General features: G+C 32.3%; 7 protein-coding genes and 3 long non-coding RNA genes across 23 annotated transcripts; 4 read left to right on the top strand and 6 right to left on the bottom strand.

Annotated features, from left to right (window-relative positions):
* Positions 1 to 3,427: 3,427 nt before the first annotated feature.
* Positions 3,428 to 6,921, top strand: LOC112280379 (transcription factor BHLH6). Of its 3 annotated transcripts, none has more exons than XM_024515821.3 (5): positions 3,428 to 3,538; positions 4,963 to 5,598; positions 5,736 to 6,038; positions 6,185 to 6,355; positions 6,525 to 6,921. In XM_024515821.3, the coding sequence occupies exons 2-5, from the start codon at positions 5,038 to 5,040 to the stop codon at positions 6,603 to 6,605; spliced, it is 1,116 nt and encodes a 371-aa protein (XP_024371589.1). In that variant the 5' UTR covers positions 3,428 to 3,538; positions 4,963 to 5,037; the 3' UTR covers positions 6,606 to 6,921. The 3 variants fall into 3 exon arrangements, with proteins under 3 accessions (XP_024371589.1, XP_024371588.1, XP_073388725.1); XM_024515820.3 differs by lacking the exon at positions 3,428 to 3,538 and adding an exon at positions 3,581 to 3,848; XM_073532624.2 differs by lacking the exon at positions 3,428 to 3,538 and adding an exon at positions 4,269 to 4,408.
* Positions 6,922 to 29,053: 22,132 nt separating this feature from the next.
* On the bottom strand, positions 29,054 to 36,064 carry LOC112279968 (signal peptide peptidase-like 2). Of its 3 annotated transcripts, none has more exons than XR_002969170.3 (14): positions 35,271 to 36,064; positions 34,082 to 34,240; positions 33,718 to 33,829; positions 33,229 to 33,348; positions 32,886 to 33,037; positions 32,461 to 32,661; positions 32,248 to 32,282; positions 31,935 to 32,091; positions 31,587 to 31,640; positions 31,223 to 31,315; positions 30,523 to 30,665; positions 30,207 to 30,312; positions 29,683 to 29,766; positions 29,054 to 29,420 (listed from the first exon to the last, which is right to left on the bottom strand). XR_002969170.3 is itself a non-coding variant. In XM_024514802.3 (14 exons), the coding sequence occupies exons 1-14, from the start codon at positions 35,439 to 35,441 to the stop codon at positions 29,293 to 29,295; spliced, it is 1,680 nt and encodes a 559-aa protein (XP_024370570.1). In that variant the 5' UTR covers positions 35,442 to 36,064; the 3' UTR covers positions 29,054 to 29,292. The 3 variants fall into 3 exon arrangements, 2 of the variants coding, with proteins under 2 accessions (XP_024370570.1, XP_073388593.1); XM_024514802.3 differs by having other exon boundaries at positions 30,242 to 30,312; XM_073532492.2 differs by lacking the exon at positions 35,271 to 36,064 and adding an exon at positions 34,582 to 34,789 and having other exon boundaries at positions 30,242 to 30,312.
* A 14,919-nt stretch (positions 36,065 to 50,983) lies between these two features.
* Positions 50,984 to 53,421, bottom strand: LOC149989463 (uncharacterized). The gene is made up of 3 exons (XR_016501964.1): positions 52,970 to 53,421; positions 52,598 to 52,710; positions 50,984 to 51,933 (listed from the first exon to the last, which is right to left on the bottom strand). It is a non-coding gene; the product is annotated as an uncharacterized LOC149989463 (long non-coding RNA).
* Positions 53,422 to 54,740: 1,319 nt separating this feature from the next.
* On the bottom strand, positions 54,741 to 61,141 carry LOC112280178 (uncharacterized). Of its 5 annotated transcripts, XM_024515345.3 has the most exons (9): positions 60,232 to 61,141; positions 59,639 to 59,960; positions 59,182 to 59,439; positions 58,554 to 58,893; positions 57,969 to 58,106; positions 56,933 to 57,718; positions 56,538 to 56,743; positions 55,397 to 56,411; positions 54,741 to 55,088 (listed from the first exon to the last, which is right to left on the bottom strand). In XM_024515345.3, exons 2-8 carry the CDS (start codon positions 59,662 to 59,664, stop codon positions 55,586 to 55,588), a joined length of 2,580 nt encoding a protein of 859 aa, XP_024371113.1. In that variant the 5' UTR covers positions 59,665 to 59,960; positions 60,232 to 61,141; the 3' UTR covers positions 54,741 to 55,088; positions 55,397 to 55,585. The 5 variants fall into 5 exon arrangements, with proteins under 5 accessions (XP_024371113.1, XP_024371114.1, XP_090104639.1 ...); XM_024515346.3 differs by lacking the exon at positions 59,639 to 59,960 and having other exon boundaries at positions 58,554 to 58,932; XM_090248513.1 differs by lacking the exon at positions 59,639 to 59,960.
* A 21,335-nt stretch (positions 61,142 to 82,476) lies between these two features.
* Positions 82,477 to 93,424, bottom strand: LOC112280069 (enhancer of mRNA-decapping protein 4). 4 transcript variants are annotated; one of them, XM_024515054.3, is made up of 15 exons: positions 92,738 to 92,876; positions 91,573 to 91,606; positions 90,241 to 91,286; positions 90,027 to 90,076; positions 89,525 to 89,675; positions 88,882 to 89,100; positions 88,036 to 88,164; positions 85,847 to 87,547; positions 85,370 to 85,454; positions 84,928 to 85,202; positions 84,589 to 84,705; positions 84,223 to 84,393; positions 83,814 to 83,954; positions 83,482 to 83,625; positions 82,477 to 83,302 (listed from the first exon to the last, which is right to left on the bottom strand). In XM_024515054.3, exons 3-15 carry the CDS (start codon positions 91,249 to 91,251, stop codon positions 82,997 to 82,999), a joined length of 4,500 nt encoding a protein of 1,499 aa, XP_024370822.1. In that variant the 5' UTR covers positions 91,252 to 91,286; positions 91,573 to 91,606; positions 92,738 to 92,876; the 3' UTR covers positions 82,477 to 82,996. The 4 variants fall into 4 exon arrangements, with proteins under 4 accessions (XP_024370822.1, XP_024370823.1, XP_024370824.1 ...); XM_024515055.3 differs by lacking the exon at positions 91,573 to 91,606 and having other exon boundaries at positions 92,738 to 93,424; XM_024515056.3 differs by lacking the exon at positions 91,573 to 91,606 and having other exon boundaries at positions 84,589 to 84,702; positions 92,738 to 93,314.
* Positions 93,425 to 101,492: 8,068 nt separating this feature from the next.
* LOC149989462 (uncharacterized) lies at positions 101,493 to 103,317 on the top strand. 2 transcript variants are annotated; one of them, XR_016501962.1, is made up of 3 exons: positions 101,855 to 102,495; positions 102,669 to 102,721; positions 102,865 to 103,317. It is a non-coding gene; the product is annotated as an uncharacterized LOC149989462 (long non-coding RNA). The 2 variants fall into 2 exon arrangements; XR_016501963.1 differs by lacking the exon at positions 102,669 to 102,721 and having other exon boundaries at positions 101,493 to 102,495; positions 102,791 to 103,317.
* Positions 103,318 to 104,479: 1,162 nt separating this feature from the next.
* LOC149989461 (uncharacterized) lies at positions 104,480 to 105,857 on the top strand. Its single transcript, XM_090249399.1, has 3 exons — positions 104,480 to 104,505; positions 104,606 to 104,917; positions 105,061 to 105,857. The coding sequence occupies exons 1-3, from the start codon at positions 104,480 to 104,482 to the stop codon at positions 105,395 to 105,397; spliced, it is 675 nt and encodes a 224-aa protein (XP_090105525.1). The 3' UTR covers positions 105,398 to 105,857.
* A 20,387-nt stretch (positions 105,858 to 126,244) lies between these two features.
* Positions 126,245 to 127,616, bottom strand: LOC112280626 (oxygen-evolving enhancer protein 3-1, chloroplastic). The gene is made up of 3 exons (XM_024516301.3): positions 127,242 to 127,616; positions 126,651 to 126,946; positions 126,245 to 126,522 (listed from the first exon to the last, which is right to left on the bottom strand). The coding sequence occupies exons 1-3, from the start codon at positions 127,516 to 127,518 to the stop codon at positions 126,427 to 126,429; spliced, it is 669 nt and encodes a 222-aa protein (XP_024372069.1). The 5' UTR covers positions 127,519 to 127,616; the 3' UTR covers positions 126,245 to 126,426.
* Positions 127,617 to 129,729: 2,113 nt separating this feature from the next.
* LOC149989460 (uncharacterized) lies at positions 129,730 to 130,797 on the bottom strand. Its single transcript, XR_016501961.1, has 2 exons — positions 130,657 to 130,797; positions 129,730 to 130,429 (listed from the first exon to the last, which is right to left on the bottom strand). It is a non-coding gene; the product is annotated as an uncharacterized LOC149989460 (long non-coding RNA).
* On the top strand, positions 130,072 to 131,662 carry LOC112279645 (uncharacterized). 2 transcript variants are annotated; one of them, XM_073532556.2, is made up of 3 exons: positions 130,072 to 130,204; positions 130,428 to 130,572; positions 130,745 to 131,662. In XM_073532556.2, the coding sequence occupies exons 1-3, from the start codon at positions 130,076 to 130,078 to the stop codon at positions 130,840 to 130,842; spliced, it is 372 nt and encodes a 123-aa protein (XP_073388657.1). In that variant the 5' UTR covers positions 130,072 to 130,075; the 3' UTR covers positions 130,843 to 131,662. The 2 variants fall into 2 exon arrangements, with proteins under 2 accessions (XP_073388657.1, XP_073388656.1); XM_073532555.2 differs by having other exon boundaries at positions 130,715 to 131,662.
* Positions 131,663 to 144,179: the final 12,517 nt, after the last annotated feature.

Genomic DNA, 144,179 nt, shown 5'->3' with positions numbered 1-144,179 from the left:
CACTGGAGTGCCCGCAGCGCCACCGGAGCTCCACCAGCGATCCAACAGCCCATCGTCAACGGCAACCTGCGTATTCTCCGCCCTAGCATATCTGGCTCTTGCCGCCTAAAGGCATTTTCAAGCGATCTGACATCCGAAATGAAAATCCCCGAGTCTTCATGTCACCGTGCCACCCGCAAAAACCATTTCGACCCATTCCAGTAGTCCCCGAAGAATAAAAGAATTCAACCAGAGTCACGTTTTCTTCACTTGGTGGCGGTCCTCGTACCCTGCCTCGACTGGACCCTGCGCTGTTATTAATGTTACCATGCTGCAACTTTTGCCACGACCATTCACGGGGTCGCAGAGCCCAGGTTGGCTACGGAATCGCGCTCGCAGCGAGCGGGTGGATATGTCTGTCGCGGCATGGCTTCGCTTCCCATGCGGAACCTGCTTTGAAGGTCACATTGTTCCTCCCAGCTTTTTCGATCACAATTAGAAAATTGAGGCCTAGTCTTCAAGCATTTCCCCGCAGCTTTGCTGTCTATTGATAGGCCCTTCAGTCGAAAACAAGCCATGTCTATGTCGATGGCCATGGACTGCGAGACCAACAGCGCCTCCTCCGAAAAAACCCCCCACATGCCGTCGACGCGACGGTGATGACATTTATAGAAAGTCGATATATCTCTTGGAAAAAGGTAATTGTCGTCACGGAAAACGAAAAAGTAAGAGCTCAGACACTTTGTTCCAAAGTCAGACCCCGCCAAGAAAGGCGGGGAGCGTTGCATGTAGATGTTACGTAGATTTCATGTTAGGTTGTTATGTAAAGATAATGTGGGACGTTTTGTTGATAGTGAAGACAAATGTAGTGATTGGGAAAAAGAAACTTTCGTGAAGATATTCATAAATGATACGCAAATGGACGGATGAATGGGTTGGTCGTTCATTCGTTCGACAACAGCATAGGACAATGAATGGCAGGGGCTGTGCTATGCGCCGTGGATAGCGACAAGGTTATCATCTACTTTTCATTCACTGTAGTTTCATTCATCCACGAGGATCCGAAAACGTGCCTGACAATACACGTGGGCAGGAATCCGTGGGCCTTATTTCTTTTATATTTTATTACATGGCGCAATGTCAGCGCTGGGTGTTACATTATGTTGTGGAAGGACCTGTGGGTCGAAGCAAACCAATAGTGGAGAAATGAATCTAGAGGTTTATTTTTTTATTTATTTTATTTATATATGATGGTTTGGAGGATGAATAAATATAGTAAAAATTGGGTCTATTTATCATTCCCCTATATATATTAAAAATATATTTGTGGTTATTACAATTTTTTTTTAAAGATTTGATAAAATGACCACACAATATATTTAGACTCGGGGTTCATGAAGTTGTATCCAATGAGTGTTTAAATGCATTTTGGTTTCGCAAAAAAGCTCATTAAGTGGAAATTCTTTGCAATGAACATGGTAGCAAAGAAAAGCTATAAAATCTGGAATATTGTTATAATCCTCTTATCACTTAATATAATTTTTTGCAAATAAATGGTATAAGAATAGAAATACAAAAGTTCGTAATATACTTCTAATAATGTACAAGAATATGTATATATATATATATATATATATATATATATATACATATACATAATTTTAAATTTAAGAAAAAAAATTATATGATTTATTCTACCCTCCAACACTTTTTATGACAATGTGTTTCACTCTCAATTGTAATTATTATAAAACATACTATTTTAGATTGGTTTCTTTTATTTTATCAATTATGTATATAGAGGTATAGATCTTTCTTTTCATTTTACTTCAGTATGAATATTTTTGCAAATAAAATGATTCAATTTTTTTTGCATCAAAACAATGTTCTAAAATTATCTACTACATAAATAATTATTGGATTTTATTAAAATTTTGGTATATATAACTTTGTATGGGTGTGTGTACTTTGTGTTGTTTTTTTTTGGAATCACTCAAGAAAATCAGTCAAATTTAAGACATTTAAAGAAAATATTGATTATGTTAATTATACAAATGATGTTACATATTTTATATATGTATATTGTATAAGATATTGTTATTGCCACCATAACCTCCTATCTACTACATGTCACCCATATTTTTTTGTCAAGCTACATAAAAAAATATATGTAATTTTGATCAATCATCTATATTTAAATTCATGGATTTATTATTTTTAGAAATTTATTAGTTTTTCATTAAATTTTATAATGAAAGAAATCATTTTTATTAAAATTTTAATTATTTAAAAAAAATACGTGTTTTATATAATTTGAGAAATAAGAAAAAAAAGAAAAAAAATCAGAAGATATTATAATTAAAATAGAAGAAACTAGAGAAATATATTAAGTGGGTGGGAGGTTGTGGTGGCATCAATAATACCTTGTATGTACACATATTTAATAATCAACAATATTATAAAGATTTTATTTTAAAAATATATTTAATTTAATCGTAATGCATGTTTCTTGAAATATTTTAAAGTCATGTATGAATACATATACCCTATAAATTTTATATATCTCGTCAACATAAGATACAACAATTGTACAAATAGTATGCTTTTAAGTAAATACATAGGATGTAAAGTGAATCAAAGAAACGATGATTCACTAAATTAGGATAAGTACTAATATTGTAATGAAAAAAAAAAATACAAAAGTCTTTGGTTGAGGTTTAATTATTTCACAGTATTAATTCATTATATCCTGAAAACGTTGAGCTTCTCTGGAAAACTCTTCAAATACACCGACTTAGAGTTTTTAATTTTATTTGTTATTAACAAACCCTCAGGATTTTTGAAATGAAGACGTATCAACAAATCTGACGTCTGTAGAAGTTGGTTATTCCATTATATTTTATTTCAAAGAATATTTTTGTTTCAATGAGTAAACTTCCAGTTACTACCCAACAAGCAGCACAGTTCCAACATCTTCATTCCAAATTATAAAACATATCACATTTACACACCACCATAAAATAAACACTAAAGCATAAACGAATGCCATTTTCTCGGTAAAATCTTTAATAGAAAATGGAATCTTCCTACAATGTTTGTGGACTCACTGCAACACTCACCTGTGTGTGCGTGTGTGTGCGTGTGTGTGTATGTGTGACGCACACAAATTATCATTCAATGAAAGCTAAAGAAATATATTACCAAGCTTTGGTTTGGAGTCCAGTCTAGATGGGTGACAAATCTACCGCTGCAGCAGCAACAATAAGCAGGCTGCGGCATCGATCTCTTCGGCCACACGGAGCTGAATCCTTAAATTCCAAGAAGTTGAGAGAGGCACACTGATTCCAGTGGTACTATTACATCAGTGTACTATTACATCAACATCAGCCTTATCCCGTAAATATCCACATAATTTTGGGCCATGTACAGAAGAAGAGTCAGCCGAGTACTGGACCTGAAAGACAAAACCTGTGGTCGGGGTCCATCATGTTGGGCCATGAGATACACTGCTGCTGCTCTCTGCTCTGCTGCTGCCCACTGGCAACGCCAGACCTGGAATGTAAAGGCAACAAGACCACTTTTCCAGTTCGATTGCTTTCTGGTTCCACAGCTTCTTCTTCCTGTCTCAAACCCTTCCCTTGTTGGGTATTCGTTTCCTCAAACCCCAGTCTATCTATCTATCTACCTAGCTCAGACTCACCACTCTAGCAAGTCGTCGTGTGTCCAGTGCTGCGTCCCGAGAAGAGGGCACGTAGTCTCCCTTCTTCTTCTTCTTCTTCTTCTTCTTCTGTGTTTGAGGTGGTCTGGGTTGGCTGGTTAGTATCCGGATGTGCTTCGACTGCCTAGCTCTGCAATTTCGGCTCAGTAAGGTGGGTAGTCTTGCCTGGGTTTTGGTTAGAAGAGTCGAATTTGACTGCCAATGCTTTGAGTCGGACCAGTCGTTTGCTGATAGATTGTTGTTGCTGAGAGACACTTCTCCGACTTCTTTACAGGCGAGAGAGTCGGAGTGGGTTTTCCTTTATCTGCGTGCGTGGAGTGGGTGGTGTGTTTGGGTTATTAGATGAATGGTGAAGATCGACCTTCGTGTGCATCATCAGTTGTTACACGCTGCGAGATAGGGTGTGAATGGAATGGCAATACGAATTTGGTGTTGGTTTCCGGTTCAGCACAAGAGTAGCTGGGTGAGAGGATAGTTTTCAGTATGCGAGTGCTTTGTTTTATTGGTAGATCAAGACACGGTACTATCCCTGTGCAACTTGGGGACTGAAGTTAGGTGAGCGGGGGTGCAGTGAATGTGCACGAATGTCGTGGTACAGGTTACTGATTGCTGTGTTCAGTCATCCCTCTACCTCCGAGTGGTTTTCACACATCGTAACGATCAAACTCTACTTTGTGTTAGTATCGGTGTTGTTCGTCTCCTGTTACACCTGTAAGTCTCACTGATATTCTGCGTGGCTTGAAGTCAATTGCTCTTGCAACTTGTGTTGAGCCATTGCCCTGCACTTCATTGCTTCGATGGTTGGGATTAGGAATGCTTGTTTAGAATTGAGTCTTGGTCAGGTCTAACAGAGCACCTATGACGATTGCCCTTGGCCTTATTTAACAAAATCAGTTTCTATTCTCCTGTTCTCTAAGCTTCTTCTCTACCCGCTTGCTCCTGTTCAGAACTGTCCAAGCGACAGTGGTCACTGTAGCGAGAACTTCCAGCAGTGTAGTCGTACTGATTCGCGTATTGTGAATGCTCAAGGAAGTGCTGACTGTTCAGTATTCCACGCTACACCTTGCAGTCCCATGTTTCGTATGTCTAATGGAGCAGGGGTTTCAGTTTTAGTGCCCTGCCATTGCTAGTCGAAGTGAGCAGATTAAAGCACTGCACCTTTCTTTGGGGCTTGGTTCGTTGGGGTAGTTCTCTGCCCTTGAACTGATCGCGAAGAGTTAATTATTAATGTGTTGGAATTGTCTGTTTCTTCGTCATGTGAACAGGCTTGAATCGCTTGATTGAATGCACGACTCCCAACTTCGGACCTAATTTCATGACTGTGGATATGTACCGCGGATATGTATCGAAAGCTTAGACATCTGAGTGGCAGTAGCATTCCTCCAGCCACCATAGCCCAGCAGCTCAGAAACTCCCTGCAAGCTTACTGTCCAACATCCTTGCCCGCTGACACTCCTCCGTCGAATGAAGCGACCATGAATCACAAGCCTATAGCACGAAGCGACTCGCATTTTCCTGACCCTTTCTGGTTGCTACAAGACTTCTCTAGCGATATCCCTGATCAGCGGGATGTGAACCCGAATCCGTTGGTTCCGAACAGTTCACAAACTTCGACGAGCATGTGGGGGGGTGTTGTTGGGGACCGGGAGTTCTCTACCCAGCCTGTCACTGCACCAGCTTCTAAGCATTCTCAAAGTTCTCCTATAATAGGCTCACCTGGTGATGATGTTATGGAAATACCTGCCAACTCCTCCGATACTGCTGAGGAAAAACCAGGTGGCAGGAAGTGTTCCCACAGTCGTTGTGTTGCATCAAAAAACCTGGTGTCGGAGCGTAAGAGGAGAAAGAAACTCAATGAGGGACTCTTCCAATTGCGGGCTGTGGTTCCGAAGATCAGTAAGGTAAAATATCTTTGACCACCTTGTTCACCAATAACCTAGGTGTTGGCACTCCCCGGATACTTCAGCTGTAGGAGTCCACATTTCCTTTTTATTGATACTCAGGACCATAGTTGATGAATGTCCTGTTTCTTGAGCAGATGGACAAAGCCTCCATCATTGGCGATGCAATAGCCTACGTCCGTGAACTCCAGAAAGAGCTTGAGGAGATAGAATCTGAGATCGACGACTTGGAACAGAAGTGCACTGGATCAGTTGGCGAAGAAACAGGGTCAGTGGAAGAGGCAGGTACCGGAGCGAATTTCTCCAGCCCAACCTATTCCAATCCGGCTTCTGGAGTAGAAATTCAGGGAGCTGAGCCCGGAGTTGACAGTGTTGATGTAGTTTCGGCCGATGCAACTCAAGTACAATTGCCAGCTCGACTGGCTCAGAAAATCTTGGAAGTAAGCCCTGGCTGTTGGATCATCAATTTGTGTATATGGTCGAAACTTTGAGAGAATCTGCAGAACATATATATATATATGTTCTATCCTGAAGTCTATCCTTATTTCACCGGTTTCTGACGGTTCATTTCGACTATTCTCGCCAGGTGGACGTGGCAAGGCTGGAGGAACAGACCTACCATTTTCGAATATTTTGCCAAAGAGGACCAGGTGTGTTAGTGCAACTGGTGCAAGCGGTGGAATCTTTGGGTGTACAAGTTATAAATGCACACCACACAGCCTTTCAGGAAAACATTCTCAACTGTTTTGTCGCCGAGGTAAATAAATTTACTAATCTCATCACCATGTGCAAACATCCTCGTGTATGGTGATAAATGAGATTATTTATCTCCGTTCTCTGGGTCAATGTTTTATGACCAGCGATTTTTGCTAGTTTTATGAAGGGTTTGCTTGTCTACTGATCAGAGTTTCATGACCTCACAACAGATGGATTCGAAAATGGAAACCGAAGACGTGAAAAGAACAATTTTTAGTGCAGCTGCTCAGTATGGACTCGCGCAAGGCTGATCATGAAGGATGTGGTGAAGCACTCTGACGAAGAGTAATGACGCTCGTATAGTTGAATAAGAGGATCTTTTTCGGGGTCCATGCATGCAGCCAAGGGTATATTTTCTGTAAATATAGTCAGCACAGAGGATCGCATTAGCGGCAGTTTCGTTGAGAAGGTTCAATACTCTGAGGGAGGATTAGTTTTGTTTTGGACTTATCCAGAGAATCTGCAGAAAAGTAAGAAAAGCAGTTCCTGGCAGCTCTTGATCAGGTTGCTGGATTGGCTGTAACTTAGGTTAATGGAAATCGCTCTGGCAAGTGCGCATTTTTTCAATCTTCTCGCATGTTTTGAATCCTAACAACCTTTTCCTGTAGTCACATTTTACCAAATACATGTATAGTAGCAAAGTATGGTTGTCACACTGATGAGTTCTTTTCGATTCCGTACGCCTCATTTAATTGCTGCACCCCATAGCCTCCCCCAAAAGGTGCGATCAATGGTATTGGAAAAAAGTTGGCGTAAAGCAGATCGGTCATGCTAAACGTACTAGGTTTTTCTGTCGCCAAATTCTGTTTCATGATTTCAGCTTTGTTCGAGCAATGGTTTTGTCGCCATCTCCGATGATCCGCACATACCCAGCATCTTTGAGTATTATGCTAACCATCGGCTGACGAGCTTCCATTTTGCAGAGGTTTGGGTGAAGACTCTAAAAGGTTGCACAACGTCTCCAACTCCTGGACCCTTTTAGACTATGCTGATTGGAAATCTGTCCAGACATGTGTTTCTGATGAGTGCCATGGCTTGCTATTCTTGTTGTCTGGAGCACACGGCATCACGAGTCCTGGGCTTCATTCCCTGACACATTTATGCTGAAAGGATGCGACTTTGGACCGATTCCAGTGGTGTTTTCAACCTTTGTTGGTATGCTAACGACTGCCTGACCCAGCAATTTACTCATGGGTACACGTGGTAACAACAAGAGGATCACTAGTCGTTCATCTAGATGTTCGACTCAAAAGTATATCCATTTGTTCAATGACAGCGAGAATCTGTGATTTTGAGGTTTGCAAGCCAATTGCTGGAAAGTCGAAGTAGTAGCGATTTACACTTAGGTGGACAGGTTGCCTCACACTTAGGTTGGAACATCCAATCATGCGAAAAATGAAAGTTCGGATCCCAATGCGACTTATTGATTATTTTCAATTTAAAGCCAAGTTTTAAAAAGTAGCATAACTTATGAACCCCATTCATTTTTATTTTTATGCTACTTTTTATAGGTTATCCCGTTTTTTATTTTTATTCTGGTCTACATTAGCTGACATGGAGGTCCACCTCAGTAGCCTCATGATGTAGGGAACCCTGTTATTGTATTTTAACAGGATATCATGAATGATCAGTTCAATTGAACTGTGAAAGGTTTTGTTTGTGATCATACTTTCTACCTTTCTATTTCCTGATCTTCCTAGGAACAAGGAGTATGTGTACCGAATATGCTTCTTCTGCAAATTTTTGTCACATACACCATAAGTAAGTGAAATAAATCAATAAATCAATAATGTGAGACCAAAGACACATCACAGCATGCCCAATGAACAATTGAAATCTGGGCCACATGCTTATGGTGTACTGGAAGGAGGGATTTTTCCTTGCTTTGCCAACACAGTGCCAAGGTCTTATCACCATGTGTTGACTGTGTTTGGGGGATCTACTAAAAGGTGCCATCCTAGTAAATCCATCCTTAATAGTGCATAATCTTCACAATGCCAACAGGGCTCATCCATGCCACAACCAAACAAAGGGTACTACAGTATCTTGAAAGAAAAATAAATAAAAATGAAGGGTACCTCACATGTTTATCCACAAAGTTTGACACCGTGCTTTTCCTTTTACATCTCATGTGTCATCAAACTTGGGGCCACAAGGATGATTCCATTAAATAATAGACTCTTCACTGACGTTGCTCCAAAAACATCACATCACATATCTCCTCAAATTTACTGGATTCACAATAACACGTTTACCTCCCATCAAATTTAGGATTAAAAAAAAAAAAAAAAAAGAAAAAAATCACGCACACACACACACCAGTTTGCTAATTCTACATCCACAGGGAGAGATATTGGATCCCGAATGTGGCAAGTCTAGCATATTCTCCAGAGTGGGTAGTGTGGGTGTCGTTCGTTCCTTGGATACTACCAGAAAGGATAGTTGCAGAATTTCCAATGAAGGAAGGGGTGGTTTGATGGGTTCGCCCCAACCTCCACCTCCTCCTCCTCAAGGTCCACACTGTATGGGACCCTTGCATTAAATACCGGGGGTTGAGGGATCTCATGTTTCTGATGAATCCCCACTACGCTCCATCTAAAGTTAAGGTGCGATGAGGAGGAGGAGCTGCCAGGCCCTGGGCTACAGTAGGTGCGCCTATCATAATATCATCAGACATTGAGTGTACCTACTCTACTTTACTCTACCCTACTACCTAGGAAACCTACACCTAGCGGCGGTTGGTCTAGGGAAACTTAGACCTGGTGGTCTATTATTTTGCTGTATGGACGGTACCTGCACAGCCTGCTCGGGCAGTGTCCGCACCCTCCTCGCTTGCTTCGATTCTGACGTCCTTCGGGGCCGTTGGCTCATTCTTCCGCCCATCGAGAGTCTTGTTCACACCTCCCCACTTTGTTGTTTGGATGGATGGACGATAGTGTGGGATGGTGTGGACGTGGGAGATGGATGTTGAGAGTGTAAGGATGAGGGTTTCAGAGCGATGAATGTGCGAATTGGGATTTGTGAATGGATGGTGTGAGGTTGGTTGATTGTCTCCATGGGATTGATTGATGATGGATGAATGTCTTTTAAAAATTGGATGAATAGTGTGGAAGATGGATGGCAGAAGTGGGAGAGGTGGATGAATGCAGTGGACGTGGTTATTGGATGAGGAGCGAGGGATGGACGATGGTAAGGGATGGATGAGGGATGAGTGATATGGATGGATGTTGGATGGAATATGGATGAAAGATGGATGATGGATGGATGTTGGATGGAAGATGGATGATGATGGATGGTGATGGATGAGGGAGAGGGATGGATGTTGGATGGACGGTGGATGGATGATGGATGGATGATAGATGGATGATGATGGATGGATGATAGATGGATGGATGATGGATGATATATGGATGGATGATGGATGATGGATGGATGGATGAGGGGCGAGTGATGGATGAGACACTGTATTGCATGTGAGCATGTTGATTGAGTGAAAAATAAACAAGAAATCGATTTTTCTTTCATACTTCGAAAAATCAAATTTTTTTTTGTAGAGTTTGATTTTGAATTCAGTTTTCATTTTGGGTTTGTAGAATATGAGTTTGCTATGTTTTGAAATAAATGTCCATGCAGTATTGTAAAAAAGATTTGGGTTGATTTTGGGTTGTGATAAATGTAAAATATAATGCTTTGTTGTAAACTTACACGTCATAGAAGTAGGAAAATTATTGTAGAATTATATATATCTCTACACACATACATATCTGCATGTGTCTTCTTATCATTTTTTTATTTATCTTTACTACGTCTAATTTTTTAAAATGAGACAAAAGTATTGTCAGATTTTAATTATTTATTTTAAAATATTGAAAACTTTATTCATTAATTAAGTCTTCAAATTTACACCTTCATTGAAGTAAAAAAAATTGATAATAATAATCTACATTATGTTCATTTGTGAGCACAAGAATATTTGAAGGAGTTTTTGTGCATGAGTACAACTGCCACATCTTTGTGTGGAAAATTGTGACATTTAGAGATGACTATTAAAGCACCAAAAATTAAAATCTCTGAGAACTTTGATGTTGTCAACTTGAACAACTAATTAAATTAAGATCTATATGAAAAAAATAGTAGCAGTTCCATGTTTCCAACCCCGTTCCTAGCGCACATCTCTATTTCCTTGTTATCATACCCTGTTTCCAGCCACCATCCCCACCTCAACCCCACCACCCCATCCCAACCCCACCCCTTGTCCCCACTCTCCCTTGTCCTAACTCCACCCCTTATTTCCACCCTCCTTTGTCCTGACTCTTCTTCCATCCCTAACCCCGTCCCTAATTTATTATATGTGTAATTAAAAAATAATATTTAACTAAAATATAGAATTGATCACTAAAATAAAACATAAACATATAAATATTTTTCATATATAAGTATATTTTACTATAAAATATTAATAATATATCATTTGTATTTTAGCAAAAATATAAAACTTTTTAAAAAACAATAACTTTTGAACTAAGAATTTTAGATTATATATTTAATTCTTTTTTGAAGAAATAAAAAATAAAGAATATATATATATATATATATATATATATATATAAGAAATTTTTGATTTATTGATTAAAACTTTGTTCCTATTTTAAACAAACACCATCATCAAAAAGTATTTCTTAAGTTACAAATTAAAATTAAAATTGAACCTATTTATTAAAATTATGTGTATAAAAGAATCTATAATGATAGTAACAATTTTAGCTACACCTTTTTATTTTTAATAGAATCAAAATTATACAAATAAATATTTTTATCCAAACAAATACATGTGCAATTTTAATTTTAAAGATTAATATTCTTGTTATAATTCACCTAATCAATATATTTGATTTCACTTTATTACTTTTAAAAAAAATATTATTATTGTGGTAAAATATTTTTTGTGATACAATAAAAGTAAACTTCTTCATCAAATAACTAAAAGTGAAATTAACATCTAAAATTAATAAAGTTTAGTTGTAAAATTTATTATTTTAAAAAAAAATACTAAAATATTAATAATATTTTATCAATATTTTATAATAAAATATATATATATATACATATGAAATATTTGTATCTTTTATTTTTTTAAAATTTTAGTGATTAATCTTTTATTTTTTTAATTATACATATAATAAATTAAAGATGGGAGTAGAATTGAAATAGAGAAGAGGGAAGGAGGAGGAGAAGAAGGGAGAGGGGGGGGGGGAGAGAGAGAGAGAGAGGGGGATTGAAACAAGAAGTGGAGTTGAAAAAGATAGGAGCAAAGTTGAGATAGAGATGAGATGGTGAAGTTGGAGGCAAGGACAATGGTTGCAAATATAATACAAAAATGGAGAATGAGAGACATGGGATGAAAATGGAATTGAAGACATGAGACTAGTACAATTTGAATAATTTAGTGGAAAGGAAGGATGTAGCTTTAACAAATACACACACATATATATATATATATATATATATATATATAATTTGATATAAAATTTTAGTGATTTTTTTAAAAAATATTATTTTATTTATTTATTTTAAATACTTGATTTAATGGCTTAATATTATTTATTTAAAGAAATATCACACTAAAATAATACAAATATAATTCTATGATGCTATTGTTTAGTAAAAAGATGACAATTATAAGAAGTAGAAATGATTGGATTTCCTTCAACATATATACAAAATCATATTATTTTTTCTATGGTAGAAGATTATTAAAAAGTCAAAGAACTAAGAATTGTCTTCCTTGAAAAGATTGATTATACTATAATGCCCAATTTTTTTGTCAATTTTTTGCCATATCTTGGTTCTAAACAAATTTGTCTAGCTACAATAGAGATTGAGCAATTAGAATCTTATACAATACCTAGTAAAGGTCCTATTCTCTCCTTAGAATCTTTTCTTCTTTTACAATAGATATTTTTTGAGATCTAAAAAGCACAAAGCCTTTGCTTTGCTAGATTTAGGAGCCTTAACTTGTTTTTTAAATAAAGAATTTGTTAAAAAACATAGTATGTCATTTAGAAAAGAAACTAAACTTATGCATATAAAAGTCATAGATGGTTGTCTTTTGTCTTTTGAAGATATTATTTATGAAACCATTCATATAGATGTAATAATAAATGATCATAATAATTTAATAATATTTAATATTATTAGATCATTTTTTAATCTAATAATTTTTGGTTTATTATAGCTAAAAAAGTATAATCTTTAAATAAATTAGATTTCTTGAAGTATTAATTTTTTTTAGAATTTAACTATTTATTTTGTTGATTAAGTAAAAAATCATAAGTCAAAAACAACTAAATCTTTATTTGTAGGTATAAGATCTTTTATGCATGCTACAAAAAAAAGAGACATTCTTTGTTTTATGCCACATCCATTTTTAATAATAGAAAGACTTCAAGTAGTATTCCAAGCTGATATCAAGATTATTAAGATGTTTTTAAAAATAAAAATAGATTTTTTAAAAATAAATATTATTCTTATGATTTCTTAATTGATTTTTAAGAAAGAGTTCAATTTGTATTTGGATCATTTTATAATTTATTAAAAAATAAATTAATTAAACTCAAAAAATATATTAATGAAAAAATGACCAAATACTTCATATACCTTTCAAAATCTTGAAAAATAACTTCTATCTCGTTTATGAAGAAATAGATAGATCATTATAGATATGTATAGATGATTAAGGATTTAGTAAGATTACCATCAAGAATAGGTTCTATTTATCTTTGATATCATGATTTTTTAATCAATTAAATCAAGCTAAGATCTATACAAAAATAGATCTACAAAAAATATAAAATTTGATATGTGTTAAAAAAAGAGATGAATGAAAGATTATATATTGAGTAGGTATGGATATTTTAAATACAATGTCATGCTGTTTGGACTCACAAATATGTCATCTATATTTTAACATCTAATAAATGATGTTTTTAGAGAATTTTTGGATGATTTTTTTGTTTATTATCTAGACAACATCTTAATCTACTCTAAAAACATATAAGTGCATAAACTTCATGTTTTTTTTATATCTTACACAAACTTAGAAATGCAAGATTATAAGCCAAGATTTTTTTATTTTTTATTTTTATTTTTAATGAATATATATATATATATATATATATATATATATACTTCACATAATTCAAGTTGATTTTTTAGGACATATCATTTTAAATGATAGTTTTATGATAGTTTCTAAGTAAGTTCAGACTATCAAAGATTTAAAAAATTTAAAAATAATATATATATATATATATATATATATATTTAAAGATTTATCAATTATTATTAGATTTTTATCATTTATTTTAGGTTGCTGCTTTACTTATAAGTTTGAATTGTAAAAACAAACTTGAGTGAAATAAAGAATTTGAATCAACATTTGAAGCTTTGAAGATAGTTTCTACTTTTACATCTATCTTATGTTGCATTGATTTTTTTAAGGTATTTTTTATAGAAAAAAATACATTAATTTTAATCTTAAGTACAATATTATTATAAATAAGAGAAAATAAAAAACTTCATCCTATAGATTTTTATTTAAGAATTTAAAAAAAATTAAGATCAATTATAAGATCTATAATAAAGAACTTTTTGTAATTTTCAATTTGTTTTGAGAATGGCACTAATATTTTAAAGGTGATTCTAGTTTGGTGATAGTTTATATAAATCATAAGAACCTCAAATATTTTATGTTATCACAAGTCTTAAATTTTTGCCAAGTTTATTGAAATATATTCTTATTAAGGTTTCTATTCAAAATCAATTATTATCCAAGAAAACAATTAGATTTGTCTCAGGATTTGTCTTTTTTAGATGTTTTTATCTTGTATTAAAAGAAAGACATGTAGATTTTGATCAATAATAAACTATTATTTTGAAGCTAGATCAATTTCATCCTTAAGCAATGAAATGAACATTGATTATTGATTTAACATTTCTTCATTAAATCCAATTAAGTATGTCTTCAAATCTTCTTGTTTATGGTATCAAGAATAAATTTTCTAAATTTTATAGTATTTCTAAGTTTGAATTAAAAATTTTGTAACTAAATAATAAAGTACTTAGTTGCTAATCAATTAATAGTAAATTCAAGTCTTACTTATTTTATTGAAATACTTTTATAAAGCATAAAATCAATCTTTTTTTTATAAAAGAATATTTATATGTTCCAAAAAAATAAAGAAAAATTATGAGATCTTTAAGATTGTCATGACTTTTGAATTATATGACATTTTAGATACAACAAGATGTTAGAATGAATCTCAAAAGATTTTTGGTGACCTCAAATATAAAAGAAAATTAAAGACTTTGTGCAATCATGTGATATTTGTTTAAGTTCAAATACTACTTGTGATTGATTTCATAGACTTCTTCAACTACTATCTATATCAAAATAATTATATTTTTTAAATTTTTTTATTTCTATGAATTTTATCATACATCTTTCAATCTCTAATTTTTATGATTCTATATTTTTGATGGTAGATTATTTTACTAAGATAGCACATCTTGTATGATGTAAAAAATATATCATAAGTAAAGAAATATATATATATATATATATATATATATATATATATATATATATTTGATAATATTTATCATTATCATAGATTTTTAAAAGATATTATATGAGATAGTGGAACTCAGTCTATATTGATATTGTGAGAGTTTTTTTAGATATTAAAGGTGGATATAAAATTATCTTTAATTTTCTATCTTAAAATTAATAGACAAATAGAATGAATAAATGAAGTATTAAAGTAATATTTTAAATGTACCATCAATTAATATCAAGATGATTAAACAACTATTTTGCCATTGGTAAATTTTATCTATAATAATATTATATATTTTTTTATTTAAAAATTATTATTTTATACTAATTATGATTATTACTCATAATTTGATATTTTTTACTTTTTAAAAATTAATAATCTTACAAAAAAAGATTTAACAAATTATTTATTAAAGCTATTATCAAGGACAAAAACTCGATGAAAAAGTAATTCAGACAAGTGAGCCTTCATTCAAAGACAGGTAACAAAAGATAAATAAAAAAATATGTATATTGAAAGAGAAAGTGGAATGGCTATTGCCAAAAGATAAAAAAACTAGAGACCCTTGAAACTAGATTAGAAGTAAGAAAGGAGTTGACAAAAAAAAGAAGAAGGCTTCACTCTTGTCTCTATATATACTATCTAATTAGGGGCTACATGGTGACATTCTATAGGACCTCCAATATGTGTTGACTTTGTAGGACACATGCCTTGACTTACAAGGCAAGTTTTTTTACGTGTGGGCCCTATAGTTAGCTTGGTCTTCAAGCTAATAACATGCGTGGCATATGGCTAACTTGTTGACCACGTTTCTAATCCAAAAAGTCAATTAAAGATACCTATGAAATCAAAGCAGTGTCTATAAAGCTTCTAGAAAGCTTCCGTATCAAATACTATAGAATTAACTTATTTTTACCTACTTTTATTTACTTCTACATATTTGAATATGTAATTATGACTATGTCCGTGACATTACCCCCTCTTCTAGGGACGAGTTCCATGAGGAGCGGTCATCATATGTTGAGAAAATTTATGATGTGACAAATTATATTTGCCACATACTTTGATCTTTGTTCTCTTCGAAGATGATTAATAGGGCCTCTCCATCATCGGTAGTGTCCCATACCAGGGCGAAAAGACCACCCAATTATTTGATTATTGTTGAGGCCTTCATAACTTCCTTCGAATAAAACATTTGGAACACCATCAGGAGTTGTTCCTACATCTAGCAAAATCATCAAACATCTGGAGTCCCTTCCCAAGTCATGATACCAAACGAGTTGTATCTCGCCATCTATTCGAAAAAAAACATGTCGTTCTTGAAGATCTTTATCTCGATTGCATCGTATTGAAGGTTGTAACAATCGTAATATCTTATCCGACAAGTCAGCAAATGAAGGCTCTTGAGTCAAATCTGTTGGTTGTTGGTTCTCCATCTCCTGAGCGTCACAACTACAAAGAAGCTACAAACAAGGATTGAAAGTAGAATGTTATCTTACCTAAATGTTGTTTCTTTTATAAAGAAGGTTTTCATCTTAATTTTGATGGATGTCGTCGATGAAAAGCCTCCACCATCATTGTTGTATTTGTAAGATTCTTTACTAGCTCCCATATGCGTTCACTAATATCATATCCGTGCCAATGGTCAAGATATTCTAATTTGTTTTGGCGTCGCCTTGAATCTAAGGCTTCTTCTACTTCAAACTCTTTATTATTGTCCACTTCTATAGGAGGAGGTAGAGCTTGTCATCTTCTTGGTATGTCCACTGTCTTATATGGTTCAAGAAGAGACACATGGAATATTGGATGAATTTTCATTGACTCCGATAGATGTATACGATATGCAATTGGATTGATTTGTGCAAAAATAAAAAATGGTCCCAGCCTTTGATAGTCCAATTTATCACAAGAAAGAATTGTCTTAATATTATGACAAAGTAGCCATACCTTATCACCTAAGTGGAATGGTGGTTATTCCTTTCGATAGACATCCGTATTGATCTTTTGTTGTTCTTGAGCCTCTTTTAATTGCGCCTTCATCGTTGCATGTAGCTCTGACAAATGAATTGCCAAATCTTTCGAAGTGAGATTATCAACTTTTGAAAAGTCAAAAGTATCAAGTCGTGGATGATAACCATAATTAGCAAAGAAAGGTGTTTGTTTTGTAGAAGAATGTACTGTATTATTGTAAGCAAACTTTGCCAATGGCAAAAGAGTTGTCCAATCATCTTGTTGGTAGTTGATAATACATCTAAAATATAACTCCAAAACTTGATTAACATGTTCCGTTTGTCCATCAGTTTGAGGATGGAATGCCGAAGATAGTTTTATATCCACTTTTAGAAACTTGAAAAGAGTCCGCCAAAATCTTGATACAAATTGAGTTCCCCTATCTGATACAATATCTTTAGATAATCCATGATAGCAATAGATATTGTCAAGAAAGAGCTTAGCTATTTCTTCACCTGTGATAGATTTTGTACATGGTACAAAATGTGCCATCTTGGTAAAACGATCTACTATCACGAATATAGAGTCATAAGAACTTGAGATTGGAAGATCTGTGATGAAGTCCATAGAAACAAAAGACCATGGTTGTTCTGGAATGGGTAATGGCTGAAGAAGTCCAAAAGGTCGATGACGAGGAGTTTTTGATCTTGAGCAAATATCACATGATTGAACAAAATCTTTGACTACCTTCGACATTTGAAGTCACCAAAAATCCCTAGATATCAACTCTAAAGTCTTATTGTATCCAAAATGTCCTATTGTTGGGAAGTCGTGACGAGCTTGAAAAATACGTAAACGTGCTTCTCCTTCTAGAACATATAGGTGTCCTTCGAAATAGAATAGGTTGTTTTTGAACTCGAATTTAGAGGGATCATGAGATTTAGAAGAATTATTCTTGATATCATAAACAAGAAGGTCTAAAGACATACTTAACTGGACTTACTTGAAAAAAATTAAATCAACAGTCAATGTTGATTTTATTGCTTGAAGATGAAATTGCTCCGGCTTCAAGAGAACTGTTCTTTGTTATTCAAAAGTTGCATCTCATTCTTTTGGTGCAAGATAAGAACATCTAGACAAGGCATCGGATAAACCTTATTGTTTTTCTGGATGATAAGTAATGATGAACTTGAATCTTGATAAAGACATGCTCCAACGAGCTTGACAATGATTTAATACGCATGTTGACGTGAAATACTCGAGGTTCTTGTGATCCGTATACATGATGACTGGACTGGAAGCGCCTTCTAGATAATGATGCCATTCTTAAAAAGAATCGATAATTGCAAGAAGTTATTTGTCATGGATCTCATAATTGATTTTTGTTGTTGAGATTTTTCTTAACTGAAAGGCTACTGGATGAAGTTTGTCATCTGTTCTCATTTGTGACAAAACCGCACCTAGAGCAAAGTCTCATGTATTTGTTTTCATAAAGAACACTTTGGAAAAATCAACACAATACAAGATTAGTGCAGAAACAAACACTTTCTTCAAAGATTCAAAAGCAACTCCCGCTTCTTGATTCCATTGGAATTTGTCTTTACAAGTCAAACGTGTAAGTGGAGTTGCAACTCGAGAGAAGTCTTTGATGAAGATCCGATAGTAGTTGGCAAATCTCAAAAAGCATTAGACATCTCTTACCATTTTTGGGATCTTCCAATCTATAATAGTTTGAACTTTCTTAGGATCCATCATAAGTCCATCATTTGAAATGATGTAACCTAAGAAATTGACTTGAGTAGTGTGAAATACACACTTTTCTATCTTGGCATAGAGTCCTGCATCTCTTAAATTTTGTAACACATGAAGTTCATGTTCTTCTGGATTCTTAGAATAGATCAAGATGTCGTCTAGGTAACAAACCACAAAATCGTCCAAAAACCCTCAAAAAATATCATTCATTAGATGTTGAAAAGTTGCTAGTGCATTTGTAAGTCCAAAAGGCATGACGTTGTATTCAAATTGTCCATACCTAGTTCAAAACGCAATCTTCCATTCATCTCCTTCTTTGATGCGTACTAGATTGTATGCTCCCCGAAGATCTATTTTTGTATAGATCTTAGCTTGATTCAGCTGATCAAGAAGTCTAGATATTAAAGGTAGTAGATATTTGTTCTTGATGGTAATCTTGTTGAATCCTCGATAATCAACACACATCTGCAATGATCCATCTTTTTTCTTCACAAATAGAATTGGAGCTCCTGCAGGAGATTTAGAATGGCATATGAAATTCTTGGCTAGATTTTCTTCAATATATTCCTTGAGTTCAGTCAACTTATTTTGTGATAAATTGTAGATTGGTCCGAATGGTGGTTGTGCTCGTTCTTGAAGATCAATTGAGCAATCATAGGGAGGATGTTCCGAGAGTATATCTACATTCTTTTTTTTGAATACATCTTGAAATTCTTGATATTAACTTGGAATGCAACTTGAAGTCTTTCTACCAGTAGAAACAGGTGTGGCATAAATAATATATGGTGATTCTTTCATAAGAGCATGCAAGAAAGTTTTTGCACCTATAAACATGGATTTAATTGAACTAGACTTATGACTCTCTACTTGATTAACTACATTGTTAGTTATACTTTTAGAAAAAATAAGAGTTTGGAAAATCCAATCTATTTGAGGGTTGTATTTTTCTAATCATGATAAATCTAAAATGATTGGATTAGAAGGAGATTTGATGATATTAAATACTACAAAACTATTATGACCATTGATTATTACTTCTATAGGAAGGATTTCGTGAGTAATATCTCCAGAAGATAATAGACCACCATCTATGACTTCTACATGAACAGGTTTAGTTTTCTTTATTAAAGATATGCTATGTCTTTTGATAAATTCTTCATCTAAGAAACACGTTGAGGCTCCTGAATCTAACAAGGCAGAGGCTTTGTAATATTCAGGTCCTAAAATAACATTTAATGTAAAACAAAGAGAAGACTCTAAAGAGAAAATAGGACCTTTACTAGATGTTGTGCAAGGTTCCAGCCGCACGGTCCCTATTGTAGCTGAACAAACTCATTTTTTGACATATTATCTTTTTTCACAACCATACTCTTTATTTTGTGGTTGCATCATTTTTTTGGACAATGTTGAGCAGTGTGCTTTGGTTCTCCATAATATAAACATAATCCTTTTTGATGACAACGAGTCTTTTCTTGCTTAGTAAGAGGTTTGAAACGTACTAAATCAATTTACATATCCTCTACTTTCGAATATATGTGTTGAAGAGGTGTTGGTGTTGCCATTGAATTATAGTAACGTTGAAGTTCACTTATACGGTTCTCAAATCGAAATTCAAAAACGTGATTGTCGCACTTCACAACAAAGTCAATTGCTTGACTCAATGTTTGAGGATCAGGTAAGTTGAGCATTAATTTTTTTACCTCATATTATAATCCGTAGAAAAATTGGCTAATAAATGCAGCATTATCTCATTTGATATCAGTTGCAAGTTATTGAAATTGTGAAGCATACAACGTTACTGATTGATTACCGTGTCGTAAAATATGAATCTTATTGGTTGCAACACAAATTACATCATCTTCTCCATACATGGATCAAAACTCTGCCAGAAAAGCCTCTAGATTATCCAATATTGGATCTCGTGATTGAAGAAAAGATGAAAACCTCGATAGTGCTGAACCTGAAAGAAGCGTACCAATGAATCTAACTTGCGATCCTGGTGTTGGATAGCTTTAGGGTTGAAGTTCAATCAAAAGTTGTACTTGATTGATAAATCCTCAAAACTTGGATCTGGTGCCATCAAACTTCTCAGGTAGGACAATTCTTGGTTCTCTAACATTCAAAGGGCATTCCACCATAGGAGAAAGGACATGGTTTGATGCAGATGTTGAAGCAACTCCAACCATTTCTATATCTTCACTTCCTACCAATCTTATTGCTCCTTGTAGTGGTAAATTGAGTTGATGCATCGCAAGCATTAACTTCCTCAATTGTTCTTACATTTGTGCCATTGCACTCTTCATTTCAATAAGTTTTGCCATGATAACAGTTAAAAAAGAGAAGATGTCTAATATCACTCAAGACAAATAGAAGAGAGGACTTGAGAACAAAGAAAATACTATAGACAATATTAGTTTAGAAGAGGGTAATCCATAACTTCTAATATGCTTATATCTTATCAAGAAAAAGGGATAATCTACTCTTAATCAAGATTAGATAAAGCTCTGATATTGCAGGTGTACTCTTGTTAATCTGTCAAGGGCAAGAACTCGATGAAAAAGTAATTCAAACAAGTGAGCCTTCACTCAAAGAAAGATAATAAAATATAAATAAACAAGTATGTATATTGAAAGAGAAATTGGAATGGCTATTGCCAAAAGACAAGAAAACTAGAGACCCTTGAAACTAGACTGGAAGCAAGAAAGGAGTTGACAAGAGTGAAGAAGGCTTCACTCTTGTCTCTATATATACTATCTAACTAGAGACTGCGTGGCGACGTTCTATAGGACTTCCAATATGTGTTGACTTTGTAGGGTACATGCCTTGACTTACAAGGCTAGTTTTTCTACATATGGGCCCCATAGTTAGCTTGGTCTTCAAGCTAACAACATGTGTGGCACATGGCCAACTTGTTGACCACGTTTCTAATCCAAAAAGTCAATTAAAGATACCTATGTAGTCAAAGTAGTATCTATAAAGCTTCTAGGAAGCTTCCATATCAAATACTATAGTATTAACTTACTTTTATCTACTTTTATTTACTTCTATATATTTGAATTTGTAATTATGAGTATATCCGTGACAACTATATGTAATAATAAAGACATAATTAAAAAAAACCTCAAGAATAACCTTAATTATACATTGACAATAAGTTTTGATAACTTTGTTGCAACATCAAGACTATTTGCTCTTATGGCAAATTGAATTATTTTAAACTTTGACTATTTTATATTTGTGAATAGATTAATCCAATTGCATATTGATTACACCTACCAAAATCTATAAAAAATCCATTTGATATTTTATGTATTTTTTTTAGAGAAATTTGAAATAGTGAATATATCTAAAACTAGATAAATTCTATCTCCTTCTATAGAAGTAGACAACAATAAAAAAATTGAAGTGGAAGAGGTCTTAGATTTAAGGTGGCGCCAAAATAGATTAAAATATCATATACACTTGCATGGATATGATATTAATGAACATACAAAAGAGCTATTTAAAAATCTTACAAATACAGTAGAGAAGATCTATATTTTGTATTAATAATATTTATCAAAATCAAGATAAAGAATCAAAAAAATCTTTAATATTAAAGCAAAGCATATTCAATAAAGATTGCATTCTATCTTATATCCTTATTTGTAATTTCTTTGTATTTTTGGCCATAAAAAGATAAAAAATCAATAATCAAAAAATTTAATTTAAAAACTATTTTTAGTTAAGTTTTTGGATAAGACAATGAAATTTTTATAGCCTTTATAATAGTATCATAGAAATGAAGAATATCAAGAATGGTATGTTCTTTTTCAAATAGATAATAAGATACAATGTATTTGATATCATGATCTTATTAAGAAATTTTCAATATTTGGTAATATTACTAAAAATAGGAAATATTGTCAATATTATTTTAAATATTTTATTTAAAAAAAATTATGAAGGCCTTAATAATAATCAAATAATAGGGTAGTCTTTTTGCTTTAGTATGAGATATTATTTATGGATGAGAGGACCTATCAACTACCTTCAAAAGAAAAATATTAGTATATATGATAAATACAATGTGTTGTATCTTGAATTTCTTCAATACGTAATTCCTACTCTTTATGGAACTTGCTCCTAGAAGGTGAGATAATGTCTCAAATATAAATAATATTATAAATTCCTTAAATAAGAAGAATTAGGTAAAAATAAATAAAAGTATATAATTTGGATGATATCTTAGAAGAAAACTTTTTAAAAACTTTAAAAACGGTAATTTGATTATATATGTATTTGTAGATGATTAGTGGGTTAAAAACTTAGCTAACAAATTGGCTACTTACAATACGAGTTGGCCATGTGGCATATCTTTAGGAAACTTACCTTGTAAGTTAAGCATATATTCAAAAAGTTGAATATGTATTAAAAGTCCTATAGAATGTTGTTACGTAGCTTCTAGTTAGATATTATATATAAAAACAAAGATGAGGGCTTTTTCATTCTTATGAAATCATTTCTTGCTTCTAGTCTAGTTTTAAGAGTCTCTAGTTTTTTAATCTTTGGAAATAATAATCTAGTTTTTTCTTAAATATATATATTTTAATATTTTAATATTTTTGTTAATTCTTTTGATAAAGATGTCAATTATTTATCTATATACTTCGAACTTTGATCCTTGACATTAGTATGTCAATAAATTCAATATATACTATATATTTTTTTTTATTTTTTTTATAATATTTTAAAAACATACTCAAAATAATAAAAAAAATTTATCATACTAATTAAATAATTTAAATATCTTTTTATTATTAAAAATTTATAAATAGATATAATAAATATAAATAATAAATAATTTAAATATATTTTTATTATTAAAATTTTATAAATAGATATAATAAATAATAATAATAAATAATTTATAATATACATATATATACTTATAAGAAAGATACAAAGATAAAAAAAATAAGAATATATAAGCAAAACTTTAAAAAAATCATAAAATAATATTATCAAAGAGATGAATTATTATATAAAAAAGAATCAATACACTCATGTGTCACTATAAAAGAATAAAAATTTATTCAATGATAATTATTATATTAAAATTAGAATATCTATTTCTAAAGGCAACAATATTAAACACTCTTGAAACAAGGCTAAAAACAAAAAATACATTAATAAGAGTAAAAAAGGCCTTGCTCTTGCTTCTATATATACTATCTAACTAAGAAGCTATGTAGCAGTGTTCTACAGGCTATACAACATGTTTCAAACTTAAAAGACACATGTCTAAGTTAAAAGATACAAGTTTAAATTCAAAGATATATGTCTAACTTGCAAGCTAAGTTTCCAACATGTGCACCACATGACCAACTTGTACTATAAGTAGCTAATATGTGCAACATATGGCCAACTTGTAAAACAAATAATCAACATATGCAACACATGGCCAACTTATTGAATAAGTTTTTAATACACTAATCACTTACAAATACTTGTAAAGTCAAATCTACATCTGTAAAGCTTCTAAAAAGCTTATATGTAAGATATTATGAAATATACTTAATTTAATTTACTTCTTTCTAATTTTATATTTTAAAACCATTAAAAATATTATTAATCATATATAATAATTTTAAAAATAGCTCAATAACTTTAACAAGAAATACAAAAAATAATAAAATCCAAAATTTTAGAAAATAAAATAAATAATCTTAAAGAGTTGTGGTTTTTTAAATAAATTTCAAATTGATATGAAATTACTTATTTTATTTTTTTAGATATATTTTAGCTCATTGATATAGTAAAAAAATTATATATAAATATTACATAAAATATGATTGTTTAAATAATTTTTTTGTATCATTAATAGTTTAAAAGCATAAAAAATATAATACATGATTTTTTTAATAATCTAATAAATATAGTAATTTGTAAACACAAAAATACATATATAAATTTAATTTGAAATAATAATTTTTAAGATTAAAAAAATAACCATATTTTTTTGAAATCAAATAAATTATTACAATCATTAAAATAATGGTTACAACTTTTGTCATGATATAAAAAATATATCATTTAGTTTTAAAATTAATAAAATATAGTCATTTTAATTTTCTATAATGCTATAAAAATCTAGTTATTTTGAAAATATTTCAAATATAATTACACAACCAAATTTATATTCAAATACATGTCTTTTAATTTATAAAATAAAATAAAAATATAATAAAATAAGATTATAATAATTTTTACTCTCATTAAATACATCATAAAAACTTTAAAATAATATTTCATAAAATCTTAATACTTTTTAATGATAAGATTACTAATAAAAATAAAGAACTACAAAAGTATTAATTTAATTAAAATACTTGTTTAATAATAATAATAAAAAGGTAATATTATCATGAATTATATTTTAAAAAATATATTTTTATTTTTGTAGTTTTAACCTTTAGATTTTTAATTATTATTTAAATGATTAATAATTTTAAAAAGAAAAAAATATCATTTTATAAAACTATTACTATTATTTTAGAATATTGCTATTGCTACTTCAACTTGCCACTTACTTGACATATTTTTTAAGTTTTTTTTATTTCAATTATTTATATATATATTTAAACTTAAATAAAAAATAATTCAGTTTAAATAAAGAATAATTAAAATTTTAATAAAAACAAGTTGTTGTGGTAGTAGCAAAAACTATAGTGGTATGTGGTGGATGACAAATTGTGGTGGTAGTTGCATAATTCTAGTAGCGTTAGTAACACGCTTATTTTAAGGTATTCATATAAAATATTAATATTCTATAAATTATTTATAAAAGAAAAAAATATATATTTTTATCAATTTTAAAGCTAAATAAAATAAATATTTACATATGTAACATACTTATTTTTTTGTTATATTTACATATATACACACACACACACACACACACATATATATATATATATATATATATATATGTATGTGAGTGTGTGTGTGTGTGTGTATATATGAATATACAATATTAAAAATGACACCACAATTTTTGTTATTGCCATCCTTACTTGCCATCTATCAATCATGTTTTTTTTTTTTTTTTTTTTTTTTTTTTTTTTTAAATTTAAATAAAAAGTTCCATAACTATTTCTAATATGTTTTGTTAAATCATATAAAAATTAAATTAAATTTTAATAAAATTTAGTTTAAAAATTAATAACAATAAATTATGGTGGAAATAGAAATAATTGTGGTGGTATTAGCAATACCTTACATATATATATATATATATATATATACATATATATATACTAATTGAATCCATATTGTTGCTACAAAATCTTAAGAATTTGATTAATTACAAGACAATGGTATCTCTAAAAACATCTTATTGTACAAAAAGTAATGTAGCTCTTTCAAAAATAAAGCTTCTATGCCTTTTGATGCGCTATGCTTTTGTATCTCTTGTATCCTTAATTATAGTAGGGATAGAATAATTAAGTGAATATGCATACAATATCATTGAGTGACAATCACAAAAAATCAAGAATCAAGTGCTAATTATGAAAAGAATGTAAAGAAGAAAGATTTCTTATCAAAAAGATTTCTAGTACAATATTGTCAAACACATTTTGTTGCACAAAGTAGCTAGTAGATTTGTAGCCACAAATTTTAAAAAATCAATATTTTTCTTAATTTAGAGACATAAATATTGATACATATCACATTGACCATATTTGTCTTGCAAAATAATTCATCATTAACTACACCAAAATTCTAATCACAAATTTTTTTTTAGTGATGTATATAAAAAATACCTAAATGTAATATATTGTATATCACCAAGAACTTGTAGATGGTCGCATATCTGGTTGAATAAATTTGTTCATTATTAATCCACAAAATTAGCTCTTTTAGATCCAAAAGTGACATTTGACATTCATAAGGTCTAGCAAGATGTTTACAATCGCTAAAATGATGAAATATGAGAAATATTTAAAATTACTTGAGCTATATAAAAAATTATCTTCTTAATGCTAATTTCTATCATCTCTTTGTAAAAGGTTTTTTTAATCATGATATTGCAAAAGAAATCTTAGCTTTCTAATCCTCTTTGAAAACATTTAGATCAATTTATGATCTTGTGACTTAATTGTTGGTACCACCTATAAGTAAGACTAAAGAATCCTTGAAGGTAGTGATTTTCTTGTGTATATCATGTAAATTCATACTACATTAATATAACAATATGCAAAAATTATGTTTGTATATAAAATCAATGATACAACCACTATATTCCTGTAAACAAATAATATTGTCATTATTCGTGGATTTGGACAACATTTCTACTTAGTCATAGAACAATCAAAATTGCTCGCTTGACTTTTGAAAGCTACAACTTAAAATTACAATGTAAAGCATTGAGATGTACCAAACCATGCAACTATTGGACCAAATTCATGTTGAATTACAATAGAACTTTGATAAACTTAATAATAAGAAATGAGTAATTTCAAGGAAAAACCAACTAGTATCCACCATAGTTAGTCCCAATTTTCTACTTTTATCATGAAAAAACCATAAACAAATAAATATCTTGATATCATTTTCACAGCAAAATCTTAACCTTGACTATGATGGTGACTGCTACAATATAAATACTCCTTAAATCAAGTTAAAATTACCTTCCATAAATATAAAACACCTTCTATTTCAAGAAAATTTGCAAGATATACTATTGTCAATGCTTCTTCTTTGGGAGTCTGTGCCAACATAATTGCCAACATAATTGCCCACATTGTTTGAATTTTTTTTTAAACACTTATTTATTTGAAACATTCATCTATTTAAGTGAGGCAAATGAAGTTTGTAGGATGTTAGATTTTTAATTTGGATGTTGCTTTGATTTTGCAAAGTTTCAAATTGAGCTCTCACAAAGAAGTTGTATGTATCAATTTATTTAAGCCTTTAGAAGCAAATTTGTTTGTTATCAACTTGAAGGTAAAAAAAATTGACTCTTATTTTTAAATAGATGTTGCATTATGTTTAGGGCACTCAAACTTTGACAACTAATATGTTGATTTTATTTAGATTTGGAACCCTTCTAAACAAAGCATTGATAGATGGATGATTAATCATGTACAATGTAGCTATTTTGTGCATGCTATTTTAATCCTCTATTTTAGTAAATTTGACTTGATCATTCAAAATCCAGTTTCTAATCTGCATTCACATTAGTCAAGAACCGTATTTTTATACAGTTAGTCAAAAGATACATCATAAACTATCTCTTGAAACATTTTAACAGCAATGATAGCATACATCAATTTTGTCAAGAGTCTGATGAAAGAAGAACGAAGAGGAGACGCATTACGCCACTTAGATGGTTCAAACTACAACACCATCCCCTAGTGACTAAGCGATACATATTTCTGTCACTTGGCATTCTGGGTTGGTTCCCCTCATCAGTGCTTACCAATTGTTAAAATTTAATTATCTGCCTCGCTCGCTATTTATGATAGATTTCTTCGGTCCCTGAACTTGGCCAGCACTTCATTCAACAACACCGCCACATGCGGCGCCTCTTTCTTCTCCACGCCAATCCCTCCCTCTTGACAATCCCGAATCATTTGATACCCACGCTGCAACATTCCTGGACAAAACAGGGAGATGGGTGGGTCTCGACGACGCTCTAAAAGTGTTTCGAATGTTGTATCACAAATGATGTCTTAAGCAGACCAATCCTACGAATGTTAAGAGGTTGAATTCACGCATGACTTCACTACAACCTCCAACAGCTTGTGTGCGATGGCAAATATTTGGACACCATCTTTCTAGATCTTGTTCTGAGGCTAAAACACTTCTGTATCACCGCAACATCCACGTACCCTCACACTTTGAGCTCACCGGTATTTTTCCAAAAAATTGTATAAAACTTTCACAACATTCCTTAAAGTTGTTTTGGTACAAACTATAAACAAGTACCCGCCTTTTCTTTTCTTTTTTATCACCGCCTCGCGCAAGCACCATAATCATGAACGCAGTGCAAGATTGTGCTATGAGCTTGTATTGTTACCTTTGATATGATCAACGTTAACAGGCCCATCTGAACTCACGTTTTGGTTCACTTTTTTGATGAAAACAATGAGGCATGCAACCAATCAGCAATCCGTTTTGTCTCCCCTATTTATCCCGTGTATTTGTCGCCACTTCGCTGTTTTATACAAGAAATTTTTAATGAAAATTTTTATGTTGCAAAGCTAAATTATAGACTTTTGCTGAAATGATCAAAAATACATCAACATTGTGTCAAGCTATCAGGTTTCTTGTATCTTCAATTGTTGGATGATGAATTAATGTGCTTTTTTTCACCATTATTTCTGTACAGTTAATGGTAAAAATACAACCCACAACACTCGAGGGCATTACTGCAATTCAAGGAGATGTCAAGCTTACATTGTCAAAAGCTGTAAGAGCTGTGAGCTGGGGAGAGCTGAAGACTAGTTTTTGGGAAGGAAAACAATTTTTACACTGGTGTGGTTCAAGTACATGCAACGAAGATAGAAAGATGGACAGACTCCGCTCGGATCTCTCCTATTTTACTACACTGGGTTTTTGTGATAGAAGTCTACTATTCCGGTGATCTGCCCACTGGATGGTGGTCCTGTTCACCATCCACTGGAAACTGGTCCAGAGAGTCTCCTTTGAACCACAAAGATTTCAATTCTCCTCGCCACCACCCAAGCAAAAGCACCGTCCCTGCTCACACAATTAAAGGATTTTCAGCAACTGGAAGGCAATCGGATGATAGGAACGTGCTGGAAGCTTGAAAAGCAGAGATAAGCTTTCCTTGAGTTCCAGATAGGTTGATCCAAGCAGAATGGAGATTGAAGATTGCTTCAGCAGATTCTAAAGCATCGCTTCTTAAACTAGCCGCGAATGAAAACACTCTCAAAAGACATATCAAAGTCAAAAATAAAAGAAAAAATAGATTTGAATGTTGCTTGATAGACAGAAATACCTAGAGTACAAGGCACGATGTAAAGGAGTGCGGGTTGCCCGCTCCCATTCATGGCATTCAGTGCAACGTATGTGATGAATAAACCTACAAGTCCACCAACAAGGCCAAACATATGTTAGGTGTTCACCTTATTCGTCCAGGAATTTTGCTTCAAAGTGGAGAGAGACGGCCAGAAGAATGTTAGTACAGGATTATGAAACACTGACCGCTCAAGAAGTTCATCTATCCCATGTAAATTCAGGAGCGAAGGGTAGAAAGATTCACGTTATTTCGGGGTTCAACAATGTCTCATTACTTGTTCCAAGGTGATCGCTTAGATGACATAACAAGACACTCTCCTCATCACTCGGTAATGAGTGACGAACACTATTTTCATGTGCACAGCAAAGGTTACTTCAACTCCTCCACTAAGGACTCAAAGAAGTATAGTTGCAGGTGCATACTACATTTCCATAAATCCTGCATGGTGGGACCCTAACTTTGTAGGTTCAACAACAAAAACTTAGACAACAATCGAAACGTACATAATGGATGACAATGTACTACTGCTTGCGCCTACCTAGGCCATAACCAACTGTGGACCATAGGAAGTAGCCTCTGAACAAACTCTTTCTTGCTGTCCAGTCATACCTGACAAACAAAATTCAGTGACAAAAATTAGAGGTGAACGAATCTATCGAGGAAACAAATTATCTAGGTATTGCACAATTGCTGTATCCAGCGACCGACTTTCATGTACTCGTGTCATCATGGCTGCGCGAAGCTAGTAAACCCAATACACTACAAATCTAACAAACCTCACGACTCATCGACTAAAGTAAAATTAAAATCTCAACGTACCGTAAGCAGAAGGAGACAAGCAACCCTGGGAGTAGGATGTCACCAAAGCCAATGATACTGTAACCTCCCCAAGGATCATACAACCTTGGAACTTTCAGCAACATTGGTATCCCTTCGCCATCACTTTTATCTCCACGTGCAACCTGTCATCACCAGACGGTTTATACATGGAGTAGGATTTAACATATGAAACCTTCTACTCGATTGTTAATTTCTGAAGCTCAGGGGGATGTGGAGTGTACGATCGATGGAAGACATGACTGTCACTAGCATAGGATCAGACTAGGCAACAACTGCAACCGCAAATTGCAGTGCCACATCAATCTGCGCTTTTAGTGCATGGCGTCAGAGTCACCAAACGTTTTCCATGACCGTCCAGTCTGTCTTGAGAATCATTTCAGTTGGATGTTTCAACGTAACTAAGCTGGGACCGATATCGAGCATCAGTTCTACCAATGGTTCCCCTTGCATCAAGTAAATTCTTCGTTTAACCAAAGAAAAGACTGGCAACATTACGAAGAAACCATGTTGTATTTGATATTCTGTAACCATTATTATTGATCTTGAGATGTCTTGAGCTTTGTCTGAGAGAAATATCAGAGGGAACATGGAGGAGAGTAAATGGGTGCTGCGGGTGAGACTTCTTTGAGAGCCATTTCCTCTAAGTGAACATAACGACAAAAAGAGCTGAATGACGTACCACAATCATCACACTCTCGTGGAAGAAGGTTGGTGAGATGAAAACCCAGAAAACATCGTAAAGGAACGCACAACCCAAAAGTATTGCGGCAACCTGTGCAGGAAAAGTCGCATAACATACAAATAAGTTTCCTCTGCCAAAGAATATTCAAATGGGTCAGGTTTAGGCCTCTATTGACACGCATTTCTCTCCAACGACTGTACTTTCTTTGTGAGAAACTAAAAATAAGCATCAATCTGTCATATAATTAGAACTGAGAATTATGTGTATCAAACAAGTGTCAATACTCATATTTTTGTTGATTGACCTTGAGGTTACGTTCTTCCTTAAAGGAACTGGTATCCTCATTTTGGAAGCAGCGTACCTTAATATTTGGCAGTCGAACGATCTGAAGAACTGTGAGAATGAGTGCCATCCCCTGCACGATTTTTTTGAAAAAACAAGGCAACACTGATGAGTGTCTCGCATACATCGAATCATGGCTAAATATTCTACAGGCAAGAAACTATCCAGAAGCTCTTTCAAACATTAGGTTTGCTGGTCGATAAATATTCTAGCGAATGGTATCTAACCAGAAATTATTATCAGATAGGTCGAGTACATGACGCTTGATCCTGACTTCCCAGACGAACTAAAAATGGTTAACCGGAACTGGATCAACAGCACGAGATACACAATTTCATCAGTGGCACATATGAGGTAGAAAACTTACAAGAACGTCCTGACCAATCCAGGCATAGGAGTTCAAACGGAAAACGCCCCAAACAACGGAAAACGCGAGACAAAAGGGCGAGAGAAACAGAGCAAGGACAGACACTTCTCCTAGAAGAGGGACTTTGATGAATTTTTTCCCTGCCTTAGGAAACCACCTGCAGAGCAATCAAGAATTTTTTTTGCATTAAATCTCTATCAATGCTTTCTTATCTTCCCTCTGCACATACGAAATGAGGATAGGTAGTGTCTGAATGTTCGAGCTTCCATACTAGGTTAAATCTTTTGAAACCGATATGGAAGACATCATGTACCTGTACAGAAGGGACACAAGGCATGTCTGCAAACCCTGAAACATAATTGACACCATTTCATCAAAGGTTAAAGAGCAACTAATGAGGGCTGTTATGAAATATGTTCTAGACATTGGCAGCAGGAATTGAACTGAAACCATATTCTGATCAGCGGAGGAAGTAAAAAAGGATATGATCAGGGTCATTCTACACAACAGCTCTCCATGTACTTACCTCAAACCCGCCTATGCAGAAAAGGATAACCAATACCCGCATAAACCAAGCTGACATGTAGAAGTAGAGAAGCATCAAAAAAGCTGAAGCCATAAGCACAAATAGCACCGCTGAGAGCACGTTGATATCAATTACATCCTTGTTTGCCTTCTCAGGATCTCTCGCCTCCACTAGATCCTCGGCAGGAAGCTCTGGCAGTTCCTGGTGAGGTTCGGGAAATATTAATGATGTGAAATGATGAATTCAACATTCTTGATTTCAGAGAAAAATAAGAGTAGAATCTTCAATCAAATTTGTACAAGAATGAGTGGAGAAAAAAACACCCAATGTGGCTAGCACACAACAATATCCATTGATATCATAATATTTTGCAGGTGCAGATAAAGTAATATAGTACATCGGACGAGGCTACGACTGTTTGATACCTTCAAGCGACGGTAGTGCTCTTGCGCAGATTCTTTAGCAGTCCAAGCTGACCAGAATGAGGCACTCAAAATAGTACCCAAAGCCATCAACCACAAAAAGACCTCGGCTATATCAACCATTGTCCTCTTTGGAGAGTAATGCAGCACTCGTACTGAAACCAACCAGCCAGAGTTAAGGAACAATCCAAAGGAAATAAAGTAATAAACTATGAATGAATGTTTCCCAGCATAGTCAACAACACCTCCAGTCCGGCCACTGAGTGCATACAATACTCATCCATGTCCTAGGTCCAGCATTTGTTCTACCTTCCAACAATCAATCTCATGTGGAAATTGAACTTACCTTCGTTGTTAGAATCTAAAGCTTCCTCCAGATGCTCTCCAGCAGCCTTTGGTAGCAAAACAGATGGTATGATGATATCATGAAAAGTATCATTCTCGGAGCAAATCATCTTGTAAAGCTCTACATGTACGTTACATGCAGATTAGTACATATATTTCCTTGGGTGGCAGTGCTATATACTTCTATCGTACGGATTGTGACTATATCCTCTCAATTGGTTTTACATTTTTTCATTGCACTGCAGGCCAAACTTGCCTCAGTTCAACCTCGAAATTTTTTGCCAACCAACAAACACATGACAAAATTCAGGAGCTTTAAGCTAGGCTGAGAGGAATTGAATTAGAAAATAGCTGTCATAATCTCCCATATACGAAACTTGATCATATGTCAGTCTAGTGGCATCTACAATATCTAGTTACAGAAGCAAAAAATTAAAATTAAAAAGAAAAAGGGAGGGGGGGTAAAATAGATGGAAAAAAAGATGAGAACCTTGTTTGTCGTTCACAACCAGAAGCGCGACCGCTCCTGCCTTCTGAGCCGTCCTGGCCTTGGTTGTGAAAGTACAGTTACCTCGTTCAACCAGGGCTGTGAATCCCTGAAGCTATGGAGACACCAGATCGTAATCACACCAAGCTTCAGAGTCACTCGACATTTTCCAGACATGTAACTAACAAGAAGTGAAACTCGTGAAAGCAGACCCAAATCAGGCCTCAAAAGTTCTCTGCGTGAAAATTAAAATTTTCAGCTCTTTACGGCAACTTTTGAAATAATAATCTCTCAATTTGAGTGCAACATTGAAGGTATGCGGTAAAATGCTAAAGATCTCTAGCAACCGCAAGTTTAGAGGACCTACTGGCTTGATGGAGTCAGTGCATCCATCTTCAGGATCCAGCTTTGACAATGGAACACTAGTTTTTCCTTGCTCATGATCAGCAATAAGCTTGCCAAATCTTGCACTCACACCCACGATCTCGGAATCTTCTTCTCCTTTGATCCAGGTCCTGATTTTAACCTGCCGCATAATTCACCGTCACTTTTTTTTCTTTTTCCCACCCATTTCCTCTTCTATCATTTACATCACATTCTTCAACTCACAGGCGAATGAGACATACCACAAACTGCATCGGCTACGTGATATCCTTGCACTCTTACTTCCAGCCTCAAATTAGAGCTAGCGAGCAGCAGGTTACGGGACACAATTCTATTTTTCTACTTTTCTTTACATATTAACTCCACGAAACAGATGCAAGAAAGAGACTTTCCAGTTATGTGCTGCAACGTTAAGAACATTAAACCCGACGATTAAATTGTTCACCGACAGCACAGTGATCACGTCAAATGTTGAGACAATACCCTTGCCCCAACATATTGTTCAATGTAGTCCGGATGCATTGCTATTTTCTCCGCTGCATGCACGGCAGTTAATTTCTTGGGTATGATTTCCAATAGTTATGACCACTGAATCATGGAGGTTGAAGCGGCCCACCAAATCGTATGAGGCTGTTCAGGTGCCTTCCAATATTTTCATCAGAGCCCAGGTCCTTCATATGTGCAGCCAATCCTACCCATTCAAATCGAATGTAATGGATTTAGACAAGGCCCAATCCATCCGGTTTTTTAACTTAATTACGTCTGGTCAACCACGAAGATCACTATCTTGTGTCTTAAGCTAATCACACTCTAACTTGAAGAAGATGGAGTAAAGATGTTAAGCTGAGAATAGTATTGGAAAATCTTGTGACGGGTATGTGCACACAAGGACCAACTTCGGCGGGCCGTGCAGTAAAATTTTCGAGCTCTATTAGAATAGTGACAATAAGATAGGAAGAAAAACAAAAGCATTCTTCAACCCACTACTCTGCAGTTTCTCTGTCTCACAACAAACTTCCAAAAGTGAGCTAATACTCATCTTCAGTAGAATCTTAACAGCCTGTTGCCACTGATCTGATAGGCGCACTTGAATCGCAAGCTGAAGAAAGAAAGAAGTAAAGAAGACAAAAAGGAATCAATTAGGGGGCGGGTTGCAAGAAGCGGCACCGTACAAGAACGAAGCTGTTCGAGCAGCCAGGTTGTGACGGAGCCAGCGTGTCGTCGTGGACGATGTCGTCCGCTTGACAAGGCTGCACTACCAAGCAGCTCACAAGCAGCAGCAGCAGCAGCAGCAGAGGCAGCCGCGGCGACGCAGCATGGCGCCATCCCCCCCGGGCCTCCATCACATTCTACAAAAGCTGAAATGAAGCAGCCCTTTTCCCTGATTGCAGTACTATCCTGCTGCACCTCATGGCACAGAAGCCGGTCTCCAAAACCCTGGGCTCTATCACCGCAATACACACTCACACACACCTTCCCCACAGCAGGCTCACCCGCCACCTCCACGACCGTACACCCATCCGTTTCCCCGTATCACTGACAATCATGTCAGAGACATTAGTCCGATTGACTATGATCATGGGCAGAAAACTAAATTGTCAAAACATTATTAATCCAAAGGTCACTCTAAATCCTTTTCTTCCACTTCCCCTCTTCCACCGCAGCAGCTCCTTCCAGACCGCTTTTCGCATAAATCATTCCCCCCTTGCAATGGATACTTCTCTCGCTCCCCCTGCTGCTAGCCTATCAGCAAAAAACGGAGGCAGCTGGTGACTTGCGATCTGAAAGAAAGTTCAACCATGTGTTCGTGAGTGCGAGACAAGAATCTCGGGCCGAAATGCAGCGAAGGAGCCGTGAAAAGGACTTGGCGGAATGCTTTGGTTGTAGATTGAGAGACAGTGGGACACGGTGGCCGAAGAGAAGGAATGAACTGGTTAAGTCCAAACCCACTGTCCACGGTTCTTCTACAGTAAGTGTCCTCTTCGGATCATCGTCTGCCTGTTTTTATATCATTTGCTGGACCATTACGGGGTCCTGGGGCCCCATCTGCCTCCTTGAAGCTTCATTCTTTTTCGATTATTAGATTCTTTTCGTATCTTCACTTAAGTAGTGACTTATGAGATGCATCATTAAATCTATTTTTAGATGGGTTTCCTTCTCTCCGTAAATCGGGCTGCTCGGTGGCTCAGATGGTTGTTTTAGCTCTTTGTTCATAAGGATTCGTGAGATGTGGCCTCAAGGTTCGTGTGACTGTTTGTTGAGCATTGCAGCTCGAGGGCCAAACGTTGTGGGAAACGTGATTTTGGACTTCATCTGATCTGTGAGGACTTCAAGCCAGACAGATACTAGTATATATACAAGTCTGTGAACTCAAAATATGATACATGGCCAGTGGATTAGTTCCATTGCTTTGAAGACGATGCCGAAAGTCAGAGGTAGAACGGCAATTTTTAATTGAAATACAGCTGAACTACCTTCTTCGAACTTGTAGCCTAGTGACTAGCTCGGAGATATTATAATGACATCACCACCTCAATATTTACAAGAAACTGGAACGCCATAGACACAGGCTAACACTGTGGCTTCACCCAGGTTGAAATCATGCACGCTGCAGTACAACAGCAATTCCAATCCAAACATATATTCTCACAAAATCGCACTTCATGCGAACGACTCCTCGCAATTGAATTCGCAAGCCAACTACCGCACTTCTAGACATTTCTAGGTCTTGGAATTCGAGACGGCGAGGACGGCGCCATACAAATCCCTCGCCAAGCTCTGGAAATTATTCCAGACATCGTCGTGACGTTCGTCTAAGCACCTTGGGGAGCCGAGTTCTCCACGGTCGTCTCCGCAGTGGCGCAGACCCCAAGCTGTAATTCACAGCCACAAGCTCTCCCCACTCACTCTTCGAACCGCTATCTGCACCAACTTTCGCATACCCCGCCCTCGCTTTACATTTGAGCACCATCTTCACGAGCAAGGGGAGCAAACCAGTGTAGTTCTCCACAAACCTCTCACTCCGGACCTGCATCGTAACAGCAACAGCACCCAGTGTGCACACCAACAACACCTCCCCAGCTTCGACACCCCCTCAAACCCAGATCACAAAACTTAGCTCAGCAACTTCAGAACCAGCAAAACGACAGTACTGATCATTGGACCTCCAACTGCCACAACCCACAAGAGGTATTACGACGTTGCAGTCGATCACATGGACTGGTTGGGTTACTCAATGGAGACAACATCAGTCCAGCACATAAAGGAGGCTTCAGTCCCCTACAGATAACGATGGCGTGAGTACAGACGCCATCAATCGACATTGACTAGACGCTGGAAATTCCACAGACGAGGAAATCAGAAAGGTCATTGCAACTGGCTTTTTGTGTTGTATTGAGGAGGACGGGAGTTTAGGGATTATGCTCTTTGCTGTCTTTGTTAATCTGGGTAAGGCTTGCGGTGATATCGTTCGGGCCCACTCTGTATCGATCAGGTCGCAGTGCTCTATGCCCATGTTTGCCAACCCACACCTTCATGCGTTGGCTGGCGCCGCAGGATCGCTACTGCTGCCGCCAACGCTGACGGTGACCGCCCCTGACGCGCGTCCGCGTCTGCGTCTGCGTCCGCAGGTGGGCCGATCTATTAAGCTGGCGATGGCATGCGGTGAGTTACTTGACTTCTTTGACATCATCTAGTTTTTTATATAATATTTTTAATAATAAAATGGTTCAAAATCATCATTATATATACATATATAAATATTTTTTAAAAAAAATTTAAAATTTATATATTTTTAAAATTAATTGATCTTATACCAATTACATATGTTTTTTAATATTGAGATAATCATTAAATTTATTAATTTTATTCTAGAAAAATAATTTGAAGCAATTAGTCTATATTTAAACATTATTCAAAACTATATAAATAAATAAATAAAATATTAAAATCATCTATATTATTAAAAACAATACTACCAAAAATAATTATATATATATATATATATATATATATATCTAGAAAAATGATAAAGTAATCCAAATTTTTACTAAATCAATCCATATGTTTAAACCATCATTGTACCTTTTCAACCCTATCCTTATTCCCATCTGTTCCTCTGTTCTCAACCATCATCCCTATTCTCTACATTCTCAATCCTCTACTCTTGTCTTTAGCAATGGTTGGGAACAAAGAATAGCTGAGAATAGAGATGGGGCTGCAAAGATGCAATAATGGTTAAGATAGAATGGATCGCTTTAATAAAAAAAATTATTGCTTTATCATTTTCTTTTATATATATATATAATAATCTTTAATTTTTTTTAGGCTGAGTTTATAAGTGCATCCTAACTTGCTAAAAGTACATGTAATGTTGCTCTATGTGCATCCTAAAAATGTGGAGACTTGTGATTGGTTGAGTATAATAATGTAAATCCTATACAAGTGCAAGGAGTTGAGTAGAAGCAATAGTCTCTCTTATGGTGGTCCCATTAATTGGTTAGCGGGGAAGGTCAAAGAATAGCATTCTTTTTAGGTGTTGTCTCTAAAAAAAAATTGAATTCATCAAAAAAATATATTGTTGTTTTTTTACTAATTTTTATTTTATTGCATTGCACACTTTATTGTTATCATGTGATGTAGTGCAGTATTGTTATTTTGTGGTGTGGTACCCTTGCCTTAAGAATGATGATAAACTTTGTGCCATCAACCACTTCTTAGCTTGACACTCAATGAACATGGATTCTAAAAGATATCACCTCGAAGTTGATCAAACTGGCTAAAAGAATAACAACTTCTTTAATTTGTATAATTATAAGCCACCATGCAATTCAATCTCAACATTCCTTCCTTTGTACAATTTGTATACAATGAGATTAGAACAAATATCTTTACTCTAAAGCTTTTGATGTTGGCATTTGGTTTCTCTTCTTTTGAATAGAGTAGCATCATTAATTATGAAGGTTTTTAAATTTTTCTTATTATATAACTCAAGAAGAGGCAAAAAGTGCACAATTTATTAATATTATTACTTTAAAAAATCCACCTTTTATAGCTTTGTGTAAGATTGAGGTTAGTTAAGAAATTGCAAACACAATTTCAACCTCTCAAAATTGCATAGTTTTTAGTACTGATTCTTTACTTCTCAACTTGCAAGACTTAAATGTTTAGGATTTTGGATTTTAGTTGCAGCTCTAAACCAAGAAATAATTGAAAAATAAAAAATTTATTTTGGATCTTCAAATATATAAATTTTTTTTATCAATCTTATTGTAAGTAATTGTAATTTCTCAGAAATAATCAGAGTGTTAAAACAAGAGTTTTTGAGATAGCTTCATCCTTCTAGTCAAAAAAACTTCTTATTGATATGGTATAGTTTAGTTTGATTTTCACAAAGAAAATTACTTTTTGACCCCCTATTCTTAATGATATAGCCTTATGAATGAGGATCCTATATAGAATAAATACTACATGGTATAAGTGTTAAAATCTTTAGTAGAGTATTGCTCCTTACTTCCAAAATGGTCTTTCAAATTGGTCCATTAATGCTCCAAAGTTTTTTGGAAAAATTCCCAATGATACCTTGTAGTAAGTATTTCAATTGTCATTTCTATCAATTGAGATTTTTAGTTGTAGTAATGCATGCATCATGTATATTAAAGTCTCTAGTCTAAAATTTATAAGGATGATTAGTGATTTATTTATTTATTTATTTATATTTTTTATAGAAAATATTCAATTTGATGAATAAAAATTACTTTTAAATAATTTAGATTCTTTTATAGTTATTGATATTTTGAATACTTTATTTTCTAACTTATGGTATATAATTTGACAAGTATTGGAAGATTTAGGAAACAGTTGTAGCTAAAGACAAGAAAAGTCATGTGTAAGCAAAGATGTGATTATGCAGCTTTACACAAATTATAATTTATTTTTAATTATAATCTATTTTTAATTATAATTTATTTTTTTATAAATTATAAATTATAGTCATTATAAATATAATATATTAATTTATTAATAAAAAAAATATTAAAACAATCTATCTTTTTATTAAATTGATCCACACTTTTTGTTTTTAATCATTACTTCCTCCATTCCCAATATTCAACCTTCTTCATTTTGATCTAATTTTCTTGGTTTCTAATTCTCATCCAACTCTCTTCCTTCTCCCTTTACATTCTTAATGGGTGGTTGTAGATAATGATGTATACATTTTTAATTGGATTCCTTCCAAAATGCAACCTTCTTAAAAGCTTCATATAATCCACTTGTGCTAGCAAAAAGAAACATAATTCTCTTGACTATGCCAATGGATTACAAATCTATCACAAAAAATACACATCCTAAAATCAAGCTTCCATTGCATTAGCACTTCCGAAAAATTCTTCCATGTATATATAAAATTTGATTTAATTTCCAACCAATATCTGAAATTATACAAAGTTTGCAAATAACAGATAACATCAACCAATACAACCAATAAGTTCAAATCTTAGTAGAGTGGAGCTTATGATGTACAATTTGTGCTTGCCTAAACTAGTACTAAAAACCACATGCTTGCTATGAAACAAATGCATGTAAAGCATTGAGTGTGGGTGCAATATTAACAAGCTAGAGTATGCAATCTAAGACATCCCAAGCATTAAGCTTCGTAGTGGACCCAATAATTTTTATTTTATTTTTATTTTTATTTTTTTATACTTATTCATTCATTCACTCACTCTCTCTCTCTCTCTTTCTTATTCTCTTGCTCTCTTATTACTCGCTCTTACTTAAGCTTGTTGACAATAACTCTATAAGTTTCTTTCTATAAAGAAGAAGACAAAAAAAGGATGACTAGATCCTCCCTCTTCTTCTTCTATGCCTTTTAAACAAGAAAATTGATTAGAATAAATAAGCTTAGGAATTAGAAATGGATGAAGCAAGGACTAAGAACAAAGAAGGTAGATCAATTTTGTAAAAAAAATAGATTTTTTAAATATTTATTTATTAATATTATAAAATATAATTAATATTTTTAATTTTATTTATTTAATTAATAAAATAAATAATTTTAAATTTAAATGTTAATTTAAATATATAATTAATATAATTAATATAATTATTATTATTATTATATATTGATATTATAAATAAAATATATTTTGATTATAAATATGATAGATTGTAAATAATACTTATCATAAATATTTTTTGATTTGTGACTTTCATTCTTAAATAAAAAAATTATATCTAAAATTTACAAAAGAATATCAATAATGGAGCTAGAGAAATTATTTGTCTATTGATAATATTGAAAATATAGAGAAATTTCAACATTTGAGGATGAGTCATAGTTTCCACTATATTTGGTACTTATCTTTTCATAACTTATTGCATTTGCTATTCATTTTGACTTGTTTAAAAAGCTCATTAAAATTTTGAGAATTAATAGTAAAAGATTGAAAATGTCGTGGTAATTTGATATACTTGTAAAATATGATCTTTTATGGAGGTCTTAAAATTTTGAGGCATGAATTTTTGAAAATTATTTAAACAGAATAAATAATCACTGTATTAATATTTAAATGAAAAAAATATAATAAAATAATAATATTATAAGTTGAAACTTAAATTTATAATAATTTATTAGTATTAATTTAGAATCTATATTAAAGCTCATATGCAATAGTAGATGATTTTTTTTTGCAAGTATTTTGTATAATAAATAATTCTTATACTTTCTCTTTCTTTTTTATAATGAGGTTTCTTTCGCCAAATGTAGAAAAAATGTATAATTTACAAAAAGAGTTATTCAAAGACATTCAAATCTATGTATTAGATTGTGATTATGCCATTGTGACTAAGCGCTAAAAAAAAGATTGCTATATGTGATATTATTCTAACCATAGTGGTGGCTATTGAAGCATTATTTTTTATCTTTTTTGAAAGTAAAAGAAGTCAACTCCAAAAACTAATTGTCCACTTGAAATTGTTACTTGGCTGGACAAAAGAAACAATTGCTAGCACTTTAAGGTCACCAATCCTAAGCATAATTATGAACCATCATTGGCTATTTTTAGACATGTTTCATATAGAAAGCTAATCACAATTAAAAATATATGTATTGATAGTTTGCTACTTGCAAATATTTGTTTGCATGGAGTTTTGACAATAGTGTGCTAATGAATTGGAAGATTTGTTGTTGTAAAGAAAAAAATCTATAATATATGTCAAAGATTTACTAAGATATTATTTAATAGATATACATTGCTAAAGTCTTACTTAATGACTTCACTTACTAAGATTGTCAAATAACACATAAAAAAACAAATGGTGGAATAGTGATCCATGTTTTCTTTTTTCATCATATTTCAATCAATCTTGTTCTCATGAATTAAAAAGTGTTGTTGATCATTGCCACCTACAAGATCAACAAGTATCAGATGTTGTTGTTACATGTTATTAGATGCATAACTTTTTTAGTTTTTTTATAGTAGTACTTCTCTTCCTAGCCTCAAAAGAAATTAGGTCTTATCATAATACACTTGAATGAGTCAAATAATTATTTATTATAGTATCTTTGCTTAGTACCTTTGTTGTAGATTGTAAATTGATTCTAATCAATGCAATCAAAGAAATCTTTTTATTTCGAATCATTCATTTATGCCTTTGGCATATTGATAGAAATATTATAAAAATTTGTAAACAAGATTTTATAAATGAGAAATAGCAAGAATTTTTGTAAGGTTGGTACTATCATAGATATATATATTTATTCCAATAATTACCTATATAATTAGGTAGAAGTAGGTAAAAATAGATTAATTTCATAATATCTTTTAGAATAGCTTTTTAAAAGCTTTATAGATGTGATTTTAACTTTACACTTGTTTTTAATTGATTAATAGGTTAGAAAATTGGTTAACAAATTAATCATATTTCATATGTATTAATAGCTTATAGAAGAAGCTAATTATGTAGTGTACATATAAAAAACTTGTCTTATAAGTTAAGACATGCATCTATCAAAGTCAACACATGTTAGAGGTTTTATAGATTATTGCTATATAGCTCTTAGATAGGAAGTATTATGGAAGTAAGAGTGAAGCCTTCTTTATTCTTAGTCTTCTTTCAAGACTTTTTAATCTTCTTGTCTTTAGCAATAGCTATTTTAATTTAATATATTACCATCTTTGAATGATTTTGTAGTATTTTTGAATGACATAAGAATGATTGAGTTTTTTTTCTTTGAGATTCATGTCCTTGATCATAGTGGTATTTGTGCATTTCAAAGATAAATTTGAAGTGCAATAGATCATCTTTGTAGAAACTTAGAATTCCAATTTTTTTAAGACAATTATGTATATCAATAAAATATAAAATTAATGTATATAAGAAAATATTCCTTATTACTTTGACAAATAAGATTTGATACTTTGACAAGTTTGTGACCTCTGCAACAAAAAGCATACATCACATATTCAAATAATATCTTGGATTAAGCAAATTTGATTTATTTGGCATATGCCAATATGTGGAACTTTGTATCAAAAATATACATAAGGAATATGTATTATAGCTCTCTTGTGAAAAGATATGCATCTCAACATTCATCAATCTGATTCCTTATAGTAAAATCTTTGAAGATGTAAACTGATTAATCTCTTATTATACATTAACAAAGATCTATGATTAAATTAAACTTATATGTTTGCATGTGGTAAGCAATATTGAGCTCTATAAAGGAACTTTTATTGTAATACTTGGTCTACCATATTCACATTTAATTCAAACTATAAAACTTGAGGAGCGACTCTTCAATTTTAATAACTTTGACTGCCATTGGCACTTATCAAAGCTAATTTTAGTCTTATTTTTTATTAAAAATTTACTCAATTTCTTGTCCAAAACATTGAAACAAGTTTTAACAATCATCAATAGCCTTCTATTATATCAACACTATATTTATAGAACTCTAAATTATGTCACAACAACATCCACAACCTATTGGTAAATTCCACATAGTATAGATAAAGAAATATCTGCTATTGAGAAATGACACAAAAAGAGATCAATTTGGATTTGAGTACTCTTAATGTAAAGTATTCAAAAAAAATTATAATGCATGTAGTGATATTGGTATGATTGACATAAATATTTATTCCAATAATTATTTATATAAAATTAAAAGATAGTTACAGATTAAAGTTGAAAAATTTGATAATATCTTATTGAAAAACTTTCTAGAAGCTTCATAGGTATGGCTTTGATTTTATATGTATTTGTAGTTGATTGGTAGGTTAAAAACTTGGCTAATAAATTAACCACATATTGCTTATGTTGATAGCTTATAATACAAGCTAACTATGTAGCATACATATAAAAAAACTTGCTTTGCAAGTTAAGATACATGCTTTGTAAGTTGGATACATTTTGGAGGTCTTATAGAACGCCACTACATAGCTCCCAATTAGATAGTATATATAGAAGGAAGAATGAAGTCTTTTTTACTCTTATCAATATCTTTTTAGTCTTATTTTAAGTTTTTTTAGTTTTTTTATTTTTGGCAATAGCCATTCTAGTTCAATATTATATCATCTTTGAATAAACATCTAATCTTTTGTGTGACATAAGAATGTATTGATCTTTTAATTCTTTGAGATTCATAACTTTGACAATTTGAAAATAATGCTATCTCATTGTTCTTGTTTTGTTTTAGAAGTAAGTAGATTATTGTACTTCTATTATTGAATTTTTAAAGATTATAGACTATTCTCCTTTAAACTAAATTTTAATTTTTTAACACTAATTTTTTTCTTAAAAATAAAAGATTATCTTTCTTTTTTAAAAAAATTATTTTATACTAGAGATTGTAAATTATCCTATTTTAATTTAACTTTTGAATTTATTTGAATTATCTATAGAAGTAAACATTATGTATGCTATTCTTGGCAAAAATAAAAATAGATTTGCAACTACTGTAGAACTTCATAAGCTTGTTAACATTCTTAGGATCAAAATATCACATATTTTTAACATGAATTATGGATGTACTATTCCTACACTCATGGAAAAAGTCAACAATAAAATTCAAAATCTACACTAAAAAATTGTGCAATTAAGAAAAGCAAGTAGATCAAATTTATAATTAAATTCAAAAAGTCATGCTACTACAAGTATAAGGAGAGCAAAGATAAGTATGTCAAAGAAGTTTGATAGAATAAGATCAAAGTTTCAAAGGTTTTTACAACAAGTAAATCTCTATCTAAGATTGCATCTTTTTTAGTAATTTGATAAATTTATTCAAGCCGGATTTATAGATGCACTTTTACTTGAGAGTGTTCTTTGTTGGTTTGTGCCTTTGATGGAAAAAGATTCACAACTATTCAATAATTTGAATTCATACTTATAAGTATTTATGGATATATTTGAATAAAGTGATTGAAAAAAGATGGTAAAAATCAAGCATGTATTTTTATGACAAAGATCATGTTCAGCCACCATATATATTGTTGAATTTCAAAGCCTTGCTTATGGTATATGTTAGAATAAAAAAGCCCCTATCAATCAATTTTGATATGGATTGAATAATAATATCAAAGATTTATTATTAATGATGCCAAAAGCAAACTTGTTGGAGCAATTTATTGCTCAAGCTATTGCATACAACAATTGAATCTTTGAAAGTTGCTGAGAACAAAGATTTAACTAAAATGATAAAAATCAAGTTATGGATACACCTTTTAAGTTTTTGGAAGGTTATTCATCCAAGTCGATGTCTATGCAAATTGATATAATACATTTCAAATTTCTTATTGAACAAAAAAAAAATTGATATTATTAAAAAAAATTGTGCTTATATTATGGAGAATCCAAGTACATTGTTCAACATTATTCAAAGAAGCAATGTAATCACAAAATGAGAAGCATGGTTTCCAAAGAAGATAATGTGTTAGAAAACAAGTTTTTCTAATTACAATAAAAACCTTATGACTGAAATCTTGTGGAATACCTAGTAAAGATCATATTCTTTCTTCAAATCCCTCACCTTATTTTACAATAGAATTTTTTTAGAACCAAAAAATCACAAAGTCTTTATCTTATTACATTTAAGAGCTTTAGCATGTTTTATAGATGAAGACTTTGTCAAAAACAAGAAATATCTTTAATCAAAAAAATCAAACTTGTGCATGTAGAAATAATAGATGATAGTCTATTTTCTTTTGGAGATATTATCCATGAAATAGTTCCTTTAAATGTATCAATCAATGTTTATAATAGCTTAATAATATTTAATATGATTATATTTCTTTTTAATTCATTTATTTTTGGATTATCATGGCTCAAAAAGTATAACCTTAAAATTGACTAAATTTCTTATAACCTTAATTTTCTTATAGCTTAATTCAAGATTTTGTTGGTCAAGTAAAAATTCATAAATCCAATACAATTAAATTCTTATTAGTAGATGTAAAAGCTTTCATGCATGCTACAAAAGAAAAGTCATCTTTTGTCATATATGCCATATCTATTTAAGATGGTGGAAAGAATAAAAATAATATTTTGAATCGATACCAAGTTTATTAAGATATTTTTGAGAAGAAAAATGCTTATATTTTTCCAAAATATTTTCTATATGATTTTTTTATTGATTTTCAAGAAGAAGTCCAATTACCATTCAAATCAATCTATAGCTTATTGTAAAAAATAATTAAATACATTAAAGAAAAATATAAATGAGAACTTAGCTAAAAATTTCATATGCCATTTAAAATCTCCAAAAGAGTTTTTATCTTCTTTGTAAAGAAGAAAGATAGATTATTTCAAATGTATGTGGAGTATTAAAGGCTCAACAAAATCACCATCAAAAATAGGTATTCTTTATTTTTGACATCAAGACTTCTTAATCAACTCAATCAAGCAAAGATGTATAGAAAAATAGATTATGAAAAGCATATAATATGATATGCATTAAAAAAAAAGATAAATAAAAGAATATATTTTAAATCATGTATAGGCATTTCAAATAAAATGTTATATCTTTTGGACTCACAAATGTATCAACTACTTTTTAACATTTAATAAATGATATTTTTTTATAGTTTTTTAATGATTTTATTATCAAATATATGGAAAATATTTTAATCTATTCTAAGAACATAGAAGAGTATAAATTTCATATTCATTGTGTGTCATGAAATTTAAAAGATGTAATACTTTACACCAAAATAAAAAAAGTGAGTATTTTACACTACTTAGGTTGATTTTTAGGATACATCATTTCAAATGATGGTCTTATGATGGATTCTAAAAATATCCAAACTATCATAGATTGGAAGTTCTGAAAAAAAATAAAAAATATATAATATTTTTTGAGATTTTTCAATTAATATTAGATCTTCATCAAGATTTTTTTTCAAGTTGTAGCTTCTTTTACACATTTAACATGTAAAAAAAAACTTGAGTGGAGTAAAAAAGATAAAGTATCTTTTGAAGCCTTAAAGATATCACTTACTTCTACATCAAGTTTTTATTGTATCAACTTTTCTAAGGCATTTTTTTATAAAAAAAGATACATTATACTTTGCCATCGATGTAGTATTGTCACAAATGAAAGCAAATGACAAGCTCTACTTGATAGGTTTTTATTCCAAAAAAATTTCAATAGCCAAGATCAAGTATAAGATCTATGACAAAGAACTTCTTGCAATTATGGATTTATTTCAAGAATAGCATTATTATCTAAAAGGTGCTTTCAATCCAGTCACCATATATATAGATCACAAGAATCTTAAATATTTTATGGCATCAAGTACTTTAAATCATTGTCAAGTCCACTAGAGCATATTTTTATTAAGATTTCATTTCAAGATCACTTATCAACCTAGAAATTAACAAGATTTAGCAAATATCATTTCTAGATGTTTTTATCTTGTATCAAAAGAAGGAGATGTAGCTTTTGATTAATAAAAAATTATTTTCTTAAAGTTAAAGAATTTTCATCTTTGAAAAATAAAATCAACATTAAATATTGATCAAATTTTTTTCAAGCAAATTCTATTGAGTATGTCTTTGATTCTTTTGTTCATGATATTAAAAATAATTCTTTTAAGTATTAATGATACTTTCAAGTTTAAATTCAAAATTAATCTACTCTATTTTGAGAGACAATTATATATTACATAAAGCAAAGTATAATTATGTATTCTTTAAGCTTATCATAAATTTTTAGCAGCTAGATATTTTAGATACAATAATATTTTGGAGCTAATATTTAGAAATTTTTAGTGGATTCAAGTATGGAAGGAAATCAAAAACTTTGTAGAATCATGTGATTTTTGTTCAAGGTTAAGAATTCTTTGTCATCAATCTTATGGATTTTTTCAGCCATTATCTATTTTAAAATAATCTTAGTCTTTTGTTTCTATGGTTTTTATGAAAGATCTTTTAGTTTGAAGTTTTTATGATTCTATATTCATGATAGTAGATCATTTTACCAAGATAACACATTTTGTACCATTTAAAATTTTTATTAGATGTGAAGAAATAACAAAGTTTTTTTTTAATAATATCTATTACTATCATGGATTGCCCAAAAATACTATATTGAATAAAAAATTAAATTTGTATCAAGATTTTAGAGATTTTTTTTTTAAAATTCTAAAAGTAGACATAAAATTATCTTTTTTTTTTCATCTTTAAACCAATACATAGATAGAGTGTATAAACCAAGTTTTGAAGTAGTATTTGAGGTATATGATCAATCATCAATAAGATAATTAGACAATTCTTTTGCCATTGATAAAATTTATTATAATAATACAATACATTCTTCTACACAAGAAATTTTTTTCATTATTAATTGTAGTTATTTTTTGTAACTTCATGCTTTTGACTTCTCAAAAATTAATAATCTTATAGCAAAAAATTTGATATATTATTTATTTGAGCTATATAAAATAATAAAGGTATAATTAAAAGAAGCTTAAGAATAATAAAATACCAATGTGAATGACTATTATAAGTAGCAACCTCAATTCCACTTTGACAACAAGGTATGATTATTTTGTTGTAATATGAAGACTAGCCACTTTTGTCACAAGTTGGATTATCATAGATTTGAACCATTTTTTATTTGTATATAAATCAATATAGTTTTTTATTAATTATACCTATCAAAATCTATGAAGATCCATTTCATACTCCATGTATTTCTTCTCTAGTCATATAAGATAGTAAATATCTTGGAAAGAAGATAAATGCCACCTACTTTTATAGTAGTAGATAATAATCAAGAGATTAAGGTAGAAGAAGACTTAGATTCAAGGCAGCACCAAAATAGATTAGAATATCTTATTTATTGGCATAGATATGATATTAATGAATACACATAGAAATCATCCAAGAATCTTGCAAATAAAAAAAAAAAAGTTGACGCTTTTCATTGACAACATCCATTAAAATCATGATGAAGAATAATAAATCTTTATTGTAAAAGAAACAAGATTTAAAAAAGATTACATTCTACTTTCTATCTTTATTTGTAGTTTCTATATATTTATGGCACTAAAGACATAAAAAATCAACAACTAACAAATTCCACTTAAGAATCATTATTTATTGACTTATTAAAGGAGACATTGTGATTGTTACAACCTTTAAGATGACATAATAGACATAATGATCTTCAAAAAAAATATATTTTTCTTTGAATATATGGAAAAATACAATGCATTTAGTATCATGACCTTAGAAGAAACTCCCAATATTTGATGATTTTACTAAAGATAAAAACAGCTTTTTATGGTATTACAAATGTTTTATTTGAAAGAAGCTACAAAGGTCTCAATAGAAATGCAAAAATAGGATGGTCTTCTTGCTTTAAAATATGACATTATCAATGGCTAAGAAGACCTATCAATTCTCTTTAAAAGAAAGAAAGATCAAAATATGTAGCAAATACAATTTATTGGATCTTGGACTTCATCAGCATGTGATCTCTGTTCCTTGTGGAACTTATTCTTAGAAGAGAGGATAATGTTATAAACATATATATTTACTCTAATAATTATCTAAATAATATAAATATGTAGAAATAAATTAAAATAGATAAATTTGATAATATCTTATAAAAAAGCTTTATAGAAGCTTCATAAAGATGGTTTTGACTTTACACATATTTGTAATTGAATAATAGATTAGTAACTTAGCCAACAAGTTAGTCACATGTTGCATGTGTTGGTAGCTTGTAGTACAAGCTAATTATGTAGTACACATAGAAAATTTGTTTTGCAAGTTAAGATAAATGTCTTGTAAGTTAGACAAGTATTGAAAGTCTTATAGAACATAATCATGTAGCTCCTAGTTAAATAATATATATGGAAGCATGAATGAAGCCTTCTTTACTCTTATCAATGCCTTTTTAGTTCTTAGTCTTGTTTCAAGTCTTTCTAATTTTCTTGTTTTTGGCAATAGCCATTTTAGTTTAATATAATATCATCTTTGAGTAATTATCTAGTCTTTTTGTATGATAAAAAAATGTATTGATCTTTTAATTCTTTGAGATTTATATCTTTGACAATTGGACATCAACAAACAAATTACAAGTATCTACAATGTAGACAAGCGACAACATAATAAAGTTTAAATTCAAAATTTTCTTGTTAATTTTTTTTGTTGCTATATAAGTATATTATGATAAGATATAACATGAGTTATAAAAATTGATTCCACTAGTAGTAATGTAGTTAATAAATAAGTGAAAGCTATCTAAATGAAACTTAAAAATTTAAACATATGGTGAAACAAGTTCATCTTATAATTAATATTTAATTTTAAAAAATTCTATTAATTTTAATTTAATGCAAGATTTTAATTAGTTATTGTCATGAGCTAACATGTATAAAACAAAATGCAAGATTTTATTCATACTTAAAGTTGGAAAATATTCATAATTTGATCTAAATACATTAATACCATTGCTATTTTATTATTTATTATTTATTTAAAGTTTTATTTTATATTAATAAATTTTTTATTAACTTATTATAATCATGATCATCCCTTGTTAGATCAGTTGTTTGATTGACTATTCTAAACCACATTGTTAAATACACAATAACAACAACAACAACCACATGCAAATGGGAATCAAAGAATCCATCCAAATAAAGACAACACACAACTTTGTACAAAGAAGCCTTTGGCAAACCCCACATGCAATGCAACTAAAGAAAACAGAACATACACAAAACAATAAACAAAAAAACAAACTGGGTGTGGCAAATTGGATAGCTCTTACCAATCTGAGACGCCCAGAACTGAAGCAACTAGTAGTTGTACTCAAAGAAGAATGGAAAACATCTTATTAAAACTATTCACATAAATTTTGTCAACAACAGATCCTCATTTGTTTCTCTAGTCTCTACACTGTGACTGTATGTATAGATGGAGGGGAAGTGAAAGGAAGTCTTGGAAATTATGCAATCAGGTAAACTCCATTTAAGTTATAATCTGATTGCCCAGGAGTTCTGTGAAATTCTCCCACTAAGACTTTTTTTCTTATATGTAAGCAATGAATGTGCTCTTGCATCAAGTGGCAAGTTCAAATTCTCCCAACTGAAATCCTAGAGACATCTTGTACATGTTATGGTGCACAGTTGTTCAGAAGTACTTGCACCATGCACATCATATTTTATTTTTCAACATTGTTTTTGAACACAAATCCCTCCAACTTGCATGACACTGGGATCTACACTTGGAGCTATCTTCTTTCTGTAGACAAAAATAAGTTCCAGTTGATGAGGGAGTATCCTAAGGCCTTGAAGGAGCAATCTCTCAGCTGTGACCCTGCAACAAAAACAAAGAACAGAACGTGAATTTGGTTCCAAATCCTGAGGTAGTCTGAAATTACTCTAGCTCTCTGGAATACAAAAGTGTTGGCTTTCAAGGCAGTGAGGCCCCAACTGCTTAGCTTCTCTCGAAAATAACCTTTGAAATCTTTTCTAGTGATGAGATTTCAAAATGAGTTTTTTGTGACCGCTCAAGCAAATCTTTGAAGTTTAATGAACACAAACTTTTGGATTCACGGCAAATTCACAGCACATGCTAGATATTTCAGCAGTGGGGTTCACAAGTTGTGAAACTAAAGTCATAGCTCGTTGTTCGTATTCTATAGTGTGTCGACCATTGTCGACTAAGGTAAAAATGATATTGGATGCATTCCATACCAACAGTGAAAGCGATCAACCCGAAAATGATAGAGGAAAAAATGATATAAAGGGAAACTAGTACGGAGAATTTACTTGTGGCAAACCTCACTGCAACCTTACATGCTTTTGAACGCAACAAGGCTTGTGGTGATGAAGATCTAAGAAGGGAATGTGTGGTGCAATGAACGTCACTGCACCACACCACATTGCACCACAAAATAGCAACACTGCATCACACTGCATAATAGCAATAGAATGTGCGGTGTGGTGCGATGAAAGTGAGCAAAAAAATGGCGATGTACTTTTCCTGTGAATTCAAATTTTCTTCTAAGGGTCCTGCCCTCGGAGTCCCCCACAAAAGGCACTGCTCTTTCACCCTGTCCATTGCCCATTGGCCTCCCTTCACCTCCAGTACCTGTGTTAGGTGGCAAGGTCCACATTATAACACCCAACCAATCACAAACCTCCACATTTTATGGGTGTGCATGTAACAACATTAGGTGTGCTTGTAGCAAGTTAGGATGTGCTTATAGCTTCAATCATTTTTTTAATGTATAAAAATAGCATAAAATTGTAGGATTTTAAAATATTTAAGTGAAAATATATAATTCTATTAATAGCATCTATTAAGTTGTTATATAGTTCCAAATTAATCAAAATAAGATTATGGTTACTTGAGATTATCAAAATATCTTTCAGCTTTTATTGTAGAAGATTGGTTTTGAGTCCTCTTCACTTTGACAATTTTGTATGTCATAATTTGACCAAAACTTTATGTGTGACAAGACAAAAATTAATTAGAAGTCTCTAAAAATTACTTTATTTTTTATTTTTAAGGATAAAGTAATAGTTTTTGATGATATTTTGTGTCCAATTTAATTAGCTATTGTCTTAACCAACTTTTATTACTATGTTTTTACTGATTATATTTGTTAAATTGTAACTTTGTATATATTAAGATTGAATGTCTTAATATTTATAATTATTTTTAAACTTTTATTTTTTTTTAGAAAAGCTACCATAAATGTTTTTTAAATACGCTTAGAAGGATATTTCATTAGAATTTTAAAATGAATTACTTGCTATTATTTATAAATAAATATTACATATTATCTTCCTATATTGTATGCTCATAAATCTTACATAATATGTGTGAGTAGAATTTTAGTATTTGCATGATTAAGAAGAAATTAAAGATTTTGTTGAATTATAGTTTTTTTAGTAAAAATCTATTGCAAGACACATTAAGAGATAATATTAGAAGCAGGTAAATATTTTTAAATAATAGAACTAAAAAACAAATTGAGGGATTTAAAATTTCTTAATTTTGATTTCAATTTAAGATACATATATAATTATATATATGCATATACATATACAATTTTTTTCAATAATATACTAAACTTTTTAATTTCTTTTATAATGTATTGATGCTTATTAAATAAATTTAATAAATAAAATACCTAATTATTGTTTATGTCTTTTTAAAAAGTCAAAAAAAAATTATGATTAATATTTATTACTTTTTCGTTTAAAAAAGCAAATAAATAAACAAAGTCGATGAAGCACCAAGTGATTAATGTGGAAAAGCATATAATAAAAACTTTAAAATTTAATTAAAACTCATAAATCAAATATTATAATTATTTGTATTTAATAAATTTTAAAAATTATCCAAAGACATATATATATATATATATATATATATATATATATATATAATGATTATTTAATTATTTTTAGAAATTAAAAAAGAATAAAATTTCTTATTGCAAAATATTTCAACCATTCAAAATATATCAAAGTTTAAATCTAAGTTTACCTCAAAATTCAGTTGACAATCTTCTTCTTTTTTTGTTGAGATTTGTGCTTTTCAATTGATATATAAATATGATGACTTGAATATGTGTACATATTTTTTGTGAACTTATATTTGAACGAGGATTCTAACATGCAGAGGATCAAGTCTAGAAACCTACTCACCCAAATGCTCCTTGCTTTTCAAAGCACACTCCATACTCTTCAACAACATTCCAATCCCACCCGTTCCAAAATGATTAGGTTCTATTGTTAATCACTCCCACACCACACAATTACTCAACGCTTAGAAAGAAAATGTAAAATACACAGATTATCTCACTGTAGGGAAATAGGAAATCAAGTCATTGAGCTTCAATCTCCATCATCTTCCACTGCACTCCACGAAATTTGAACTGTCATGCATGATCCAACTGGACTTGGTTGTGCATAAGGAAATACGACTTCATGTTCCCCCGCGTGCCCTCCACGATAGTTGAAGGAAAAAAAAGCCAAGAAAATAGAATCAGTTTGTGACGTCGGTCAGAACAACTGTACATGATACAAACTCTCGCCAGAACAATCCACATAGTACAGAATCGCCATTGATTACACAAATAAGAAAAGGGTGCAGAGCAAATAGTCAAGTATAGAAATACGGTACAGATTAATATAACATTTCATCAAATTTCATGAATGATTTTGCCATAACTGCCTATACTAAACTGGCGTAAAAACCCAGGAAATCCAAAATTCAGTATACATGAAGATCGCCGCAATATCCAACACTCTTCGTTCGGATACCCTAAAAAGCATTGCAGAGAGCACCTACGACTCGTGGGTAACTAATCCCTATTTCCCATATAGACAGCTTGAAGATCCAGTGTCATTAACCTAACTTTCCTCTTCCTTGACACCCACTTCACCAAACTTGAACCCTTGTGCCACCAAGATTGTAAAATTATAGAGTAGAGTTGGCACTCCAAGGAGTTAAATCTGCAGGATTCAACAATGAATAAATGAGATAATCGATATTGATGCTTTGAAAAAATTACCACACTTAGAGCTACGCATCACTACAAACAATTTCGAGAATGCATCGAGCTTTCCTGAAAAATAAATTTAAAAGACTTTTTTGTTGTACATAAATAAGTAATTAAAACTAACTAATGTAAAAATAAGTAAACCATGTTAATATACAGAAGAAGACGAAGAAAGCAATAAATCAAAACACCAAAGAAAAACGAATGTCACTAGGGACTCCATCTGAACCAGATGTACAATTTTGAGGTTTAAAACCGTACCTTAAGAAAAAGCGAGTATTGTCACAACAGGCCTGAGAAAGAACTGAAACATCTAAAAAATTCCGATCCGAACTAGTAGTAACTCATCTCTCGCTCATAAATCTACACCATTCCTGAATAGTCTATAGCCGCTTCATCTATTCTCAATTTTTTCAATATTTTTCCTATGCCTCTTCGTGTGAGATTTCTTCAAACCGTTTCATCCATTGATGTGTCTTTATCTCCAAGGTTTTTGGAAAGATTCGACAAACCACCTGCTTGGCACTCATCAGAGCCACTAGAAGGAGATACGGGTGGTGCAGACTGGGCCAGACCACTTTCTTCTTTACATAGAGGACCCGATGCAACATCCGGATCTTCTGCGAGAACTTGACTCAGCTCCTTCAAGGCTACAGCATGCTGCAGCCGTTTCCACTGAAAACCATTTTTCAACTTACTAGATTCCTTTCGCAATGAGCTTGTCAAATTTTGAGTTGGTCGAACTAGTTGCTCACCATCAGATCTACTCTGCAACTGCGATCCCATTGAAGAAGGAAGCTCAACGCTCATCCCTACCACTCCGGTCACATTGCCCTGCAAGTGCCCACTCGATGTACTTTTCTTCATAACGGCTGATGAAATGCCACTCTGATGTTCACTAGATCCAACCGTCCTAAGGACAGAGTCATCCTGCGATCTTGAAATGGATTTGGGAATCATTAGAACCTTGGGAGGCGGAAGCGAAGGTGCTGAAACCATGTCAACACTAGAAGCAATACCCGGACAAATGTCTCCAGTCTGATTCAGTTGAGATTTCTGTCCAGCCCAATTGCCTTGTGCCACAGTACCTTGGTTCCATGCAGCATGACCATTCACTTGTCCTGCAGTGTTGGTCTGTTGGAAGCCAGCACGGTTGCCATCATCGCTAGGTGACACTTGGGCAGAATTGGGCTGCGGTTGCATTTTATGAAACAGCAAATGTGCAATGGAGCGATCGATGGGATTTGTCTGTGTTTCCACCATTGTCATATCCATCCTGTAAAAAACAGTTGACATCGGATCAACTTATAAACGTAATCAGTAGTCCTTGTTTGATTCTCACCAAATTAATGAGCAATATGAGTTTAACTTATAAACGGATCATAAATATGACAATTCATACCTAGACACCCTGCTTAATGATGAAGGGTCGCTGTTGGTAGAAGCTTCGAGACCAGTTGAGGTAGCGTCAGCATCCTGCGAGGCTTGAGAACACTTCGCAGTGTCATCTGCTGTTGCTCTTCCACCTGAAGCCTGCCTCCTCATAGCACTCCTTGCCAAACGATACAAGGCATCCCTTATGCATATCCTAGTTCCAAGTTCCAGATGCTGAGACCAAAAAGAAAACTTGAGGTTAAGTAGAGTCCATTTCTGATTCTACAAGTGATAGAACATCTATCACTAGACCGATTTCAGAATTAGTTAAACATTAAAGGACAGGTACAAAGAAAAACAGAGGACTAACCATGCCTGGAAATTTAGACAGATTTTCTAATCTGAAAAGTGTAGTGCACATACCGTCTTTATGGTATTCTGCAGTTGATCCAATACCGCAGACTCCAAAGACCCTCCTTCGTCATCAGACACACCATCTACAACAGTTTGACCTACTGAAAGAGACGGCTCGGTATCGCTTTCTGTTACTGGCATCTTCGTTTCACTAAGCTTCACACCTACATCCACTTCTTTTGAAGCCACACAAGGAAGCATGGGCGTCACCCCCTTCCTCGGACCACTAGTATCCAGTGGAGCAACCCCTTGAGCAGCAAATTGTTGCCCCTGCTGCTCCACTGCCAATCGTGCATGCATCTGCTGTATTAACTTCAGCTTTTCAATCTTTTCCTGCGGAGTCATGGTTGAAGTACTTGGCGGCGGACGAACTGAAACCTTCCCGGGTGGCCGAAGTTGATGTTGATACGGTGGCAATGGCTGCGGAAAAGCACATGGCTGTGGGTAGCCTACATACAACCCTTGCCCTTGCAATTGGGCAGGACCAGTAGGTGGAGCAACTTGTGGCATCACATGCATAGGACTGTACCCACCGTGCATGTAAGGGGCCCCAGGCCGAAACATTGGCTGCATTGCTGGTGATAGGTTTGATGGATTCACGGGATAACTATGCATGTTCGGGGTAGATGGTTGATTAAGATGGGCTACCTGAGCCGGCATATGCATCGGCATTGGATGCAGCGTCCGTGGACCCCCATAACCTGCACCATGAAAACCCTTGCGGTGGTTGAGCTGCCGCTTACTTCTTTCTTCGAGCCTTTTCCGAGTCACAGCATGTCGTCTCGCCCTTTGTGCCTGGCACAAGCAGGTTTATACGATGTCATTGTTATTTCAGAGAGAGAGTCTGAGGAAGACAAAGTGGTTACACATGACTTAACTCGTCTCTGATATAAAAATCATGCATAGATAGCGTCTAGCTTCACTTCAGAAGCTACAAAGGGAACAGATTCTCTAGAATACAAATTTGAAGTCTAAACACTTACAGAAAGATATCACCGCGAAGCGTAAAGTAAAAACTATGTTGAGAACATCCGTATCAACGCACCTGCGCCACTTTGACTTTTTCTGAATCCGAAACACTGACAGAAGATGGTCCTGACTCATCTTCAGGGGCATCCATTCCCATTGACACATTTTCGGTACTTTCAGACGTAGCCATGCTTCCAGTGAGAACCTCCATCATCTAAATCAACATCAACAACCAAAACAAAAACACCTCATTAACCTACTTGCAAAAATCCACGACCCTCCAGAAGATTTTCGCACAATTTACAAACAGACTCGATAGTGGGGGAATCCGTTGGGGTCAAAATACGCTCTGCAAAAGGGATCACTGACAATCCTTTGAGGTACATAATCAGAAACACACAAAATAAAAGAGGCCTACCTGAGTTTTCTGGGTATCATGGCTACTTCAAAGAGTTCCTGGCACTGACCTCCCAAGACCGAAAACTATCTGAAACCTGACCGACACATACAATCTGACAAAAAGTCACAATCAAATGTAACTTTCAGGATTCATACACATCAACCCTAGGAGAAAACAGATGGTACCCCCCCCCCCTATGTGTTGACCGCTCACTAGAAGATAGATGAAGAGGATAACGAGGACGGTAACTGGAGCTAGTACCTTCGCATCATCTAAGCAATCGCTTGAATTGGCCTGGGCGCCAGAATGCGGATCAGACTGTAGTTCGGCTTGGACATGATTATTGGGCAACCTGCTCTCAAAACTAGTCGCAGGTTGAAATTCAGCTTCTATGAAGGTCGTATTTTGACCAATTCCTCCACATGGTATAGATAGGGGAGCGTTGATAGGAACAAACTCCATTTCCAAGTCAAAAACGTCTACCTTTTCGTTCACACCTGGTCCAGCGTCAATGACTGATGACGACTTAGTCCCCGACAACTCACTCTCCGACTGCAGATCAAGAGGTGATGCTGAATCAGCCCATTGCAAAGTTGCAGGGCTGCAAGACACCCGCCCGAACGTGGATTCTGGATCAGAACTGGGATTTTCAAAAAAATAAAATATTAAAAAGACTAGTGTAAGCGTCACTGGAAAGGGCTGAAAAAAACTGCAATACCAAGCTATAACCCACTTAACATACCCTACTCTAGTCCCAAGGATGGTGCAATCCAACGCAAAGACATTTCCAGGTGACAGCATGAACGCAACACATAAATCACAAGCGTGAATTCCGCTGTGATTAAAGTATGCAAATCAAATGCTCTTAGATTGGAAAGCCGAAGCTTACCTGAGCAAGTTATCGACATCTTCCAAATTGCCAAAACAGCTATCCCAGCTGTAGTCTGCTTTATCATCAACACTGTCACCTCCAAACAATGAAAGGTTGTTTTCCTGAGCATCACAAAGTGAGAAGTGACAACTACTTGTAACAATACTGGAATCGTCCTCCGAAAAGAAGGAATCTGCCATAGAACCCCCTAAACCGCCACCTCCCAGAACTGGCGAGTCGACCTTCATGTCTTCCTTGATGGGAAACTCCACCCACCTGCAAGATCCCCCATAATGCATCGCATTCAGACTCAGAGGCTCAGGATCAAAATCGTCCCATCGACAGGCAGAATACAAGCAAGTTACTATTTTACAGATTCCCAAGCTGGTGACGAAACAAAAGCCGTGCTCGAAGAAATACACAAGTGTTTGCTTCAATACATAAGATGAGTTCAAAATATGTTTACGTACTCAACCTTACAGCTCTTTTGAAAGCCAGCATGTGTCCTCTCTTAATCAGTTACATTGAGACGTCACTAAATGGGCTTGCTAAACCATATAACCCACCCGCCTTGCTTAAGTAAAATCTTTCGGAAGGAACTTGCAATGAAAAATTCACTTCAGGAGCAAGCTTGATGCACGATTCATAATTTACTTCCCACACATCATATATGTGCCACACACACACACACAACGCACGAAGCACGCACAACTCCTTCAGACAGGTAGTAAGAGCCTCGGTTCGCGTACAATGGGCATTGTGTCGAAGGTACACACTATTCGTGAAGATCGAACGATCTGAAATATAGCGTCTTATTGCTATGCTCAGTAGCTGCACGTAGAGCAAATGACTTCAACTAGTACTATTGAAGTAAATAAAAGAATCCAAATCAAGTATTCAAGGATCGGAAACTATCCGTAATTTAATTGCGAATTCTTAAAATCAGGAATGTTTACAATGAACTTTTCCGCTTCAAAAGAACAAATGTACATAAATGGAAGATGTAATTGCAGGTAAAAAATCTATCAAACACTATTTGCGTGATATATGGTCTTCTATTCACAATACCTGTAGAGAAAACTTGCTGCCCGCGTATTATGTAGAATAGCTACACGAAAGAAGCAGATACTGCAGAGCCACCGCCTTAACGAGCGCTTGAATCGCCGTCCACGTTTCAAGCTCCACGACTACGCATCAGGATCATGTCCACCTTCCTTCTGACGAGGCATCTGACGGGATCGAAATAATAATAATAATAATAATAATAATAATTACAGGAATGCGCTTAGCGTTGCCATCCAACGCTGCGGCAGTAGCCGCTTTCTACTACCTGTAAAACCGCCTGTAGGTAGCTGAAGCACCGGGCTCAATGAAGCGGGAGATATGATCTTGAGGTCCTCCAGACATACAAAAGCAATGAATAGGATACATCTCCGAGACTACAACCTCTCTGCATACTTCCTCTCAAGACGGAAACTAAAGCACGAAGGATGAGACGACATTAAAGCTCCCGAAGATTTCAAAGACAACACCGAGCCAAAAATTAACTCTATTCAAGGCACAGAGCACTCTTCTTCCAGCCTACAAAGTGCACTCGCTGATACAGGCCCAGCAAACTAAGACCACACCGAATTGAACCCAAATGGCGCCACTCTTCGCGTAGACACTTCAAACAGTCGCCAAAGGCAACCTTTCCTACCGCACGCTAAGCGTGCTTGGCTCTGCTATCGGTGCAGAGCCGAGAAACCTCGATTTACAAAGTGCACTTGGGACAACTCTCTCAAAGGATTAGGGTTCGAACTGTAGCAAACTCGGCGATGTAGAATCTCGGTGGAATGCAGGAGGTCGACACTACCGCTACAACTGTGACGAGTCTCTGCGAATGGAGTGTGTAGGAGCCTGGCGACGGCATTGAGAACGACAACCAAGCTAGTTTTTCAGGAAGCTGCGAGAACCACAAACTGGCGCCACTAGAGTCCGCACTCTCCGTTCAGAGGGCATGTACATACAAACGAACGAAAGAACGAACGAACGAACGAACGAACGAAAAAAAACGAAAGCGAACGTAGAACGCGGTAATCTGTTCATTCACGTCGTATAAATATTCTTCGTCCGAGTTCCAACTGTTGAGCTCCTTTTAGCTCTCGCCTCAAATGCTCGTCTCGTGTGTAACAGTATATTAAAATAAAACTGAAAAATATATAAAACTGGTGGTGAAATTTCTTCACAGTAAAAATTTTAATGAAAAGGGGTATATAGTGACCACTCATTAAATTTTTGATATGAAATTCATCCGTACTTCACCCGACGTACTCTCTCAATACCACAAAATTACGACTTTTCAACAATTCTTCAACTAGTTTTTTTTTTTAATGGTCGGGTAGAATTCAGCACCACCAAGCAAGTAGTCAGTCGTAAGCAAAGTCAAAGGGAGAGCCAAAGGGAGATGGAAATATGTGGACCACAGAAATTACTTGATATTGGTCATAGGTGTGGTTTCTATTTCCGCGGGTAACAAATGAGGCATCCTTGTTCCCAACGTTCCCAGTGGCCTCTGAGCTTGTGAACTATCGCCAAGTGTGGTGCAGGCTTTGGTGGTAATAATCTAAGGGAGGTGGAGGAGCAGCACCATTCCTCATGTCACCGTGAACTCAGGCCCATATTCAAACTAATACTCTCATCCCACACTAATTAGGAGTGGGAAAAAATCTGTCCCTGTGTTGTGAGCATAAGCGCTCATTTCCAGGCAATCATTCATGATTAAATTTGGACCTGTGTTAGCTTATTGGATCATAGTACTTTCTAGATTTCGTCCACATCTAGAAAAATCTCTAAAAAATTGGACATTTTCCAAATATTTACGATTAGAATTTCTAAGTGGGTGTTTTTTCCACCAGTATTGAAATCGTATTTTTTAAAACTATTCCATTGGTTAATTGAATTTGAAAAAAAAACAAAAAAAAACAAAAAAAAAACAAGTGACAATGAATTTCAACTTTTTTTCACAGCGTTCTGTGTTGTGCACATACTTGTATTTTTACTTATATTTTAAACTAAACTGAACAAATAAAAAGTGAATATTTATTTACTGAGTTCATGTAGGCATTAAAGAAATATATTTTTCTTGATAACGCATATATATACTACATATAATTTAATGTAGTGTAGTTCATCTTCAGTTGATATTGAGAAGTCGAGTTCTGTTGTGCATTGAGGGTACTATTATAATCCTAGTAGTTTCTGTAAGAATCTTGTCTTAGAACCTTGAACTTATTGAAGAAAGTCCTCTAAGAAATACTTTGATACAAAAGAATCATCTCGCACTATTATACTCGCTCCCTTTTTATTTTTAATTTTTTTCAGGGCAAGGGTCCCTCCTTGACCAAGCCCTCCTGTCATACAACATGTGGATGATGATGATCTGTCACGCTGAGTTGGCCCCCACCTCAGAATGAAAGCAATCTCTCTGGATCTCGTAATGTGCTGACCTGGCAATTTCAGGGATGGAGAGGACCATCAGCATCTGCGGGTGTGAAGGAGACCCCCCCCCTTCGAACCAGCAATCTCCACTCTCGCAATCCCACTTTGCCTTCACTGCTTGCCAGTGTGGAGACAAAATTAATGTGGTTGAGTTTGGATGCTTCCAAGGGCAATGAGTCCTGGCTACTCTTGATGAGCTGGACCCTCTGTAATAAAGATTTTGTAATCTTCCTTTTTTAAAAGATTCGCATATAGATTCGTAGATTCTCTGACGATGTGTGCTGCTGTCGAACTCGAAGCTGTGGCTACAGAACTGAGAGGTGGCTTCATACTCTACACACGTATTTCCATCGCTGAGCTCCAACAGCTGCGGCTGTGTCTCTTTAGCTTCAGATCGGGCAGCGACGCATGTGGTTCATTACATAATTGGAATCAAATATATTGTTTTAGAAAAAATATTTTGCTTTTATATATATATATATATATATTTGTTCTAGCTGAAAGGAAAAAATGTGCACACACAAACCCTAAAAATCTGTGCTTCTTGTGTGTCGGATAGAACAAGTCGTTTGGATTGTGTTACCGTAACCTGTTACAACAACTGAATTTCTTCTTGTAGTACATAGCTTTTGAGTTCGTGGGTCGTGTTCGCATGTTCTGTATATATTTTTATTTTAAAATGTATATATTAATGTTTTTGCTAAATTGTTTCTCAGCTAATGTTTCTCTCAGCGCTCGTGATTGAGGGAATTGAAAGATGGGTTCAGTGAACCATTGTCCACTGAGGGGAAAGATGAAAACCGGAAGAAATTTCTGAAGAAATTATCTGGCGTGTGCCGCAAACGAAGGAGATTGTGAGTTTCCAAGCGAGCTGGGATTGGAAACTAGAACAGAGAATCTGGGTGTAGAATCCCACAGGCAGATCTGATGTGAAGCTGTGATTTAATGGAGAGCAATTTTCTTTTTAGTGGTAGGTGATTGGCCGGACGAGGGATCGCGGGGGCAGATATGGTGCTCTCGGCTGCCAGACCTTCCACCGCTCACTGGATACGGTACTGTTAACCCAGAATAGGCAAGCAGTTCCGCACACCCGGCTTCCCAAGCCAAGCGAGCTCCACTCATAACTAGGTGAATGTCAACTCGTTTTCTCAGAATCAGCAACGCCAAATCAGTACAGGGCGTACGTTGCGTATTTATAGTGGCTGCCTACTAATGCGACGTTATTGAGAAGTGGGCCTCTCCATCGCTCTCGTTTTTGTCGATCTCAGCCACCGAAGGGTTCTTCCTTCCCACATCGCCATGTCCACACAGGTTTTCATTCCTGCTCCTCAGGGCCAGGCTTTGCTCCCTCACAACCCAGCCCCCGAAGATAGAAACATGGCGAATGAAATAGAATCTTACAGCACGGTATTACTTGGCAGAGAAGAGATTCGCTGCGAAGCGCTGCGAGCCACTAGTTCACTAAGTGGCTGGCCCATTCCGTCGTTTTTATTCCACTGTGCCACTTGCGTCAGTTGGTGGGGCAGCCAGGCAGGCAGTGGAGCTGGTGCTGCAGCTACGAGGGAGCTGCAACAACACAGGAACAAAGGACCACGAGCACAGTCTCTGTTTGGCCTACGTATTGGTGTCGTACCACGGGCAGGGGCAGCTCAAAACCTTCACCCAATTACTCCACGTTGCTCTATACTATTGGAAGCTATGACAACTTCCTTTAACGGGTCAGAGTAACAAATTTCTCAGTAAGTTAGTGAGTGAATGAATGCTGCAGTCGGGGTGGAGTGCGAGCATGCTTGTGTCCGTCTATAGCCGTCTCGTAGGAGGGGAGGATCGTCGAAGTGGGGACCAGGATGCAGTGGATGGAGGTCTTTTCCCCGCTTCGCTGCCGTCAGTCGAAGCATGGGAGAATAAACGTTCCAACTCTTCCCCCCCCCCCCCCCCACTTCGTCCTCTGCTGTCTTCTCCACATGGGAGGTGGATTTGCAATAAGGTTAGCTGCACGCAGATGTCCACTCGCCCTGCTTTTGCGTGTTCAATGTTGAGGTGCCGCCGCCTCGATTGCATCTTCTTCTGCCGCCCCGCTGTTGATTGCGGTATCAGGATCCGGACGACGACGACTACACTGTGGACCAAACCCTCGGTTCTCGTATTGGATGGAAGGGTTCATTCGCTCACGGGCTCGTTCTTTCATCCAATGACTACAATGTCCTATAATTGTTAGAATCCTTCTTTTGGAATATTTTGCATGATGTAAAGATGTCATCATTGATTTTAGTGACATTTTTAAACGTTTTGTAAAATACTTATGTCACTTTTATGCAAATAATTATATATATATATATATTTTAAAATAATTTTTTTAATTGATTTTTCTTTAAAACATATATGTATGCAAATATTTAAATTATAAAAGAACAAAGTATGTAATAAGCTAAATTTATACATTATAAAAAGTTATATAAAAGTGGTATAATATATGCATCCTATAACGCTCCACTAAACCATCTATATTATATTTAAACTTAAAAATTCACTTGCATCAAATAGATTTCTTATGAAGGTGTTAAAGTCCAAGTCTTATCGTCTATAATATTTTTATACAATCATTCTATTGTTTCTTTCCACTTTTAAGTATCATCGCTTCTTATAGCTTCATCAATAATAATATGTTCTTTAGTGCTTGTATAAAAAACATATGCAATATGAGTTGAAGATAAGAAAGATTTGGAAGGCATCTAAGCGAGTGTTAATTAAACAATTACTTATCTTTGTGCCAGTTCATGTGCTTGTAAATGAGTTAACATAGGAGAAGGTGGAGTTGAAGTTGGAGGTGGAAGTACGATTATATCAGTTCATTAATGACCAAGTACATGAATTTGCAATCAAATCTCTTTTATTAAATATTAAACATTCAATAATAGGACATTATTTGTCATAGATACATTGTATAAGAGACCAAACAAGAAGTTGAATGGAAGAGTTTTAACAAGCAAACTAACAAGAACTTGATTAAATATAATGAATACAAGTTTAATACAAAGAAAAGTAAGCTAGAGCTCCAAGAAATATATTGTCAAAATTGAAGATACTCTGAGCTTCAATTCAAATATATACTAAGTATTATGAAGCTTCTCAAGAAGTTTCTATATTGCTTGAAGATAAATCAACCTTAAGAAGCTCTTTGAGAAATTTCTATGATGTTTAAAGATAAAAACAATTTTAAGAAGCTTCTCAAGCAACTCCTTTAATTTTCTCAGAACTTTTTAGAAATTGTTGGAATATTTTAAAAACCTTGAAGATCTTCTAAAAATCTTTTAGAACCTTCTAAAATATAATAAATTATTTTAAGAATATTTTGTTGCATATCCATAATATCACCTTCTTTTCTAATTCCAAGTTCCACAAAGATTATTGCTTTGATATTTGTTTTCTTTGTTATTTACAACATCTTAGCAATAGCTTCCTAAAAAAGTCATCTTAAAATAGGTTTAGGTTTTTGAAGATAATGTTAATGAAACTCTTATATCTTTAGTAACACATTAACTAAAATCTTTAGCTGTTGGATTTTCATCTTTTAATATACCTAACAAATCAAGCTTTAGATGATAGCCATAATTGAAGTAAAATGGTGTTTGTTGAGTAAAAGTATGAAGATTATTATAATAAGCAAACTTTACTAAATTTAAATATGAGGTCCAATTATCTTACTAATAATTGATGGTATATCACAAACATTGCTCCAAAATTTGATTAATTTTTTTTATTTGACCATCTATTTGAAGGTGGTCAAATACTCTTGCCTCCATATATGTTCTTAATTAAGAGCTATGTGGTGATGTCCTATAGGACCTCCAAAATGTATTGACTTTGCAAGACACATATTTTAACTTGCAAGACAATTTTTTATATGTATGCCACATAATTAACTTGTTCCACAAGCTATCAATATATAATTAGATTATTTATTAAGTTTCTAATCTACCAATCAACTATAAATATATATAAAGTCAAAGCACCATCTATGAAGCTTTTAAGAAGTTTTTCTAGAAAATATTATGAAATAAATCTACTTTATTTATTTCTATTTAATCATATAGATAAATATATATATATATATATATATATTTGTGAAATTATCTTCCTTTCTAGAAACAAGTTCAACAAGGAGCGGGCATAATCTTTTATGGATCTTGCAATTCATCATCTTGATTTTAATAAATGTTGCCGATGAAAAGCCTAAACCTTCTTTGTTATATTTGCAAGATTCTTTGCTAATTCCTATATGCATTCACTTATATCATATGTATGCCTATAAATAAGATATTTTAATTTATTTTGCTATTTTCTTGAATCTAAGACTTCTTCTACCTTGAACTCTTTATAGTTATCCACTTTTATAGGAAGAGGTGGCATTTGTCATCTTTCCAAGATATTCATTATTTTGTATGGTTTAAGAAAAGACACATGGAATAGGAGATGGATTTTTATAGACTTTGATAGATGTAATTGATAAGTAATAAGATTGACTTGTTGACAAATAAGAAAAGGTCAAAGCTTATAATAATTCAACTTGTCACAAAAATAAGTAATCTTGATATTGTGACAAAATAACTATACCTTATCAACTACAACAAATTATGGTTGTTCCTTGCAATAGGCATCTGCATATTGTGTCAGCATATTGCAATAGGCATCTGCATATAGATCTTTTGTCGTTCTTGATTTTTTTTTTTTAACTATGCTTTTATTGTTGTATGTAGCTTTAACAAAAAAATTGTCAAGTCTTTTGTCGCAAGGTTATCAATTTTTTAAAAATCAAAAGTATTAAGTTGTAGATGATAACTATAATTGATAAAGAAAGGTATTTATTGAATACAAGAATATATACTATTATTGTATGCAAACTCTACCAATGGGAAAAGAATTGTCCAATCATCTTGATGATACTTGATGGTACACATCAAATATTGTCCCAAAATTTGATTTACGAGTTTTGTTTATCCATCAATTTTAAGATAAAAAGTCAAAGAGAGTTTTATGTTTACTTTTAAAATCTTGAAAAGAATTCTTCAAAATCTTGATACGAATTGAGCTCATCTATCTGATATAATATCTTTGAATAATTCATGATAGTAATAGATATTGTCTAGAAAAAACTTGATCATTTCTTTACTTCTGACATATTTTGTACATGGTACAAAATATGCCATTTTGGTAAAATAATCACTATCACAAATATAGAATCATACAAACTTAACATTAAAAGTTCTATGATAAAAGCTATAGAAATAAAAAAAAAAAATTATGATTATTTCAGAATAATAATGGCTGAAAAAGTCCATAAAGTTGATGATGAAGAATTTTTGAACTTGAACAAATATCACATGAATATACAAAGTCTTTAATTGCCTTTTACATTTGAGGCCACAAAAAATCTCTTGATATTAGTTTCAAAATCTTATTATATCCAAAATGTCCAACTGTTGGAAAGTCATGATAAGCTTAAAAAATATGTAACTGTACTTTGCTTTTTAGAATATATAATCGTCCTTCAAAATATAGTAGATTATTCTTAAACTTGAACTTGAAAATATCATAAGACTTAGAAGAATTTTTCTTGATATCATGAACAAGAAGATCAAAGGACATACTTGATTGAATTTACTTGACAAAGGTTGAATCAACAATTAATATTGATTTTATTACTCAAAGATGAAAATAATCTTGCTTCAAGAGAATTGTTCTTTGTTGATCAAAAGTTGTGTCTTCTTCTTTTGGTATAAGTTAAGAATGTCTAAAAAAGACAACTAACAAACCTTATTATTTTTTGTATCAATAAATAAACTTGAAATCAAATCTTGATAAAAACATGCTCTAATAGGCTTAGTAACAATTTAAAACATGTGTTCACATGAAGTACTCAAGGTTCTTATAATTTATATATATAGTGGCTGAATAAAAAGCATTTTAAAATAATGATGCCATTCTTGAAATGAATCCATAATTGCATTTTTTTTTTGTTATAGATCTTACAATTAATCTTCGCCATTAAAAATTTCTTAGAATGAAAAGCTACCAGGTAGAGCTTATTATCTACTCCTATTTGTGACAAAATGGCACCTATAACAAAGTTTGATGCATTTTTTTCCATGAAGGATCCTTTGAAAAAATTAACACAATATAAGATTATTACAAAAATAAATGTTGTCTTCAAAGCTTCAAAAAATGCTTCAGCTTCTTTACTCCACTCAATTTGTCTTTACATATCGTACATGTAAGAGAGGTTGCAACTTGAAAAAAATTCTTGATGAAGATTTGATAATATTTGTCAAATTCTAAAAAATATTGTATAATTTTGACTATTTTTGAAATCCTCCAATCTATGATAGTTTGAATCTTCTTAGGATCTATCATAAGACCATCATTTGAAATGATATATCATAAGAAGTCAACTTGAGTAATATGAAATATACACTTTTCTATCTTGGCATATAATCTTGTATCTTTTAGTTTTTATAACACACAATGAACATAAAATTTATGCTCTTTTGTATTCTTAGAATATATCAAGATGTTATTTAAATAATAGACAACTAAATTATCAAGAAATTTACAAAAAAAATAATTTTTTAAATGTTGAAAATCAATTGGTGTATTTATGAATTCAAAAGGCATGTCATTATATTCAAAATATCCATATTTGATCCGAAACATAGTTTATTTATTTATTTATTTCTTTAATGCACACCAAATTATATATTCTTTATAGATCTATTTTGAATAGATCTATGTTTGATTTATTTAATCAAGAAGTCCTAAAATCAAAGATAGAAGATATCTATTCTTAATAGTGATTTTATTGAGTCTTTGATAATCTATACATATGCACAAAGTTCAATTTTTTTATTTTTATTTTTATTTTTTTCATAAATATGTTTAGAGTCTTAGTTAAAAATTTAAAATGGCATATGAAGTTCTTAGAATTTTTTTTATTAATGTATTCTTTGAGTACACTCAACTTGTTTTGTGATAGGCTATAAATTGGTCCAAATAGTGGTTGAATTCTTTCTTAAAGATTAATAGAACATTCATAAAGTCAAGGCTTTGAAAGAATATTTGCACTCTTCTTTTCAAAGTCGTCTTGATAATCTTAGTATTGGCTTGGAATGCTACTTGAAATCTTTCTTTTATCAACAATAGGTGTGGCATTGTTGTGTTGTAATATGACCATATGGTGAAAGATGTTAATATGGATCTTATTATAGAAGAGCCAAGTTAAAAGAAAAAGTAAAAAAATATGGATAAAAGAAAGGAAGGTAGTAAAACTTTTAATAGTAATGTTGTCTTTTAGAAAAAATAGCTTCTACTTACTTTGTAGGGCCAAAAATAAAGCAAAATAAGGTAGATTGGAAAAATAAATGATATAAACATCTTTAAGAGGAAGTTAAGAATAAATTTTAGTAAAAATTACCTAGAAAAACTATACATTGATACCCAAGAAGAGTCAGTTAACAACCTGGGTCTAAATCAGACCCTGAGGCACAAAAACGAGTACCTACGGCAACTTGGAGGTTCTTTTGCAAATCAAAGAGTGGGGTTTGATAGCAGATTGGATAAAGTTTTTATGAGCATTGTTTTTAGGCGATTTAGAGTTGTTATGACTTTGTAAGAGCTTTACAAAGTCAAGATTATTTTTGGATGACTTGAGTTTTGTAAAATAAAATAGGGTTGATATTTCTAGTGATTTCAAGAGCTTTGTAATAGATCTACAGGTGAAATTTTGTGGATTAATGTTTATAGTTGTGCTTAATATGTGTTGTGAATCTTAGCTCAATCTAACAGCTGAATTGAGGATTATTGAAGTTTAAAAGAGTCAAGTTTAAGTGAAAGTAGGATTTTAGGTCTAGTTGAATTGGAGTGAAATTTATGTGAGAAGATATTAGACTTGTTTTTCTATGTGTATAAGGATTTTGATATCAATCAAATAGTCAAAAAGAGAGATATTGGCTTTGAGAGATTGGCATTAAGATTGGAGAAGGAGATCAGCTAATACCCGAGCACATTTTTGAGATTATCGTCTATTTAATAATTTGGATTCTTTTCAAAATTTTTGTACTTGTTTTCAACTTAGTTTTTAAGAAGTTTGTAAAATTTGAATTAAGATCAATGGTTCATTCATTAGTTATTGAGGTTTAAATTTGTTGTAGAAATTACTAGGATTTGGTTAGGATTTGATTTAGGCTTAGGATTTGGTTAGGATTTGATTTAGGTTTAGGATTTGATTAGCATTTGGTTTAGGGTTTAGAATTAGGATTAGAATTTGGTTAGGATTAGGATTTGGTTAGGGTTTGGTTAGGCTTTGATTTAGGATTAGGATTTAGTTTAAGATTTATGATTTGGTTAGGATTTGATTTAGGGTTTAGGGTTTGGTTCAAGGTTTAAGGTTTGGTTAGGATTTGATTAGGATTTGATTTAGGATATAGGATTTTATTTGAGTTTCTTTAGGATTCACTATTTAGTTAGTTTTTGGCCTAAAGTTTGAATGAAGTCCAATAAGATTTCAACTAGGATTAAATTGAGATTAAATTGAATTGTATTTGAAATATGTTTGTAATCATTCTAATATTTCTTTGAGATTTCTTATTGTTTCTTTGGAATTTCCTTGAGGTTTCTTTAAATTTGATTAAAGCTTATTTAGCATTGTTAGTATTCTATTAAAATTAGGATTTTGTTGTTGCAATTTCCATTCTACCTTCCACAGCCAGGTGCCTAGAGAATTCTCAAGCAAGACTTCACGTATTACAATAACATATATAACAAAAATTGATCTTTCTTTTATACAATACATGAAAATTCTCACACCTATCAACAATAGTTTGGATGTATTGGTCTTATGGATTTTAACTTGCCTAGCAAAATCTTAGGCTAAATTAAAGAAAAAATTAGGATTATAAGAAATCTACTCTATTTAGGAATTATATCTTTTTAATAATAATAATCTTAAAATAATTGAATTAAAAAAATCTAATTATATTAAATATTACTAAATTATTATGATTACTAATTGCTACTTTTATAGAAATAGTTTTATCTGTAATATCTCCAAAAGACAATGAATGACCATTCATTACTTCTACATGCACAAGTTTGATTTTCTTAAGTAAAGATATATTTTATTTTTGACAAAGTCTTTGTCTATAAAACAAATTGAGGTTCTTGAATCCAAAAAAGCTAAGACTTTGTGATTTTTTGGTCTTAAAAAAACTTCTATTGTAAAACAAGATAAAAGATTTGAGAAGAGAATATGACTTTTACTAAGAATTGCATAAGATTCCAATTGCATAGTCTTTATTGTAGTTGAAGGGACTCGTTTTTTTATTACATTATCTTCTTTGGCAACCATGCTCCTTATTTTGTGATTGTATTGCTTCTTTGAACTATGTTGAATAATATGCTTGGATTCTCTAAAATATAGGTACAAATCTTTTTGATGACAATATATATATATATATATATATATATATATATATATATTTATTTATTTATTTTTTTACTCAGTAAGAAATTTAAAATGTACCATATCAATTTGTATTGATTCTGGTCTTAATGAATAAGTTTTTGAAAACTTAAGAGTCATCACTACTTGACTTGTTCCTCTTTAATCAAATCTTTATTCTTAATACCTTTCAAATAATGAATCATTGCATGCAATGGATTGAATAATAAATTATTTCAAATATTTTGTTTTTAGCATTATCAATAACAAATCTTAGACATTGTCTTTCAATTCATATTAAAATAAATTGATAAGGACTTTATCATTTCAATCCATATTACAAACAAGGTTTTGAAATTTAGCAGCATATATGATAGCTAACCATGATTTTTGTCGAAAAGATAAGAGCTTGGTCTTTCTTATTCTTTCTTAATTACTTTCTTCAAATGTAATTGTAAATACTTTTAAGAATGAATTTAAATCATAAAAGAGTTATGAATCTTTTAGTATCAAAAATACAAACCAAGAAAGAACACTTTTAGATAGAAGTGCACCTATGAATCAAACTTGAGTAAATTGAGTAAGACACTAGAAGATATGCAATTTGAGGTAGAACTTGACCTATTGCAAAAATCCTCAAAATTTTGATCTTATTCCATTAAAATTTTCAAGCATATTAATTTTTATCTCTATTGTTCTTATAGAAGCAAAAATTTCTAGATTTGGTTGTAAAATTAATCTACTTGCTTCTTTCAATTGCACAACTTCTTGACGCAAACTTTGAATTTCTTCTATAGGCATAGGATTAGTGTTTCCTTGATTGATATTGGTTATGCATGAAATTTCCATTCTAAGAGTGTTGATAAGTTTGTGAAGATTTGCAAATCTATTTTCACTTTTATCAAGTATAATATCCATAATTTTTCTTTTTTATTTCAAAAAACTTGACAAATCTACAAGTTAAATTAGAAAAAGATAATCTGCAACTTCTAATATCAAATGAAAATTTCTACAAAGAGAGATAATGTATTTTCTTTAAGGAAAAAATAAGTATTAAAAAACTAAGCAATTTGTTTAAAGGAAGATAATCCGCAACATTCAAAACACAACAATAGAAGTATGGAAATCTACTCACTTTTAAAATAAGATAAGAACAATGAATTAGGATTCTTGTCAAACTATCAAAGACATCAATTTCAAAGATTTGTTTTTCAATACACTCTTACATCACTCAAAGGGATTTAAAAATCACTCAAAAATGATATAGTATTAAATTAGAATGACTATTGACAAAGAAAAAAAGACTACAAAGTCTTAAAATAAGACTAAAAATTAGAAAGACATTGACAAGAGTGAAGAATGATTCACTCTTGCCTCCATATATACTCTTAACTAAGAGTTACATGGTAATATCCTATAAAACCTCCAAAACATGTTGACTCAACAAAACACATATTTTAACTTGCAAGGCAAGTTTTCTATATGTGCGCCACATAATAAGCTTATTCCATAAGTTATCAATATATGATTAATTTATTGACCAAGTTTCTAGCCTACTAATCAACTACAAACACATGTAAAGTCAAAGTAGTATCTATGAAGCTTTTGAAAAACTTTTCTATAAAATATTATGAAATTAATCTACTTTTATTTACTTCTATTTAATCATAGATGTAAATATTAGAATAAATATGTGTATCTATGACAATTTCTTGTTATTAAGGTGTTGATTGATATTATAAATTAAGGAGTCCTTAGTTAACTCTATACAAATTTATTCAAAAACACTTGAATCAATGGATGTAATCATAGGAGTAGCACAAAGACAAAATTATTTTTGCTTCAAGAGAGTCATATATTGTTGATTGAATGCTATTTCTCTAAGCTTTGAAGTAAGATATGATCTCTTTGATAAAGCATCTGATAATCTTTGATGCTTTTTTGGTCAATATGTAATCAAAAAATATAAATAAAATAATGACATATTTCAATGAACTTGGCAACAATTCAAAATTTGACCTAATATAAAATATTCCAAATTTTTGTGATTTATATATACAATTTCAATATCTATAGTACCTTCTAAAAAATCATGTCATTCTCAAAAAGAACCTATAATTGCAAGAAGCTCTTTTTAGTGAATCTTATAATTGATCTCAATAGTTAAAATATTTTTAGAATAGAACAAAAGTAGATGGAACTTTTCATCTTTTTTTATTTTTCATAGTACAACTTTTAATACAAAGTAAAAAATATCAATATCCAAATAGAAGGCCTTTGTGAAATCTAGATGTAATAAAGTTTGAATTGTAATAAAAGTTGCATTCAAATCTTTAAAAGCTTTTTGTGCGTGAGGTCTCTATTCTAATTTATCTTTGAATGCCAGCTCAATAAGAGAAGCAACAACTTAAGAATAATTCTTGATAAATATTTGTTAGAAATTAGCAAAATCAAAGAAATATGTACATCTCATACTGTCTTTGTAGTTACTCATTTTGTTACAGCTTGAAATTTCTTTGCATCTATCAATAAGCCTTCATTGAATATAACATATTCAAAAAAATCTATTTTTGATTGATAGAATATTTATTTTTCTAATTTGGAATATAATCTTACATCTCATAATTTTTGCAAGACTAATATCACATATTTTTTATATTTTTCAAGAATCTTAGAGTAGATTAAGATATCATCAAGATAACAAATAACAAATTTATCAAAAAATTCTTAAAAAATATCATTCATCAAATGATAAAATATAGCTAGAGCATTTATCAATCTAAAAGGCATGATATTATATTCAAAATATCCATACTTTATCCAAAATTCTATCTTCTATTCATCTCTATCCTTAACCTGTACCAAATTATACGCTCTACGTGGTGTAGATCTTAGCTTGATTGAGTTGCTGCAAAAGCCTTGATATCAATAATAATGGATAAAGATTTTTTACTATTATTTTATTGAATCAATGATAATTAATATATATATTTATAAAGATCCATCTTTTTTCTTTATAAAAAGTATTGATACATCTATTAGAAATTTTAAATACCAAATAAAGTTCTTTGTAAGATTTTTATTGATATATTCCTTCAATACCAAAAGCTTATTCTATAATAGGTTGTAGATTGGATCAAATGGTAGTTGAGTCCCTTGTTGAAGATCAATAGCACAATCATACAACCAATACTTTAGCAATATGTAAGCATATTTCTTTTTGAAGTTATCTTGATTTTTTTTTTTTTTTTTTTTTTTTTTTTTTTTACTACTTTGAAATAGCTACTAGTAAGCTTGCTTCTTCATAAGCTAGAATTGCCTAAATAATAAATGGAATTTTTTCTTAGCCATCTTTATAAAAGTATTTACTTCCAAAAATAAGAACTTTGTTTTTTATGACTTTTTGATAGGTTTTGTCCAAAGAAATTATATAGAAAATTTAATCTTATAAAACTTCCAATTTATAAATGGATTATATTTTTTTAACCACAAAAGTTATAAAATGATAGAATTAGATATAATTTTAATAATATTGAATACTATTTTGTTATTATGGCTATCAAATGATATTTCTAGTAGTATAAGCTTATGAATAATATTGCTTGAAGATAAAGGTCGATCATCTATTATTTATACATATATAGGTTTTAACTTTTGTATTAAAAGAATTTTATGAAGTTTGAAAAAATCTTCATCTAAAATACAAGCAAATATTCATGAATCTAATGATGCATTTGTTTGAAGTTTTTGTAGGCCAAAAAATAAAAATATAATAAAACAAAAAGCAAGCCGGATAGCAAGTTAGGAACCATAATAAATTTGAGGTGTCAAAATGTCTAGCCACACAATCACTATTGTAGCTGAGTCTTTTTGTTTTCCTGAATGATTATACTCTTAATCCTAGTTCTATGTTTTTTTTTTGGATAATTCTTAGATTTGTGACCATTGCCACCATAATATAAGTATAGGCCTTATTAAAATCGATTCTTCTTTTCTTCTATTATAAGAAGTTTAAACCTTAGTACATTAATTTGCATATTCTTGGCTTTGGAGTATAAAAGTAATATATTTGTTGAAGTAGTAGAATAAAAATTTCAAGTATATTGCTTTGTTAAAGTCTACAAGTATTGATCTTGATGGTATTAAAATAATTGATTATTACACATCACAACTTAGCTGATAGTTTTATTGAATGCTTGAAAATCAAGTAATAATAATAATAATAAGTCCTTTACATCATTCTTTAATCCTCAATAAAATTGGCTCATATGAGATTGCTCATCCCAATTGATATCATAAGCCAATTGTTTAAAATTAAATGTATGAATTGTTGGAGAGCGTGATCCTTGATGTAATGAGTAAATTTTTATTGTTGCTCATTGAGCCTTATCATATTTTCCAAATACCTCTACAAATGCTTCTAAGAAAGCTTTAAAGTTGGTCAAGATTACACATCTCTTCTTAAATAAACAATCAAACTAAGATAATACTTGTCATATGAGCAAAGTTTCAATTGAATCAATTCATGACTCTTTTGCTAGATAGCGCTCAAGTTATAAAAAAGTTATCAATCAAATTTGGTTAACAAATCTTTAAAACTTTGAGCATATGCTATCAAATATTTTTGGAAGACTAATTTGAAGCTCCTTATATTATTGAATAGGTGAATTTTTTTGTTGAGGTATATGTACCACTGCCTCTTTGGATGTAAAAGCTTGAAAAAGTAATTGCATTTCAAGTTGATTTACTTCAAGTCTTGCATCACCATGAAATCTTACAACAAATTTTTTAATTTCAATAATTTTATGAACTAAAATATTTAGTATATTTATAATAATATCTAATTTGGACTTGAAAGATTCAATCATATTAACATCTTTATCTCTAGCTATCTTAAAGAAAAATAAATGAATTTCTAAAATAATATTAATTTACATAAGGATATTCTGCAACCTCTTAAGCCTTTAGATGCCTTCAAAAAGAAAATAAATCCACTTTCTATAAAAAATGATCAAATTCTAGTATTAATAACAAGGCAATCTTAAAAAATTATCACAAATACACTATATAAGAGATCAAACAAGAAGTTGAAGGAAAGAATTTCAATAAAAAAAACTAACAAGAATTTGATTAAATTTAATGAGTACAAGATCAATACCAAGAGAGGTGAACTAGAGCTCTAAGAAATGTGTTGTCAAGACTAAAGATATCCTCAACATCAAGTCTAATATATACTAGATATTAGGAAGCTTCTCAAGAAGTTTTCATATTGCTTGAAAATAAAGCAATCTTAAGAAGCTCCTTGAGAAGTTTTTATGTTGCTTAAAGATGAAGCAATTGTAGGAAGCTTCTTGAAAAGTTTCCATGTTACTTGATGATGAAGCAATCCTACGAAGCTTCTAAAGCAATTTTGTTAATCCTATTAGAACTTTGTAGAATTTTAAAAAATATTCTAAAAATATTCTAAGAATATTTTTTAAATCTTCTAGAATTTAATAGAATATTCTAAAAATATTTTCAATTTTTTTTTTTTGAATATCCATAATATTTTTGATTGTTGCCACTATCTAAATCTCTCTCTACATCTTCACTTTTACTTTCAAAATTATATATAAAATCTATAGACTTAATTTTAACTACTATTTGCTAAAATTTGTTATTAAAAAATTTCTAAAGTTCCTTCCATTTGCTTACTACTCTCACATTTAGCAAACTTAATATTACGTCTTTTAATAATTAAATAATTTTTAATATTATAAAGATGATAATACTTAGTATCTTAAATATAGCTGCAAAAAATATATTTTTTATTTTTAGGATCAAATTTTGTATATTTTTTATCTGAAACATGAATATAGATATTTGTTAAGGACATGAATTTTAAAGAACTAAAAGATCAATACACTCTTGTTTAAAAAGTTGCTCAAAAAGGTTGAAGAATCATTCAAAGATGGTATAATATTAAAATAAAATAGCTATTGTCAAAGACAAAAAGACTAAGAAGTCTTCAACGAAGACTAATGACTAAAAAGACATTGACAAGAGTGAAAAAGGCTTCATTCTTGCCTCCATATATATTATCTAACTAAAAGTTATGTGGCAATATTCTATAGGACTTCCAATATGTGTTGACTTTGCAAAACACATATCTTAACTTATAAGGCAAGTTTTTTATATGAGCGCCACATAGTTATATTGTTTCACAAGCTACCAACATGTGTGACATATGGTTAATTTTTTGATCAAGTTTTTAACCTACCAATCAACTACAAATATGTATAAATCCAAAATTGTATCTATGAAGCTTCTAAAAAGCTTCTTTAGAAGATATTATGAAATTAATTTATTTTTACTTAATTTTATCTAATCATATAGGTAATTATTAGAATAAATATATATATTTGTGATAAAATCATATTTAAATACGTGAAGGTATTGAACTAAAGGTTTTATAGCAGATTATATTTCTTTGGGTGTTTTCTCTTCCACAATTGTAGTAGGAGCTTAATTAAAAACATATGTTATTGTATTAATAACTTTTATCTAAAATACATTAGAAAGCTGCCTATGCTACAATATGCACCTTACACTTTTAAATAGTATTTTATTTTTGTGCTCTGCAACTTTATTTTGCTGAGGTATATAAGGCGTAGAAATTGTTTGTTCAATTCCATTTTTTTCACATAATTATTTTAAAATTTTGAATGTTTATTTGCCACTATTATCATTATGTAATTTTTGAATCTCTAAATTAGTTTGTTTTCAACAAGAGCCTTAATATATTTTTTTTGAATTTATCTAAAATTGTAGACTTTTTATTGATGAAGTTCACAAAAAACTTTCTTAACAAATCATCAATATAACTAAAAAAATATTTTATTTCTCTATGTAATATAGTTCTTGTAGAATCATTTACATTAAAATGTATCAATTTCTAAAGTTTTGTTACACAAGTACCACCTTACATTGGAAAAATATTACAATGTTCTTTATCATAAATACATCTTTTGCAAAACTCTAACTTTGAGTACTTGCTTAGATTCAAATGCATAATCATATTATTAATATGAAATATCTTTAAGCTGAAAATGCCAAGATGACTAAATTGTTGATGCTATAAATAAGCTTTATTCAAACTATGCTTCACTTCAAAAATAAGTGAAGTTTTCTTCTCCTCAAAAGTAATTAACCACTTGTATAAGTTGTCTAATGTAATACCTTTGATGATTGTATTGTTGCACTTCATAAAACAAGTATCTATTTTGGATCTCACTTCATGTCCTTGATTTGTCATTTGACTAATTAATAGTAAATTCTTTGTAAGTCCTTATATATGCGAAATTTCATTCAAAACTTTTTTAATATTATTTGAAAATTTAAAAGAAATATTATTATTTCTTTTCATGATAAATCATGTATCGTCTCCTAAATATATCTTAGGACCAGATGAAAGATTCTTATAATTTAAAAATTAACTTCAATTTCTTATTACTTGCTGTGAAGCACCTAAGTTAATATACTACTCTTTATGATTCATTGTAATATATAATATAGCTACAAACATAAATTCACCATTTGTACTAAAATCCTTCTTATCTATTGTATTAGCTTTTTGCTTTTGTAAAGTCTTCTTCAACTTTCTTGACTTTTTGTCCTTCTCTTTGATTCAATATACTTTCTTATAGTATTCTTTCTTGCCACAATACCTACATTTGGCATTCTTGTTATGGTCATGTAAATGTCTATTTTTATTATGATTATAAGAATGTGACTTGGATTTGTTACTTACTACTAATGCCACTTCTAAGGTTAATCCTATATCTTTGTTGTGTAACTCTTATTGTAATATCTAAGTTATGACCATTTGCAATGTCAATTTAGTTAGAAGTCTCATTTCTAATGTCACTTCTAATGTATAGAATGATTTCAAAAGATTCTCTAATATTACCATGACAAGGTTTGTGTTAAAATTGTTTTTTCCAATAAAAAAAATCTAGTTAAATGTTTTTCATAATTTACATATATAAGTGACAATGTTGTCATCTTCACTCATTTATATAGTCTAAAACTTGCAAATCAAGTATAATAAGCTTGAAGTATTTTTTACTTTATATATTTCTTCCTATTCCTTCCATATGGCCTTTACACTTTTTGCCTTGCTTGTAATAAGAAATTCTATATTTTTAAAATATAGACATATTACAAACAATGTCTTTTAATTTGTATCATTCTATTTTTCCAACTTTATAGGATCTATAGATGATCCAATATGTTTCTTATACTTTCTACAAACAATCTTCCATAAATCCTTGTCAATAAGAATAAACTTGATTTTTTTCTTTTAAATTTGCCAATTATCTCCATCAATTTTTTTATCATATAATACTCTATTGCCATGTTGCAATGAATATATCTAAAATTAAATAATAATAATAATAATAATAATAATAATTGAAGATGGATAGATATGGAATCTAAGTGAAGCTTAATACCTACTTATAATCTTCTAATATAAATTCTAAAAAAAATCCAAAATAATAATAATAATAATAATAATAATAATTTGTATGTATGTAGTATTGCACCACAAGGACTCTTAAAAACTTTTAAGTCCAAACTTCCAATATTGAGAAAGTTAGAACATCTCAAATTGAATATTATTGAAAAAAAATAAAAATAAAAAAAAACATAAAAATTCACAAATTTAATCTTTAAAGTAGTTGAAACTTTGCTAGATTGAAATCATAGTTCTCATGCAAAGTTTTCAAAGACGCTATGGATTCCCAAAATATGTTTGTTATTATTGTTTCTCGGTCTTGCTCAAAGCATACTTCTTATTGTTGTCATCCAATCTTGCTATTATTGCTACTATATTCTTAAACCGACCATGCATTCCTAATAGAGCACTTCCTTGTTCTCCACTTTATTTGCTTACTATTGAACATCAAACATATTACAAGCTTCAAGTTAAGAGTTTTTGAAGCTCCAAGGGTTGTTTTCAATAAAACTTATGTTATAAATTTTTTTTCAAAAATCTCACATTGCTTCTAGAAGAGCTACCAAGGATTTCTAAAATTTGGATTTAAGTTCACAAAATTTAATCTATAAAAAATAGCTTCCTAAAATGCAATCAAAAGACCAAGTCTAGCAAAATAATCTCATACAATCCACTCAATCTGCAAAGAATGATCTAGAGTGCCAAGCTTTGAAATCATGTCAAAAAATATAAGGTATGTATTGCTATATAATAGAAGTATATTGATATGAAATAGATATGAATTCACTATCTAATCATTGATGATTCAAAAAAACTAATTGCTTAAAATGAATCTCAGGTTTTAGTTCTTATAAGACAAGCCATAGTATATTCACATGAACTTTCTAGTGTGAACTATTTTTTCATGAGAATGTTCATTTGTTCTCTCTATTGTAGGAGTATTAATTTTCTTTCTTTCTTTCTGTTGAACATGTCCTCCAACAAGGGCACAATACAAAACAAACAAACAAAAAAGTGATAATCAACAAGCACTGTCATCGTTGAAGTTAATAGGTGCTTGTGACTTAATCTTCATCACATTGGATGTGACCACTAAAATAATCCTTTGCCTAAGGGCCAAAATATGCATTTAATTCCCCAGTAAAATTGTGATGAATTGCGATCTATTTACTATATATTAAAATCATCCCTCGACTAGACAGCAGTGATCAGAGCACTGTATAGTGGGTTCATGACTCCAGGTTTTTTTTATAATCCCTTGCAGCAATGCATTGCCAGTCTTTACTGGTTGTTAGCTGGGCCATTAAAAATGCTTCTCTAAAGGTGCCTTCAGTAGTGGTCAAGACGAGCTTTCTAGATTTCATCAATTAACTTGCAAGCTATTACAGTATCATCTGTGCAATCGGTCCTTCCATGCCCCACGTAAGATTACTAGGATTTAGGACAACACTAATGGCCAGCTGTTGAGGAGGTTGGGTTTGATGGTTCAGTGGGTACTAGTTTCGTGGTTACTCCAATCTTGTTATACTTTCCTTGGCGTCTATATCTGAAAATTTTAAGATGTGCAATCAAATTTCGTGCTGCACTAATAAAATCTGTAGCTGAAGCATGGTACTCTCTTGTTCGGTGCTTACCATGGAGTAATTGTGTTCTTCAGCTCTTTTTTGAAGAGCACGTTAGGCCTTATCAGCAATCATAATATTACACAAGAAGATATCTGCCACCCGAATTAGCTTACCTGTGAATTTTATCCCCAACACCCCCTATTTGATCAGTGTTAGTACTACATTCGGCCACCATAGGTTTATCAAGTATGCATTTAGCATCTGTGCTTAAGTCACCATTTCTATGAGAGCATCACACATGGAATTATCAATCGATTGATGAAATGTTATGGACGGTCCTAAAAACGCAATTTGTGTTCCAAACTGAATGGGAAGATTTGTAAATGGGTGCACTCTAGCAATCGGATAGCTACATACCTAGAAGTACATACATCTGCGAGAAATTGGGAAAAGTGGATGGAAGAAACTGAAACATACACTCACTCCTCACACCTTGACAAAATGCCGACGTTGAACCTCATAAGAGGTCTCATGTATGCAAGGTCCTGAATTCGATATGAGGTCCTGAGGTAAATGTGGTCGTCTTTTCGTACAGGCATGTGGTGTGGAAATGATCAGACATAGGAGCATATGGTAACTGAGTAGGCTTGGAACCAATTGTTGTAAGGCATCGCATCTTCGTCATACTCATCGAATACCTCCTCCTTTTCCTATTTCCGTACGCCATTATGTATCTGAGAAGTTGATCCTATTCTTCACACGACTCCAGATTCACCATTATATATACAGTAACCTTCGTCATTTGCATGAACTCAACAAAGAGTTGATAACATGTATGACAAGCTTCAGAGTTACTTGCTCCGACGGATCCTTTGAAACGCTCATTTGATGAACGCAATTATGGTACGACTGTTCCAAGAAATAATGCATGTGCGGGCCTAAAACAGAATCTTTTGGATTGAGAGCTAAGGTTGCTTCTTTAATCCACCTAAGTTTTTGCCCTGTATCCTTCGATAAATCAGATGAAAGCTGCTGCACCAAGGACAACAGCACACCTTGGCTTACGGGAAGAGGCTCCGCTGAAAGAAGGGAAACAGGATCGAGCTGGCACAGACGATCAAGTTAGACAAGGACCCGAGAAACCACATATTACAGTAGCCCATCATCACTTAGGGCCAGCGACTTAAAAGGATAAAGGTTTCACTAATATAATGACTGAACTGCCCGCACGTCAGCCACGAAGGTGAGCAAACAAGGATTTGATGATTTGAAATGCAGCAAACCTGATTGCACAGCCAGAACACGACTTGCAGATCACCAGCTGTCAGAGCCTTGTTAAAAGCTTCCTCCATCATCCCTCCATGAAGTAATCTGCCAATCTCAATCGTTGGGTCCAAGGATTCCTCCGAGCGCCGCAACGAATATACCTGATATTAATTTGGTTCAAAAGCATTAGTTCATTTCTCATATGTGTGTTCAAAATTACAAATAATAAACAGATAGACTAGTGAAAACCGAATCTGTTAGAGACATCAATAACTGTCACTTGACCTGTCAACAAAATTTTCAAACACCATTAAACAAACAACTTGGGAGGTGATTCTTTAATCAGGACCTGATCTGGCAAATTGTTATTGGGTTGGTCCACATCCCCACTTCCATCCGCCATTTTTATAAGTTCCAAAAGTTTTGTCATGCTCTGTACAATCTCTTCGTTCAAGGTCTTGGCAAGAGATGATGCTCCTGTCACCAAATCCTGCCACCCCATCCACAGAGGCTAAAAAGTAACTAAACATGCTAAGATTGTCAATAAATTGATTAGTGCTTGCAAAATTTCTGGGAAGTAACAATATATCTACAGAAATCCTGGTGGCAAGATTGCCTTACCATTACCGTTCTCGGTTCCCCTAAAAAACATGAACTTGCCATTACAGAACAGGATTTGCACATAACTAACTTCATAGAATAACCCCCTAAAACAGGATCAGAAATAATGTAAATTGACGGAGTGTTTTTGTGTAAACCTGGAGGTTGGTGGCAAGCGCAGTATGCGTTGATGCGAATTCTCTCTGAACCTGGGAGCTGTATTCTGCCATTCCCGTTTGAAAGACACTATTGACTTCATCAAACATAGCCTTACAAGATCGCTCAAATGTCGGAATAATCAAGGTCTCAAAACCTGCACGAATTCCATCCTGAAACAACGTGTGTCCAAATTAAATGATGATCAACAAAGGCAATTATATCTAACCGTTGCGTGTAGTTCGGAGCTCAGCTAAACGATAATAACAAAAAATTGTACTCTGGTCCAACAAAGATCATCACCCTGGAGAGTTCCGAGTAAAGGGTGTCTTTTCAAAGAATGCGTGACCGGAAAATGATAGCCTTACTTGCAATGCCTGCTTTCCAGCCGTCTGAAACTGGAATTTGAGCTGCTTGGTCATGGTTCCTTCCAGCTTAGAAACTGTCTTTTCCATCTGAGGCACCACTTTTTCTATGAGACTCTTCTGTACACAAGCCCAGCAAACCAGGCGAACCTTGTGTTAGTTTCTCTTTCATCGAATTGACAACGACTTACTAGCAAGTCAATAAGCGCAAGTATAAGTTGCTGTATTGCATATATGTCATAGCATAAACATTAAAGTTGCTTATTTCAAGTGCAAGTCTAGAAAGCACCAATTTTCGCGTGGACAAAAAACTTGTCAATATACCGACAACCTGAAACGTACCTGAAAATTTTCTGCAAGGGCAGCTGTTAATGCATTTTGAACAGGAACAACCAAGGTCTGAGAGATAGTAGCTGCAATAGCATTGACTTCTTTCTTGAGACCAAGCTCCAAGGCAGCTGGCAAATCCTTGACTGAGAAACCGTTAAGTAGTGCGGTAATTTGCTGAATCCTTTCACGTTCCTGTTTTTCTCTTTTGACATTTTCTTCGGCAAGTCGTATCCAGATGGAGTCCACATTAGCCTTCATGACTTTCTCCAATCGTTGGCCCAAGGTCACTTAAGACACATCAAAAACCCAAACTAGACAGCATCAGAATGTCTAGTAGTCAAAGAGTGCAAAATAGGATTCTACGTGTCGAAATAATAAAAATCGTGTTTTTAAATAAGTCCATCGGCTTTCCCTTTACAAATAAACAATCAAAAAAAGGTCGTGTGTTTACAACCTTCCAATCGCTTGCCCTCCTTCACTACCGGATTGGCTACTATCGTTATAAATTGCTTCTGCAGCTCCTTCTGCATTTCAATCAACTGGAAAAGTACGAGAGAAATTTTATCAGCCTCCTTGCTGATGTTAGGAACATACCATCAACTTCTAAGCTTCTTATGAATATGCTATATAAGCTTGAATTTAAGGTTGTGGCAAAAATTATATCATTGTCTCATTAAACAATTTATGCAGGTAAAAGTTATCCCACGTTTCTTATTTGCTGTGTCCAATTGTTGAATTGTAGAACAGCAGAAAATGGTGGCAGTTGTAGTCTGCAACTCACAATTGTCTTCAATCCTCAACAATCCATGAACAGCGTCTTAATTTTATTGTACCGATTAAATTATTACGGCAACACTACTAATGTATAGTTACAAATAGAGTTCGTATGTTGGTGTAGTAAAATAACACGGTAAGGGCCGAGGGAGAGGACCTGGAAGATTGACTCTTGCATAGAAGCCACCTGCGCAATCATGCTTGTAGAAGATGGAGTTGAACTAGACCCAACTTCTTTTGATGAACCCGTCACAGAACTAGTTCGTAGCTGCAGAGATGAAGGCAAGGGCACGCTTGCTGCACCCCCATTCTTGTTCTTACTCTTCCTTCCTTTCACTGCTGACGACGTTGGAGAGAGCATGCCAGCAACGATATTACCAGATTGCCGGTCTAGCTTGAGTGCTATGCTTCTAAGTTGATCCTGTAAATCATCAGGAGCAGACCGCTCTTTGTCCTCGATGAAGTCTCTCTCTTGGACTTCGTCAGTTGTAGCAGCAGGGCCGCTATTGCTCTCGGTTGTCATCTCTTTTTCGAAATATTCTGTGCCCGCTCCATCTTGTTTTACAGAGGAGTCAAAAATAGGAGGGCTGGAAGGAGATTCACTAACTTCTTCCCGATTGCGAACCAAAACTTCAGAGGACCACGTCACTCTCACCTTATCAACCGCCACGTTTCTTTCCTTCGCATCGTCTTGCCAATCTGAAACATCCATAAGATCAAACCCAGCATCTTGATTTTGTGAATCCCGTTTATTACCAGTTGCCATGGATATGATATCAGAGGGACTAATGAGTTGTGGACTCGTCTGCAGCTGAGTAGTTACTGGATTTCCAGTGCTGCTGCTGGAAACCCCGTCTCTGTCTTCTTGATCTCCTGTTTCATCCTCCATGGAATTACTGTTGAAAGAAGACTGATTTCTACCAGCACTACCTTCCGAATCCGGCAAAATATCCTTTGTTTCTTCTACTTTTTCCGCCCTGTATCTAGAAAGACCAGTGGAACCAGAAGGATACTGAATTTCTCCTTTTGCTGGGCTTCTGGGCCTAAGGCGTCTTTTCGGGGGTGGTGTTGGTGGCTTTGATAGATTCGAAGATGTTAGGCCGGACTGTATTACTGGACTGCTCGGCCTTACTGCTCCCTCTTTAGAATCTCGCAGTAAGGTTAATTTGTTAGCATCAAAAGCCTTATTCATTTCTGAAGGATTTACTAGTACTTGACCAGAGTAACCCAATTCGGTCAGATTTCCGAGAGCTGCGGGCCGAGGAGGAATACCAAGATTTGAATTTAAAGATGCATTGCTCACTCCAGGCGTTGTTGAGTTGGCCATCAACTTCGGATGAGCTTTTTCAAAAGGTGGAAAAGATGAGGAAGTCGGTGTCCCAGCTGCCGGAACCAACCCCAACCCTTTCTTTGGTGTGTTCGGAGTTGATCCATTCGTGGTGAGTCCGTCTGCTGGATTGGGCAGACACTGTGACATGTCAACGGTACACTGCAGAATTGCTTGTGTCTGCTGACAGAATATTTTGAGAATGCCTTCACCACTATCACTGACTCCATCGTCATCAACAGTCAAACTAAGAATAGACGTTGCCACAGCAAACTCAGTGAGGTAGTCAAAGCGAGGACTGCCAGAAGTCGACGCAAATTCATAGTGGATCGCGTATATTGCGTGTTTTTTAGCGTTCGCCAGAATAATTAGATTTGCTCGAGAAGAGACAACAAACTGATTGAAAAATGCAATCTCTGATTTGCCGTTGCTCTGAAACTCGAGCGTCTGCATGCACCGCCAAACTCCAAGGCCTGGTTGGGTAGACTGATCATCATATGCCCACAGTTTCAACTCTCGATTGACAGGTCCCTGCTAAAACAAATCCACCATATTTACTATTTGTTTTCGTAAAGCATTCCTAATCGTTATTGCAAAGTAAAGTCTCTGCGAACTTCCCATGGAGAAGACTTCTCGTTGCACATTGAAGTATGCTGCCATCTACTTTCAAAGTAGTACCACGTAATACTATAGTCCGCAGTAGCGGTTGACGTTTTGACTGTGAGGATTGAGAAATATTAGGAAAATGAAAAGGTGGAAAAACAGTAACACTAAGCAGGTTCAGCGTTAGAAGGTTTAAATTGTACAGAACTCTGAAATTTTAGTTTTTCTGTTAAGGTTCACAAATCAAACAATGCAAGCCAAGAAGGTGAGCAAGACATGAATCTGAAAATCACGATCACAAGCACACAAAGATGCCCCAGCAAATTGTTTTCTTGAGTTTGAGCTTCAATCGCTACAAATGCCTATCACGCCAGACGGTAATAAAATAAAATAAGAAAATTGGTGTATTAAGTTACCCCCGTCAGTAGGAACTGTCCATCTGTGCCTCGCGGTGGCGGTAGAAAAGCGACTGTGTCCACAGGATTTCCGTCGTATGGAACGAATACTGATGCCTGGCAATGCTTCCTTTCGCTCCAAAACCGAACCTTTCAGGCAGAGAAAAATAGTAGTAAATAACTTGTTGACAGCTTCAGTTTCTTCAAAGAAGGCACACAACCTTCCTACTGGCTTTACAAACAAAAATTTCAAGCATGGACGGTTGCAGATTCTTTCAAACCTACATTCTAATGCAAACAAACAGACGATGCATAATCACCTCTTCTCGAAGTGGCCACTATTAACGTGGAGAGAATTGACCCTCTTCAGAACAGCTCACAAGCTAACAGGTAGCTTGTGAACGTTACTGCAATTTTGAGATGTCTTGTTCAAAGCAGGAAATCATTCGTTAAATACTTGTTGAAGGCATAGCCGTTCAATTGATGTAGCGTGCTTCGAGCAGCCTAAAGATATGAACTAGCTGCTGGAAATTTCTAACCAGCAACATGAATTGCACACACTACAGTTCTGAAATAATCGCCATGCTGCTAATCATGAATCCGATTTAGATCTGAAAATTTCAGGTTGTTCAGGTGCTAAGTCAAGCCCTTCAAAAGTGAGACTCGACAGGCGAAGGGGTTGCCATGCAGAGATTTTGACAAGTCTCCAACTTTTCACAACGTGGAGTCTTAACCAACCAACTCATCTTCCCTCTAAGCAGCTCTTGCAAACACTGATTCCAGAATTCCAGGTTGAATAGCACTAGTTATTAGACAATGACTAGACATCCAACTACAACGCCTTGAAAAGCGATTATCGAGACTCACTGTTCCATCTTTGGAGGCAGATGCCAGACAAGCAGCTCCTGATGCACAGGTTGCCAATTCCGTAACATCGTCATTATGCTGCCCAATCACATGAACTCCTTTTATTGGATGGTCCACACGACACTCCACAAGTACATCCATATTTGATCCCCCTTGTGCTGCTACTTGTGCTACATCTATAGCAATTACAAATTTCCCGACAGCAACCACCAAGGATCCCTGCATTAAAATCCAAATGTTAGCAAATGAAGTTTCAATAATTTCCCAAATAACATGTATTTGTCAACAGAAAAGATTTCAATCATCTTTAGTATGAGTTTCTGATGTATTTCATGTCCAACTTTTAGATGATAAAAGCCAAATGACTACGGTAAAAGCAACGATTACCAACATGTGCATGTGACTAAACAAACCTTCCCAACATACTACATGACCGTGAAATTTTGGACATCCTAATGAGATTTATGGTTGAGGAATCAGTTTCAAAATTCTACAATATCAACGATGTTATGAACAGCAATTGAGATAGTTGTACTTTCCAAAATTCCATATCTTCAGAGAACGTAAGTGCTCATCACTTGGAAAAAATGAAAACACCCATAGATGTGTACACATTGACGGTTGTGAATGTCAAATGAGACACCTGTTTCTGAGAATGCCAGCATAGGCGAGGATGACATCTCTCCCAAGTACCAACAAATTGCAGGGCTAGTATTATCTGTTCCGTAGGTTTTCCATCCTCTCCATGTCCCTCTATAATCCTGCGGATGTAGACTCGTCCGTCTTGGCTAGCACTGCAAGAAAATCACGGTGGAATGCAATAAAACTTTAAGCCAAGCATATCAATATAAAGAAATGTATTTGATCATGAATAAACTTCCAATGACGCAAATATGGCAACCGCTGGAATTGTGCCCAGAAAAGAACTAATATTTGCTCTCATTTCATGTTGGTGACAGAAAAAAGATCTCCAAATGCTATTCCATGTCCATGAAACAATTTCAAGCTGTTCCTAAGACAAGAATAACACGATCATGCTTCCCTGAAATCAATTCAAATAAATCGAATACCGAGAAAAATTAGCACGTACAGTATGAAGCGAGAGGTCATTAAATGAACATTCTGAATCAATGAAAAAGGCCTACCTAGCCAGGATGGAATCGTCTTCTGAAAGAAATGTCATGTCAGTTACCCGCTGCCGCAAGAAGAAAGAAAACATCATTTGTTAACCTTCAGACCCAGGAATTCACGAACAATTTGTCTATGCTGCCAATGAAGCGAGATGAAAGCGATGACCAAAACCCTAACACCAATGGAACTAGACAGACAAGAATAGCATTGACAAATGCAGGCTCTGACCTGTGTATGGCCACGAAGCAAGGCTCGCTGTGAATTATGAATGTTGAGAAGACGAATCTGACCATTACGTAGCAAGTAAAAGACGAAATTCTTGTTCACAGCAATCTGCCTCCCCATCGGATAGGCTATTTCCGAATAATATTTGGCAATTGCGCTGACTTCTAGTTGAGCTTGAGCATCTCCAGCTTTACGGGCATCCACATCATAAACAATTTGATCCCCCTTAAGATATCGTCCTCTCGGAAGTTTAGAAGTTTGCCTACCTTGTGCAGAGTGTACAAAGGGGACGAGTGGCACAGTGGATAGAGCTGGAGACATGGGCTGGGGAGTACCAGGTATCTCTGTGCCAATGCTGTGAGACGCATCTATCGGTCTAAATGGAAATAGCGGGGGTCTAGGTGAGTTTTGTGGTGCTCCAGGAACGTAGACTGTTTCCTCATAAACCTCTCCACCTTCACCTTCAGATTGTGTAGTTAAAAGCGCCATCAGCCGAGCTCCATCCAGTGGTTGAGAAAAGGCAGGGTTAAACCTGTCGGACCCCTGAGGTAAGGACATGGGAAGAGATGTCGACTGCGACGGTCTGGATTGAGGAAAGACTGGTGGAGGCGGGATCATTGATGGAATTGGGATACGAGAATGATTAGAATGAGAGGGGGAGGAGGGATGTTGAGAAGATTGTTGACTGAACTGAGAAGCTATATGTGGATCTTGACGAGGGCTGTGGTCTTGGTTATAGTGAGGCCCGTGGTATACCGGGGAACCTGTTTCTCGAAAATGTGTAGTGTTGTAGGCATAATTCAATCCTGGACTACCAGGATACATGCTTGTGTTTGAAGAAAAGCTACTAGGAGGAATATTACCAGCTGAATATGGGTGCAAAGGCTGGTAGTGGAACGAGTTACCAGGAGACGAGGGTTGATAGCCAGTTGTCTGAGGCGGATAGGGGCTTTGAGGGGACCCTCTGAAGAACTTGTGAGGATCATATGCTCCTGGAGAACCTGGATTTGCCATACTTTTCCAGTCTCGTACTTCAACACTTAGACCATCTGCATTTGTAAACAAACAAGTTGCTTAATTGAATTGCCTATCAGAATACAACTCTTCCGAGTGTACTTCGTGAAGTCGAATCCACAGATGGAGTCAAGAAACACCCAAGGAACAGTGAGATACCAGATCTGGAGTGAAGAACACGATTTTGTACTGGTGTCTAAATCGATGTTTCATCTCTTTTGAAAGATAAGTAGCTCACAGGAACCACTTCAGTGACGTCAATGTCATTCCGAAGGACCTCACATCCCAAAGAGGGGCATATTCTTTCAAGTGCAAACTTACTTGGAAAGACACGGCCATGAGCTTGCGTACAGCTCTGCAACAAAAACGGATTTACAGTAGTTTGTGGTGTCAAAGCATCACATACGTACACGATAAAATTTGCGAAGTTGAGCAAAGATTTTCCAAGGTAACTTCTAAACAGGGCTGCAACGTCGGTTGAACAATCTCTTTGCTCAGAATTTCGGGAGGGATACCTTAAATCTATTAATAAGCTAATTTCACGCAAAACACGTCCAACGTATCATGATGACATACGCAAAATACGTCCAGCCATTCCCACAAGGATTACAGAGAACAATGTCCACATGCATATCGTTCTCTGAGTTAAATCTCAACAGTCATTGAAAGTTGATTTAACGCAATCCTCTCAAGAAACATGAGGTCGGAATACTAAGCAGTGACCACACACAAATAGGCAACAATCCAATTTCGCCCTAGCTCCTGCATATCTTAGACGCAAATTTGTATAGCCAAAAATTTGTAGGAGTGCGAGGAGAGGGTTTCAGCACATCCTGCATTTTAATGTGCTGCTACCTGGTGCAGAGCTACTAAGTTCAAAGCCGCGTTGCATTCTGAGTCTAGCTTCGCAAAGATTTAGAACCAGCAGGTACGTACTATGTAACCCGTAGCAATCTTGTAGCTAGGCTAGCTTACTCACTGAGCAGATTCAGTCGATAGTTTGCTTGGATTTAGAAAAAAAATTAAAAAAAGAAAGCAACGTGAAAGCACAAGATTCATCACACGTTCCACATGCACTTCCAAAAGGAATAGCATCCGACCAGCATTACGATATCTTATAACAGGGGATGCACATGTTCCGAGCAGATTCTTCGTCAATCCTTGTGGATTCAAGTGAAAACAAGTTTCTACCAAAGATATGGCTCGAATTAAGACAAAGCCACGAGTAAGTGCAATTCACTGTCCAAATCGGAATTATCGAACGAGCAGATGATTGCACATTCCAACTAAAAAAGGAAGAGTGTTTCCCCAGTCATGCTATGGTTTCCCTTCTCCTATATTCACATATCAGCGATTCGACCTCGTACAACTAACACTGTTCTTCAATCGTAGCATTGATGCATACCTACTTGAAAGGGGATTCAATTTCTCAGTAGAATGAATCCAAAAGACACCAAGCTAGTCATCGTAGCTCTGATTAACTCACCGAGAATTCCACCACGTCCTAGCCACAAGAAATTGATCGAGTGCCTCCACTCTGCTTAGATCAAGCTCCACTCCAACACGACAGTCTCCGAGTCTAAAAAGAAAATTCTCCAGGAGTTGCAGTTAATGCTGCAGCAGCACGGCATCATTTAAACTTCTTCGAATTGCAACTCCTTTTGACGCGCCTAACAGAATCTGATCCCACGATTACCCGTCGAAGCAACCACTAATTATGAAAACCTTGTCAAGCACACAAGGAAATTTCTCGTACCAATTGCCTCCTCTGATTTCCACCTCAATTCGATTTCATTTCTGTGTCCCTATTTGAAAACTATACCTTAAAACCAAGCAAATGGCCGATCGAGTCTCTCAACACGCAAGAACTCTGCGTATTGAAGCACCGGCAACTACCTGAGTTTCCTACAGCTCCTCCTCCTCTTGCACAGCTCTCTGACATCAATAAATCGGCTAACTGGAACTTGGAAACCCTCATTCAACCACCCGTTCCAGACCAGATGTGCGCTACAAATTCCCCTACGAACATTCTCCGCAGCTATTATAGATAGATAGAGAGAGAGAGAGCGCGAGACCGAGCGTGTCTGTGTGTTAGTTTGTGTGTTTGTATTTATATATATTCTTGACACACAAAAAGCCACAGAGATGCGCTCCTGCTACCAAGTCTCCGTCTACAACAGACTGCAATTCATCGGCTCTGGACTTTGCAACAAATACACTTCAGCTCATACCTACGCAAACATAACCATAGCCTGACCAGAGTCTTTTGAAATTTCAGCAATATGGAGGAAATGTTCCAGTCGCAGTAGGCGTTCGCCACTGTAACACCGGCTTGCTTGATGGTACAGCAATAACAATAACTAACATCAATCAATAAACAAATGTCGTATAGACACAAAGGAAAATGGTTGTAATCATAGTGTTTTACTTAAAATACAATGTTTTAAACATAAAGGAAAAACAAAACAAAACAAAACAAAAAAAAAAAAAAAAAAAAAAAAAAAAATGTTGGATGGATGAGAGCATTCATCTGTCTTGCTTTGTCTCCTTTACCAAGGACTGAAGGACTGAGAGGTGTGGGGGAGGAAGGAAGCCTTGGTCTATTCCACAAAGCCACTGAGTAAAGGGGGCCATGGATGACTTGGTCTAACCCCCCCCCCCCCCCCCGAATGCCCCTCTAAGAAAAAGTCATGGAGCTACAAGAAAAAGAAAAAGGAGAAGAAGAAAAAGAAAATACAACAGACAAACCTGTACCTATTGCTCAGGTGAGGTACTACACAGTTTACAAGGAAGAAAGAAGAAAGGAAAAGCTACCACAAGGCTGCTATTGAGAGTGAAACCCTAAAACTGACAAAAAGTATGTTCTGCAAAGGGAGGGAACAACAGCAACAGCAACAACTTCCCACAAAGGCTGTTCTCTCAGGTTGGTGTTTATCCTTTGTTGGCTGTAGCTGTTGGCCAGTGTGTGTGTGAGAGTACAAAAAGGATCTTGAAAGTTCAACCCTGTGTTAGTTATTGATCAACTACCTCATGGCTTTTTACAAAGGGAATGAAATGTGTTGTTGATCCTACACACACACACACACACACACAAAAAAAGGTGTTGCATCCTTTAAAGGATGCAACTCTTACCCTCTTTGTTTTTCCCATGTCCACTTTTCTCCTTTCCTTATTTTCTTCCCTAAAATAATTGATGAGTAGGGAGAGTCCTTGCTCTCTCTCTCTCTCTCTCTCTCTCATCTTTTCTTTTTTCCTTTTATGTTAAGTGTTACATGTTTAATGTTTTATGTTTCTTCCTTCTTCTTACTTTCATATTCTTAATGTATTATGAGGAGGCAATTGGACTGTATCTATGCTGTATGTAATGGCAGTTGCCATTGGTACTACCCAGACTGTTTAACCTATTTTCCGGGCTGCCCTTCTCTGTCCCATAAAGAAGCAACCTACTTTTTCTAGGTTTAGCATAACTAACTACCCTAGCTTTTTATATGGTAGGAAGGGACCCACTCTCCCTGCCCCATTCCCATTTGTTCCATTCTTTTGGGCTTATTCTTAGGGGCCATAATCTCATTTCGAGTAAGGCTATTATGTATTTATATGTGCATACATACATTATTAGTGAGTGTGTCTACATACATATATATATATATATATACTTAATGCATTGTTTTGCACGAAAAAGGTCTATAGTCTTAACAAAATCATAGGCCATGAGGGTGCAATGGGAACCCCAAACTGATACGTTTTTTTCCTCTCAAAAGGTGTGGTGGAATGTGAGCTTCAAGAACAAGAAGAAAATGTATGTATGTATGCATGTATGCATGCATGCATGCATGTATGTATGTATGTATGTAAAGATATATAGTATAATCAATAAGAATGAATGTAAACATGGTATAAGAAAGAGAAAGCAAGGAGAAGAAGAGGCCATTGGCATGGCCAAAGCTCCCCATTGGTATGACAAAGTCGGAAACCAAAACAGCCCCTCAACAATATTCAGGCAACCTTTTTAATTTTAATGGTATTAATATTAATATTACATATTATTTATTCTTCCATTGTGAACCAATAAATGCAAAAGCAGCCAAAGCTGAGCCTTATCTATTCAAGGAAAGGCCAACCACATTCAGGACCTATTCCTTGTGGCTTACCCTCTCATGCAAGCATTCACCTTCTCTCTCCCTTTACCTCGGTATTAGCACTTGGAGTTTTCCCAATCACATCTCACAACCACAAAAATCAAAATACTATGGATTCTGCATTCCCCCAAGTTTCTATGCTAGAGGTTGACCCATCTCATTCCAAGAATTTGGCCCCATAAAAAAGCCACTTGTCCATGTCCTTGTATATGATGTTCATTTTATTTTATTTTATTTTTTGTTTTATGTATGAGAGCATGTTTGTGCACCAAAACCATGGATTGCAATCCTAGATGAGAATTGGTCTTCATCTAAAATGTGATTCAATTTTAGGATTGAATATGTCAAATTTAATTCTTTGCAATACCTCCAATGTTGCACAAATTCTTAATTTTACAGATTACTTGAAGGTCGATAAATAGATAGATATAATTAGACAAATATTTATTAAATATTTATTTATTTATGCTTTCTTTTTCATTAATTGATATTGTTTAGCTATTTTTAATGATATCTATCCGTAAAATAGGATAAATTATTTTCAATCTTCATTTCTTCATACATAATTGATTTACATTTAAGTTCTTCTTTGCTTACAAAAATCCAACTCTTTTTCCTCTCTTTATAGAATTTTAATTTATTTATAAAACTGTAAAAATAAAATTTTAGTATTATTACATTTCTACTCAATTATTTTAGTTTTAATAACTTCAAATTCTTTAATATATATACATTTAAGTTAAAGATTGATTGACTCAAAAATTAATCTCTTCCCTTAAATGTATAACCATATTTCTATTTAAAAAATGATTTTTCAAAAAAAAAAAAAAAAAAATTATCATATAATTTCATTTATCAAATCAAATACAAAGAGAATACAAACAAGCAAGGTTCTTTTACAATAGATAAGCATACTAAAGTGGTTTTCTTCCTATTAAATTTGAAATTTGTATGATTTGGTAATTTTTAATATAAAATGCATCTAGGGTTATTTAAATTTAGATAAACGGCTGTCTGAAAGTCTATCAATTTTTAGAATAATACAATTACTAGAAGATTTGTAAAGCTCTATTAACTTGATTTTACTATGTTGGTTAGAATTTTTATCTAAAACTAATATCAAATTGATAATCACACAAAAACATTATTCTTTAAATTTTTATAATAATATCATCAATTTTTTTTCTGCTTTTGTGTTTCTAAAATTGAATTGGATCGGAATGTGCTATATAATGCAAAAATATTAAAGAGATCAATCAAACACTTGAATATAAACATGCTTATATTATTAGATCTTAAAAATATTGTTCTTCTCCTCTTTTGGTTTATTACGAACTTGTAATAAATACAAAAAATATTATTCTGTGCTGAAAATATAAAAATGCTTTTTATCCGAAATTTTATGCAAAATGTTTTTCTTTTTCGTTTGTTTATAGAATTAATACAAACATTTCTCCTATACATTTGAATGTAAAGTTTTCAAACTTGAAGTGGCTTGCATCAATCTATCAATTTATACAAAAAATTAGTTTATAGGAAAGGTTATATTAAATTAAAAACAGAAAAAAGTATTCCACGTAAACTTATATTTCTAATAACGTTATTCAAAAACATATTTTGTGCCAGTACATTTAAATCTGTTTTGATTCATATATTTAATTACTCTTTTAGTTAAAGAGATATATGCATTTAAAATTTTTAATGAGTCTTAGCTTAAATTAAAAATCTATTTATAATTAAATCTCATTTTTTTCATTTTACAGAATAAATTAAAAGATGTATTTTTATCGATTTTTTAATTTGAATTCTAGTTCTTTTGATATTTGAAGTTATTTTTAAAAATTTAATCGAAATATTTAAAATATATATCTTCTTTTACTACCTGATTATATATATATATATATATATATATATCCCTTATTTTTTGTTTGATTATAGATTTTAAGAGACAATTATAATTCTATCAAAACTAATATCTAGTTTTTAAAAGCTAAATATAAATTTCGTGATAGGCTCAATACAGTTCATGGACAATATTCTAAAACTTAAGTTATGTTTTAATTTATTGTACTTTTTAAAGAATTACATGTATGTAAACACAAATTTTAAAAAAACATTATTCAAATAGTAAAATAGATTTATTAAAAAAACTGTCTTGATAACTGGTGTATATATACAAATATATATAAATATAGATAGATAGATAAAATAAAACTCAAATACTTCAAAATTTTTATGAATATAGCTCAAATTGATAAAATAAAATTTATTACAAATTTTTTAAAAACATTTTAACTTCTGGATTCTTTTTGTATACTTAAATTTATTTTCTTACATCGTTTACACTGAATATTCAATGATTTTTTTTTATTTTTTTATTTTTTTTTGTTTGTTTTTTGTTTGTTTTTGTTTTTGTTTTTTTTTAAATACTATGATATCAAAAGGACTTACACTAAAATCTATGTTAAGAATTAAGAAGCTATAATTCTAACCATAAAAAAATATAACCATTTCAATCTTAAATTTACAAAAAATCATTCTATGAATTAAATAATCAATATGTGATTGCATTGAAAATAGTCAATTTTTCATTTCAATTTTTTAATTTTAATTCTTTGAGTATTTCTTATTTGAATTATTTGAAAAAGACATAACAAAGCTTTTGAAAACTGGATTAATTTTTTTAAAGCAACAATTAAAAATAAAAATTAAAATCAACATACATTTTGATATATTTTATAAGAGTACTTTTTTTGGTATTACTAAAATTTTCAAATATACATGTATTTAATATAAAACTAAATTTTCTTTTTCAAATTTAAATTTTTGATTAAAAGTTTATTTAAAATTTCTGATTTAAAGTTGAACTTGGAATTTGGTATAATATATATATATATATATATATATATATATATACAGATATAAATATTAGTAGAAAATTTAAATATTAAAATCAAACCCAATCAACACTTCATTATATTACAATAAGATATCAAATCATTATATCTATTTTTAAGTATTTAATTGCACTAACATAAAAAATTCAATATTATTTTTCCCCTTACTACTATAATATATTTATTTTAAAAAATAAATCAGTGCATATCTCAAGTATTAATAATTTTATTTTAAAAATAATTATAAATTTATGTTTTAGAAAATATAAATGACTTTTGAATATCTTCAAATATTTTTGAAATTTAAAAATTCTAACCATTAATGATTTATTACTTTTTAAAAAATATTTTTAATTATACATTAGTGGAAAACCACACTGGTATAAAAATTAAGGTAACTTCAAATAGTTAATTTAATACTATAAAAAATTGAGAAATTATTTTAACTATAATACTTTAAAAGACCAAATATATAAAATTTCAAAATTTCAAAAATATCATTTAAACATAAAATGAATGAATTTGGAATTCAGAATAAAATTTGAATTAAAATATTATTAATTGATTTGTGCACTAAGATATATATAAATTGGATCATAGAGTTTTTAGCATTGTCTTTTTATGTTAATGAAACTATTTTTATTTGTTCAAATAAGTGATATTTCATTCCTTCAAATAATTTCTTAAAAAAAATAATGTCATATCATATATCCCTAGTGTCTATAGGCATTAATAAACTTATAAGGATGACATTGTATTTTTTCTTGACAAAATTAATAATTCAATTGAAAGAATAGATGATTTTATGGAAAATATCAATGAAATTTACATGATTGAAGAAAAAAATGATATTATAATAAAATCTAAAATCTAAACTTCATTTCAAAAAATTAATTATATATATATATATATATATATAAAGGGAACCAAACGAAGAGTTTGTGGCTCATTCGAAGTCACGAAAGAAAAACAGACATCGACGATAAAGAAAAGGAAAGGCTAAATAAGTTGAATGTGTCCTAGGATCGAGAGAGAAGAAAGAAAAGAGAAGCGAACGGAGAAGAAGAAAAAGACAACCATCAACAACATCATGCACAAAGCGAGCTGCTTAGCTGGCTGTCCCGCTGGCTGCTGAGCTGGCTGTCCCGCTGGCTGCTGAGCTGGCTGTCGAAGGAGTCGTGGTAGTTGTAGGGAAAGTAGTAGCAGTAGCCTTGCGTCGCTCCCAGTAGAGTGGGGGTGGAGGGGACGTGTAGAGTACACTGTGGACCCAGAATGGTTCAGTTGGCTGGTATCCACGTGGACATAACTCCGCCTTGTCCAGATGGCATTTATGAGCAGCCGTCCATCCCCCCCAGCCCCTGGGGTCAGGAGGAGCGGGGGAAGAGGGCTCGACCCGCCCTTCTGCTTCTTTCTCCAAAGGGTACAGAGACTGGGTAAATCAGTGGAGTAAACCCGTCCCGTTCATATTCCAGTATATATATATATATATATATATATATTTCTTTTATCTTGTTCTTTGTTTGGGGGGGGGGGACTAGGTGCGTCTTCTTCAATATGGTTTGTTCGAACTTTAGATTATGATGTAGTTGGAATCAATATTTTAATGAACCTTGATTCTACTATTTGTGTTTTAAGAATGTAAGAAATAATTTGACATTTTATCAACTATATTTCAAGTTAAAATACAATTTCTGTAACTATAAATTTATTTACAGCTGTGTTGCATCTTGAGATATTAGACTCTATTGCCTCAAAAGTATATGTTTAAAATAATTTTATAATAAAATTCTTTGTATATAAAATAAGGGTTTTATTAATGTTAGTATAGTTTTTGCTACTACCACCACAACCCACCTCCAACTCAACATATTTATTTAGTTTTTTTTTATCCCAATCTTAAATTTTAATTTTTTTAAATATTATTTCTTGACATTAATTTAAAAAACTTATTCTTATTAATAACATCGACAAAGGGTGGTGGTTTTATCCCAATCATAATTTTTAATTTTTTAAAATATTATTTCTTGACATTAATTTAAAAAACTTATTCTTATTAATAACATCGACAAAGGGTGGTGGTTTTATCCCAATCATAATTTTTAATTTTTTAAAATATTATTTCTTGACATTAATTTAAAAAACTTATTCTTATTAATAACATCAACAAAGGGTGGTAGTGACATATAGTGGATGGTGGTGGTAGTCACAATAATTGTGGTAATATTTGAACAAATGTTTAGGTTTGTGATTAGTTTTATGCAGATTTTGGTTCTATTCTTAAGTATTGTTGTTAATACTTTCTTATGATACATCAAGTTATGCTACATAAGAATCCATCATTCAATGAATTGAAGGTAATTAATTACAACTACAAACTTAAAAGTTTCAATATTCACACTTTTTAGGAACCATGGTACAAAAATGATCTTGTATACAATTACATTGTTGTTCTACACGTTTATATTATTCTGTTTTTGAATAAATGATTAAGGGCATCTTATTTTAATTTCCTTAAAATGTGTCATGAATAGTACTACAAACTTAATATAAAACAAAAAATATGACAAGAATTGCAAGAACATGATGAACTAAAAAAAAATAACATAAAAATAAAAAATAATAATGGTTTGGCCATATTTTTTAAAAAGAAAAACATGCTAGAAAATAATATTATAAAACTTTATACTGGTTTTTGCATTGAATTTCGATAACATCAATCAATAAAAGATCAGATGTGATTTGTAACGTTGAGTGGTTTTACAATCAAAATATTAATTAAACTTAACTTTCAAGAATACTTGCTCTAAAATTGAATTTGAGATAAATTTCTACAATAAGTGATAATAATTATTACATGAAATTTCTTAATTAAAATGACATTTTTATTTTAAATTTATTTATTTAATATATATATATATATATATATATATATCTAGAAAATTTTATTTGAAATTTGCACACAAGCAAGTGGTTTCAATGTATGCATGAATTTTAAAATATTATTCATACATCTATATTAACAATATAAATATAAATAAATAAATAAATAAATAAATAAATATATATATATATATATATATATATACATATCAATACATGTATTTGTGTGTCCATACATGTATGTATTTATCTAAAATATTTTTTGATAGGAAAATGAAAATCCAAAATTGTACACATACATCTAAAATTAAATTTATTTATATAAAATTCATTAAATAAATAACTTTTTTTACTTATTTATTTTTTACAAAATAATTTACTTGTTTAAATTCACAAGTTACAGCATGTATTGGTTGAAAGAAAGAAAGGTTATCTTCCTTTCTCCTAGATGGTAAAATAAATAAAAATAAAATACAATTCCAATATTTTATGTTTTAAAAATATTAAATCAGTCACACAAAAAGAGGTTGGATAGCATAGCATAATATTATGTTATAAATTAGAATTTTATCACAAAATTAGTAAACGGACACCTGTAGATATTATCATTCTAGCCAAAAAAATTGGACACCCAACTACGCTTATCTTTTTATATTAATGACTATTTGACAACTGTGTTTATAACAAAGAAAATAAAAGAAAAAAAATTATTATCTACAAGTGCAGCACAAAAACAGAAATAAATTCTAAAGTGTCGTCGTAAGCTCAAATTAAGACTCTAGAATACAAGAGCCATAGAAAAACAGATAAAATGTGGCACTATTTCCACGTTTCACACAGGAGGGCATCTTCTACAATCTTAAAGAATTTAATAGAATCTTTTTTCAAGCTTTCTTTCTTTGACGCTGATCAGAAACGATGAGGTTTGCTTCTGTCGTCCTCATTTACCCTTGTTGCGTGTATTGCTATGAGCTTCAATTACTGCCACAATACTCATTTATTCATAGTTAAAATGGCGTCTGTAGCAACATTGTTCGTATCTTTCGAAGAGCATGTCGGATGTGAGGAGTAAACTTCTTTGCCGCGGAGACGATATTTGCGGAATTTTGGCATCGGTTTTTCTGTGATTCGAGGATTTCTGGAGTCTGAATTTGCGAATTGGATGTATGCGACGGATGCTTATATGTTCAGGAGACAGGCTCCTATAATTACGATTGAGCAATTACATGCATCGGAGGTCTATTGATGGATAGGAAAGTGGATACTTGTTACGAGGGAGCATGTGGCATTCCGTCATGCTTGACAAGGCACGACTTCAAGATGGAAAAGTAAGTCGGTGAGCCGGTTGTTAAACGACGCATTCTCCTTGCTTAATCTGCGGGCATGTTAACGGAAGATTCTATATCTCATCCGCATTTCAACATTGTCAATCAACGCTTTAAATTCTTGTTCCTTCAGAGAGCATCGCTTTTTATGATATCAGTCAGATTTTGTGTCACAGGCATAAGAGCTCCTATTGTTTCGCGTGGCAGTTGATGGCTGTAGTTTACGAAGGTAAAATTTCGTGTGATTGGTTGAATTTTTGTTTTCAATGATTTTGTACAATTCTGTCCATGAACACAGATGCCGCAATAGAATATTAGAGTTGCAAGAGTGCTGTAAACATGCGAATTATAAGTCCAAGCACTGTGCATCAGTCAAAGGAATCCTTGCAATGATGAAGAAGAAACCACAGAAGTAGCAGACAGGACCAAAAGTTGCTTGATGATCACTGCATCAAATCCTCTTCAATTGCCTGCATGCCAACTGCGTGGATTACAGAATATCGTTGGGGTTAGTAGGGGGCTAAAACATTCTCAAGTTACACGTCATGGATATGTTGATTGGGGAAAAGGGAACTGAAATGCTGCCACGCACCATAGACATATTAAGTTTGGAATATCTAAATTATTCGATTAGAACAGCAGATGTTATAGCACATAATATACTCATGATTTTCGAACCATGATAGTCTGCTGCAGTCGTACAGTATATTTTGCGAAATTCTTAAAATCCTATGGATATCCACTAAGTTTTTGATGATGTGCAGCTTTGCTTTGCATGTGGATACTATGTATATGAAATAAATATTAGATTACTCTTTCAACACCCTCGCTTATCTGTCTTGCCATGATTTTACCTTCAAAGAATTGCCTCGGTTACTAATTCCAAGCACAAATCATCTGCACCTACAACCGTTGTAAATGACTACGTGTATAGTGTCACAGAAACAAGAGTTTCTAGTATAGTTACGTATGTTCGTCGTTGATAAGGCGAAAAACGACATGAGCATCGCATGCTGCATACATACCTACCTGACGACCTAAATCCCGTGTGAGATGACGACAAAGTTAGAGGATTCGAGCAGTTCCGTAAATGTTGAGTAGGCTTGCAGGTGAGGCCCATTTGTTGGCACACTGAGCCTTCAATTTGATGGCAACGTGGAAAGAATAAGCTGATGGCGGAAGTCCTGGATCTGATTTGGTTAACACCTTGATATCCGCAGTGCCGCCGAATTTGAGGCTGGTAGCCACGTTTCGACGTTGCAGATGCATATGTTGCCACGAATGAACCGTTTCCTCTTTCGACTGCTGTGCAAGTGTATCATACTATTTGATTTGGCAACAACTTCTTGACAGTGGACCATCAAGATACTATCGAAGTGCATTTTTGCAGCTACCAGTCAAAATTATCGATATGGGTTGATATTCACTGATATAATTGCTATTCAGACTGCACTTGCAACTGCTCTTCTGCGAATTTCATCGTTACTTGTCAGGAGTCATGGGTCATTAGTCCACCTGCAAATTTTGAGGACTTCTCTCTTAGATCGAAGAGGCTTCATCGCAGTGGTGAAGTCTTAGCTGACGGAGTGTCATCGGAACCTGAAACGTCGAAGATGGTGGGTATGAAGATTACGTCGGGTGCGGTGCTGGTGATATGCTTGCTGGTGGGTACGGTTTACGGATTTGTGGTCAACGAGAAGCCAGAAGATGGTTGGAAATATTCAGTGAACGGTTGGGGAGACTCGAAGGTGTCGAAGAATCAATTCGTAAGGGAGAGTCAGTACCAGTCGATCAGTTTCGACGACTTTGATCCCAAAGAGTTGGCGACCAATGCCGAACAGTTTGCAGAGAACACCTTCTCCGACATTCCACAGCAGATCATCAGTCAAGAGAGCAGCTATATTTACAACGCAAGGAGGACTGGTGATCATCAGCTCACTCAAGCCTCTTTCGATTACCCGACAAACTTTGGTACGAACCCCGCCTAATGGTTCTCGGTCGAACAGTCAAAAGGTAAGAAGCATGACAGTTTTTCAGCACAATTCGATAACAAAAAGAACCTCGACGGGGGCAAGATCAGCAACCCCTACGTGATTAATGCTCGTTAACCTAGAAGTTTCGATGCGACGACATTGTCGTTTCCAACTGAGAACCCCAAGAACACGCCATCTTATGTGTACAACGCTCGTAAAGGTGGCCCCGGCAGCCATACTCAGGATACAAAGACATCTCTTTCCACCACAAACGAGCAGCCGAATGGTGAACCAGCGAAGGGGCATGAAGGCCCAATTTCTTTCTATACTCCCTCCTCGAACAACGATGGAGTTTTTAGTTTTGTCAACCCCGGGGGTTCAGTTTCTAGCGCATTTAGCGTTAGCGAGGCCGCAAATTCCCAGCCAGCTGACAAAAGTGGTTGTTCAAGCTCGTAAGTTTCATATTCCTCTTTTAAGCCTACAGGAATTGCCGAGTTTTTTGCACTAGCATGCTATTGTCACTGTGCAGTCACTGCGTCGCGGAGTGTATGATTTGCGTCAATTTTTACTTATTTATTTATTTGGTGCTATGTAGATACTGGGCAACGCACATTGAGCAGTGGCCGAAGGTCGTCAACGTCTATACGCTTGTTACAGCAGCCTTAGGAGGACAGAATGTCGGAAGCGTCTACGGAACCACTACCTTGTTCCAGGCGTTATTGGACACCCGAAACGACCCTTATAGCAAGCTTCTACGCCACAGCGTTGCTGCTCTGCTGAATGCGATCACCAAACCCAGCTACAAAACTCGCCCCAATGTTGTGATTGACAAGTTCAACAAGGCGTTGATTTCAAGTGCCACGGCCGCTGCCCCAGCTCAGACGTTTGAAAATGAAAATCATTCTTACGGGTTTAACGAGTGTTCGAACTAGTGCTACGAGCACTTATGATATCGGGCAATGAGCCAATTCTCAAAGTATAGTGGCTCTGGCTGTAGTTACATGGTAACATCCCCTTCTGTTTCGATTAGCTTTTGAAATCGATCCAGCTGCAGGGTTTGTAGGTCGGATAGAAAGCTTCATCAGTGAACTGTGAAGTATTCGAACTGAAGTCTCGAACAGTTCCATTCACAAATCGAGGACTCATCCACAAAAAGCTCTTGCTGAAATATCTGAGACATTTGTGTTCGTTCTGTAGCATGAGCGTTAGTATGTGTTAGCGAACCAAGGTCGTGGGTTTCGCGTGGTGAAAATTGTATTCACGCTTACGCGATCAATACGAAGTACACAATCTGACTGCAATCATATGTGTGCATTGCGATCCATGAGGACCCCAGTTGATCTCTCAGAAGAGCCGGATCTGGAGGGGGGTGGAGCTCTGGATGTTCCCAAACTGCGTTCAGAGCTGCCTGTATTCGTGAACGGCACAACTGAGACCCGCGCCTCTCAGTTTAGGGTGTTGAAAACCTTACAGATACTGTATTCACGCGTGCTAGTCTACCAATGTATAAAACTGTCAGTGCATGGGTTTCAAAAGTCTTCACCTTTATCTTTGCAATAAATAAATAAATAAATATATATATATATATTTCCTATAATTTTGCAAAGTTTTTAAGATGGCAACTCATTCCTCATCAATTAAAGAAGGAGAAATAATACTATATAGAAATTTGATAGGGCAATGGTATGATTCAAGCACTTGAATTCATAAGCAATCAAATTGGACTTAAAAAAAGAACAAGAGATTACAAAGGTACACATGTTTTAGAAAATTTATGTAAGTTTGGTAGTTAGACTTAATAAAATATATATTTTAGTTGAGATTTTACTATGTGATTTTCTTTGTAGATATATAGATTTTTAGCTAGAAATTAATTCTAAGGTGATAGAAATGGATGTCAAAATGGTGAGAGCAAAATGTATATTTTTAATTTTTAATTTTTATTTTAAAAAATTTTAGTATCATAAATTATCATCATTTTTACTTGCCTTCAAATTTGGCATAAGATACAAGTTGGAATTAATATTCATCAATATAATTATTAATAAAAAATAAATATAACTCAATTATAATAAATTATTCATTAAAAATTACATAACAATTTGATTCATGGAGCTACAAATATTGTCACAAATATACATATTTATCTAGATTAGAAGAGTTAAATAGAAATAAGTAGAAGTAAATAAATTTGATAATATCTTATAAAGAAGCTTCATAGATGCAAATTTGATTATAAATTTGCAAGTGATTGATAGGTTGAAAACTTGGCCAACAAGCTGACCATGTATTGTACATGTTGAATACTTGTGGTACAAGTTGGATATGTGGCACACATATAAGAGAATTGTCTTACTAGTTAGACTCCAAACTATAACAATTTTGTACATAAAAAGAATAGTGAAGAAAGAACATGAAAAAGATGAAAGTATTACAAACTTGACATCTATTACTCTTTAGAGTACATGATACATAATAAATATATGTATCAATATAAATACAAAGTACAAGTTGAACACAAAGAGAATCATAATATACCACTTGATTCAATAGAAATTTGATGCACAATAATAACCAAGAAAATAATTTATAGATAAAATTTAACAAATATATTTTAAATTTAAAAAAATTAGTTGCAAAAAGAAATATAATAGTAATAAGAAGAAACTAAAGAATTACAAAAGAAATTACCAACACTGTAGGAACTACAATACACTCACTTAACTACAATATATTTCATAGATGCATTATAATACATGTGGATTTTGTGTCATAACAACTTAATTAATTAACAATTACACAACTTACAAAGAATAATCATTGTTGACATACAAAAAAAGAAAATCTATGTTTTATCTTCATATGAATAACTTGTGCATATATAATCCTAAAAATAATATATAATCTATAATATATCTTTAGATGAAACAAATTATAGATTGAAATCCTTGTCTAATTATATAAGCTAAATGTAGAGTCTCTAAATACAATGGATAATATTTAAGATTAGATAAAAAATCAAGGTTTGAAAAGTTTATTTGAAATATAACTCATCCATTAAAAATTTAATATTGAAGATGTAATAAGACAAATAGTACCTAAATATATTATTAATAGAAATATTAAGATAAGACAAAATTTTTAATAATATTGCTTCTAGTAATGAGTCTTGCTTTTGGTGCAACCTTTATATTTTAAATAATAGGATCAACTTGTATATTTAATTGGATTAATAGAGCTAGATAGAAGTAAGTAAAATTAAATTAAAATGCTAATATCTTATTTAAAAGCTGCCTAGAAGCTATAACAATATAAATTTGACTTTATATATGTATGTAGATGATTAATAGGTTGAAAACTTAGCCAATAAATTAGGCACATTTTATAAAAGTTGATAACTTTTATTATAAGTTGATCACATGGCACATATGTTGAAAACTTGCCTTATAAATTAGATACATGTCTTACAAGTTAATAAAATGTCATAAGAATTATAGAGAGTTGTTACATAGTTTATTAATTAGATATTATATTAGGAGGTTAGAGTGAAGCTTTCTTCACTCTTGTGAATACTTTTCTTGCTTCTAGTCTTATTTTAAGAATCTTCAATCTTTTTTATTTTTACCAATAGCCATTCCAATTACTTCTTAAATATACATATTTCATTTTTTTCTTCTTTTTCCATCTTTCTTTAATGTACATCTTGCTTATATATTTATATATTTTTTATTTCTTATTCTTAATAATAATTATTTTATATTATTTAATAATTAGCTTATTCATTAATTTTTTTTTATTATTATTATAATAGATATTGTTATGTAATATGGCATCGAGTGCCAAATCTTGTCAAATATATATCATTTAATTTTATTAGTGATTTTTCATCTATTGATAGTTTTTTTTGTTAATTGACTTTATCCATATTAATTAGCATTTAAATAATTAAGTAGAAAAAAATCCTTGATTTGACATTCTTGTCAAGTCAAATCTTGTGATTGATTTTGAGAATAAGAAAACTTATTGTAAGGATTTGCTTTGCTATGGTGATTTAGCTATTTCAATAAAACTTTAGGATTTCTTTTATTTTTACACTTTTATTCTTAGATTCTTCTTTTGTGGTATAAAAGATAGCTTGATTTATTTGGTATAGATTTCTAATCTTTTACTTGACAAGAATTTGTTCACTCTTCTTCAAATTGTAGTACAACAGATTGAGATAGAATAAATTTGAAAAAAAAAAATAATAAAAAAATCATATTATTGGTTTTTTTAGCTACTAGGTTTTAAGTTTTTAGAAGCTTCTTAGTTGTTGTGCTGGGCACTAGAACCAAACTGGATTACATATTGTGGTATTAGAAAAATATTGCGACAAAGTATATAGGAGGTATGAGGTAGCAATATAAGTCGCCATAGTGTCACAACATTGGAGGATTATGACAAGATGTCACAAACATACATACTTATTCTAATATTTACATATATGATTTAATAAAAGTAAGTAAAATTAGATTTATTTCACAATATTTTTTAAAAAAGCTTTTTAGAAGCTTTATAGATGCTACTTTGATTTTATATTTATTTATAGTTGATTAGTACATTAGAAAATTGGTTAACAAATTAATCACATATTGGTAGCTTGCGAAATAAGCTAACTTTGTGGCACACATATAGAAAACTTGCCTTGCAATTTAATATATGTATCTTACAAAGTTAACATATTTTAGAAGTTCTATATGACATTGCCATATAGCTCTTTGTTAAGAGTATATATAGAAGTAAGAGTGAAGTCTTCTTTACTCTTGTCAACACCTTCTTAGTCTTTAGACTTATTTCAAGACTTTTTACTCTTCTTATCTTTGGTAATAGCCATTCTAGTTTAATATTATATCATCTTTGAAAGATTTCTAGTCTTTTTGAGTGCCACAAGAGTGTCTTGATCTTTCAATTCTTCAAGATTCATGTCCTTTATAATTTGATAAGAATGCTAACTTATTGTTCTTGTTTTGTTTTAGAAGTTAGTGGATTATTCCATTTCTATTGTTGTGCTTTGAAGATTGCAGATTATCTACTTTTAAACAAACTATTTAGTTTTTTAATACTAATTTTTTTTTCTTAAAAAGAGCAAATATCTTTCTTTGCAGAAATTTTCATATGATATTAGAGGTTGCAAATCACCTTCTTCTAACTTGACTCGTGGATTTGTCAAGTTGTTTGAAATGGAAGGAAAAATCATAGATGCTACACTTAGTGGAAGTGAGAATAGATTTGTAACTATTGTACATCTTCACAAACTTATGAACGATCTTAGAATGGAAATTTCTTGATATATTTTTAATATTACTAGTGCCAACTACAAAAACACTAATCCTATGCTTATGAAAGAAATTCAAAATTAATAGCAAAAAGTTGTGTAATTAAAAGAAGCAAATAGATCAACCTCACAACCAAATCTAGGAAGTTTGTCATAGACATACTCATGTAAGCTAGTAATTATATATATAAATAGGTAGAAGTAAGTAAAAGTAGATAAAAATAAGTTAATTCTATAATATTTGATATAAAAGCTTCTTAGAAGCTTCATAGACGTTGCTTTGACTTCATAGGTGTCTTTAATTGACTTTTTGGATTAGAAACGTGGTCAATAAGTTGGCCATGTACCACACATGTTGTTAGCTTGAAGACCAAGCTAACTATGTGGTGTATTCGTAGAAAAACTTGCCTTGTAAGTCAAGGCATGTGTCCTATAAAGTCAACACATATTGAAGGTCCTATAGAATGTCGCCATGTAGCTCTTAATTAGATAGTATATATAGAGACAAGAGTGAAGTCTTCTTCACTCTTGTCAACTCCTTTCTTGCTTCCAGTCTAGTTTCAAGAGTCTTCATGTTTTCTACTCTTTGGCAATAGCCATTCTAGTTTCTCTTTCAATATACATACTTGTTTATTTATATTTTGTTACCTTTCTTTGAGTGAAGGCTCACTTGATTGAATTGCTTTTCATGAAGTTCTTATCCTTGAGAGATTGACAAGAGTACACTTACAATATCAGAGCTTTGTCTTATCTTGATTAAGAGTGGATTACTCCTTTTTTCTTGATAAGACACAAGCATAATAGAAGTTGCAGATTACCCTCTTCTAAACTGATATTGTCGTCAATATTTTCTTTGTTCTCAAGTCCTTTCTTCTATTTGTTTGGAGTGATATTAGACATCTTCTCTTTTCTAAGTGTTATTATGGCAGAACTTGCTGAAATGAAGAGTGCAATGGCACAAATGCAAGAACAATTGAAGAAGTTAATGCTTGTGATGCATCAATTCAATTTACCACCACAAGGAGCAACAAGATTAGCAGGAAGTAAAGATATAAAAATGATTGGAGCTGCTTCAACATCTACACCAAATCATGTCCCTTCTCCTATGGTGGAATGCCCTTCTAATGTTAAAGAACCAAGAATTGCACTACCCGAGAAGTTTGATGGTACTAGATCTAAGTTTCGAGGATTTATCAATCAAGTGCAACTTCTGATTGAACTTCAACTCCAAAGCTATTCAACTTTAGGATCGCAAGTTAGATTCATTGCTACGCTTCTTTCAAATTTAGCACTATCGTAGTTTTCATCTTTTCTTGAACGATAAGATCCAATATTGGATAATATAGAGGTCTTTTTAGTAGAGTTTCGATCCATGTATGAAAAACATGATGCAATTCGTGTTACAACCAATAAAATCCATATTTTACAATAAGGCAATCGATCAGTAACGTTGTATGCTTCACAATTTCGACAACTTGCAACCGATATCAAATCGGATGATGCTGCACTTATTAGCCAATTTTTCTACGGATTATAATATGAGGTAAAAAAATTAATGCTCAACTTACCTGATCCTCAAACATTAAGTTAAGTAATTGACTTTGCTATGAAGTGCGACAATCGCCTTTTTGAATTCCGATCTGAGAACCATACTAGTCGACCTCAACGTAACTATAATTCAATAGCAATACCAAAATCTCTTCAACACATACATTTGGAAGTAGAGGATATGCAAATTGATGCAATATGTTTCAAACCTCTTACTGAATAAGAAAAGACTCGTCGTCGTCAAGAAGGATTATGTTTATATTGTGGAGAACCAAAACACACTGCTCAACATTGTCCAAAAAAATGATGCAACCACAAAATGAGAAGTATGGCTGTCAAAGAAGATAATATGTCAAAAAACGAGTTTGTCCAACTACAATAGAGACCGTGCGGCTGGAACCTTGCACAACATCTAGTAAAGGTCCTATTCTCTCCTCAGAACCCTCTCCTTGTTTTACATTAAATATTATCTTAGGATCTAAACATTACAAAGTCTCTATCTTGTTAGATTCAAGAGCCTCAGCGTGTTTCTTAGATGAAGGATTTACTAAAAGACATAGCATATCTTTAGTAAAGAAAACTAAATCTATTCATGTAGAAGTCATAGATGGTCGTCTATTATCTTTTGGAGATATTACTCACAAAACCCTTCCTATAGAAGTAATAATCAATGGTCATAATAGCTTTGTAGTATTTAATATCATTAGATCTTCCTTTAATCCAGTCATTTTAGGTTTATCGTGGTTAAAAAAATACAATCCTCAAATAGATTGGATTTCTCGAACTCTTATTTTTTCTAAAAGTATAACTACTAGTGTAGTTAATTAAGTAGAGAGTCATAAGTCCAGTTCAATTAAACTCGTATTTATAGGTGCAAAAGCTTTCTTGCATGCTACTATAAAAGAATCACCATATATTATTTATGCCACACCTGTTTCTAATGGTGCAAAGACTTCATGTGGCATTCCAAGCCAATATCAAGAATTTCAAGATGTATTTGAAAAAAAAATATGGATACACTCCTAGAACATCGACCCTATGATTGCTCGATTGACCTTCAAGAAGGAGCACAACTGCCATTCAGACCAATCTACAGTTTATCACAAAATGAGTTGACTGAACTCAAGGAGTATATTGAAGAAAAACTAGCAAAGAATTTCATACGCCATTCTAAATCTCCTGTAGGAGCTCCAATTCTATTTGTGAAGAAAAAAGATGGATCATTGTAGATGTGTGTTGATTATCGAGAACTCAACAAGATTACCATCAAGAATAGGTATCCACTACCTTGAATATTTGGACTTCTTGATCAGTTGAATCAAGCTAAGATCTATACAAAAATAGATCTTCGGAGAGCATACAATCTAGTACGCATCAAAGAAGGAGATGAATGAAAGATTGCGTTTCGAACTAGGTATGGACATTTTGAATACAACGTCATGCCTTTTGGACTTACAAATGCACTAGTAGCTTTTCAACATCTAATGAATGATGTTTTTCGAGAGTTTTTGGACGATTTTGTAGTATGTTATCTAGATGACATCTTGATCTATTCTAAGAATCCAGAAGAACATGAACTTCATGTTCGTTATGTGTTACAAAAATTAAGAGATGCAAGATTCTATGCCAAGATAGAAAAGTGTGTATTCTACACTACTCAAGTCAATTTCTTAGGTTTTATCATTTCAAATGATGGACTTATAATGGATCCTAAGAAAGTTCAAACTATTATAGATTGGAAGATCCCAAAATTGGTAAGAGATGTTCAATGCTTTTTGGGATTTGCCAATTACTATCAGATCTTCATCAAAGACTTCTCTCAAGTTGTAACTCTACTTACACGTTTGACTTGTAAAGACAAATCCAATGGAATCAAGAAGTAGAAGTTGCTTTTGAATCTTTGAAGACAATGTTTGTTTCCGCATCAATCTTGTATCATGTTGATTTTTCCAAAGCATTCTTTATGGAAATAGATGCATCAAACTTTGCTCTAGGTGCGGTTTTGTCACAAATGGGAACATAAGACAAACTTCATCCAGTAGCCTTTCATTCAAGAAAATTCTCAGTAGCAGAAATCAATTATGAGATCCATGACAAAGAACTTCTTACAATTATGGATTCTTTTCAAGAATGGCATCATTAACTAAAAGGCACTTTCAATCCAGCCACCATGTATACAGATCACAAGAACCTCGAGTATTTCATGTCAACATGTGTATTAAATCATCATCAAGCTCATTAGAGCATGTCTTTATCAAGATTCGAGTTTATTATCACTTATTGGCCAGAAAAACAACAAGATTTGTTTGATGCCTTATCTAGACATTTTTATCTTGCATCAAAAGAAGGAGATGCAGCTTTTGAGCAATAAAGAACGGTTCTCTTAAAGCTAGAGCAATTTCATCTTCGAGCAATAAAATCAACATTGACTGTTGATTTAACTTTTCTCAAGCAAGTCTAGTTAAGTATGTCTTCAGACCCTCTTATTCATGATATCAAGAATAATTCTTCTAGATCTCATGATCTTTCTAAATTCGAGTTCAAGAACAATATACTCTATTTCAAAGGATGCTTATATGTTCCAGAAGGAGAAGCACGTTTACGTGTTCTTCAAGCGCGTCACGACTTTCCAACAGCAGGACATTTTGGATACAATAAGACTTTGGAGCTAATATCTAGGGATTTTTGGTGGCCTCAAATGTGAAAGGCAGTCAAAGATTTTGTACAATCATGTGATGTTTGCTCGAGATAAAAAACTCCTCGTCATTGTCTTTTTGGACTTCTTCAGCCATTACCCATTCCAGAACAACCATGGTCTTTTGTTTCTATGGACTTCATCGCGGATCTTCCAATCTCACGTTCTTATGACTCTATATTCGTGATAGTAGATCATTTTACCAAGATGGCACATTTAGTACCATGTACAAAATCTATCACACGTGAAGAAACAACTAAGCTCTTTTTTGACAATATCTATCGCTATCACGGATTACCCAAGGATATTATATCAGATACGGGAATTCAATTTGTATCAAGATTTTGGTGGACTCTTTTCAAGATTCTAAAAGTGGATATAAAACTATCTTCAGCATTCCATCCTCAAACTGATGCACAAACAGAGCATGTTAATCAAGTTTTGGAGCAATATTTAAGATGTACCATTAACTACTAACAAGATGATTTGACAACTCTTTTGCCATTGGCAGAGTTTGTTTACAATAATACAGTACAATCTTCTATAAAAAAAACACCTTTCTTTGCTAATTATGGTTATCATCCACGACTTCATACTTTTGACTTTTCAAAAGTTGATAATCCCACTGCGAAAGATTTGGCAATTCATTTGTTAGAGCTACATGCAACGATGAAGGCGCAATTAAAAGAAGCTCAAGAACAACAAAAGATCAATGCGGATGTCTATCAAAAGGAACAACCACCATTCTACTTGGGTGATAAGGTATGGCTACTTCGTCACAATATCAAGACCACTCGTCCTTGTGACAAGTTGGACTATCGAAGGCTTGGACCATTTTTTATTTCTACACAAATCAATTTAGTTGCATATCGTTTACATCTACCGAAGCCAATGAAAATCCATCCAATATTCCATGTGTCTCTTCTTGAACCATACAAGACAGTGGACATACCAAAAAGATGACAAGCTCCACCTCCTCCTATAAAAGTGGACAATAATGAAGAATTTGAAGTAGAAGAAGTCTTAGATTCAAGGCGGCGCCAAAATAAATTGAAATATCTTGTCCATTAGCGCGAATATGATATTAGTGAACGCACATGGGAGCCAGTAAAGAATCTTGTAAATGCAACAAAGGTGATGGAGACTTTTCATCGACGACATCCATCAAAATCAAGATGAAAACCTTCTTTATAAAAAAAACAACATTTAGGGAAGATAACATTCTACTTTCAATCCTTGTTTGTAGCTTCTTTGTAGTTGTGACGTTCAAGAGATGGAGAACCAACAACTAGCGGATTCGACTCAAGAGCCTTCATTTGTTGACTTGTCGGACAAGATATTACGATTGTCACAACCTTTAAGATGATACAATCGAGATGAAGATCTTCCAGAACGACATGTTTTTCCTCGAATAAATGGCAAGATACAACACATTTGGTATCACGACTTGGGAAGGGACTCCCAATGTTTGGTGATTTTACTTGAGGTAGGAACAACTCTTGATAGAGTTCCAAATGTTTTATTTGAAGGAAGTTATGAAGGTTTCAACAATGATCAAATAACTGGGTGGTCTTCCCGCCCTGATATGGGATACTACTGATGGTTGAGAGGCCCTATCAATCATCTTCAAAGAGAACAAAGATCAGAATATGTGGCGAATACAATTCGTCACATCATAGATTTCCTCAATATATGATGACCGCTCCTCGTGGAACTTGTCCCTAGAAGGGGAGGTAATGTCATGGACATACTCATGTAAGCCAGTAATTACATATATAAATAGATAGAAGTAAAAGTAGATAAAACTAAGTTAATTCTATAATATTTGATATAGAAGCTTTTTAGAAGCTTCATAGACGTTGCTTTGACTTCATAGGTGTCTTTAATTGACTTTTTGGATTAGAAATGTGGTCAATAAGTTGGCCATGTGCCACACATGTTGTTAGCTTAAAGACCAAGCTAACTATGTGGTGCATACATAGAAAAACTTGCCTTGTAAGTCAAGGCATGTGTCCTACAAAGTCAACACATATTGAAGATCCTATAGAATGTCGCCATGTAGCTCTTAGTTAGATAGTATATATAGAGACAAGAGTGAAGCCTTCTTCACTCTTGTCAACTCCTTTCTTGCTTCCAGTCTAGTTTCAAGAGTCTTCATGTTTTCTAGTCTTTGGCAATAGCCATTCTAGTTTCTCTTTCAATATACATACTTGTTTATTTATATTTTGTTACCTTTCTTTGAATGAAGGCTCACTTGATTGAATTGCTTTTCATCGAGTTCTTGTCCTTGAAAAAGTTTTACTTTTATAAATATAATAAGAATACAAATTAGTATACCTAATAAGTTTCATAAAATAAGATTAAAATTTTGACGATTTCTATAATAAGTTAAGTTCTATCTAAAGTTGCATTCCTTCTAATTCCCTAATGGATTTACTCAAATTAAGTTCATAAGTGCACTTCTATTTGAAAGTGCTTTCTTTTGATTTGTATCGTTAATGGAAAAAAATTCACAATTCTTTTATGATTTGAATTCATTCCTAGAAGAATTTATGGCTACATTTGGAGGTAGTGATTGAAAAAGAATAGAAAAAACTAAGCTCTTATCTATACAAAAAGAATATATGCTGTTAAATTCTAAAACCTTGTCTGAGATGTGGATTGGAATGACAAAGTCTTTATTAATCAATTTTGATATGGGTTGAAGGATAACATCAAAGATTTATTATTGACAATGTCAAAAGAAAAATCTTTGAAATAATTTATTGCTTGAGCCATTACATGCAACAATTGATTATTTGAAAGGTATTAAGAACAAAGACTTACTTACAGAAGAACAAGCCAAGTAATGATGACAACTCCTAATTTTCAAAAACTTATTTATCAAGGCCAGAACCAATGCAAATTGATATAATATGTTTTAAATCCTTCACTAAATAAGAAAAGATCCGACATTGTCAAGAAGGTTTGTGTTTATATTATAGAAAAGCTAAAAAATTTGTTCAACATTGTCTAAAGAAATAATACAATTACAAAATATAGAGCATGATTACCAAAGAAGATAATATGATGGAAAACAAGTTTTTTCAATTACAATAGAATTGAGGGGGTGGAATCATATGCAACATCTAATAAAGGTCATATTCTCTCTTTAGATCCTTCACCTTGTTTTACAATAGATGTGTGTTTAGGACCTAAATTTCATAAAGTCTTTACATTATTAGATTTAAGAGTCTCAGCTTGTTTTATAGACAAAGACTTTGTCAAGAAACAAGAAATACCATTAGTCAAGAAAATTAAACTCATACATGTAAAAGTCTTAGATGGTCATTTATTATCTTTTGGAAGTAATATTCATGAGACTATTCTTTTAGATGTAGCAATTAAAGTTCATAATAGTGTAGTAATATTTAATGTAATAAGATCTTTTTTGAATTTAGTTATTTTAAAATTATTATGGTTAAAAAAATATAATCCTCAAATAGATTAGATTTTTTGTAACCTTAACTTTTCTTATAGTTTAATCCAAAATCTTGATAGTGAAGTAGAAATAAAGAAGTCTGATACATTCAAATTCTTATTGGTAGGTGCAAGAACTTTCATACATGTACCAAAAGAAGGATCATCTTTTGCTGTATATACTACACCCATTTTTGATGGTAGAAAGACATCAAGTGATATTCATAGCTAATATTAAGATTTTTAGGACGTTTTTTAAAAGCAAAATGGAGATATTCTTCTAAAACATTGGTCTCATGATTGTATAATTGATCTATAAGAAGGATCTCAATTACTATTTGGATCAATCTACAACTTATTACAAAATAAGTTAGTTGCACTAATGGAGTACATTGAGAAGAACTTGACTAAGAACTTCATATGCCATTCAAAATCTCCAATATGAATTTTTATCTAATTTGTGAAGAAAAAAGATAGATCTTTGTGGATGTACATGGATTATCAAGGACTTAACAAGATCACCATCAAAAATATGTATCTCCTACCTTTGATTTTAGGACTTCTTGACTAACTCAATTAAGTAAATATGTAGACAAAAATAGATCTACAATGAGCATACAACCTAATTTGCATAAAAAAAAGAGATGAATAAAAGATTGCTTTTGAAAGTAGATATGGACATTATAAATATAACACCATGCCTTTTGCACTCACAAATGCACCTGTTGCTTTTCAACATCTCATAAATGATGTCTTTTATGAGTTTTTTAATGATTTTGTTATGTGTTATTTAAATGACATTCTAATCTACTTTAAAAATATAAAAAAAAATAAATTTTATATTCATCATATATTACAAAAATTTAAAAATATAAGGTTGTATGCCAAGATGAAAAAGTATATATTCTATACTACTTAAGTTAATTTTTAAAAATATATCATTTCTAATAAAGGATTAATGATAGATCCTAAGAAGATCCAAATTAACATAGATTAGAAGGTTCCAAAAATAGTCAAAGATATACAATATTTTTTGATATTTATCAATTATTATCGAATCTTCATCAATAATTTTTCTCAAGTTGTGGCTCTTCTTATACATTTGACATGTAAAGGTAAACTTGAGTGGAGAAAAGAAGCTAAAACATCTTTTGAAGCCTTAAAAATGATATTTATTTCTATACCAATTTTGTATTGCATCATTTTTTTTTGAGGCATTCTTTATAGAAATAGATGCATCAAACTTAGCTATGAGTGTTTTTTTTATCACAAATAAGAGAAAGTGATAAGTTCTATTTGATAGCTTTTTATTCTAAGAAACTTTCAATAGTTGAGATTAACTACAAGTTCTATGACAAAGAACTTCTTGTAATTGTGGATTCATTTTAAAAATGGCGTCATTATGTAGAAGGTGCTTTCAGTTCAATTATTGTATATACAGATCAAAAGAACCTTAAGTACTTCATGTCGACTTGTATTTTAAATTGTCACTATATTCATTGGAATATGTCTTCATCAAGATTTGATTTCAAGATCATTTGTAGATTCAAAAAACAACAAGGTTTATCAAATGCTCTTTTTAGATATTTTTATTTTGTACCAAAAGAAAGAGATGCAACTTTTGATCAATAAAAAAATAATCTTCTTGAAGTTAGAGAATCTTCATCTTTGAATAATAAAATTAAAATTGACTATTGATTCAACCTTTGTCAAGCATATTCAATCAAATATGTCTTTTGATCTTCTTATTTATGATATCAAGAATAATTCTTTTAAGTCTTATGGTACTTCTAAGTTTGTTTTTAGAAATAATCTATTTTATTTTAAAAAAAGATTATATATTTTAGAAGGTGAAGCATAATTACATGTTCTTCAAACTTGTCATGATTTTTTAACAACCAAATTTTTTGGATACAACAAGGTTTCGGATACTTATTCTAAAGATTTTTGGTAGCCTCAAATGTTGAAGGAAGTTAAAGACTTTCTACAATCATGTGATATTTGTTCAAAATGCAAAATTCCTTGTCATCGATCTTAAGGACTTCTTCAACCATTACCTATTTCAAAACAAGTATGGTCTTTTTTTTCTATGGATTTTATTATAGATCTTCCAATCTCAAGTTGATATGATTCTATATTTGTGATAGTAGATTATTTTATAAAAATAGCATATTTTGTATCATATATAAAATCTATTACAAGTGAAGAAATAGGTAAGGTTTTTCTTAATAATATCTATCACTTCTATGGATTATCTAGAGATATTATATTACATAGAGAAATTCAATTTATATCAAGATTTTTGAGAATCTTTTTTACAATTTTAAAGGTAGATATAAAGCTCTCTTTGACTTTTTATTTTCAAACTAATGGACAAATAAAATGGATAAATCAAGATCTATAGTAATATTTGAGGTATATCATGAAGTATCATCAAGATGATTGAATTTTTTTTTTTCCATTAGAAAAGTTTGTACATAATAATTTCATATATTCTTTTAATTAACAAAGATTTTTTTTTGCTAATTATGATTATCATTCATAACTTGATACTTTTGACTTTTTAAAAATTAATAAACTTGTAGCAAAAGATTTGACAAATTGTTTGTCAAAGCTACATGCAATAATGAAGGCTCAATTAAAGGAAGCTTAAGAATAATAAAAGATCAATGTAGATGCCTATGACAAAGAACAACCATAATTTAATATAGGTAACAAGATATGGCTATTTTGTTGCAATATCAAGACTACTAGTCCCTGTGACAAGTTGGACTATCATAGGCTTTGATCTTTTTTTTATTGGTGAATAAGTCAATCTTGTTGTTTAACAATTACATCTATTCGAGTCTATGAAGATCTATCATGTGTTTTATGTCTCTCTTTTTAAGCCATATAAGACTATGAATATCTTGGGAAGAAGACAAATGTCACCTCTTTATATACAAGTGGATAATAATCAAGAATTTGAGGTGGAAGAAGTCTTAGATTCAAGCCAATGTCGAAATAGATTAGAATATCTTATTCATTGACATGAATATGATATTAATGAATGCACATAGAAGCCACCAAAGAATCTTGCAAATATAATAAAGATCGTTGAGGCTTTTCATTGATGACATCTATCAAAATCAAGATGAAGAATTGTAAGATTCATGAAAGGTGATGACCACTCCTCATGAAACTTGTCCTTAGAAGAGGAGAAAATGTCATGGACATACATATTTACTTTAATATTTACCTATATAATTCAATAGAAGTAGATATAAGTAGATTTATTTCATAATATTTTTTTTAAAAAATATCTTATAAGCTTTATAGAAGCTACTTTGACTTTACATAAGTTTTTAGTTGATTAATAGGTTAAAAATTTGATCAACAAATTAACCACATATTAATAGCTTGCAAAACAAGCTAGCTACGTTTAGACTTAAAAATAAGCTAGCTATGTTTAGATTTTAGCTAGCTATGCTTAGCTATAAAAAAAACTTACCTTACAAGTTAAGATATGTGTCTTATAAAGTCAATATGTGTTAGAGATTCTATATGACATTGCCATATAGCTCCTAATTAAGACTATATATAGAGATAAGAGTAAAGCCAACTTTACTCTTGATAACACTTTTCTAGTACTTAATATTATTTCAAGTTTTTTTAGTTTTCTTATCTTTGGCAATAGCCATTCTAATTTAATATTATATCATCTTTGAATAATTATCTAGTCTTTTTGAGTGTCATAGGAGTATCTTGATCTTTCAATTCTTTAAGATTTATGTCCTTGACATAGGAAGGTCATAGTAAGGTTATTGCAATAGATAAGGTCACTGTACAAGAACAAACACTAAGTGATGATAGGCAATAAGAAAGTAAGGTAGCTAGTTTGGATTGCAAAACTCGATTACAAAGAACAGTGCAAGGCAAAAAGTAGTAGGATTGTTATATGGCCAAGGAGTGCAAAGTGGCCATAAAAACAATGCATTATAAGATCACAATGCAAGGCGCAAATCATTTTGTTAGGAGATATAGCACATGCATGGAGCTTCATCATAAAGAATTGTAAAGGATACAATAAGATTTGAATCTTTGAGAGTTGAAATAATGCGCAACAATAGGATAATTGATGATTTGCAATAATGAGTACTGACTTGTGATATTCTTCTATATTTCTTAGCATTGATTTATAGTCATAGACTCTAAGGTTATAAGTCTATAGGATTAAAAGATCAATATGACAAAAGGCTTTGGAACAATTATAGAAACCAACAGTTATAAGATTGAACAATTATATAATAAGTATAGTCATCGATCGATTACATGGTTATAGGGCACTAGAAAAAAAAAAACATATATTATCCAAAACTCTTAAGTATCAAATTTAGAAGCTCAATCTAAATATATATAGAATTTAGATTTAATTATTTTTGAATTAATTTCATATAAAAGAGGCCCAAAGAGTCCATTGGTGTACTCAAATTTTAGAGTGGAAGTCATTTGGAGCATTAAAGTGGCATTTACTAAATGTCGATTGCTTTCTAAATCAATTTTTTATTTTTTTTTACTTTTCTATATTTTATTTTATTGCAATTGTTTTTTTTATTGCCACATATTTTGTAATTTGTGACCATCAACTGCAAGTAGATGCCAATTGCTCTAGTTTACTTTTGATTTTCACTTATGTGTTGTTGACGATAAAGATCCAATGTGGATTTTTAGATTTTATTTTTTGTACCTTCTCTAGATGTGAGAATTTTTTTTGGAGGTTTTTTATGGTTATCTCATTTTATATTTGTACTAGTTTATATTGATAGGTATATTGTAGGAATGAAGTTTAGTTGATAGTTGGCAAGTTCATTTTGTTTGTGGATATTTTAAATTTGTATTAATTAAGAGGTGATTGCCAATAAATTTTAAAGCTTAGTAGTTTTACATACCTAGGTTATTTTTTTAGCTTGTAGATAGTTTTAGGTATCCAAGTAGTTTCTTTTATGGTACATATTAAAATTTGATATTATTATTTTCTTTCACAAGATTACTTGGATAGTGACCACATCAAAGAATTTGGGCCAAAGGTGGATACTAACAAGGCTTTTCAACCTATTTTAATGTTGGATACTACTTGAAGGCTTTGGAACTTGGAAGTAGATACATTTTATAAGATAGAAGATGATCCTCACAACATGGTGAAGGATAGATTCTCAAGAAGAGTTAGGGGTATTTCTTTGCCAAATTGGAGACTTAAATTTTAAAGATGGATGAAGAAAAAGCATTAAGGGTCTTCTACTTTGAATGAGTGGTATGCCTTTGAGCTCTTACTACAACACTTAGAACATGAAGTGCTTCAAATCTATAGAAAATGAACTAAATAATATTCAGTTGAGTTGTGTAAAGTAAAGCATTATGGAGAGGCATGCATAGAACTTATTTCAGCTCTTAAGGAAGGTGCTATCTCAAGCTTAATACTCACGATGAAGGAAGAAGATTCAATCTACAAAGAAGTTGATATATCTTTGAAAGATATCAAAGGAAAAAGAGTAGCTACTTCTTTATCTAACACTCCAACTACTTTGTCTCGCATGACTCAAGTAATAAAAGTAACTTTATCTGCAATGGGAGAGCTACCATTATTTAAACCTCTTCAAATATTTATTAAGCTTTTGAAGCATGAGTATGGAGGTTTTAGGCATAATCAAATGCAACACATTCAAGACTTTTGCTTTGAAAAAGGAAGATATTTCACATACCATATATACCTATTTGGCTTGATTTGTAGTAGAGTCAGGAGGTATATTTGTTGAGAGCCAACTTGTTAAGATTTTCTTATCTAAGATTGATAAGTGACTTTTAGATTTAGCCATACTAAGAATTATTCTCAACTATGATGGCAACACAACTTTGGCACAAGCATTTGCTAAAATTCAAAAATGCAATAAGATACTTTGTCAACATGGTGCTACTAACATGATAGCTTAGATGGCAGATATTTTTAAACCTAAGAAGGTTGCAACTACCACAAGTAGCTTAGCAGAAATTCAACTTGAAAAGACTATGCATTGTTGAAGGTGTAGTGAATTTGGTCACACAAAGAATGATTCCAATTGGTCTAAGAAAAAAAAAAGTCCTATACATAGAGAAGTCTAAGTCAAAAGCTAAGATGACTAAAGTAGGAGATAATTATAAAAAATGATAATTGAAGCGTATTCATTGTGACATATTTAATTACCATGAAGATAATTGCTTCATATTACATCTATAGAAACTGCATGCTTCAGATATGGAAAAAGTTTTAGAAGCTAAAATTATTGAATTAGAGAAGAGATTCAATAGTGTGGCCTGATTAGGCCAAGTCATTGGATCTCATGAAACTTCTAAAGGTAGAAGTAGTTTTTCTTCTCCAAAAAATTATATGTTCAATGCATGAAGACAAATGGTTGTTGTAGCTACTATACTTGCCTAAATAATAGCTAAAAATATGGCATCTATAGCAAATGAGGCACTAGAACATTTATTTGGCCATCCAAGTAATTGTGAAGATGCTAATACTCATATGTGATTGCTTTTATCATATGGCCTTATGGATGTTAATTCTACAACAAAGCCTTCTATTTCAACTTCAACACAAGATGAAGATACTAGTGTTAAAAATACAATACATACTTTGGCTTACAAAGTATTAAATATATCTATATTTCCTAGTATTTACTTGTTGGCTTCAAAATTTAAACTAGCAAGGATCTTTTAATTGAATGGTAAAATGTTAGCAGGTAAAGTGCCTATGCCATTATTACAAGGGGCTCAAGCAATTACAAAGTCTTCAATACAAGAATATAATCAATAGCATTACAAAATTTGCATCTAGAAGTTGTAAGGTTAATTTATGACAATAACATGTTTGTTGTTAGCCATACTAGTGGCAATACCTCTTGTACTAATTGTATATACTTACTAAAAGAGAATCTATTATATAATTTAATTTTTTTCTTTGATTCTTTTTTAATATAAAATTAATTACAAACTTACATACATTAGATGATTAAAAAATATCTTCAAGTATATTGATTTTAAAGAAAAATTATAAAAATAAAAGTAGATTATAAAAAAAATACTATCAAAGATTAAATTGTTTTAATTAAAATATTATCAACTAATTAGTTTTGATTTTTAATTTATTTGAGATTTAAAATTTTATAAAATAATAACATTCTTAAAGAATAGATGGATATTTTTAATTATTAGTAAAAATGATTTTGTATTGAAAATATCATAGTATATAATATAAACTTTAATATAATATTTAAAAAACTAAATAATAACTCATTATATGTTAATAGTAAAAAAATAAATATTAGTGATTTAAAATAAAAATTTAATGGCATGTTCTATAATCAATAGCATAAAGTCAAAAATGGTAAAAGAAAAGATTGTAAATAAATAAATAAATAAAAAGAGAAAAACCAAACATTTATTTATCAATTGATGTAATTCAAAAATACTAAAAAAATGTTTTAACAGCCTTTTTGTTTGTTAGTTTCTTTATGATTGCTAAGCCATTAATGAATTTGAAATCCAATTCCAAGTTTTCTAAAAAAAAGTAAAAATAATGTATCAATAATGGTAGAAATATAATTATGAAAGTTTTTCTAGTATGTAGAATTTACATTAATATTGTGATTGTTTATGAACTAGGATTCTTAAATAATAACAATGTAATGAATTTAGAGAATTGTTAATGCAACAACCCCAATTGATAATGCTAAATCTTATTTCACCCCACACAACTTGAATTAACTAAGTAGCATGCTTCCATAGTTAAGGCGCAATTGGCAGTCCATTATTTAATTTCAATATAGACCCAAAAATAGAATACGATTTTTTTTTTTAAAAATTGCGTTTTTAGAAGTCAAATGAAAGTAAATAAAATTTTGAATTATACAATTTTTGAGACAATCATCCTATTTCGTCCCACAACATGCACTGTTTGCCTCTCATCCATCATGCTTCATTTAGTCAAAGAGGATAATTTACAATAGGAAGTGGCATATTATTGATTAGTTGACTGCATGTAAAGATGTCAATTCGACAATCCATCGAAATACATCCTTTGCACAATGCAATGTGCTCTAATGTGTGCAGAAGTATCTCATCATGTAATAACAATCTGTTGTGACGAGTTTATTGAAGGGTTAGAGAGTGAGAAAGATGTACCAGTGGTGAGAGAATTTCACTGTTTGGTTGAGTGAATTAGTTTGGTAAGAATTTTCCTATGTTGTACGATGATTTGTGACTATTGTGTAAAAGATGTGGATGTAGAGTATGGAGTTGAATGGATAAGTCAATTTCATCAACTGTTTCTTCAAAAAGTCAGTGGGAAAGAATTTTTCGCATTTTTCCGATTTTTATACTATTCTACTGATCAAAACTGATTTGGTTGATGGAATTAGTTCGTATTATGTATGCAGTGGGTGCATAGATTGAATGTAAACTAGCTGATTAATGACGATAGGAGATTATAGAAATAACTGCGATTTTTACTAAAAAGACAGACGGTATATGGCTAGTCGCACTACACTGTTGGCTTTCATCGGAATTATTTCAAGAGACTTACTACTGATCATGTTTACAGAATATTAGCAGGCTGTTCAATTCAATTATTGACTACGAATTCTGCTCACGATACTTCGTGACACACACTGGAATCAAGATGCATTCCGACAGGGGAACAGCCAGAGTATGAAACACACAGGACAGGAGGATTAGGGACTGCTTCAATGATAAAACAATGTGGTATAGTCGACAAATTACGGGCTTACAGAATCACTTGTGATGTCTACAGGCATAATGTACCGTTCTCAAACCAGCAGGCTTGCAGAGACAAATGCACATGAAAGGGAAAGTATCCGGTTGCATAAGATTCAGGCTTCTATTGTTACATTGTATGCAGATCCCTAGATCTATAACTGGGACATAACTTCACCGAGCAAGGCAACGGTCTCTGCGTACGCCTTCTCAGCCTTGGGTAGGCTCTTCACTCTCGCTGCGTAGTCCAACTGCAAAGAACAACATACAACATACCTTGTGAGTTTGGTTGTAGAAATGAAGTGTTTTAAGATCGGACACGTCGTGGAGAAAGCCCCAATATCTGAGAGAAACTCGAACAAACAGGATGAGAACTTACGGTGTCCAAGGTATCAAGGGCCTTGGCGGTCAGAGCCTTGAAGGCCTTCTTGTCAGCCTTAGGTTTGGATGCCTCGATGGTGTTCAGGTCGTATCGCAAGTACGATGCGGACGAGCGCAGACCGTTCTGGACGTATGGCCATGCCTTCTTTTCGATCAAGGGCTTGACTTCCTTGATGGCCTCCACTGCGGTCTTAACACGCTCCGCGGCTTCCTGAGGGGTCTTGGGTTGCAAGTAGAACCTCGACTTCAAAGGCAAATCCGTGTCTCGGGCTTGATCAGCGTTTTCGGTTCCGGCTGAAATAAACCCGAACAATATGCTCAGCTATGTTAAACGCCCACATTCCAACCCGGTACTCCATAGTTGATAAACTACTTAATTCGACGGTAAGAACCACAACTACAATTGCTACTGTACTCCACGGGTTTGTTTCAAATGCTAAATCTAACCTAACCTCTACTAACAATATGTAAGAATGCGGCCATGTGCACGGAAAGTTTCGAATGAAGGAGATTTCACCAACATGCTGAGATATTATGATGAGCGATTCGCATTACTTTCCACTTAGAGGCAACGGGGATCGACACTTACGCAAGCCACCGGAGGGGGGTGGAGGGGGAGCCAGCTTGATGGCCTCAAGAGCGCGGGCATTGCCGGCGAGAGCAGTGGCAGCCAGGGACACGGCGGCCAAGCTCAAGAATCCCCTGCGGGATTGCGCCTCCTCGCTCTGGGCGCGCACACTCACGGGGCCGCACTGCACGGCCGCGGCCATACCACTGCCGCTGCTCACCACCTTAGTCCCGGCCAAGCTGCTCCCCAGCTTCGCGCCTTGGGACAGACCCGCCATGCATGCAACTGCGTTGGCCATCGCTGCAGCAACAATAACACCGGTCACAAGTCGTCGTCGTCGTCACGGATCCGCGATGGAGCCGAGGAACCGATCACCGCAACGTCGCAGGAAGGCTTGAATCACAACGCCCCATGAAAGTCCCGGCGAGTGTATTAGAACGCCACCTGCGACGTCACGGGCAGCCGAGGAAAGTTTTGGACCAGGGAATCCGGGCTGCCCGTAACGGATAAGGTGTGGATGAGGTGGTGGGGAGATGGAGGGTGGGAGTTGGCTGGCCCGGGACCCGGGCCAGCGAATCCTCTCCTTCGATGATGGCCGAGGCTATCCGAGCTCCCCGAGCCTGGCCGCTTCGGATTCTGGCTTGGGTTCTCCTTGGCGGGAAGCTCGTGGTGGAGGCGAGCTCGTGGTGATGAGGGCCCTTTCACGCATCGCCGGTTATCGGCCTCAAGGTTTGGGCGGCGCAGGGCCTTTCACCACTTCTTCTCACTAGTTAGTTCTGCAGTTGTGGAACTCCGTCTTCTAGAAAGTTCGTTGACATGAACCACTGCTTCATGGAATCTTTGAATAGTAGTGATTTATTTGCATGTGAAAAAAAAGGAAAAAATTAAAATTGAAATGTGAATATATGTATGAATATACTATGTGTTTTGATATAAATGTATAATAGTAGTGATTTATTTTCATTTAACTTTTTCTTTTTTCTTTTTCTTAAATATTCACAAATAACTGATGATTTAAAGTGATTATCATGTGATGTGGAGTTTAAGGTTTGTTAGGTAAGGGAAAAAAATGGTGGTTTTGTTTCAGAACTAAGATGTCATATATCTTCTAAAATTCAACATTTTTGTATAATTAAAAATAGAACCCAAGTATCATATAAAAAAAATGTTGTTAAAATATTTCTTAGATTCATTAGTTGTTAAATCTCTAAAAATTCTTTGATTTAAATATCAAAATAAATCTCTAAAAAATTGACAAACATTTTTGTAATCTTTGTTTCTATGTATGTATGTATATATATATATATATATATATAAGGAATTGTTAAAGCTACACCCCCATCCCAACTCATGATTCATTTTTGTACAAGTTCCATGTCCCCCACCCTGTTCCCATCCCGCATCCCTGTTCCCATACCCCAACCCCGCCACCCCAGTTCCCACCCTATGCCAACACAACCCCCCTTGTTGTCCCCTCTCCCTTTGGTCATAGCCAAAAATTAATGATATATGTATGTATGTTTAAGTATATGTAAATATACATTTTTTTTTTTTAATTTAGGTAATTGGTTTTCTCTTTACATTATAATTTAGATATCAATCCAAGTCTTCAAGAAGTCATATCTAATTTATAATTTTAAGTGCTTAGCAAAGTGGCAATATATATATATATATATATATATACATACATACACACACATTTACACATAAACACTAAATTAATATTTTTAATAAATTAAATATATAACTTAGATTATATAACCCATTTCTTTTTAGATTTAAAAAAAATCAAAATAAAAGGTTGAATACTAATAAAGAATCAGATTATTGCAGTTATTTGTTAACAATATTTTTTTCATTATGGCCAAACCATCCACTAGTAGCCATTTTATTTAATTTAAGTGTTACTTTTTTATATCAAATGCTGTCCATGATCTTATGTTTTCATTGCAATAATTTTTTTTATATATATCATTATTTTTTATTTTTTTATTTTAAAATCTTAACTGTATTATATAAGGTTAACAAACAAAATATTTTAAATCTCAGTTTTACTGATGTAATACATTGATTTTAATCAATTTTTTTAGGAATCAGCATGTACTTTAAATATCTCTATTATGCACAGACCTTTCAAAATAAAACATCTAGTGATTTGTTTTTTCAAAATCCCAGCATATTCATATGTACACACACCAAAACTCAAGAGTAAATTTTAAATTATTAAAAATTAATTAATGTAAGAAAGTAGTCACGTAGAGATTACAAAACATTTAATTATCCATAATAAAGTTAATAAACTGCAAACAATTCTAATTGAATAAATAGTGACAGATTGTAATTGAATAGACAATTGTTTGCAGTTTGTTATAAACAATTAAACAATAGTGACAGATTGTAATTGAATTCAATTAGAATTATAAAAAGGATTTGAACTTACGATTCTTCACAAAGCTCATTTGTTCTATCAATCCAACAGTCATGCCATCCTCATATCATGAACAAAATCTAGGTGGTGAAGAATCATTCTATGCAGCAGAAAAAGGCACTGTAATCTCTGCAGAGAGCAGTACAAGAAGGGCGACTTCTGAGTTGTATTATAGTTTTAGTATATTGCAATTTCAAATGCTAAGTTACCTATTGCAAGGACAATTCTCCACCTTGAGGTAGCAAACATGACATTGGCCCCGCAATGGAGTTTACTGCACATGAAGGCATCAAGAACTAGAGTCTCTGCGTGGGAGAACGGAAACCCGACTGTAGTTAATGAGCACAATTCAATTACAGATAACAAACGCGGGGATAAAAACAAAAATTGCCGTGGTATCACCAGGTGCTGAACAACATTTAACAGAATGGTAGCTAACTTTACTTTGCTCTTCAGGTTGGTTCGGCATTGGTGCGCGGCACAGGCTGGGCGGGTTTCAGATTGCCCTGCACCAATGCAGTTGTCTTCTTCCCACTTGTGGATCTTTGAAAGAAAGGTATCCCAAACTCCTTCGCAGACACTGTGTTGGATGATGCTACAACCATAGACAGCTGATTGACGATAAGTGAAGTCCAAAGCTTTGGAGGGGCCACGATCTCCATCTGGTGTGCAACTGCAGCTGAGAATTCTCCAAGAAGAGGGTGCTCCATAGATTGCTGGTTTCTAAGTGTAGCAAGATTTTTTTGCTAAATCCCTCGACTTGATTGTGCATTTGACAGAACTTGCAAGGTCCAACAAACGCACATCTGAGTAAAGACCTCACCAACACACTACATCTAACAAGCCTGCTAGCACGATTGATTCAGCTCCACAACACGGACAATCTAGATTGCATCAACCTCAACACTTTAGACGCGATAACTGGTAAACCCCAAGTGCACAAGTTTCAGATTTAGTTCATACTTGTTTTATCAACGAGTTGAGAAAAAGATTGAGTTCAGGGCTCACATTTGGTTAGCTGGTCAATAGAAATATGACATTGTAGAGTGTTTTGCAACTGATGAAGATATGCCTGTGAGGTACAACTCGCTGGAAGGACTCGAAGGAAGGAAGGTTCGCATACACACCTGGTGTTCTCTGGCTTCAACGACACGGGAAAAAGACAGCGCTCTCAGCCGCAACACGTATCATTAAGAGGTTTAGGGTTGCTGAAGCCCATGACTTCATACAGGCGGTGCTCCGTACTTCCTTCAACTCGAATGGATTGACAATTCGGATGGATTGATAGCTTTGCGTGGCTGCGTATGGCGGCCTTGGAAACCCAATTCTAATTCTCTTCCAATATAAACCCTTTGCATTGCTCACTCGACATACAGAGTAACGTTAGTGGATGTGTGTGGAAGTGCTTGAAGATATGTTCGAAAATGTCTTCACTCTTTCGCTAAGGCAGCTCCTTTACTTCTGGGCAATCCCTGCGTCTCTCTTTTCTCTCTTCCAGTGGACTACAATCTCTTCTTATAGCTCATTGTGTCTCTCTCCCCTAGTATTCATCTTCGGGATGTCCTGTTCTGAAACCATGGCCGGGGCTGATGCCAAGCCAGGCAAAGCCATCCATACAAAACAAAAGTCAATTAGTTTCTTGTATTGCCTTCAAAGTAGAGTCATGCAGTATATTCATGGTGTCAACATTGTTCCTGCCAGTGTAGTAATTTTAGCATTATTCTTGGTTCTAATTATATTATTGGAAGTTCTACATAGAAACCAGCCGGGTATAACATTTTGAATATTGATTACAGTGCCATTGTTCACTTTTGGGATTTTTCTCTCTTTGTCAGGGGCCTGAGTATTTCGTTCATAACTGCTACTTTCTTAGTAACTTGGTGCTGCTGTGAATCTCGTCAAGCTCGGCCCACCAGTTCTGGAGCTGTCTCGGAGGGTTTTGTTTTGAGCACGACAAGTATTTTGTGCATTGCTTGTATTGTTTCTCTTGGCAAGGACTTCAAAGTATTTTTCATATCGAGTGTTTGGGCATGTTACCACTGACTTTACTTTTTAGGTTTGTGGAGTTTTACATGTGCTGAGCTTTATCATGGTTGTTGAGTTTGAATGTTTGTGTGCTTTCGTTTGACTAAAGGTGATAGTGGAGCCAACTTGATTGATGCAGTTGGAATGTATTGTAGAACATGTGTATGTGTATGAGCATTGAATATGTGATGAAAGTGTGAGCAATTGATCAAATCCATAGATTGGGAGTACATGTTGACATAATGTGTTTATAGAGGTAGTGATGAGAGTCTCACAAGTTGAAGGAATAGTTGGTGTCATGTATAAATGATTGTTTTCTTATAAGTCATGTTGACAATGACCTTGTGGTTCAACTTCTTGACTTGTGTATGAATTGGTAAGTAGAGTGTCTTGTTTGAGCAAGTCTGAAGCAATGATATGATTGTTTATTAATATATTTGTTTATTGTGGATATTGATTACAAATGTGGTTGAAGTTAGGATAATATGCGAGATTTGTGTATTGGATGAAAAAGTGTATTTATTTGATTTATTTTATGTTGTCATATTATGTGAAGTTTTTTTTGAGAATGCACTATATACTTGGTTGTGGAAGGAAAATTAGAAATTTCAACAACAAGCTCCTAACAACTCTAATAGAGTCTTAAATAAATTCCAATTAAATCTTCACAATTCTAATAAAATCTTAATCAAATCCAAAATTTGCCTTAAAAAAATAAAAAAATAAAAAAATCATATATAAATCTTAAAGAAATATTAAAAAATAAAATAAAAAATAATAAAAAAAATCTATGTAATTCTTAATCAAATCCTAAATAAATCCTAGGTAACACATGTATAAGATTCAAAATATTTAATTTACATCTAAGCTTGATATTTTAAATTTCTTATCAAATATATTATCTATCTATCATAATTCTAACTATTTCTTCTTACTTATATATATATATATATATATATAAGTAATATAGGCATCTCATAAATTATCTTCCTTTCTAAGAAATAAGGTCTATTATGAGCAATCAAATTTCTTCCAAAGTTGACAAAGTCTAAGATTTGTTGAATGTAATTGACAACCAACTATAATCTATATTTTGCAAAAAAAATAGTTGATGTAATTCTCTATCCATCAATTAAAGTAGATGCCTATATTACTTGAATAAATAAAAATAAAAAATAAATAGAATACATAAAATAGATGATATCTTTAAAAAATTAAATTAAAGAAATTTTCTATAGATTTGGATTAGATTTTTAAATTTCTATAGGTATGTCTATAATTATTGAAACTTATCCTACAAGTTTCTTAATTTTAAATAGCCATATTAGAAGCAATTAATAACTTAAAAATATTGTATTATAATACATCTATTGAATGAAAGTAAAATAAAAATATTATATTTTAAAAAAACTTAGTTGAAAATATAGTAGCAAATTACTTTGAAAAATATAAGTGGAAATTAAAAAGGATAAAAGATAATTTAATGTTAATAATACATCTTTAAAAAAAAAAGTGTCTATATACTTTATAGAACCATTAAAAAAAAATTAGGTTAAAAAAAATAATATTATAGATATTTTAACTTAAAAGTAAATAATAGTTTTCAACAAAAATTACTTAGAAAATCCTTAAATTGATATCCAAAATGGACCAATTGTAAACCAAGGTTGAAACTGGATCCTAAGGTACAAAATTGCACATTGATAATAAATTTAAAGTTTTTTGTTGATCTAATAGTGGAATTTGGAAGTATACTTAATATAATTTTTTATAACATTGAGTTTGAGGGATTTGAATAGATAGTGACTTTGTAAAAACTTAAAAAAAGTTATGATTGTTTTGGATGACTCTATTTTTTGAAATAAAAAAATGTTTTATTTTATTGAATTTTGTGCATTTTTTAGTAGATTAATGGGTGAAAATTTGTAAGTTGGTAAACATTATAGTAATAAATGTTTGTTGTAAATTTAAGTTTAATTGGACAAATAAATTAAAAGTTGTTGAAATTCAAGTGGTTTAAGGCTGAAGAAGTTGGATTTTAAGGACTAGTCAAGACTTCTATGATTTTGAATAATCTGCCAAATGGATTGAAATAATTTTTATGGAAGTTGATAATTGACTTAGTTGTAAGAATCTATGTAATAATTTAGAAAAATTCAATTTTAAAATATAGAATTATTAAAGCTAGAAGATTTACATCAAGGTTGAAGAAAGAAGAAAATTGACATTCAAAAAAATTACAAGCTTTTTCTTCTAATCTACAAGCTTACTTCTCTTCATATTTTTTATGTTTAATTTCAATTAGTAGGTTAAAAATTAAAAAAAAATTAAAATCAATATCAAGAGTTAAATTAATAATTATTGAAATTTTAAATTTGTTAGAAAAATTATACAACATTTGATTAAGATTTTTAAAGATTTGCTTAAAAATTCATTAGAATTTAATTCGAATTTAATTATAATTTTTAAGTATGTATTTAGGATTCTTTGGAGATTAGATAGAATTTGAATTGAGTATATTTGAGGTTTTTTTTTTTTTTTTTTTTTTTTTTTTTTAGTTTTTAAGGATTTATTAAGAATTTATTTAGAATTTCTTTATAATTTTTTAAAAATATTTTAAAGATTTTTCAAGGTTTATTTGGAGTTGTTTAAAATATAATAAGATGTATCTAAGATTTTTTAAAGCTTAACAAAGTATACTTAGTAAAATTGGAAGTTTACTTAGATTATTTAAGATTGTAAAAAGTTTTTTTTTTAAACACCTTATGCATTTTTTTTGGATGGTAAATCCAACTTGAAGATAAGATCAAATTCTTCTATAACTAAATGCCTAGCCCATTTTTGAGCTAATTTTTACATAATACAAAAATACTTTGATCAAAAGCCTTATTGTCTTTAAGAGGTTCTTATAAGGCCTTCTGAGTATCTAATATATATAGAGATAAAACTAAGGCCATTTTCAATCTTGTTAATATCTTTCTTATATTTCAATTTTGGTTTAAAATTTTTACATAATTTTTTTATTTGACAGTATTTATTTTCTTTCATTTTTATCTTATATATATATATATATATTTCTTCCTTATTGATACATAAGTTGTGACTTACAAATGTATATTAATTTGTCAATTTGTCAAAATATATAATTTAATATTCTTTAGATGTAATAAATTTGAAATTAGAGTATTTTTTTGCTTATTTAATTATTTATTAGGATTCAAAAAGTATTAAAAATCACAAGAGTATTATTAAAATCTTAAAAATCTTAAAAATAAAATCTTAATTAGCTTATTAGATCTAATATTTATTTTAATTGGAATAATTTATGATTAATTTTTAAGGCTTTTGTTTTAAATGATCACCTATATATATTTATATATTATTTATTAAAAGCTTAAAAATAATTGTTAATTGATAGAAGAAGAATGAAAATAAATTTTCATAAATTTTTAATTATTTATATATAAAATAATATATTTAATTAATTTAAATTAATTTATGACTAAAACAAGAATCACCACAGTAGGATAAAGTAGCATAAATTAATGTTATTATGTTATAAAAATTGGAATACTTGTAAAATTTTATTTATAGATTTATTTAGAATATCTCTGAAAGTTTCATAACATTTGTTTTGGATTTCGATAAAAATAATTTTACCACTTTGGAAGGCAATTATGAAGATTTGTAGTAAAATTTGAAGACCCTAAAAGGTTAGAAAGCTACTTTGGTGTTTTTTAAGACCATAGTAAAGTCAAGATTACAAAAGAAATATGTTTTGTTAATAGAAACTATAGTGACTAGTAACTATATAATAGTATTAGTAGAAATGAAGATGCATATATCTCATATAGGTTGTAGTACTTTAGATGTCAAGAAGAAAATAAGTTTGAAGCCGTATGGTTCCTTTAGAATATCCCAAATACTACTTGTGAGCCTTAGTGAAGCTCAAATCCTTAATCACTTAATTAAGTTATTCTTAAGATGAATTCTAATTACTTTAATTTTTTAATTCTTAAACTTTTTATCTATAAAATTTCATAACTCCTTTATAATAATATAAATTTATATGTTTTTTATACTATTAGAAAGATAAATAAATTTTCTATAAAAAATATTCATTTAATTTTTTTTATAATATAAAATATAGTGAAAAAATTATAATTAATTTTTTAAGTATGTACTTATTTTATTATCTTTTTTTTACTTGATTTTTTTCTTTTTCTTTCCATTTATTTATTTATTTATTTTATTTTTTTATTTTAAACTACCAATTACATATAGCTCTTAATTGAATCTATCTTATACTTTGAATTAAGGAATAAATTTTACTCTTACATAAGTATGTTGTCTTTTGAATTTAATTTGGATTTATGTTCTTAAAAAATTAACAAGACTAATACTTATAATATTAAAGATTTAGCTTTCTTAACAAAAGGTGTATTAATTTTTTTTATAAAAATATCAAAGCATTTTAAAACTTCATCTAAGCTAAAAAAAAATTTATAATATTTTTTTTAAAATTTATTTTTCTTAATATAGAAATTTTAAAGTCCTTACAAATACAATGTTTGTAAGATATGAAAAATTCTATAATACAAATACATAATCAAATGAAAGATTTAATACTTGCTATATATCAACTATGTCTACTATTTCAATCAACATAAAGAATAATTAATCATAAAGATACAAAAATGATATGAGTTTCTTCAATAATTGTAGTGTCTCAATAAATTTATATAAGTACATCAAAAAAAATAATATATTTTTTTATTTTAGAAAAATTTGATGGTATTAGATTTAATTTTGAATTTTTCATTCAACCTTAATCTCTTAGTAATCCAACCAAAGCAATTCAAATAAAATAAAATAAAATATTGTCAAGTACATTTTTTTTTTTTTTTTCTTATAAAAGATGCTATATTTAAATTTTTTAATTTTTATGCAAAGAAAATGATGCAATTCTTATAACAACCAATAAAATTTAAATTTTATAACTAAAAAATTGATTTTTATCAATGTGTATATTATACTTTTTATAATTAGCAATTAATATCAAGTAGAAGGATATTACACTTAAGAAAAATATTACATATGTTCCTGAATTTTTTCAAAATATTAATTTATGATAATATCAAATCTATCCCTATCTTTTGTCATAATTAAGAAAATACCTCTTAAAGTAAAAAGCTATCTAATTTTGGTCTTTTTATTTAAACTAGGATTTGAAGTGGAATTTTTTTTAATAATAGCTAGGCTTTAAGCAAATTGGATGTCTCTGCCCTATTGCACTTACAAAAATCTTGGTAATGTACTAAGAGAAGGGATTGGCTTAGAATTGAGGAGAATTGTGCAAAGAACTTGGAGAATCACCATAAGTATTTTTTTTATTGTGATACTATTAGAATTAGCTGTATAATTCTAAAGCTTCATTGCAAGTACTACCACTAATTTGAATTGAAGTATAATTGATCTCTAAAATTCATCTTTAGCCAAAATTTTAAGAATATTAGTGATTTCAATTTGAATATACAAATTATTATATCCTTTGATTGTAATCTTTGAAAGCAAAGATGGATTATATTATGTAATTAAATCAAGTCTTCTTACCTTTAGAGCATATTTCAATGATTTTTTAAGTAAAGCCATTACTATTAGGTATTTGTCAAGAACAACCTTGCCATTGATGTCAATAATCAAGTATAAATTTGACCATATATTAATAATATATTTATTTATTTTTAGATATCATAATTATATATATTTATTCCAATAATTATATAAATAATATGAATGAATAGAAGTAGGTAAAAGTAGATTAATTTAATAATATCTTATAGAGAAGCTTCTTAAATGCATTTTCACCTTTATATGTGTCTAAAGGTGATTGATAGGTTGAGTATTTGGCCAACAAATTAGCCACGTGTCATATGTGTTGGTAGCTTTTGATATAAGTTAACCATATGGAGCTTGTATAGAAAACTTATCTTGCAAGTTAAGGCAAGTGTTTCATAAATTAGACACACATTGGAGGTCTTATAGAATGTCGCTACGTAGCTTTTAGTTTGATTATATATATATATATATATATATATATATATATATATATATATAGGCAAGAGTAAAGTCTTCTTCACTCTTGTCAATTCTTTTCTTGTTTGTAGTCTTATTTCAAGAGTCTTTAAATTTCTAATCTTTGGCGATAGCTATTCTAATTTTTTCTTAAATATACATACTTTCTTATTATCATTTTGTCTCTTTTTGATAATTATCTACTTATTTATGTATCTTCTTTGAGTTCTTGTCCTTAATATTGGATAATCAAGCATACAATCTAAGAAATTGTGCCCTATTGGTAGACCAAAAGTCTTCCACTGACCAACTACAAGATCTTTCAAAAACACTCCATCTATAGTTATCTCATCCTTTAGACACTTGTATTGGAATTCTTGTATTCATTCTAGTTCATTACTAGTATCATCATTACTTGTAGCGAATAATATGTAATGCTCATACACACAATCCATTATATAATTACAAAACTCTACTTGAACTTCAAGTATCCATATAATCATTGGTTGTTCAAGGTTGCATTGAGCCATAGTTATAAAATTATTAGGTCCCTCAAGATGTTTTAGACATGCAAGCAAAGGACTTGGAATAAGAAGTTATAATTGACCATTCTTGTTGTTGAATATGTTTAGAGCACAATATCTTTGCTTACTTTAGTATTCAAATTAAAATTTTAGGACATCAATAGTTAAGTGAAGAAGTACAAATTTTGTATCTTGAGCTTTAAGACTAATATCAATGGGCAAAATAAATAGCAACAATAGTGGAAGATATAGAGATTGTAAAAATAATCAAGCAAAGGGCCTCTATTTTTGTCAATACCATGCCATTTGGATAATCAAAAATACTAGGTTAGATGATAATTTAGGAGAAAAAAAAAAAAAAAAAACTAAAGTAGTATAATTTGATTACTGAAAACTTATAAATAAAATCCTCTAAGCTTTGTGTACAAGTTCATCAGTGGTCAGTCATATTTTACAAAAAAATGGAAGATATATATTTGACTTATTTTGTAATCATTGGTGCAATGAAAAGAGATTGTCTATTTTATATAGAATCTATTGTTTTTTCAGCATATGACAAATTTCGGCTTCTATAGTAGAAAATTTATATTTGTTAAGGATTGATATCTTTGTTGTGAACAAAGATTTTTGTTTAGGATTGAATTCCTACTTATATTGTTTTGAGGGGAAAAAAATGATGAATTACACTTGCATCAGCTTATTCTACATACTTTCTTTAATACTATCAAGAATATTTTTAGGACCTCTATTTTATGTAGATGTTACGAAATGTTCTATATACCATGCTTGTGCCTATGCACCTCAAGTTAAAAGATCTTATTTATTTTCTTGATCTTTTTGTTTATTTATATTTAATAAAAACCATATTTACTTATAGAAGCTTTTCTATATAAGATGTTAAGTATGCTTGTCTCTTTAAGGATTATTTTAAAAACTCGTGGCATTTCTTTAATTCTGTATTATTTATTAGTATATTTTTTCAAAAAATAACTATGTAGATTTGATTTTTTTAAAATTTAAGAAGAAATTTTAAACTAAAATAATTTTTTTTCAAGTATGATTAATATGGTATTCGTCTTTAATATGCTTACGTATAAAAAAATTGTGACAAAAAAGAAAAATCATGTTATTTTATATCTTATTTTAAATAAAAAAATCCAATAAAAATTATTATATTATAAATTTTAATATATTTGTAAATTTTCCGTTAGATATATACACATCCATAAATATATACATGCATAAATATAAAAACTTAAATATCTACTATAAAGTTTAATATAAAAATATAAAAAAATAAAAAATTAAAAAATAGTTTATATAGTCAACTTGTCATTTGATTACATTATTTTAAGTTTTTTTTTACATCTAAAAAAATCATTAATAAACATGGCTACACATAATTTATTTTTTATTGTAATAAAAAAAAATACATGTTGATTGTTGTAAGTATAAAATTTAGTAGTAGTCATTTAAATATATATACTTGCTTGCAAATACTTATGACTTTTTGATTTATTGCTATAGACTTGTTGACAATGGTTGAATAATTGTATTAGCTAGGATATGTCATTCATTATACTATACCATGAGCTAACAACAAATTATTTTTAGCATAAGAATTAATAGCATCTTACATGCTTTCAAGCTCTAAGACTTAAGAGATTGTAATAGGAACCATATACAAGACAAGGATTCAAGACGAAGAAATAGAGTTAGCTCAATATTAGAATAATAACTAGATATAAGGCAAGAAGGTCCTGGCTAGACCACAAGAAGTGAGTTATCAAGATTGAGGATCCTCTCAGCCTCAATTCATATATATACTAGGTCCTAGGAAGCTTCTTGAGAAGTTTTTATGAGGCTTGGAAACAAAGCAAGCTTAAGATCCTTCTTTGGAAACTTCCTAAATCATCTAAAGCCTCATAGAACCTTCTAAGATCTCCTATGATTTTTTAGAGCTTTCTTAGAATCTATTAGAACCTTCTAAGATTTATAAGAATCTTCTAAAATCTCCTAAAACCTTCTCAAACCTTCTTTAGTTGTATGTTCGTGACATCATTTCTTCCTCTAGCTTTGAGGACTTTGAGAAGCAATGTTATTGTAAGCCAATATATGCGTAAGAAGTTGAAGATTTATTGCATGGTATCCAGTATATATTCCAATTATTTTTCATGAGGCAAATAGTTCATAGGCCCCTATAACCATCGATAGTGTCTCAAGCCTTCTACTTGTGACCAAACATGAACTTTGATATTTTTGTTATGAAATTATCTTACAAATAGTCTTTTTGGATGTCCTTCGTAGGCAGGTTCTACCTCAAACACAATTATCAACTACTTATTATTAGGTATCCTTCGACATCTTTGTGGTTCAAGTGGCTCTCTATCTCAAGATTATCTCCGCAAGCTACTTAGTTGAGATGATATGACTAGCAAGGTGTCTATTTCTTGACCATCCATATCACATAAAGTAGGCAAGACTAAAAGTATATAAACAAGCTATGGTCGTGAACTCAAATTATTGACTTATACTATTTTAAATATTTGAAAAAACTACCTCTTCAAAGCTGCCTCCTTCCCTTCTTTACGAGACTAAGAACTAAGAATCTTCATGGTGAAGCCATCTTACCAAGCCATTGTTTTTCATTTTGTCACTTTTAGTTTGGATGGATGTCGTTGATGGAATTTTTGAACCTTCATTTGTATATTTTCAAGATTTCCAGCTAGTTTCCATATGCAATCATTGATATCATATCCATGCCAATGGACTAGATATTCAAGCCTTTTATATCTTATCTTTGAATCTAATATGTCTTCTACTTCAAATTCAACATGATCATTGATTTCAACCATAAGAGGTGGTAGTTGTCTTCGACCAAGTATGTTCAATTCTTTATATCTTTTTAAAAGTGAAATATGAAAGATTGGATGAATCTTCATGGATGAAGGTAACTCCAAGTGATAAGTTATGTTATTGATTTGTTTTTGAATCACAAATGGTCTCAAGCTTTAATAGTCCAACTTATCACATGGCTTGTTGGTTTTTATATTGTACCAAAAAAGCCATATTTTATCATCAACTTGAAATGGAGGATATTCCTTCCTCAATTCATCCACCAATAGCTTATAATATTATTGAGTCCTTTCTAGATGAGACTTCATGGTTGCTTGAAGTTCGGCCATCTTCGTAGCAAACTCTTCTACTTCTAGATTTGCCAACTTTAAAGGCTCTAATATATCCAACTTTGGATGATGACTGTACTTTGAATAGAATGGTATTTGTTGCATAGATACATGGATTATATTATTATATGTAAACTCTGTCAATGACAAGTAGTAAGTCTAGTCATCTTGTTGATAGTTGATGATGCACCTCAAATATTGCTCAAAAATTTGGTTGATCTGTTCCATTTGACCATTGGTTTGAGGGTGAAAGGTTGAAAAAAAGGTTGATGTCAATCTTAAGAATCTTGAAGAGTGCCTTCCAAAACCTTGATACAAATTGTGATCCATGATCTGACACAATGTCGTCTGGTAATTCTTAGTAATGATAGACATTGCCAATAAAGAATTTTGTCATCTCTTTATTAGTAATTGACTTCTTGTAAAGTATAAAATGTGCCATCTTGATCAATCAATTAATACCTACAAAGATAATATCAAATGAGCTTGATGGTGAAAGATCTATAATGAAATCTATGGAGATAGATGACCATGGTTGTCTTGGAATAGAAAGAGGTTGAAGAAGTTCATATAGCCGATGTTGAGGGTTCTTTGACCTTGAACAAGTATCATATGATAGTATAAATTTCTTAATGTTCTTCTACATTTTAGGCCACCAAAAGTCTCTAGAAAGAAGTTCCAAGGTCTTGTTGAATCCAAAATGTCCGGTTGCAGGGAAGTCATGGCATGTTTGAAAAATGCATATGCAAGTTGGTCCTTTAAGAATGAACAAACATTCTTCAAAGAATAAGAAATTGTTTTCATATTTGAATTTAGAAGACTCTTCAAAAAAGTTGTTGGCAAGATGCTTGCTATTATGAACAAGAGAGTCTATATTTGAAGATTTACAAATCTGATCAAGAAATGATAAATCCACATGCATTGATATTTTGGTTGCTTGAAGATGAAATTACTCACGGTTTAATAAATTTGTCCTTTGTTGATCATATGTTACCTCACTTATTTTTGATTCAAAGTAGGAACATCTTGATAATGCATTTGATTACCTTTGTTGGCTCTCAGATCAATACATAATGTAGAAGTCAAATCGTGATAAAGCTATACTCCAACTCGCTTAGTGACGATTCAAGACTCGGACTAACATGAAATATTTAAGATTTTTATGATCTGTATATATAGTCACCTGATGAGAAGTGCCTTCAAGAAAGTGGAGCCATTCTTAGAAAGAATCCATGATAAAAAGTAGTTCTTTATCATGGATTTTGTAGTTGATTTTTGCTGATGAGAATTTTCTAGAATAGAATGCAATTGGGTGAAGTTTGTCATCTTCTCCATATTGCAATAAGACTACTTCCAATGTAAAGTCTAAGGCATTGGTCTCCATAAAATAGGGCTTGTTAAAATTTGAATGTATCAAAATTAGAGCTATTATAAAAGCATCTTTTAAGCTTTGAAAAGCTTTCTGTGCTTTAAGGCCTCAGTGCAACTTATTTTTGTATGTCAACCACATAAGTGGAGTAGTGATCTTGGAAAAATTCTTAACAAAAATCCTTTAGAAGTTTACAAATCGAAGAAAGCATTGGACATCACATATAGTTTTTAGCTTTGTTGAATGAATGATTGCTTGTAACTCCTTTGGATCCATAAAAAGACCTTTGTTGGAAATAATATATCCAACAAATTCAACTTAAGGAGCATAAAATACACATTTTTTTAATTTTACATATAGCCCAACACTTCGTAGCTTTTCCAACATAAGGCAGACATATTTTTCATGGTCTTCCAGATTCATGGAAAAGATTAGAATAACATTCAAATAGATCACAACAAAGTCGTTGACATACTCACAAAATATGTCATTCATTAAGTATTGGAATCTTTATATGTCTTTGGAATCATTGTTGTAATAACCACATGTTCCAATTGTTGATTTATGTAGATAGTAAACGTAGTGCCTTGTTTGGCCACCTTCACAAATGTTCTAGCTCCATTAAATAAATATTATTTAAATTTTGGCTTATTGGATATTAGAAGCTTTTTTTTATAGATCTGGAGGTTCTATAATCTATTAGAAGAAATTCTAACTTTTGAAATATCCAATCTATCCATGGATTATATTTTTCAAGCCATGAAAGTCCTAAAATGACTAAACTTGATGGTGATCTAATGACGTTGAATACTACTTGGCTGCTATGGTTGTCAAAGGTTATTTTTAATAGAATTATTTTATGAGTGACGTCTCCAGAGGATAAAGGTCGACCATCTATTACTTCTACATATACGACTTTGGATTTTTTGATTATATAGATTTTGTATAATCTAAAAAATTCTTCGTCAATAAAATATGCAAAGGCTTTCAAATCAAGTAATGTATGACACTGTAATTTTGTAACTCCTAATTGTATATGTATAGTAAAACAACAAGAAGGGTTGACAGAGAGTACATGAATTTTTTTGGTTTGTGATAGTAAAGAATTCAGCCGCATGGTCTCTATTGTGGTTGGAAGCCCTTGTTTTCTTGCAAAGCTTTTAATGATGTAGCTGCACTCTTCATTCAATATGTATGCTGATATTTCTCTGAATAATTATTAACCTTGTAGCCAACTTTTTCAAAATGTAAGTATAGGCTAAGTTCCCTTTGATGTTTTTTTTTTTGATAAAAAAGAGGGTTGAAACAAACTGCATTAATTTGTATATCTTTTGCTTTCAAATATTCATTAGA

This window comes from Physcomitrium patens, chromosome 3, assembly GCF_059467195.1.
Source record: "Physcomitrium patens ecotype Gransden chromosome 3, ASM5946719v1, whole genome shotgun sequence".
NCBI classification, from domain to species: domain Eukaryota; kingdom Viridiplantae; phylum Streptophyta; class Bryopsida; order Funariales; family Funariaceae; genus Physcomitrium; species Physcomitrium patens.
The sequence above is the reverse complement of the archived record's forward strand: the minus strand, read 5'-3'. Positions and strand labels throughout refer to the sequence as shown.

Coding starts and splice junctions, on each gene's coding strand:
- LOC112279645 (XM_073532555.2), top strand. CDS start 130,076: ATGGTAGCTAACTTTACTTTGCTCTTCAGGTTGGTTCGGCATTGGTGC. Junction 130,205..130,427: donor TGTGGATCTTTGAAAGAAAG/GTATCCCAAACT, acceptor TGCATTTGACAG/AACTTGCAAGGTCCAACAAA. Junction 130,573..130,714: donor CACTTTAGACGCGATAACTG/GTAAACCCCAAG, acceptor CAACTGATGAAG/ATATGCCTGTGAGGTACAAC.
- LOC149989461 (XM_090249399.1), top strand. CDS start 104,480: ATGGTTCTCGGTCGAACAGTCAAAAG. Junction 104,506..104,605: donor CTCGGTCGAACAGTCAAAAG/GTAAGAAGCATG, acceptor TCGTTAACCTAG/AAGTTTCGATGCGACGACAT. Junction 104,918..105,060: donor AAAAGTGGTTGTTCAAGCTC/GTAAGTTTCATA, acceptor GGTGCTATGTAG/ATACTGGGCAACGCACATTG.
- LOC112280069 (XM_024515055.3), bottom strand. CDS start 91,251: ATGGCAAATCCAGGTTCTCCAGGAGCATATGATCCTCACAAGTTCTTC. Junction 90,077..90,240: donor TGCTTCGTGGCCATACACAG/GTCAGAGCCTGC, acceptor TTCTTGCGGCAG/CGGGTAACTGACATGACATT. Junction 85,203..85,369: donor GGAGGGCAAGCGATTGGAAG/GTTGTAAACACA, acceptor ATGTGTCTTAAG/TGACCTTGGGCCAACGATTG.
- LOC112280178 (XM_024515344.3), bottom strand. CDS start 59,664: ATGCTGGCTTTCAAAAGAGCTGTAAG. Junction 59,440..59,638: donor GCTTTCAAAAGAGCTGTAAG/GTTGAGTACGTA, acceptor GGGATCTTGCAG/GTGGGTGGAGTTTCCCATCA. Junction 56,744..56,932: donor TGCAGAATACCATAAAGACG/GTATGTGCACTA, acceptor TTTTGGTCTCAG/CATCTGGAACTTGGAACTAG.
- LOC112280379 (XM_024515821.3), top strand. CDS start 5,038: ATGTATCGAAAGCTTAGACATCTGAGTGGCAGTAGCATTCCTCCAGCC. Junction 5,599..5,735: donor TGGTTCCGAAGATCAGTAAG/GTAAAATATCTT, acceptor TTTCTTGAGCAG/ATGGACAAAGCCTCCATCAT. Junction 6,356..6,524: donor TCAACTGTTTTGTCGCCGAG/GTAAATAAATTT, acceptor ACCTCACAACAG/ATGGATTCGAAAATGGAAAC.
- LOC112279968 (XM_024514802.3), bottom strand. CDS start 35,441: ATGGAGGCCCGGGGGGGATGGCGCCATGCTGCGTCGCCGCGGCTGCCT. Junction 33,830..34,081: donor GCACTGACTCCATCAAGCCA/GTAGGTCCTCTA, acceptor GTGTCTCCATAG/CTTCAGGGATTCACAGCCCT. Junction 31,316..31,586: donor TTCGACTGCCAAATATTAAG/GTACGCTGCTTC, acceptor TTTCCTGCACAG/GTTGCCGCAATACTTTTGGG.
- LOC112280626 (XM_024516301.3), bottom strand. CDS start 127,518: ATGGCCAACGCAGTTGCATGCATGGCGGGTCTGTCCCAAGGCGCGAAG. Junction 126,947..127,241: donor ACCCCCCTCCGGTGGCTTGC/GTAAGTGTCGAT, acceptor GGTTTATTTCAG/CCGGAACCGAAAACGCTGAT. Junction 126,523..126,650: donor CCCTTGATACCTTGGACACC/GTAAGTTCTCAT, acceptor TGTTCTTTGCAG/TTGGACTACGCAGCGAGAGT.